Source organism: Streptopelia decaocto (genome assembly GCF_964273445.1).
Source record: "Streptopelia decaocto genome assembly, chromosome: 7".
NCBI classification, from domain to species: Eukaryota; Metazoa; Chordata; class Aves; order Columbiformes; family Columbidae; genus Streptopelia; species Streptopelia decaocto.
This window is the reverse complement of record NC_138661.1, coordinates 19,593,678-19,737,856: the sequence shown is the minus strand read 5'-3', so window position 1 is coordinate 19,737,856 and position 144,179 is coordinate 19,593,678. Positions and strand designations below refer to the sequence as shown.

Here is a 144,179-nt window from a genome sequence, read left to right as displayed (position 1 = left end):
TAAAACTAAGGCATTAATATTAATGAAATCAGAAATACTTTGCCAGTCCATAATCACTCCCATTTAATTTAGATTACTAGCCGATTCCCAATTTTGTGAAGAACATGTAATTTTAAGCAGAGCAAACAGCATGCATTTTATTATGAATGAGCTACAGAACATGGATTTCCAAACCACTAGTTTTACTAGTTCACTTATTTTCTGTTTTAGAAGACAAAACACCTATGTTTGTTTATTAACAGCAGAGTTTAAACATGTTCCTTTACCTATCCTCAACCTTAGGCTTCCTGCAAATAGAGATGCCAGGCTGTCAAACAACATTATTGGACTTAGCTGCACACATTTCATTGAATGCTGCAATATCTTTGCATAAAGACATGTCTAGGAGAAGCTTTTATTTTCCTCCTTATCCATGGCATAATGCATTGCTTAATTGCCAGCAGCCATAGTAGCCTCCTTCCCCAGAACTGGGAAGAGTGACAGGATTTTTCCCTTTAATTCCTCTAAAGTACACAACATTTCAGTTTTCCCTAGTGATATTATGTTTTTGTGATGAAGTCTAGATTGGATTTGTGCATTTGCTCCAAAAGGTAGATTAGAGGAATGCATTAATATTAATTTGCAGTACGTTTTGTAGACTGTGTTTACAGTAATTCTGTGATTACTCTCTGGTAATGGTGTACTAATAATGCTAGTTGTTTATATACAACTTCAAAAATAAATAAGAAGCAGCTTCATTAGCAATGGACTCTCAAGAGTGATTTCATAATGAGGATAAATTTCCTCTATTTAATATGGAGAGGTTGCAGATATATTCAGATACAGACAGGTGTAACATCATTAAGACAGTCAGACAGACGCAATCAAAAACTCACAAGCATTTTTGGCTGGATTCACATCCACTACATTTTAGGCATTTAGCTAGACACATAAATTAGGCATCTGGTCAGCAGAGATCACTTTAAGCCAGTTTAGGCTACTAGAGACCAGTAATGCAATCAAAAAGTGAAGCTAAAATGAAGTACTCAGGGTATAAGTTAGGACTGGGAGGTCTGAAACAGGTCTTATCATAGGTTTTCAATGCATTTATACACAAGAAAGATTCCAAAAGAGTTCAGAATTGGTGTGAATGCCAGCCTTCAGCAATAGCTATGACAATGATAATTCTGAACACATCACATGTTTCTGCACCACTGTGCTAGTGGGGACTATCTGACTGAAGAGACACATAAAATTGCAGCTTGTAAACTGAGATTCATGAATGATCCTCATTAAAAAGTGGGGATACTATTACATGACCAAATGCATCTTGGAGTGATACCTGTGCTACTTCACCTATTATTCCTTTCCACTTTTTTTGGACATATATTCTTTGCTTCCTGTACCAACCTGATACCTACTGAGCAGTTGTTCTGCTGTGAGCAATTAAATATCTGTCAAGGGTGGTGATACATGATGATGGATTAGGCAATTGTTATCTGTTTGCAATTTTGGTCAATGAAATTAAGAAAGAACTTCAGCATCTTTGGCTGAAGGTCCCTCTGTTAATGCCAGTGATTAACTATTAACAAATGTGCTGTTATTATTTTAATAAGCCTCTCAATGTGCTTATTAAGCTGTGGAAAATCTTCCACCGCTCTTAAAAGGTTTGCTTCAAAATACAGAGGGGACCTGCTGTGCATGGAGATTGAGCCCCACAGTGTGTCAGTTTTACAAGGATAGTGGTGGAGGTCTCAGCACAGAAAGATATGGTCCTCCAGCTTCTATTCAAGTTTGTTCAGCCTGGAGAAGAGAAGGCTGAGAAGGGATCTCATCAATGTTTATAAATAACTCAAGAGTGGATGTCAGGAGGATGGGATTAGACTCCTTTCAGTGGTGCCCAATGATGGGATCAGGGCAATGGGAACAGATTGAAGTATAGAAAGTTCCATCTGACTATGAGGAGAAGCTACTTTGAGGGTGCCAAAGCCCTGGAACAGGCTGCTCAGAGAGGTTGTGGAGTCTCCTTCTCTGGAGACATTCAAGACCGTCCTGGACACATTCCTGTGCAACCTGCTCTGGGTGAACCTGCTTTAGCAGGTGTGTTGGACTAGATGATCTCCAGAGGTCCCTTCCAACCACAACCATTCTGTGGTTCAATGATCTGGAGGTCTGGACCCAAACAAATAATCAACATGATCCTCACCTAATAGGTTAAAAAAGTTCCCCAGATGCTTATCACTCTGCTAGCAAGCAAGGACACATTTCCACTGTCAAAGAGATCTCAGAGCACAACCAAAGGCTTTTGGCCATCACAGACAAGGCACCCTCAGACTTGCCATCCATGAATGGCTCCATCCACCACCTGGTACACAGGAACTCTAACACACATCAGCAAGAGCCAAAATCACACATGGCCTACAGCACTTGTCAAGAAAGTGTGAGACTGGGCATTAAGCCCATCTCCATCAAGGGAGGTTTCTCCTTGAGAGAGGAGCTGGGGGCTCAGCATGGCTCTGGCAGATCCAAGCCTGCTGCCCCAGGAAGGCCTCGTGCTTCTGCCCCAACGAAGTCCCTGCTACCTGCAATGAGGCTTCACATCATGGCACAGTGCTGCCACAACCCTGCATGCCCAGCTGTTGGGATGGGCTCAGGGTCTGGTGTGAAAGCCTCACCCTGGATTTGTGGGGCCATGACGTGGTCACCGTTTGCTGTGAGGCAGCTCTGGCAGGAGCAGCGGAGGTCACAGGGTGCTACTGGTGGCCAAAGCTCTGTGTGTGCTGCCGATCCAGGCTCTGCCTAGAGCCACAGCAGGGCCCCAGGAGGGTGTTCCCTCATCAGGGAGGGACAGGCTTACAAGGAAAGTACAATGATGGACTGACTGAGGCAGTGCTGGAAAACTTGTTATTGGACTGCCTCAGAGAATGTGGTTGCCTTTCCCTCTCTGCATTTCCCCAGAAGGTAGGAGTTGAATTAAAAATCCATCAGCAAGAGTGGCTTTGGAATGTTTCAGGCCATCCTGCCCCACAACAGTTTGCTGAGATCTCCAGGAGGCACCTTGCAAAGGCTTTTGGGTCCCCCAATGCCTGAACCCAGTCCTGTTGTGAACAGTTTTGAGTTACACATTCAAACCAAGTACCTCTGCTGCATTTAGTACTGTAGACACCACGGTGAGTGACAGAAACTGCCTATCAAGGGGATGTTTCTCAGGACCCACACCCATACCTACCTTAATCACAATGTCTCTCCTCCAAAGCACTTAGCACAATTACCTTCCTTATAGTGTGAATTATAGACATTCAATTGCTGATTTTGTTCATTTGATTAATGAGGACATGGAGACATAAAAGCTCAATGATTTATCCAATGCCACACAAAAAAAAATAGTTTTATGGTAAAGATTAAAATTCCCTGAAAGGTTATTTTTGTCTTTTCCCATTCCAGTTTCTACTTACCATTGCTTTATCCAAAACTCCTATAATTTACTGACATTCCTAGTCTCACTGAGTGCTCACCACTCCTACCACATATTTCTCCATCCTTTCAGTGAAATTTTTCACTCCCCTGCTCTGTATCAGTTAATTCTTGGAGTGACTCCATTGGATTCTGCAGATCCCAGAATGTCTTGTTGGAGATATTTACCTTTTCTAAAAACAGTTTAGAAATACTTAGAAGGGATATGGGGATCTAACTCCATAAGAGATGTGTCTGTGTGCATGCTGAGTAAATGCACTATGCACACAGAGGTGTCCTTATCACCCTTGCAATTTCATTCTCAGCATTTGCAACTGCTCAAGTGGCCTACATCTGTGATACATAGTCATAATCTTCATAAGACTTAGCGTTCATAAACACTTTTCCATCTCCAAATGGCTTCACAGACTTTAACTGAGCATTATTGGGCAGTTCAATATGGGTCTTGGAGGAGATACTGTAGAAAAATACCTGAATTCTCCACCCCCCCCAAAAAAATACCATATGGCTCTTCTACTATTATTCTGCTATATTTTCTTCTGGTCTTGTATACTTATTTCACTGGATACTCTCCCTGCCGGACACTGCTAGGTTATTCAGGCAGTGAAATGTGAGTTTTATCTGGTTCCTAACCATTGCAGCCTGCTGGATAAGAAGTTTGATCTGTTTCCTCCCCTATCCACCAGCTGGAAAACTGACTTCAAATTTAAACAGGCACTAAAAATGAAAAATCAGATCTAGTTCAGCATTCATATATAAATGAGGCATCTACAATTTAGCCCGTTTCTTGGCAAAACACCCATGGTGCCACAGAAATCACTGAATATTAAAGATGCATTAGAAGTCAAAGGTCAAGATTAAAAGGAGAACAGATAGTGTGCAGTTGCATATCATCTTTTCTACTCAGAGAAGGAGCATAGTTTCACGTAGAAATGTCTGGGCAGATGTGTCCATGTCACTGTTGTTTTAAATCACATGTGTTTTCACATCACAGCTCTGTAACATTATCTTATGATCTGAACATTATCTTATGATCTAAGAAGTTGACAATTAATATAATAATTATTCTCTGTCTGTTTTATTATATAAGTAGCATGAGGAAAAATGTTTGAGCTTGGAGTTTGGACAGAGAAAAGTGTGAACGAGACTACATGTACTGTGCCATTGTCTCTGTCAACTGCACACTATGTAAAGTTTTCCTGTCTCAAAAAACATGAGGAATCATCTAGAACTGTGAAACAGCTGTGTTGTAAAATCAAATTAATCCTCTTAAATAGTTTTGAAATCCTCAAATGAGAGAGTTAAGTGCTGATCTTCATGCCTGCTAATGTCACAGAAAAGGATAGGTTGTCCTCTATAGCAGATGCCCAAGTGGTTATGATTATTAAAATACAAAAAAATAATAATAATGAACCAGACTCTTATCATGAACATTAGAGGATCCATTAAGAGCATACATTCTATGCCAGTTTTTCCTTCCATATTTGTGCTCTGCATTCTCTGTGTTGTACTATGCTCAGAGGTAATGCTCAGCACACAACTGAAGCAAGTAGCAATGGACTAGCATTCAGAAATTATCTGTAATTTACTATTTTGTCTATGACTTTTGACTGCTTTATACCCACAAGCAGAACAATGTTGCAACTGTATTTCTTATGTAGAACTATATCAGTAAGGGACTCTTGGGCTTTGAATCTATGTTTGAATCAGATTAAGTAGTATCACAAAACACAGAAGTTTCACTATAACGTAGTACACTTTGTATAGATAGCAGATGTATGTAATTACCAACATTTAACTACACTACCGATATTATTTCTAGTTCATGTTGCTGAAGAGCTACATGCACTGTCCAGTAAAGGAAGCAGAAATCAAACCATGTTACTTATGCAGCTTACTACCATACCAGTTCTAAATCCCAAGACTCACAAGAGAAATCTTGCTTGTCCTGAATCACTCGTCTCAGCATCTCTGTTCCTCAAATATTTACATTCAAGGGTTCTCAGAAGAAAACACAAAACATTGCAGGATAGATTCATTTACAATTTATGCTTTTTTTTTTTTTCTGTTGTTCATTAAGTCCCAGTCGAGCATCCCATGGGGAAAAAGAAAGTCATAAACAAGAACACATTTCAAGAATATACTTGTCAAATATCTTCTCCAGAGAAATATTGAATCCTCATACTGAGATTGTTTACTGAAGGTGAGAAAATTCTAAAAGGATATAACAAAACAAACAAAATCGATTACTAAATATAGAAACAGGAATCAACACCTTCTGTGATCATTGCCTCAACATTCATGAACAAAACAATCAAGTAAATAGGCAAATTTCAAAGGAAATCTTATCTTCCATCCTGCATAACTAAATTGCAGACATTTTTACTAACAGATACGTGTTAGAATTTGCTGTGTTTTAATAAGGAGATTGAACATTTTTAAAGATAATAAGAAGATCCACAGACACAAGAATAAACACTTCTAAATATTCTTGGGAAAAACTAAAATCACTCGAGCTTTGAGGGTTAGGTCTGTATCATTTTGACATTCAGGAACTTAAATCCCATTAAGAAGATCTTTTTGGTAAAGTAGCAGTTTATTTATAGAAATAGAAGTTAATTCAAAGAAGGCTAACTCTTTAACAGTAAGGGTCCTAATCATTGCCACAATTCTATCAAGGGTAAAGTGGCTTCTCCATTGACAGAATCTTCAAAGGAGGATTTTTTTTTTTTTTGAGGAGGCTGTTTTGCTTTTTTTGTTCTTGTTTTTGCTTTCCTCCTGAAATATTCAAGTCTATGACAGTCCCTGCACTTGAAACAAGAACTGTCACAGAAATCCTCTGTATTCCACAAGAGGTCAGACTAGAGAATCACGATAGCCCCACCTCTCTTTAAAAAAATATATGAATATGTAAGATTCGACCTGAAAAATGACTTCTCCATTTTGATATCACTCAAAGAGAAGTATAAATGTAAAAAATGGACTGACTCAAGCCTATATAGGGCACAATGCCTTGGTCCTCACACTTTGCTTTCCTTTGACCTCTGATACAACTGCAGATAAAGTCTTTAACCCCTCTGTATTCTTACTTTGCACAACCATAAAATATAAAGTTAGTTCCCACAGCATAGTCTGTTGAGCTGCTTAACTGGTAAATATTTTTAAAGGAAATCTAAATCCTTGGATTGAAGAGGAGAAAAACATGCAAATTATTATTGAGTGTGGGTGTTCACAGCTCTATAGGAGCAGAGAATGTTATCCTCCCTTGTACATTATAATGTCTTAGAAATAAATGTCAACTGTAATTTTAAAAGTACTAAGAGCAAGCATAATAGGCTGTTCCCAGGTAATTTCTCCCTCTTGGCCTCAGCTGACAGGGATGAATTTTCTGTATCTTCATGAATCACCTTAATGTAGTAACTGAGGAGATGTGTAATAAGATTTGTATATTTGTAACTTTGCAGGGCTGCAAGATTTGTAATTCAGTTTTTAAATACCAGCTGTTTCTTTTCACACTTATTCCAAAGACTTTGGCGATTATTTTTACAATAGATAACACGGATCTGTCTGTGGGATACCCCCTTGCGTGAAAAGGAATTTGCTCAAGATCCAGGCAAAAGGCATCTGAGGCATAGTAAGGTACTGTATTGTGTCAGAAAAAGGTCTGGACATCCATGTGGGCTAACAAATGCCTCTACTGAATGTGCAGCTGTTGCTTGGCCTGAAGGTCACAAGCACCATGTCTGTGCTCACCTCTGGGAGTCGCCAGCATACCTGGATCTCACAGCCACTGTCAGCTAACATCCCCGGGGAAGGAAGATCTGTCTAGCCCTGTGTTCTCTAGACCATTGCAGAAGTGTCTTAACATTACCTTTCAAGCCCTTTACAACTATTAACCACTAGATAATCACTTGTATTAATTATATATCCAAAAGTGTTTACAGAACCTATCAGTCTTGTTTCTATTAATGTTACATTCAATGACTGCAGCTGAACCACAGGGAAATAATCACCCCCATAGTTGGTTTTATTCTAGAAGCTGGATTAATTTATTTTGCTCTTTTTGCTCTTCCCCTTTTTGTCCTGCTGTTGACAGTAAAATCCCTTATTATGTCCTTATTGAAAGGGTTGTGTGCAAAGCAGATAGAAGAACTGTCAAAATTGTATACTTAAAGTACCAGGTTTTCATCTTTTTCCTGTTACCAATGAGTGACCAATTAACTATCTCTGAAGTACAGAAGCAGAAAATAGGGAAGAATGAATGTCATCAAATGTCCACCTCCTTCAGTAACATGAACCGGATTGCATTGGATACACCCTTTTTAACCCAATGAATGAACCTTGCCAGATGCATCACAGAAAAGTCAAAATGTCACAATGCTCTTTGTTTGCCTTAGTTTCTATATCCTGACTGCTAATTTTGTAAGTGATGCTTGCCCTTTAAAAAAAGAAATCCCTATGTATCCAGTACAGTAAATATTTCTGCTGCATGCTATTATTTGCCTGTAGGACTCAAAGCTATGCACAAATTCCAAGGTCCCTGCCAATATTTCCACTGGTTCTAAAACAAGCTCTGCTTCTGCTCCCACTGATGTAAGGGGCAGACAATAGCATTCACACTGTGCGCAAATCCATTCTAGCCTGAGAGATGTTGAAAAGATTTTGTTTTTAAAAAATGGGGGAAAAAATTATAAACATTAGCTCCAGAAATCATTGCACTAAGGGGCCCAAATTTTCTGAAATGTTACCAGGAACAGATGAGAAACAACTGTTTTCATTTGTTTTTCAGATCTTCTGGGTAATGGAAAAAGAAACAGCTTCCCCATGCAGCCTCAGAGCATGATGGTGGGAACGTCTCTACACATTAGTGCTATTAACAAGCTGTGTTATTTCTTTTCTTGAGGTCTTCTTCCACCCTGCTTTTTTGCTTTGCTGTACTGGCTTATTGTTTGAAATAGACCTTTTTATCAATGTCAGCAGCACATGCTGTGACTCAGAGTTTGTCTTCAAGGTGTACCTCCCAAACTTCACTTCAGATTTGGGATGTGAATCCCTTGTTACACTCCTGTGGTTTTTTCTTCAGGGTAGAGATAAGTAAGTACTGGAAACCTACCTTCTCTTACTTACTTCAGACATAGAAAGTTCCTCTAGGAGAAGATTAAGTACCTCAATACAATAAATGTGTTAGAGAACCTAGGACTTACTGTTCAGTGAGAAACACATTAACGCAGAGTTTCTCCAATTTTCTTTAAAAATAATACATATCTAAAAAATCTCCAACTGCCTAAGCTGTTGGGGGTGAAACCTTTCGTCCTCTACTTCAGATCTATAAAGTCTCCTTCATTAAAACAAAACTCACAGCTGACTTCTAGCTTACATTTGCTCATATTTAGCACCCACATATCAGAGTGCATCACACAGCCTGTTCTCCAGTCCCTGACTCTTTTAAATTATGAAGCTGGAGAAAGGTCCCAGCACAGCACTGAAGCTCCCCAGTGAGGAATGCATGAAGGAAAGTGTCTCCTAGGAGACCCACCCTCCAAGAAGCCCTGTTGAAAGCAACCCTTTGCACCTGCAGCCTTGACATGTGGCCATTTTCTTATTATGTGGTGTCAGAGTCCCAACACACAAGTGAAACCTGTTCCACTCTGTGGGACAGAAGAGCATGGTATTCATGCAGCACTGACATAAAGTAGATCCCACCAGTGCCTGAAGATATGGTAAATCTAATTTCTGCCTTCTGTAACATAAGAACTGTCAAAAGCAGAGTTAAAGAAACTAAAAGTTGAAAAATTCAAGACTGAACAAATACTTCCCCCTCTTCACAGACATTGTTACAGGCGTGTTACACATGTCAGGAACACATGCTGTTCACCACTGAATATTTGCTGATATGTACTCAACTGTGTCTTAGAAGTTTCGGCTCCTTCTTGATGCTTGCCCAGGAGAAGCTAAGCTCTCAATATTCCTGGCAAGTTCTGTTACATGGAAGGTGATCAAAGTTTCAATGCATTGCACTATATCCATTCCCATTCTCACAGATAAGTACCAAAGGAAAGCAGTATAGTTGAATTCATATACGTATTACTTACACCCAAGCTGTGATGGCATGGAGCAGACAGAGTAACAATAACACTGTGTGACAGCAAATCAGCCAGTATATCCCACAGAATCTATTCAATTTTGGTAGGATTAATTTTTCACTTTTCTTAGCATTCCCAGTTCGTTGTCTTTGGGAATCTTACATTAAGGTCCATAATAATGTCTAAATTATTTTTATTAACTGAGTGCATTAATTTAAGCAGAACTTAGATGCATCTCTTCTGTGCTGCAATCTGCAGTATAGACACATTACAAGAGCTGACTGCAATAAGCAGTCAAAGCATAAATGTCCTCCCTCCTTTTCACTCCATGCCTTTGTCAGCTAAATTCTAATTAGCAGAGGACAGATAACACTAGACAAACTCCATAAATATGCAGACACAGCTTCCATAAGTACACTGCTGTACTCATAATATTATTAACAATAAAGATATTCCCCACTGTTACCATGGGACCACATGTCTGATAAGGCTGAACTGAATTACTGCATGTACCGGATATTCACACTGAGTAAACAAAAGAAAGGAGAGATGGTAAAGATTTCAGCCCAAATACTGACAGGAACTCAAACTTGTAAAAATTGGAATAATAAAGTCATATTTGCTCTGGGGATAAATCAGTCTGGCAAGAATAAAGACACTGAAGTCCTGTGGCAAGGATGAGAGGTGAGAATGGAAGAATTTAAAAGTATGGGATCTTTCCTGCAGACACTTGCACTCACTATGAGTAACATATTTCTCTTGCTTTTTGCCATACAGTATTTTTTTTTTCTTTAAAAAACATTATAGTTTAGCTGTTAGAAAAGCACATAATGTAGTATGTGGGGACAGTCAAATGCTTCAATATCTTTATAATGTACTGCAGTTTCTAATACGACTTTAAAAACTCAGACAAACCTGATAGGACTTTGGGAGTTTTCACTGGCAGACTAAACAAATGAACAGAAGTTCTTACATAATGTGTACAGTAAGGTGTAGTGAACTGGACCTTTTGCTACCCATTGCAATGCACTTACTGTACTAGCTGAAACCTCTTATTTCAATAGAAACATTCCAAGAGAACACAACAGCTTTGAAATTATGTTTGGCACTAGGTAACATTCTTCTCTTTAAATCCCACCTATTCACAACAGCAGAAGAAAATCCATCTGCTCTCTGAATTATCATGCATGTTGTATCCAGCTGTTCTGGAAAATCCATATCTAGCACTTGAAAACATTAAATTTTAAGTTATATACACACATCATTAACTTTTAATAGTAGAGCAAATTGAGTATTTTCATTATATCTGCCAGACTATGACATTTATTTGAACCAGCCATGAATTTTGTCCTTCTTTAAAGTATCTATATGTCTATAAACACAGATATAATTTCCTGATCATTAAAACAGGATCCTACACTTCTGAAAGGCTGGCAACAGAAAACAGACATAACTATCTCAATTAAAAGCCACTGGTTAATTGATTATTTGATGATACCTCTTTACTCAGGCATTTTTGCAACAATTAATTATAATGTCTAACTAAATCAGGCTCATCAACTCACCACTATTCAATGGAAATCTGTGGTATTTATCAAATGAATAGTCTGAATTACATTCTTGTAAGTAAATAGCCAAGTTTATGCAGAGTGACAATAAGCTATCTTGTGGATGCTGCAGCACAGATTGGCTTTTCTACTAGCATTGCAAGTGCAACTGATGTGTTTTTGGAATGGTTTTTGCATCCTGTAAGTAGCAGGAGAATATTTTCTGGTTTAACTCTACCTATTGTAAAACCCTATAGGCAGTGGGGTACCTGCACAAACTAAGCCCATCCTAAAGATAACATCACTTTAAGATAAATCAGCATTTGAACCTCGATCTGATTGCTTTCCATTTCTTTGATTCTCTGAACCAGCTCCTGTGGTTTTAGCTACAGCCAAGTCAAACCAAAACCAGACAGAGACTGTTTCCAGGGTCTGACTCAGATGTATCTGATAGTGCCTTGAATGAAAACTTGAAACCTGATCTGCCAGAAATCTGAACTCTGAACTCTGAGGTTGTGGCTAAAACTCAGTGAAAATGTTTGAAAAACCGTGGGTAACTGACATGACCAGCTTTCCAGCCATTTTTTTTGGCCCTCTGCCATTTTCCTCCTTCCCCAGTTCAGCCCACTGCTTGGCAGACAATACAAGCATTTCTGCCAAACAGCCCAGTGGGCCATTCCAAGGGCAAAAATGAATGGCCAGAGGGAGACAGTGACTACTTGTGACTCCACAGGCACCAGAAACTTGATTGTGAAGTTTCCACTTCAGCTTAATTCTATTTTAGCTTAATCCATCCAGATCCTCTTGAAGACTTCAATATCTACAGGCAGTGCTTCAAAGAATTGTTTGTCATCACTGAAGACTCACTGATTTCTGCAAATATGACAACAGCAACTCAGAACTTCAAGTTGATAGGATAGATGGTAGCCAGAGTAAGTGCAAAAGTGTAAGGTGTAAAAAGTCCTTCAGCTACCAGCAAAAGAGCATGAGACACACGAGAGATGTAGTACAACATTTAGTTTCCATTCCTTTCTGTAGGAATGCAATGAAGATAGCAATATTGTTCTGTGTTTGCAGCCTGTAAAAGAACTGAGAAGTAAATCATATTAGTGTTCACTCTGGTTTGTATCCTCAAACACTGTTAAAACTGGAGTGAAACGGAAAGGGAAGTGCTTGGTAATTCATCTTAATTGAATGACCAATATATCAACCCTTGATATTTAACAACAAAACAAAACGTTGGTGTAGCTTAGGGCAAATAATTGAAATAATGTTTTATGCTGTATTTCCATGCTGGAAAACTCCCTACAATGCACAAAGATCAATACTCAGCATGATAGATGGATGGTTTTGAAAGCTTCAAAAGTCAGCTGGCTGACTTCTAGTTCATGAGCTATAAGAAATGTGTCAACCATTGCACAATTGTGCCATTAGTTTTGGAAACTCATTTAATATGCGTGTGTGAAAAAGAACTAAAGGATTTGCAACCTGCCTGTGTAATAACTTTCTACACATGGGAAGGCAGCTCAGCTGTTTTCTAACTCATCAAACTTTCTTCACACCTGGGAAGGCAAAATTGGAGTCTAAATTTCAGAAAGATTTTATTCTACACACTGACTTTATTTTGTGAAACAGAAGTATAGTAAAGTCAAGGGCCCAGCTTCAGCAGAGGGTCCAGATATGACTTCCAGATTACCTGCAAGATGGCAAGTCAAGGGAAGGGTGGTCCAGTGCTCTCAGGTTGCCAGGGGAAACATGGAAGTGGAAAGGAAGAGCTATCATTTAATGTGGCTTCCTCATTGCTCATCCTGGAGGAAAACTTTGCCAAAACAAAGGAGCTACATCTGCTCAACTTCTTGTAAGGTTGTCAGGTCTTAGGCACTTTACCAGTGCACTTTACTTGCTTTTTACTTATTGTAGTAGAACTTAGTGATTGTTACTGATGTACAGCAACACAGAGCAATGGCCTCAAAGGGTTTATAGTTACCCTGAAACAGAAGGTATAAGCAGCTTGATAAAAGCCCTTGTTTCTGACTAGGCACAACTTTTAACTTTGAAGATACGCAAAGGTTTGGTTTAGTCCAAATACTTCAATTAGAATAGGGTAGCACACCTTCACTTCACAGTGAGAAAAGGCATGAGAGGCTATCCAGCCTGCCTCTCATGGTAGAAATATATCCCATATGTCCTGTGCTTGGGGTGCAATGTAATGGTGCATGGAGATTCTATAGTCCGTATTACGAGATTCCCTTTTCTCCTTCTGTTCTCCATTTAACTCTTCACTGAAGCATATGTCAGAATCTCATCTTTCGATGACTTAGCAGAAAGCATTAAACAAGCAATAAAGTTCAGAGCGAACAAGGAAGTCTTGTTAAGTGGTTGTTAATAGTTCTTGGTCATCTTTAAAAAGGAGACTGTTTACCATCTTAGGAGACAAGGAGGTGAAGTAACCCAGCTGCTGATGATCAGGGTTACATGGATACCACCATCAACATGTCCCAGCTCCTTGCCATTACATACTCGATCTACTCTCACCCTGGAGATTACCACTTCCATTTCTCCTCTCCCAGTATTTATTTAGCTGTGTGCCTGCTTGGTCTCTAACACAGTCCTGCAAAGGAAACTGAGAAACAGAAAAGGTAAAGGAAAATCAATGAGTATCACCCAGATCCTTTCAAAGATTGCAGAGTGAAGAATTAAACTATCAGAACAGAGTAACTGGTAACCTCAAGGTGAGGCTAAGGGAGCAGGGGAACAGGCAACTTGAGAACAAGAACTAAGTAACCTGGAAATCTGAAGCTACATTAGGCTTTTTGATCTTTTGTTTGGTTGGTTTTTGGTTTTTTTTTATTTGTTTTAATATAGATGTATATTTTTTTTTCCAGACTCTGATGTCAGTGCAGCAAATACTTAATCTAAAGAGAAACTACTCTAAACAAGATCAAAGGTAATGACTAGGTCAGTTGGATTTTTGTTTGCATGGTGGTCCAGATTCAACAGAAGATAGGAAATAGGCACCCAGGCAGCAGATTAATGATCAAGGCATTCTCTTGTAAGGCAGAAGAGCAGGTCCAAATTTCCTGCAGCTGAGGTGAGATCTGAACTTCCTGCATATGTTTTGTAGTCATAAGGCACTTCCACCATGAGTATTTGTTCCCACAGACACACTTTACATTTATTTCACTGTTTTGTTTTCTGATGAGCACAGTACTTCCAGTGCGCATTAAGTGTCATCTAAACACTCCTATCCAATTGGGATTCTCAGCTTTAAATGGAAGATAAGTGCCTAGATATTCATCTCATCTGCAATGGAGGTACCTGTGATCCTGCACAGCAGGACTCTGGATACCACATAAATCCTACAGGGCAAACAGCAACATCTGTGGTTTCTTAGAATAGGTGTATGCCTCATTTTGCTTTTACTAGATGCATCACTCAGGGACTCTAAATTCTGCATAATCTAAAAACCTTCTGTAGTTAATAAGCAGCAGAATGTTTGATGGTTTCTTTAGGTTAATCAAACACTCTGTAGTGTACCAAACATTATCTTAATAAAGACTGGCAGAGTAGATAAGGTTAGAACAGCATTCACCTGTATCAGACAAAGTCTATAGGACTGTCTGTAATGCAAATCTTCATGAATTTCCATATTCACCTCCATTCTGAATGTAACCTATCAAACTCACCATGCACAATGAAACCTCCCCACATAAATTCAGAAATAATTACTGCTCATAGCTACTGCATTCTACTTTGAAATGCTGGAGGACTCCTATGCTACATTTTCTTGCCCTTGCTTTGAAGGTGCACAGAGACACCAGATATTCTTATAGAGTTCCATATCACTTCCTCAATACTTCTAAGGCATTCCTTAGTTACAAAACAGAGCAAGCGGATAATAAGAGAGCTCAGATTGGCTTGTTACCAACCCCCACCACATTCCTCTAATAATTTTAAACTAAACTGGATTTTTTATTTTTTTTTTTTTTTTTAGATAAAGATATTTTTGAATCACACGTTATTTAAGGTGAATCCTAAGCAAACTCTGAGCAACGAGTCAGCCATGAACTCTCCCAGGTTATTCTTCCTTCACCATTTTCTTCAGGACATATACTTTTTTTCTATTTTTTTCCAAAGTGCAGTGTCTCTGGGTGGATAGGTTTTCATACATTCAGATGCAAAGAATGTGATCTTTGGTCTATGGAGGAAACCTTATTTGTCTGCGTGGAAGGAAAACCCATTTCTAGCTTTTCTCAAGGTCTGGAGTAAGTTTTGTGGCATATCTTCAATGTACATTACTTCTATACAGATTTTACAGTGAGAAAGAGAGGTCTTTAGTATTGAGCAGTGCATCCAGACTCTCATGCTGTACAACAGATCCGAAAAGCACACACTGTCCTCCAATGTGGGTACTCACTTATTTAAATATCTTGCTTTGAAGCATAATGAAATGTTTTTGGTTTTGTTTTTTGCAAGTGGCCAGCCCTGGCTTCTGGGCAGCGCACTGGTAAGATCGCACAGCTTGCAACAATTGAACAACGCCCTCAGACACATGGTGTGAACAGTGGGGTTGTCACATGCCGGGACAGTAGCTGGACTCAATGACCCTTCTGGGTCACTTCCAACTCAGGACATTCTATGGTTCTATGATTCTGTACGATAAAATGTTTCCCAGCATTCAGTATAACTGGAACAATTTTAGCCCTGTAAGTCCATAAAAGCAGAGGTGAAACCGTATTTTGCATAGTTAAATTAATCTCTTGAAATTTCTACTACTCTACAATACTTTCAAGGATCCTAGAAATCAGAGGCATGACCGAAGTCAGCTCTAGGAAAACAGGAACATATGGACATGTGCAAACAGCATGAGGGTAGAGGCTACTATGCAATATACTGCAATCCTGTAGAGACTGAGTCTTCAGTGAGAGTCTATCCACTCAGAACCTGCAGTGCTGCTGAAACAGAAATAACGCACAAACAACACACTTGCCAGAAAAAAAAAAGTGGAAAATGTTGACAGGCAATATTTTCAGAATCAATCATATTTTTCATACTGAAACAGCTTTGCCTTGTTTTTTTATATATTGTAAATTACAGTATAGTTGAAAGTTTTAAGTCACAGCACACCTCTCACCAACTTCAACTACAGCTGTGTGTGTTCCAAACTATAAAGATGTCAGAGTTTCCCAGCTAAACAATAACAGGAACTTTTAGTGAAAGCAAAACTGTATATTTTCCTTTGACTTGTTTTGAATAACAACAAAATTGGAAGGAAAGGAGGGAGAAAGGATGCCTTAGGCAAGCACTTCAACCTAACTGGTTGAAATGCTTATGAGCATCTGTAAACAAGCTCCTATAGTGGGAAGTGTCATGGAAGTGACACAGTTTTTCCCAATACACAGAGATCTGAAATACTGTTAAGATTTTTACCGAGGTTCTCTGTACGTCTGCAGAAAAATATCTTATCTGGAAAGTACATTGTGTTTTTCTAATGTTATCACTAGATGTAATCCAGGTACTATTATCTTTATTTCTATTTACACAGATGCAAATATATATTTTCATAGCCCCCTTCAATCCATCACTGTGAGATAAAATAGAAAAATATTGAGTATCAATTATTTTTAATTACAATTTCTACACAAAAATTCATCTAGAATTTATGGTTTGTTAAGGCAAGCAGGTGAACATATTTCCTCATAAGAGTAGGCATTTGCAAAAGAAAAATTAATAAATAATGTGTATTGCAATCTTTATGACCACAAAAGTATAACTGCTTTACTGTTTAATTTTTGTTATAAATGAAAATATTATCTTCTCTTCAAATTCCTTATACATAACATCTTTGTCCTGAATTCCACCATACCTCAGCCCAGAGGATTCCAAAGGCATTTGTTGGTTTTGTCCTCCCTTATTCACCTGCAATTAAAGAAAATCGTGAAAGACAGGAAAAAAAGTTTATCATTTTGCTCTGGAAGAAAGTCCCTTATAAAAGACTTAAAATTTAGCTCAGTGAATTTTGAATAATACATGTACAAGAACAGATAATTTTTCTATTCAGCAGCAGTAGTGATATGTGCAAAACAGATGCTAGTTCTTCTTATAAATTTCTGGCATTTGACCCTTTAAATATGGAAAAATAGTAAGTTGAATTCCAAATTTTTTGCAGCACAAAAATGGCTGCTCTGTATCTACCATCTATAAACTCTCTTTCAGTTTTTCCCATCTAGTAAACAGGATTAGTTTCTCTTCTGATTTTGCTTTTGTGACTTCCTATGAAAATATTTATGTTGTCTTTATGAAAGAAACATACATAAGGCTATTTTTATTTTACTGTCTTTTGAGATCTGGCTCAAGCTGCTCCATGTCCCAGCTATTAGCCAGAAGCAGAACTCGATCCACCTGATACCTCCACCATTAGAAACTGCAAGCACACAAGTTTAAATGTCAAGTGTGAACCTTTGTAGTGAATTTGATTTAAGACTAGTGAAAGATTTACTTAAGTTGTTTTCCGTGCAGGAACTGATCTGTTCCATCACTGCAGGTTATCCAGACATCCTGAGATCTTCCCTTGTTCTGGCAACTCGATTATTTATTTTCCTGTAGATCTGTCTTATTTTTCTCTTCACATCCATCACAATCTCTCTGACCTTTTTTTTCTTTATGACATTTTTCCATTGAGCCAGGCTCTTCCTCAGGCTTATCTGCTGTTATAGCAAAGGTCCCAGATGCTGCTTCTAGTTTTTAACCGGGAAGCTGTAGCTTTGTCACTTTCTAAGGCTGTTTAGATGATTTTTCTGAAGAAATGCAACAGAATGGACCGCTGCTGCAGACCCAGGAAAGTGATGTCCTACAAACCTGATTATAAAGGAAAAGTGAGCTTTCCTGCAACATAGTCTCCAGGTAGGTAAAGCAAGAGGAGCTTAATACCTCTAAGTGGTATCCATTTCCTAATGGAAGCATGCTCTGTCTTAAAGGATATGGTAGATCTTAATTAGATCATCAGTCCTCATACAAAAGTAGCCTCCACAAGGTGAATTTAAGTATAGTTATTTGGACTTGTACCAACCTTTCCTGTATAAAACCTCTTGTACGACAGACAAAGATCCAACAGGGACCTTGAAGAATAATTTACTCAAATGATATTTCCATTCCCCATCTGTTGGAAGATAATAATAATATTGCTCCCTATCATCCTTTGATGATCTTGTCTAGTGAGACAGCTTGATCTTTGTGAAAGAGATTTGTGCCTTTTTACCATACTAGCAGCATGAAAACACAGGAACTCTTTTGAAGACCACAGATTGTTACTGTCTACTAATAGAAGTGTTACCAAGGGGTATGGAGACCACGGGTAGAATATAGGAACATTAAAGAAGAGAATGAACATTTTTGGTTATTTTAATGAGCACAATACATTTTACTTTTATGGAGATCTAGGTTGAATTTCTAACTGATTTTTATATTTTGTTCCATGAATTAGTTTTCTGTTTCTAATTATTATTGCATTCAGTTCTCTACTGCTAAAAAATGAAAGGAGAAATAAACAGGAGACTATTTATGAAAAAAAGAAATGACAGAGCAAATATGAATCACCAGTTCAGCTTCTTCTGAAAGCAGATAATCCAGCTTCTGTGAAAGGGTGAAATGAACAGCTTCCTATACAGTGAAAGCAATTTGCCTCTAAAAGTGAAGCTGTTTCTGAGCTCTTCAGTGTAAGAATTATACATAACTTCTGATTAAAGTGATGTGGCAGGTGCACCTGCACCCCACCTTGAAAGCACCAGAAACTTCTAAACCAATGTACTACTATGGTAATGTATACACCCCTTGATCAACAGAGAGGGCCCTTGGCCAATGAAATGCCTCAGTTAAGAGTTTCTGGACCACTGACCATACATGACCACAGCTCAGATTCAACCAAAGGGCCCATTTTGAGTTATTCTTTCTCAGGGCAGCAAATCTGCAGCTGGAGACTCTCCCCTTGGTTCAGGGGCACTGCCTCAGGAAACTCCTTGAGGCTGAGCACCTCATCTTATACAGGTGACTGATTGTGCATTTTCAACAATCATTCTAAAGTCTTGGGGATCCCCTGAGTATGAGTCAGCTGTGTAATAATTGGATTCCCCTTGGTATCTCAAACCTTTGGTTTACTGAATGTTTGTCACAGCATAAAGGGCACATTTTATTCTTGTTTATCACTAGTTAAACAACTTTGTTTGGAAGAGGAAAAATAAATTTCCCCTTTTGAGTTTGTCATCTGCCTGGGTTGATTTTTCGTCTGTCTCTACGACAAGTGACAGCACCAATGTTAAAATTTAATGTTCCAAATATTGCCATGTTACAATAAATCAAACTGTTAGAAGCTGTAAGACTCTCTCATTCTTTTTGAGAGAAGAGTTACACTTCTTTAATTTGAATGGATGTTAGCTTATGATTAAGAAGCAGCTTCTTGATAGGAAACTATGAATTTTTGTCTCTATGGCAATCAGAGTGAACTGCATACATAGTTCATAAAAAGTGCAGTGCATTGCTCTGTCAGTGTCAACTAACATTCTGGGGCTTTATTAACAATAGGTTATAAGGATAGCAAGCTTGCAGGTAGAAATAATGATCTAATGATTGTTTGGAAAATTTTCACTCCCTTGCTCTAAGCTCTGGTGTATTTTTTTCTTGTTAGTCTACAGAGCTTTCAGATATACAGGTAAAAGAAGAATTTCAAAGCCAAGCATAGTATATTTAGTTACCTGGCAATAGTAACTCTTAGCACCTAACTGCTTTTTTGCACCCGCAGATCTCAAATTCATAAAATTGTAGTATCATAGAATGTCCTGACTTGGAAGGGACCCAACTCCTGTCCCTGCATATGACAACTCCAAAATTTACACCATGTGTCTGAGGGCGTTGTCCAATTCCTTCTTGAACTCTGTCTGCCTTTGGGCCGTGACACCTCCCTGGGGAGTCTGTTCCAGGGCTCCACCACCGCCTGGGTGAAGAACCTTTTCCTCATGTCCAACCTAAACCTTCCCTGGCACATCTTCCTGTCATTCCCTTGGCTTCTGTCATTGGTTGCAATGAGGTCTCCTCTCGGTGTCCTCCAAGCTGAACAAACCAAGTGACTTTAGCCACTCTTCATAGGGCTTCCTCTTGAAACCCTTCACCAACTTCGTAGCGCTCTTCTGGACACTCTCCAGTAGCTTAATACCTTTTTTATCCTGTGGTGCCCAGACCTGCACACAGCGCTCCAGGTGAGGGCGCCCCAGTGCAAAGCAGAGCAGGACAATCACCTCCCTGCCCGGCTGGCCATGCTGTGCTGGATGAGCCCAGGACACAGGTGGCCTCTTGGCTGCCTGGGCACACTGTTGAATCATGTTCAACTTGCTGTCAACCAGAACTCCCAGATGCCTCTCTGCAGAGCTAAGTACTTTACAATCATGGATATCCTTTGCTTTAAAAGTAGCCTTTCTAAATTAGGGAAAACAAAGAAAAGAAAAAGAGCTATAACAGGATAGGAGTCTGGCAACCAACAAGCTTGTAGCCAAGTTGGTTTTCTCCTGCTGCTAAAAGCAGGTGGGGCATAGGTGAGAGTAGGTATAAGCTATTATATTGGGAGAAAAAGGCAAAAGCAGATGGGTGCTGGAGGGAAACGTGTGGATGGTGGAAGGACTGATTGAAGACCAGTTGTATGATGATACTAAAATAAAAAGCCTGTGCCAAAAAGATTAGGAAGGTATAAGAGAATGCTTGATACTCTTTGAAAGAAAGGCCTTGAAGTTTCTAAGACTGAACTGGCTACTGTATTTGCGTCCAGGATTTCCTCACATCTTCTCTAAACCCATCCTTCCTGAGAGCTGTCCCCATACTGAGAGCCCTAGATTCTACTGGGGTTCCCAAACTAGAGGCCACCTGCCTATTTCATCTTGTCCAGGATGACCACGGACTAAGCTATTCGAGAAAACAGTTTCAACATGTATGAATACAAAGATTCACAATTTAGGAAAGCTGTAGACCTGTTTTCCAAATTCCAAGTTCTGCCCAGTTTGAGTCAAAGAGTTGAAACAAAACCTCTTGTAGCCTTTAAATGTAGGCAAAGAAGGTGGTGCTTTATTCTACAAACATCTGGAGCTGTACATGAAAAAAAAAATGTTATTCACAGTCATTGTTTCTGATTAAAATTGGCAGTGCCAACAGTGATTAATCTAATTCTCTTAGAATTGTATCGGGAAATTAAGATGTTAATGGAGAAGATCAGAAAAAAATTGCTTCTATGTTCCTTAGGAAATAAGGTACCATTGCCTCATAGCTCATGTGCCAGGTCAGCCTCCCTCAATCTTTGCTATCCCAGTAGGTACTTAATTATTCATTGGACTAGAGGAAAGGGAAATAAAAGTTCTGTAATCCAAAGATTAAGGTGACTAATAGGAGGAAAGTATCTCTTTTTGTCTCTTTTGGGGAACGAATTGAGCTAGCCTAGATTTTAATGGAGCTTTTCCAATTTCCAGTAACTTTTCTTTGTGAGGCAGGGATTCCCTCCTAAACCTTTCTAAACAGCACCTGCATATATTCTTCTGTGATTTGTCAGTCCTGCTCATAGGCACTTTGTTTTCTCCATACAATGAATTGGGTTGCTAGACATCCAACTCAAGGTTGAATATTCTGCCAGCTGATGGCATCCCAAACTTGCATGCCTAAATTATCTACACCTAGGACTAGAAGCATGGGAGGATTTAGCTGCTGTAAAATGGAGAATCAAATATCCTGACAGACAGAGGAATTGAACCAGTCTTCTCCCCATGATCCACAGCACTTCGTACTGAGCAGCTGGATTAAAGGGGGTCATGCTGTACTGAGACTTATCTGTAGTCAGGACCATGACCTTAGTCCCTATACTCCCACCTCCTCAGGAATATAATTATTCTAGTTATTTGAAGGCTTAGATAGTTTCAGAGTTCTACAGACTGTCTTGTATTTGGGGAACTAAAGTAACAGCAAACAACAGTGTATGTTTCGACCACCATTGCGCTTTGAATTCATTTATGAAGTTCTAAAATGCATTCTGTTTGCTTTATTTCTGAAGCCCCACACCACTTCTGCCAAGTAGCATTATCAACTCCACCTTACAGAAGCAGACCTCAGGTGCAAAGAGGCTAGTGCTTTGTACCCGGTCACCCCTGAGTGATTGGGGAAAGTTTGAAATTAATGTCAGCTCTTCAGACTTCCTGTCTCCTGCTTTAAAACTTTATCATTACAAATGAGAGAAAAAGTAGGGGACACTCCCATGCACATGAACTTTTGTATGTTTTTTTTCACCACCAAGCCAACTCTTATATGAGAGGTTCCATGATATGGAATGGGAAGAGGAAAAGTTAAAGAGAAGATTCTCTACCAGCTTAACCTGCTTATAGCCCCAAAAGCAACATTTCATCAGCCCTGGAAGGTAGGAGTGAGACTGGAATTTTTCAATTATTGACATGTAAATTTTTATTGAAAAATCCTTCTTTCCTCTTAACTTCATCTTCGTCTGTGCTTATATCCTAGTATGATTTACAGAGCACCCAAACATTTTGTCAAAGACTGAATGGGAAAGCAGCAGCTTTTCCATACAAACTGATTTGTTACCAAAGGATAAATCAATGTGGCAGGCAGAAATACAGTGGAGAGTATAACAAAAATGGTAAATGCAGAAAGCCTCCCAAATGAGAAGGACTGGGTGTTGTAGTGGTGAAATAAATTATTTATGGTGCAGAAAAGATAAAGTTTCCTTTGTGGTAATGTTATATTGCCTTTAAATTGAGTAGTATGGTAGGGGAAGAAGGAAGAGAGAACAAGGAAAAAGAGAAATTATTTATTTCTAAGACATATGGAATGCTAAGTGACGCTTTTTGAACTACCTTACCACTAAGATTTTATTCAGGAAGGTGTTTTTCATGGGTTTGTATTCAGGGAAAGCAATAGTCTGGAGAATTCCCAAACATATTTATGAATTGCTAATATGCATGAAATATGAAGGTCAGATGAAAAAAGTATTTGTTAATGTAGAGTGGAATATTCATACAGCCAGACAGCTACTACCAGGCAATTAAACCAAGGAAGTTAAAGGTGCAAACCAATTTTAAATCCCCTTAAGAAAACATTCTCTGCTTAAGGCAGGCATGAGCTAGGTATTTTACATTTCCAAGTAATTACAAGTCTCACAACTGCTTCTTACTGCTTAACAATGGATTAAAGACTCTAAAATTCAGAATGGGTTGCGCCTTGCTTGCAGAACTCTGTACTACTGCGGATGGATCAGCTGTTGATGCAGAGGGATGATAACTATCAAGTCTGGGTCATGCAGTAAAGCCGCAGGCTCTGGTGAAACTCATAGCCCAAGCTATCTTATGCTGCTTAATCTATAGTCATCGCAAGTTAGTTACCCCGTTTCAATTTTATTATGTGCATGGAATGCTCAAAGTAAGGTACTGTCAGCACAACTGAAAACATATCATCAGCAAACACCCTTACTAGAGGGACAGTCACACTCCGTATTTTTGGTATCTAATTTAAATATCTGAATTAGCACCCTAACCTTCATACAGGCTGCATATAGGATAATCAGGGATGCTTCAGAAGGATATTTATCTAAGATTCAGCTCATAATGTGAAGAGCTCAAATGCCTAATTTGAGCATCTCCTTTAAATGTATAATCCACCTGTGAGTCATCACTACTCACAGGCTCTTTAATGCAAGCACTTTACAGGCACAGTGCACACTGAGGATCATGAATTAGGAGAAAGATCTAATCAAATGTTTTGATTTACCACAGCAAACACAATTCACAGAGGTTTATTCTGGAAACTTAACAATGGCTGCACTCCGATCAAACCTTCATTTAACTCTGTATGCCACCACTATCAGAGAACAATAACTGACACCCAGGGAGCGCCTGGTGCATCATAAGATGGTGAGCAGACAGTGATGATCCACTCATCTGCCAAATATGCCCCCAGGTCCACAGTGTATTGTGTTGTTATGTTCTTACAGAACAAACTACTTACTTTCACCAGCAGCATTTGCTTCTTTAACTCATTTTATCAGTATCTTGTGAAGTGCCATAAAGGTAAGCGTAGCTCTTTGCTCAACAAAGGGGCTCTTAGGCAGATCACTCACTCTATTCAGCCTGAAAGAAAAGTTTTTTACAAGATGCTTGCCAACTCTCTGAAGTCTTAATGTCTAAAGTACTTTTTTTGGCAGATGTGAAGACAGTTAAATTTGGCCTCCTTTCTAACAAAATCACATGTTCTATATGGAGACTATGTACCAAACTATAGTGGTGATCCCATGGTTTGAAATACATCCTTATTCATAAGAACTGGCCTATGATCACCCAGCTCTCTGCGTCAGGATCATCAAACAAGCATCCACAGATAGCTTTCAACATTTAAAATCTCAGACTGTATTTGATCACGATCTGAACTTAAAATGCTCTTTGTGACACTACCAAAGCTTCAAATCAGTTTATGCCCAAATAAAATTTCTAAACAAAGATCTGAAACCCCTGAAAGTACTCTTTACTCACCCTGGTAAACTTAACTGCGAGAGACCCCAACAGGTGCTGAGGCTGAATATTATAAAGTGATTTACAACAGTGACACTTCATCATTCTTGGACTTTACTACTAAAAATATATTTCTTCTGAAGGAAATTTGAATCTACCTCCTTTTGGGAAAACTCCTAGATTTAAGTTCTTATAAAAATCCACTTTTAGCACAATCACAGCACCACTGTAGCCTTTATTTTTTATCAGTACCTTTTAAAACACACTCATGACATCCACCTCAAAATGAATCATTGTTTTTATAAAAGCAACAAAGTTAGTCAAACAGATAAAATATTAATCCTAAACCAGGGAATGAGACAACAGAAATTGCAGTCTTAAATTTCTTACCATAAAGGTTTAGCAATTCACTTCTGTTTGTGGTAGATGCACTCAACCCAGCCCTCAAACTACTCCCCCGTGACACTGGTGCACATTAATCACCTGTGCTACCTTTGGGAAGAGATGTCCCCTAAATCAAGTTCTACTCCGGTGTTGGGACAACTATTGTCAGTATTTATAGGAAGCAGTGAACAAGGATTCCTGAGTTCTCACCTTCACTGAAATAGTGAAGTAGAGCTACACAACCTATTCTGGCCTCAGTTTCATTACTTAAAATCAGTACTTTACAGGGGTTTACGAGGCTTCATTAATCACAGACTATAGCAAATAAAGCTAATGGACCGAAAGAGGCAGGGTGTCACAAAGGTATTTCCATACTCAGAGGACAAAATGGCTCTGTGTTATCCTCTGATTCTTGGAGAAAACATGCACAAAAATATGGTTTGCTTTTAATATAATACGAAACTAGGATGAAAACACATATTTTTAATTCTTTATCTACTTAGAAAAAAAAACACCAATATATGTTCCCATGTCATAGAAGTATAGAAGCAGGAGTTAAAGTGCAAATATATAATTGTCACTCTGATCAAACTGAGCATCAGAGAGTGTCACTTACTGTCTCTTTAATGCTGCTGCAGCTCTTATAGAGAGTGGAGAGCTTCTGCATTTATTTTCCAACCAGTTTTCTCCAGTCTCTTCATTGGTGACCTGAGAAACAAAAAGAACCCCCACAGGAGGAGCTACAAAAATTTGTTCCTTTTACAAAAGATACCTTAAAAAACAACACCTTACCCCCTCCCCTACCCACCACCACATGCACACAGACAGAGAGGAAAAAAATATTAAATGTTAAGTTGCTGATACATACTAGGCAACAATTAGATTTTGTGCTAGATTTTGTGTTAGAAAATGAGTGCCAACAACTGGGGAAGAGAGACATAATTCTAAGTTAAATTACAAAACAGAGAATGTTTGTGAGAAGGAATGATTGAATGAAGCAATAAAGAGAGAACTGAGACAATAACTAGAGGCTGTGTAGCTGGACACATTTAAAGCAAAAATAGAGTCATTCTCAATATGAACATAAAAGTGGGAGTGGAGGGTGTGAGAGTCCATTGCAGCAAATGCCCAATATAAATCGTATAATAAAAGCAAAGCATCTGGATTTTACAGTGCAAACATCAAACTGTAAAGGTCTGACTGGGGCAGTCCTGGATCTGAACACCATCCTGCTCTTTCAAGAGCCCTCTGTCTATATGATAATTATGAAGCCCAGAAAACATTACTTAAAGATACATGATCACAAGTGGGGAATAACTACAGTAAATATAGCCTTAGATAAGTCATCTCAGGTTTTGCACAAATAACCCAATGAATATTGGGGCACGTTTCCAAAAGTTGCAGTTCATTACTGGTGGACACTAGGGTCAAATGAACAACTTGCTATTTCCAGCAATTTCTAACTCTAACTGCACATTATCTTTTCATCTGTTTGAAGTAATCTTGCTCCTTGGAGCTTTTGTTGGTTTGGTACATCTTTGTTTTCTGAACACTTTGCATGAGTATTTACTTACTGAAAAGGCAGCACAAGTCTTCTGATCAGAGATAAAAGTCACACTGCGCATTTCTTTTTTTTCTAGTGAATACATATAACTTTTTAAAGCTAATTTTCAGTCAAAAGGTTAAAATATTAATTTGACTTTTGCTTTCTCCAAGTATTTGTGAGAAAAGAGGTCATTCTAAGAAGTACCTCCCACTAAAATCAGTGTATGTATGGATTACAAATTCCCAGGTGGTACAGAGTTGCAGCATGCTTAATAAAAATTGAAACAGTTAAAAACCCACAGAAAACAAGTAGAATAATTTGTTTGCCTTCTTCAGATGCTCATGCAAGTGGACCTGGTCCTTAAAAATGTAGAGTTCTACCTTGCATACAAGCTCCTCAGACTTCAATCATTCATTCCATCTTCCTTCACCTTCTCTGACTAGGTTTCCCCCCAAGCATTTTCTCATTTAAATTTTTCTTGGGAGTACATGGGGACAGAGAGACTTCCTTTTCTCCTTCTCCCATGCCTCATTCCATTTAGAAAAATTCTGAAAATACTTCAGAATTATCATCCCTCCAATGAAAGGCCTAAGGAGTTTGCATCACCTCAAAACTTGATTACTGGAGACTTAATTATTGTCTACAAGCACCTTTGCTATCACATGATAGTCCCTGACTAGAAACATAACCAAGCTGGAAAATTCCTGCTGCAAGATGTGTATGCAACAGAACTAATCAAGCACTGGAAAAAGACTAAGGGAGGTAGTAGTTTCCCTATGATCTGAATATTTAAATCAGTGTCAAAGACATAGCCATATCTCAGTCATAGATTGTTATCCCTGTGTGAGAGTTAATGGGTGACATTCTTCTGCCCACATTATCCAGGAGAGAAGATTAGGTGGAGACGGTAGGTTCTTATGGACTTAAAAGGTGAAAGTTTTAATTCTAATCAAGCTTCCCATCATATTAGACAAATAGGCTACAACAGATGATATGAGTCTTCTTTTGTTCTTTGTTACAGTATCTTCTGCTTTTAGAATCTTACAACTTCAGTGTCTTTTGAATTGCAGCCCATTGCATGTGCTATGTGGCACCATGAGTCTGATCTGGAACCCACTGAAGTGGGTGGCACTCGCTCATTAACTGAGAGTATATGTGACTACAACCTTCGTAGTGGCTGTGGCAGCAGAATTTCAGTTTTCTTATGTACAGTCTTTATAGGAGTCTTCTGAAGACTGTGTATTTGTGTGAGCATACACATGAACATGAATGTTTGTACTCCTGATCTGGTGAAAGTTGTTCCTACCAGCTTCATTACCAAAACCAGCATATCATACCAAAAAAAAAAAAAAAAAAAAAAAAAGAAAGAAAAAAGAGAGGGACAAAAAACTGGCAAGGGCAAATACCAGACTGGACTCACAAAATGAGATGGTATCATCGCATCTCTATTATAGTTTTGACAAACTAGCTTAAGGGTCGCTTCAGAGGTCAGTCTCCTGGAAGGCGAGTCATTTTGAAGGCTGAATTCTTTTATAGGTGGACCAGAGGATCTTGTGAAGGCTACCGATCACACAGGAGGGTATCTTGTAGACAAGAACAAGATTAATATGCCAGTTAACCTACCCAGTTTGTTGTCAGGGAGCCCTGATCCTAACTGTTCCAAAGAGTTAGATGCATGTTATGATTCCCAATGAAGAAAAAGCGAGGAGTATAGTATCTTTTGCCCTTCTGAGCTATTGTCATAGGTTTTCTGAGTGTTACATTATCAACCTATCAATATCTATTCAGCACTGACTCCAGCAGAAATATGCTGGAGAAAGATACGATCATGTCTGCCACTACGAATTTCTAGTTTGAGGCATAGTTGATTATCGTAGAGTTAGTAATGAAAAAGAGAGTCTATCATGAGTATTTCCTTATATATATATTTTTTTTAATTATTTTTTTTTTTTGCCTTCCATTAACGGGCAGTTCAGGATCATCAAGTGCTCAGATAAGAAAAAAAAAAATAATATCAAAATAAGCCGAGTTTAAAAAAACCTCACAATTTTCACTGTAGCCATCAGCCTGCAGCTATTATAAATGAGTAATTTATAAGTGTGTAATTTACAGAATGTGTATGGAAGTGCATTTAATGCTGATACAAAGACAGCTTGGATGTGTAATGAGGTTTTTATAGCATATTGTGCTAGGCTTAATGTAGGCATGTAGGTACAGCTTCCTCAGCAATCACTAAGGGCTGGTTGAGGGTGTTTTCTTTCTTTTCATTGTAAGTCTGAAAAATGTGCATTTAAATAGGACTCTAGGTAAATTTACATAATTATTTCAAATCTGTCAATGTCTATTCTTTGGACATGATCACTCTGTAATGTATGGAGGCTACATTAGTTATGACAGTTGGTTTTTTTTAAACTGTCACAATGCTACCAAGATCAGAAAAGTAATCCTGTGCTTAATGCATGGATGGATCCTTCTGGAGAATGACGAGAAGCATCCAAGGGAGAAACGTCTACTTACCATAAAATGAATTTTCAATATATTTCTTATCTTTTTTTTTTTTTTTTTTTTTTTAAGCACATTTGCATGAAAACAGGATCTCTGACTAAGGAAGCCCCTTGTCTATGCATTGCCACCGACCACTACCACTTTGGTGTTATATTTTAACATTCTCTTGTGGTGATTAGGGTCCAAATGCTGTCAACAATTACACACATTCTTAATCTTTCAAACATGCCCACTGATTCCCTTGAAGCAATACACAGTGCAGCACAGCCTTAAGTGTTTGCAAGACTGGGGCCCGGATGATCATTTCCAGATGAGTGTGCGCTGTGAAGAGAGTGGTGGAACCATCACTTCTGGAAGAAGGAAATTTCAAGGAACTGAATTCAGCCCAAGGTTGTACCACCCAGCAATTTCTTTGCCTGGAAGAACTAGAGCACAGGGAATTTGGGACTTATGAGAAACATGGGGACAGACTTTTAAGCAGGGGTTGTAGCAATAGGACAAGGCATAATGGTTTCAAACTAAAGGAGGGGAGATTCAGGCTAGGCGTGAGAAAGGAATTTTTTACAATGAGGGTGGTGGAACACTGGAACAAGTTACCCAGAGAGGTGGTAGATGCCTCATTCCTGGAGACATTCAAGGCCAGGCTGGACAGGGCTCTGAGCAACCTGATCTGGGCGAAGTGTCCCTTTTAAGGTCCCTTCCAACTGAAACTATTCTATGATTTTTTTACCAGTGGATCTCAAGAGAAGCCAACACTACATGGCCTCAGAAGGAACCTGAAAGAGACAAGAACACTTGCATACCCTGAAGGGATTTTCTTGGGATGCTGCTGATGAAGATGACAAAGCAGAGTTGATCTGCGCCTTTGTGGTATGAGCTGTGACTGCAGTCTGTATTGAAGGGCTCTTTTTTAGCTGAATCCACAGACTAAATTTTGGTACAGCAGTTTTTCCCTCCAAGAAAGACCACTGCAATTATTGGATCAAAACTGTCAGCTTTTCTAGTGTTCTTTTTTCATGATAAGAGTACTGGAGAATAACAAGTGTAAAAAATGCTGATGAGATACAGTAAAGATTTTAAGTCTATTTCTTCTTCATTCAGAAGTTACTTTTTCTGTAGGAAATCACATCTGTTCACATTTTGCTCTAAATAATGAGAGATGGCTTGTTGTTTTCACATCCATCTGAGCAAAATTTCTAGAAATGAACTGCATAGTTCCATGTGCTGGTATACTTTACCTAGGTAGTTAAATGTCCCAGTATAGTGGCAGAAGATATCCCATTGTCACAATCAGTAAGGAAGCGTTTCCCAGGTTATCAAAGCCAACAGAAGTTCAGGGGAGGTTAAGAAAAAAATAATTTAAAAAAAAAAAAAAAAAAAAAAAAAAAGATGAAATCCGAAGAGGAGATAGTTGTGTTCCTCTGAGGGGTAGTTCTCATTTGGAATTTTCTCACCAGAAGAAGTAGCCATTTTTGGCCCTGTAACAAATACACAATACTACTGAGAGCCAGATTTTCCTCCAGGTCAGGTACAGACCTGGAGAGAATAACATGAAACTTGGCAGTTTCATTGCATTGAAGCACACACAAAGCTCCAGTGCACCTTCTGATTCCCAATCTACCATTCAGTGTCAACAGAATTCAAAACCTCAAGGTTTCAACCTTCAACCTAAACCACTGATTTTCATCCATTTCTGGGTTTAGTTAGAGGTTTTATATACAGTTTCCAACTAGATTCAAAAGTTGGGCCATCATTTCCGAACTAAACTTTACCCAAAGGTCCCAGGATCTCAGTGAATCTTTAAATAGACCCTGACCTGTGGTTCAGGTTTCCCACGCAATTTTGAAATTGGGTGAATTTTCACTGTGTGGCCTGGGGCTTTGCTGAGGATCCTTCTCACATCATCCTGCATGAACATGCCTTCCTCATTCTGTCGCGGTTTGCACCACTCTAGATAAATGAGAATAAATGCCAAGATTATTTTAAGAAAAATTACACACTGTCATCTTCATGTCTTTGTTTATAACTATCAGGTAATGGACAGTCTGGTTTCACACACAGTTGCTGAAGAAAAAGTATGAAAAATAATAGAATTTGATTGGATACTTAAACTAAGTAAACATAACATGTAATTTATCAAAAGCATAAATACAAGCTACGCCAACATGTCTTCTCCTCTAGAATGATATATTTTACCAGAGGGATATTTCAGATTTTTCACTTTGTGCCAAGGTAAGTTTAATACCTCTCTAATCTACAACACATGGGTCTTATGACATTACACTTTAGTTGCATCACCAATAAAACAGCTCATTAATCAAACATGACACCGTAACCTCCAACAGTATAAACTGGAAAATGTGGTTTTTTTAATATTTTAAGTGGAATTATTTGCTTTAAATACTCTCTTTTGTTACAATAACCATCTGTTAATTTTAACACTGGTCAAATATACTGACGATTATTTTCAGTCTTGGTTTAATCGAAATATTCAACGGAAGAAAAAAACAGTCTGTGAATACATTTATTATCAAATTATGTGGGGTTTTAAATTTTTGCATCACAGTAATTGCAAGTTTAGAATAGGACCATTGTGAAGGAACTAATATCTGTTCTTTGTGTAATTATATGATATTTTACTCAAGCTCGGTCAGTCTGTAGCAGGGTCTATTAGAAATAAGAATCAAATTTGTATACAAATAGATAATTTTCTTTTTAGAATCTCGTCTACTATAATGAAGCATTTTTGTGAAGCAGGAAAACATATGCACTAATCAGAATTCTCAGTTCAGCCTTTGGTTTGTAACAGTATCAGAATTTGAAAACAGACACAAAAAATATTTCTGACAGAATTTATCAGCATTTTAGCACAAAACATGTCAGTTTAAAATAATAGTAATGGCTGTCCTCTTAAACAGACAAAGAGATCTGAATTCTGCATTGTTACTGTTATGTAAAATAGACACTTAAACAATCATTTTGCATACATTTACATTAATCTGTCTGGCAAATGTCAGTGCCCAGATGAACATGGATTTTGTTGGTCTACCAGATTTCATCTCCAGTATTCAAATAGGGCCTGAATCAAGAGGTGCTTAAGCATAGGGTTGGCTTTGAGCACATTTATTAAGTCCTGTTTAAAACAAGGAGAAAGGGACTCTACGAGAAAACATTTTCTTATAGGGACTAGTTCACCAAATCAAAGGTATAGTTATCTTTATCACAGGTGTTAGCTGTCAGTCATAAAAGTATATCCAAAGGAACATGGCTAATAAGTATGGAAGGGTAGGTCTGTGAATAGCCGTTAGCACTGTGGATTATTCAATATTTTCATTTTCACAACTCAGTCTCTCTGTTTTAGCCTTTTGTCTGCAAAACAAGTACAGCAATACTGTTCCGCTTGTGTGATGTGAGACTAGAACATTCATGAGGCACTTTCAAAACCTACAATGACAGACACTATAAAATCACAGTGTTACCGCTGTTTATTAGAAAGCACATCTGATTAAAACTCCCTAACACTTTCCATTAAAATTATTATTTTGAAAACAAGTCACTGTTCTCATTAAGGAACGCCAAGCTGCTTTCAGATAAATTGGGAGCTGACCTTAAACTTGATTCAGTACTCAGAGGGACTTGTAAAATTTCAGAAAAAGTTCAAAAACCTATTTTTACTGATTTCAGATGAATCATATGTAACCAAACTGAGGGTTTCTTCTGCTTGCATATGTGCTCAGGTTTAAGAGTGTTTCCAGAAAGAGTAGTAGTAACTTGTATAAATTTAGGCAATTACATCGCTGTTTGTAGACTCAGTCTCTAAGAAATCGTATTTTTTTACATTTCTCTGAACCTGTTAATAACAAACTCCTGCTGAATTTAAAGCAAACAACTTATTCCCAATAGTGTTATTAATTATTTTCCTGCTGAAAATACTTCAAAACACCTTAGATATTTTAATTTCATAAGAAGTCATCAAAAATTATATTTTCCAAAATGTCAGGGCAGGTATACTGAGCTAGCCAAGAGAGGATGTAAGACCAAAAAAGTGTGACATTTACACTAGGTGTCTGCCTAATGTAAATTTTCATTAGGTGTCATGATATTCAACTATTGTGAAATAGTAAAATACACCCAAAGAGTGCTATATTTTTTTACCTCTGGGTTCCGATGACATGCACAAGCTGTTGGAGTAATATTGTCACCAGCAACCCATGATAAAAAATAGTTATATTTAATACAGTTGGGTGCAGTTCTCTCTTTCTATTGTAAATATAATGCAGAATATCACATGAGAGTCACTAAATTATATAACTGTTCATGCAAACCTTTGCATTACCCCTAATGGGCCCTCATAAATCTGGAATGTTTTGCTATTTCTTCCCCTTCTCAAGTATCCAGATTTGGTTGTATTTCTTTTCAAATACTTGTATAGATCTTTTTCTCCATTGCTGTCAGTCAAGTTACCATTGGGGTGAAGGTTCAGTACCAGTCGCTGTGCATAGCAGGAAAGCAAAACCTACAGACAATACTTGCCATCAGCAAGAGGTAAAGTTGAGCTGCTTGCTTGACAAATGCTTCTTAAACCTATATAAGGCAAAAAGGAACAAGCACAATGTTTCAGAGAACCAGTCTGTGGTAGCTTGCATTTAAAAAGAAAGTGTGAGAGGCCAGACTCTCAACTGAAAACATTTAAAGTTTTGCTATTGTTTCTGAATAACAATAGACCACATAATAAAATCCTCACTATATTGAAAAAAAAAAAGTTTCCCACAAGAGTTGATGCCACTTTCTGATAAAACTAATTGGGTTTTTTTTTTCTGTATCAGAAAATGCCAGTCCATAAAAAAATTACAGAAATATATCAATTTCTATGAACTTTGACCAAAGCACGTGGACGGTTATAATGAGTCAAGGCAAGTTAAAAGCTGCTAACAGCTCCATTTTCTCATTGCAAAAATGAATTATGCAATCTCTGTTTTTTTCAAAGCAATATTTTTCTTCAAATTTCTTCTCTTCTCACTGCTCAGGTCCCCCACAGCCAACAGAGGACACTCATTAAGAGCTTGCTCCACCTGACCCTTGAATGGCTGCTTTATGATGAGGACCAGGCAGAGACCTCCTGTGAGGGCTGAGAGAAAAGCGTGGTTTCATTCTTTTGAGCTCTACAGGTCAGGTTATCAAATGTTTTGCAATGGGGACCTGTTCTGTTCTGTTCTTCTTGAGGAATTTCATGCACTTCTGGCTCCTACTGATCCTAGTTGGTGATACCGGGGCTTTGCTGGAAGGACCCATGGATTAACTGTCATTGCTTCAAAAGTGGACAAGTTAGGTGGTGGTGCACAGCTGGGTCAGAGATTTGTGTCCTGGTGCTCCCAAAACTTGCCCCCAGGCCTCTGACTGTGGCCTTTTGTTCAAAGTACCTGAATGAGATGACTTTGGTTTTGAGTGCAGGCTCTGCTTAGTCATTCTGTTTCTATTCATATGGATCATTCCTGTTCTATCCCAGGGAGTGTTCCTTGTGGAAAAAATCATTAAGAATGCAATCTTACCCCTTTAAAGCTTCTCAACTTTCTGGCTCTCCTTTTTGTCTGTTTATCTGTCACTTTGATCAGATAGTATCCAACTGTGCTTAGACATATTTTTTAATAATCTGCCCAGGTTCTGCCTCTGTCTTGACAGAGTGCACTTGAGTTTTCTTCCAAGATACAGTCAGTAAAATATCTTACATTCAGAAAATACATCAGTAGAGGAAGAAAAAACATCTGTAGACAGACCTCTGTCTCTAATTACTGCACCACCACCTACTGCTTTCTCCACCTCTTCCCAGTATTTTGTGGTTCAAGAAACATAAGATTTTCTTATATTTTCTTCCCTATCTGTTAAGTTTTCAGACATACTAAAAACTTGTCATATAGTATCATACAGCACTGCTGAAACTATTTCAGCTAACTTCATATGTCTAGTATTGAGAATTGCAAGCAGATAATAAAAAGAAATAATCAAAACAAGCCCTTGTATCAAATGTATTGCCACCTTGTCAGGATTTCCAAGCACATATTTCACCATAATTTTGTAGAACTGTACAAAATAGACCTGGAAGATCATGAAACCACCTAATTTACCCTTCTCACATCAAGATCATCCATATCTAAACCATCCATCACCTTTTTTTTTTACTTCCTTAAAGTCCAGTTGTACAGATTTCATTTCACCTGAAACACATTGATAAGAAAGTGACAGTTTACTTTCTGTTAGTTTTCTTTTCCCCTTTCTCTCTCTTGCTGTTCAAGAAAATCCTCAGCTGTTTGCCCTAAGTGCAGGGATATGGTATCAGTTTTAGTACTTTAAGTCAGCTGTGGTAAATTAAAATATTTTTCTACAACACTCTAGATAACTGGGTTAAAGAGAGTTGAAGTGGCAAGGAAAAAACTGCTTTCTTGAAGACAAAAGAAAGTTAATGCCTTGGAAATCATGTTGTTTGGCTGAAAAACTTTGTTTATCCAAATTCTCCTTCTTGCTACCATTTAGAAGAAAGAAGTCTGAGTTTAAGCTGTGCTGTTTGAGAAGTGAGTGTTTTGATGGTACTCAAAACCTACTCATAGAATCTCTTGGTCTCACAACTTTGATTAACATTTGATCAACACTCATTCATCCTATCAAGACAGAAAGAAACTGTCTCTTGTCTCTCTGTACAAAAAATTGACATGTAGTCCTATACAAGTGCACTGTTTCCCAATTCATTTAGGAAACTCTCCTTTGGTAGTGGTATTTTTTGGGAAAAAAAGAGGGGAAGTTTAGTAATGTGCTCCATGCAATTCTTCCAGTGCTGCTACTCTTTTGCTTACTGCCTCTTATCTCTATTCCACTATGATAAACTGTCCCAAAATCAAGCAAACTGTACCTTCCTTCATAAAAATTCTTTTCTGTTCTCAGCATCACTCTGTGAAACAGTAGTCCTTTGTTTTTAGCCTTTGTCTTCATCTCATATCTAATTGTTCAAAATGTTTGTTCTATAAGGAGGGATGGATCCCACCTATATACAAGATAAACCTGCCCTTTCTCCTACTGATGTATTGCATTCTGCCACCCTCATCATCCTTCTATCCAGTAACAGTAGTTGTCTGGGACCTTACAGGGAAGCTCCCCAAAGGAGAAAAAAACAGTGACATGAAGTCTGAAGATGTTACTTAGTAAAATCTTTTCATGTACATTTGTTAAACGAGGTAGTCACATAGCCTATAAAGATGCTTACGAATCTCATCCTAGTCTACACTCTGTCATCCAGGGAGCATTTCTTCCTCAGTGCTTGGCCCTTCAGAGACAAAGGCAAAGGCACTTTTTGTTTGTTTTTTGCTAACCCACCTCTTCCTGTACCTTCCTCAGCCCCAAAATTTGCTTCACTTAAGCGCCTTCATAGCTGATGGTGGAAAAGAGGTAATGATGGAAGACATACTGTAGCTCTGCTCTGTGCCAAAATACATTTATTTCTCTCCTTGTTTGTTAGCTCTGCCTTTGTTTTTTCTCTGCCAGTTCAAGACCCATTAAGGCCATATATATTAACAATGGTGATTTTACAATCAAATATACAATGCATGAATTCATGGTGGCCAAAGCCAAATGCACTCTCAAAATGCTAACGCTTAGGGAAATAGTCCAGAGGGGGTTTTTTGCCATAATATTTATTATAGCAATACCATAGATTCTGTTAGTAAAACCACTGCTGTGTCAGCATGTTCTGGAAAAAATAATAAAATGAACTATAAATAAAATACATAAATTTAATTAAAGATTAAATCCTTAGGCAGAACCCCTTCCTTAAAAGGGACTATAAATATTTTTTGTTGTTTTATCTTTGTGATATATCATGTTTTATTCTCCAGTTTATATTTTATTAATCTTGCTGCTTATTTACAAACATAGCAATTATTCAAAAGATGAATGGATGAATGTACAGAATCACCAGATACAAAGCTATTCATGTAAAAAGTAATCCAATCTCTGCTATAATAATTCTACAGAAACACACCACAGAGGCAGTCAGGTCAAAAAAGTGAATCTCCTACATTTTCTGGTTGCTGCTTTAAAACAGATTTTTTTTTTTCTATTTTGAAAGCAATATAACTTGTTATTCTTGGGGTACACAAAGATCAATAAACTAAACAAAAACACTTAAACATATATTATTGTTTTAATATAATTATTTATAATTTTGAAATGCTCCCCATTTCCCTGAGCTGCCTTGTTTCAGCATCAATCTGTGTTATGAGATTATTCCATTCTTTCCTGCAAGCTCCTGTGAAATGACTGTATTTATGCTTAGGACAGAAACACTTTTCTATATATGATCAAATCTGTTGTTCCTACAGATACCCTTAAGTACCAATGTAGAGCTTTCAGATACATGGTGGAAAACTTTTAGGATACTGTCATCCAACTTGAAATGCTTCTTTTCAGAAGAGAGCCTGCACTGCAGGCAGATGGACATAGTGGGTGTTTGGTGTCTCTGAACAGCATGTTCTAGAAATCCAAGGTAGCTACAGATGAAGTTTCTTACCTACATGTATTGCCCTCTAGAGATGTCTCTCTAAGCACTAAGGGTTGTAGATGACACAAAAGGAATCAGGAACTGAGATAGTAGGCCTAATTTTTAGTTAAAAATAAAGGACAAAAGAAAAAGATGGGGCAGTTTATATATTGATTCCGATGTCAAAAGAACAGTCAAGAGCAGCCTAAGAGAGAGCTGTATCATGCATGTTTGTGACAGCAGCCCACAGGTGAGTGCTGACATTGCTGTGGGGAATCTGAACCTGAGATTATCAACTGAAAAACAGCAGGCATGCGGTGACCTGGATTCACGTTCTGATGTCCATGGAGAAGTTAATGAATTTCTCCACATCCTTTAAGCATCTATTATACAAATATATCACAGATTTCAGGAGAACATCGACTCATTGAGGCTAACCAGTAGGTAGGCATTGGCAACAGCAAGTGAACAAGATCTTTATTTCATTGCTTACCTTGAGGGAGATGACCAGGTAAGGCCCACTGAAGTCCTTGTCTCCCGTTTCTTTTTACCCATACTGATGGCCAGGGGCCAGAAGGACAACTGTGCATCTGAGACTGGTGCTTTGTTATCAAGGGTGAAGCCTTGTTCCCTCTTCCAGATCTTTGGTTTAAACATGCCAGTCTGAGCTGGTCATGGTCCAGACACATGTAAGAGCTTGGTAGATGATGAGGGCAAGAATTTGGCATGACACATCTTGCAGTGAGGCCTGGGCAAGCGTGTTTAGACATACAGGCATGAGAATGGTATGTGTGAAAAGTCTGATATGTGTGAAAGAAGACCATTGACTTTAGGGACCTTAGAAAACCTGATAGATACAGACAACAAATACAGAAATGCCAAATCACTGATGGGCATCTGATTGCATAGAGCAGCCTAAAATGTCTAAAACTGGAGATTAATCTCAGTTATGAAGCTTGGGCATGTGCATTCCAATCTTATCACTGCAAATAAAAGACAAATTAGCTCCTGAAAGGCCAATCTCATTAAGAGTCTTGTGGGTTTATGTAACAGAAATAAATGTAGGACTTTAACATGAGAGGGCTTATAGTTTTATTAATGGGATAATAAAACAATAAAATGAGTAATGTGTTAATGTGTTAGTTTGAAGTATGTACAGACAAGGTAATAAAGATGTTTAAGTAGCCGATGTCCTTAAAAGATATTAGTGCAATCAGATTTTTTACGTCGTACATTTTGAGACAGAAGGTCAAGTTTTTATGTTAATGCATTATGTTAATTTTGAAATTAAATTTACCATCTGACAGATTAAGGTGTCTTAAGTATATTACGGACTACATAGCCTTATATAGCTGAAAAATGAGTAATGGCCCTAGGTGTCTTTAGAAGCTAACAGTGTGTGTTTGCAGGAAAGGAGAGGAGCTGAGAGCAGTTTTCCCAAAACAAAGCTTCTGAAATCTATCATTCCCCTACCTCCTGCCAAGTTGAGATTATAAGTATGATAAGAAACCGAAAAGTTCAAATTATTACTCGACTTTCTCAACGGAGTGGGAAATTGAATCTTGTTTCTTTCTCTTCTCCAAGTACACAGTACTTGCTCTAATAACTTCAATAATGTTAATAACTTGTATTTGAATGTTTAAAGAGGCAAATGTAGTAAAGGCATACAGATGTGTTGGCTGGTTGTTTTCTACCTAGCAGTCAACCGATCCTGTTCTCATTTGGTGAGATGATGTACCCTGCAGTGTATGTCTTCGTGCTACTCACTGGACTAGGGCAGTTGTATCCAAATTTGCCTTAAATCAGTCAGTTCAGGAGTTGGCAGCCATTTACCAGTGACAGCACAGAGCTCAGCACTAGCAATCAGCCTAGTCACTTGCCCTGCAGGCTTGTTTTCCAGGTGACATCCAAACTGCCACTTCTCTGGATGGATCTAGTTAGCTGAAAATTAATCACTGCAGCTGTACTCCACCAGTGTTATTAAGCACCTGTCCTGTTAGGAGGAAGTCCTCTGATCCTTTAAGCACACAAATTGTACTAGCTCTTTGAAGAACTTCCAGGTGAGGAAAAAATAATCCTCTGTGCTCTTATTCTGTTAATTTAGGGAGGTAGGCCAGGAATATCCTATGTTGAAGGCAGAGGACGGCCATTTCTCTCTCTGCTATTACACCCCTTTTCACAGGGCTCTCCCAGATACAATCCCACCTTCCCAGCCCTGGCAATCCTTCGTGCTGCCCCATGCCAGCTCTGCATAACATGCTTCTCTCCCTCCAGCCTCTCCAGCACCAGCCACCACCTCCTTGCAGACCCTCTCAACGGGGAGCATTAAGCAAGTGGCAAGCTTGGCCAGATCCTTCAGACTGTTGCCCAGAGAAAATGACGTTAGTTGTGCCACTAGCAAGTCATATATCTTTGGTATCACTCTGATGTCCAAACACATCATCCTTCATGAGAAGAACATCTAAAGCCCCACTAACACTCTGTTTGAACATGGCTTGACCTACCACTCTTTTTGCTGTGCTGTTCAGAGCCATAAATATTTTGTTTTTCTCAACAGAGCAACATCATGTCTTCTTCTCTGGCTAGGCTTTATAGAGAAACAGCATGTATCACCATACCTTGTGTTGAGCTGGGGATGGTAAGCGTGGCATGAGAATATCACTCACATGTGGTTAGGGGGGAGCACCTTGCACATGGCAGACAGCAGGCACTGGGGACAAGCTGACACCACGCTGCCACACTCACTTATGTAGAAAACCATTTGAGCATCCACAGGAGTCAACACTGAGGTGCTGCAGGGACTGTTAATATCATACACTTAAGTTAGATACTTGAAAGCTAGACTGCAGCTGAAGCAGAGATTTGAAAAACATAATTTTGGCTTGCAGACCTAAATGGCTTTCAGTAGCTGTATTAGATGCCTATACCCGGGCCTTAAAAGACAAAACTCCCTAAACTGCTTTAGATTACTTTGTATTTCAGTTTGTATTCTGAGGTGCCTCAGAATTAGGAACAGAAATACTTACCATAGATACAGAAACAATGTGGCGGTAGAAGCCCTCATAAGATCATCTATTCTCCTGCTCACAGGGGGATCATGTATACTTGCATCAGTACCAACAGATGTTTGCCTAATCAAGGCCTCCAAGGATGTGAGCACCACATCTTTAGGCAATCCATTCTAGTGCTGCACTCCCTTTATTACTTTGTTTTGGTTATTTTTTTACCTAATGGCTGACCTGGATTGTTCTTGTGGAAGTTTAGTGCTTATCTCATGTACACTGAAATGTATAGTCTTTTGGATCTGATTTGCTTTGATTTCTTTATCAGCAAAACCAGGATTCTCTATGAGCTTGTGAAAAGTGGCAAATGCTTTTATATTCCCTGATATTTCCTGTTAATCAGATCTTTGGAAAGAAAAAAATAATAAAAAAAAACATACAAAAAAACGCTTTGGCAACATATACCAAGTTTTAAGTTCTCTGAGATGTTTGTAAAGAAACGTGTTTTCAAGCTTTTCATCCTCCAGAAAAATCCAAAGCTTACAATCAGCTCTGCAGAAGCTGAACATAGCACAATCTCCACATGGGTAGGTGTTTCCCCATATTATCTGCAGCCTTAAACGTTAGCAGAGCACAGATTCAAAAAGTTTTTCATATTTACAGTCACAGCCTTTAAAAAAAAAAAAAAAAGAAAACCCACTGCACCTTTTATAGTAACAAAACAAATGCAAGATACCACAGCTGCTTTATGTTCCTGTTTCTAGTCTATTGAGCTGCTGAAAAAAATAGATGTGAATGATTAGAAAAATAAGTAAATAGCTAGTTGAAATAAGCACAGTATTGTTAAATTACATGTTGATACAAAGTGAGTAAAACCCACAGTTTTCAATTTTGTGGAAGGACAAATTGAAGAAATTCAGCTAATGCCTGTTGAAGTTAGGAAATATCTCTCTCCTATGATTGAATGTCATGAATCAAGGAGGCATCATTTTATCAGACATGAGTTGGATTCTATTCAATACAATTAAACATTTACCTTTCCATTCACCCTCATCTTGAATATAACTCTCTGCCATGCTGAAACGACAAGGTTATAAACATGCAATGACAGAGTATCATGAGTTGCCTGTATCTATCAAAGAAATAGTACAGAAATCAATAGCATAGAGGAGGAGGAGGATCCTGGGAATTACATGAGTAGATGAAGGAAACATATCTGCAGGTATGCCAAGAGCCTCCTGTCTGTTCTGTGACAGATTGTTTCAACACCGCTAAAGTGTTCCCTTTATTGCTTTTCCTCCCGTAGCTATAATATAAACATCTCTCAGGAGACCTTGTACATGTTCCACTTAGATATTTGGATTTGTATCTATTGGAAAATATGTTTCCCACCCACCTTCTTATCCTCCTGAAGTCACTTGGTTTTCAGAATTGAATAACATAATATCTGTTCTGCAGGAGATATAAACTATTTCACCTCAAAGTCATTGGCAGTAATCATATTCACTGGTGTATGTTGACTATTAATTACACAGGTAGGAAAAAGTACAAAATTATGCATCTGAGAAAACAAGAAAAGTATTAATAGTTGTGACTTATGTCATTCCTAAAACAATAATACAGTTTAAAGACTGAAGCAATGAGAAACTGTCATTGCATTTCTGTGCAGTCAGAAGGAAATAGTCCCATGAGTAACTAAGCAGAATTTAGTTATTAATATTTCTAACATGCATAATAATAAAAGTACCTTCTATTTTATTACTCTAAAATTGGAAAAGCCACAAAAATTTGTATGCGAGTGATGTAAAACTCTTAAATTGTATTGATTAAGAAAAAAGTTTTTTCTAAATCTGTAATTTTTAAGATTTACCATTTTTTACATTAACTGAAAAATTCAGTTTTGACTGAATTTTTGACCTAAACATTGAACTTTTTTATTTAAAAAATAGGAAAGAAGAGGCTAGGGCTATTTCAGGACTTTTTTTGTGGGAGTGAGGATAGTAAATTCATTAAAAAGTCATTTCCTCAAGAGCAGCTTCAGTAGAACTAATTGACATTTTCCAAAAAGAAAAAGGATTATCAGATGTATAATAAGCACAGAACCAACCCTGAAACTCTATGAGGCACCCCTAAAGAGCCACAGAAAGGTAGCAAGAGGAAACAAAGCACCTTAAATATGACTAACTGAAAAAGAGAGAAGAAATTGAAATGGTAGAGGCCAGCCTGGTGAGCAAGCAAAAGAATTAGGTTAGCTGTTAAATCCACAAAGCTGGTACCACTTGTCTTTTTTGATTCTATGCTGTTCTGTTGCTATGAAAAGCTTATTTATTTAAAACATTTGTGTAACTCCATCACCTCCATGTGAACAGTTTTGGAAAAGAAAATCCTTACTACTGAACTACAAGAAGAACAGCAAAACCAAAGTGAAACACTTTAAAAAATGTCAACCACAAGAGAGTAGTAAATATGTTTATAACAAAAATACTGCCATTAATTTTAATGAGATTTTCTCATGTGGAACATTTACAGGATTCAGCCCAATAGCTAAAGCATAGCACAGATCACTGTTGTCCATAATACTAAATTTGCTCTCTAATGTCGTTGTGCTATAAAGTAATTATAGGTGCATTTGGTGTGGAAGTGATAACTGTGTCGTTTTTATCTGAAGTGTGTTCAGGTCTAGGTGGCCCACTGGGCAGGTGTCACTGTCCACCTCCTCTACTGGAGCTGACAGGATGTGTCCTGGATTTTGGATACATTTGATTCATCTGCCTGAATGATCCACTTACAGTTGGGTGAACTGGGGATAGGGCTGTAAGTTTTGCCACTGGATCACTTCAGTGACACTCTTTGTAATCCCTGATGGTTTTTTTTCTGTGAACCAAAATCATTTCAGACTAATTGCTCAAGGGAGAGGAATGATGAAAGAGATTCTATGTTCATTGAAAAGTTGGAGGGCTAACGGATTGTTTTCTTAATGCTTTGAAATACAGCAAACCACTAAAAGCAAAAATATTAGCTTTCTGCCCTTGTCTTCTGACCCTTCAAACAAAATAATATATATCCAATAACCAGACAGAAAGATCCAGGCTTCCTTGTGTGAAGGCCAAAATAGCTTCAAGGCTCTATTTCAGCAAAAAGATACTGTTTTATCACCCAGACCTGACTACACTCTTACTTGGTAAAACCAGACCTGCATGCTATTGCTAGGTGTGGTCTGAGCAGTTAAGGATCTTCTGATTGGCCTGGAGGCATGAACTTGAATGCATCCAAGTTTTTTGATGAGTAAAACTTCTGATTCTTCTATGCACCTTCTGTTTGTTTCTGTATGATAAAGGTAGCATCTTGTGAGAATTTACAGGCTTTAGAGGAACAGTTAATAGAGTTTCCAGACAGATCAAGAAACAGGTGGCTAGTGGGTCTAGGAAGGAAGGGGACTGTGCAAAGTTTGGAAGTTCAAGGAGACAGAGTCCACTTAACTCCTTTCTCCCTCTTCCTGTTAACAACAGAGTGAGCTGGTGACACCACATCTAACATCCCAGCTTTATAATCAAAACTTAACAGAGAGCTGTGTTGGATATTAGGGACAGAAATAATATAGTCCTGTATGTATAAGTGAACTTTGTTTTTTAATATTATTTGACCTGCAATGTGTGCTCACCAGCATGAAGGATTAAATGGACAGTTATTTTTTTTCACCACAATCTGTTTAAATGTTTGAACAGACTTAATTCACCTCTTCACTTGGTTGCACTTTCATAGCCATTTCCCATCCACTTGTCAGCTCTCTGAAAGGTCCTCTCAGATTGGCCAACATGAATGCAATCAAATAATATTGTGGGGAAATAAAAAACAAAAAGCTGAACAAAATAAAAGACCTTTCAATCATGGAATTGTGATTCAAATTTGCATGTATCCAAATATTTTCTTTGGTAAAGCTTTTCACAATCCCCTGTGCAAGGCAGCAATCAGCTGTTAACAGGAGATAAATTAAAGAATGGAGAATTATAACACACATTCCCCCTGCATATTGGCTTTAACACAAACATCAATCATTTTCCAAGGTAATTAGTATTGTGTTGGCCCATAGGGACCAGGCGAGTGAAAAGGGTAAGATTTAGTGCTCTATGCAACATGCACAAACACATGCACATCCACATACATGCATGCACCCACAGCAAAGAGGTTTTTTTAGTGCTAGAGAGCTCGCTGTTAAAGCTCCCTGTGAATGTGACAAATGTCTTGAGACAAATTTTAAAAACAGAAGAGCCATATATTGATCAAATTTATACAGAGGCAAACCCAGAATAACACCACTAATGTCCACACCATTTCTCAAAGTTCACACAGAAGTAAATGAAATCTGAATCTGGCTTAAAGTCCTTGCCAAGTTCTCAAGCAACAATACTTTCTTGATTAAGCAACAGGCTATGAAGAACAAGGAGCTATTGTCCAAGCAGCTGGCAGCAGACTGATTAATAATAGCACTACCAGACATCTGAGACATGCTAAAAGTTATTGAATTCATTAAGCTAAACTCTGTTGCAACTTGAAATCACTAGGAGTCTTGCCACTGATCACTGTTGAGGCCAGCCTGTCATTATTTCCCATATAAAATAGGCAATAAAGCAGCAGTGCCAAAATAACATTGAAAACCAAAATTGGACAGACCCTTAGGAAATACACAAGTCGTGAAATCATTTAATTTTAGAAGCTGAGGATGGACAGCAAATCTAATAGAAATCAGAATAAAAAGTGTTATGCTACAGTTCTTCTGACACCCTTAACCCCAATACACTATTAACTTATGTAGTAATACAATCCTAACTGATGAGTTTTGTCTTTGCAAACTGTTTTTTGTTTGTTTTCAGCACACACACACACGCAGACAAAAGTAAAATGAACAACTCTGTGATTCCACAGTCACATGAGGAGGTTTTAGTATCCCTTTTGAGTCCATACACAAAAGAAAAATAAAGCAACTTTCACTATTGGACTTCAGCATAAAACATAGGAAAAGGACATGCAAGTCGTCACTTGGTGGCACATAAATGATTAACAGGCTGTCAGATAAATGTTTTTAAGAGTTTTTACAGTTTTAATTCCTGTTCCCTCTCCTTCTTTTTTTTTTTTTTCTTCTTTCGTTGTCATTCTAACTGGAGTCACAGATAGTTCTTGACTCCAAAACTATTAGAAGCAAAAGACAGGTTCCCACCATGCATCTGCTTTTGAAACCACATCTCATCCCACTTGGACACATTTCTGGTGCTCTGTCTGTGCTCACAGCAGATGTACACCTTCCACAGGCACTTGCCAGAATGAAGACAGCCTATACCCGCAGTACTGATTAGAGAACCAGATACTGTTATATCTTACTTTCCTACAGATCCAAATTACAACCCAACACAGGGAGAATGCAAAAATACCTTTAAATGTCCTCTTTGTTGTGAATTACCAGAGGATTTTTACATACCTGCCCTGAGCTGCTGTTTCCCATCTCAGCAGTGCTCAGCTGTGGGGTGTCCCAGGGAGTAGTACAGCTGTAAACCTTCAGTGCAGGGCGGGAGAAACTGAGGCACGAGCGAGGAAGTGATTTGCTGCCTGTCATTCAGCAACTCGGTGGGTAAATGTGGGTAACCCAACGCACTTGTGAAGATTATTGCCACGGCATTTTCAGTCAGCTTGTGCCTTATGCCAGTTCAGAAGACGAAAGGTTAACCTGGTCATTGAGAAACTTGCATCCAACCAGCATACCCAGCACTTCCAGCTGCAGAGCATAACACATGCAATAAGTCTTGGAGACAAAGGCCAAAGAAGAGGAGGGATTTCTTGCCTTCCTGACAATGCTGCAGCCTGAAAATGAGGAAGGTTAGCCCTTCAGCTATTGCTGTGGGATAATACAGACTGGACATTAGAGACTAAAACAGGGAGACTTTCCACTGTTACCCTGTAAGTGCCCTTTTCAAGTGTCATGGAAAGAAAACAGATTGCCAAGCTCTGAAGGCAGAGTTGGTGTTCAGACTGAACAAATTGAGCCCTTTGTGGGTCTACCTGAGCTAGCTCTCAGTAGCCCAGCTTGGGTGTGGGAAGCAGTATGGCCCCATTTTTCTGGCAGTCTGTCTAGACTAACTGACAGGCTAATCAAGCTGGGAAAGCTCTGCTGACATGATTAAACTGCATTCAATGCCAAAACTAGTTGCTTGGGGATAGCTCTGTATCTGCACACCACTAACATTAGAAGAAAAAATATCAACAGTAGAGAAAAATCAGCATGGAGGAGATGGCAGAGGGTCCTCCTGTTCACTTGCAGCACATGTAACAGCAGCTCTGGAAATGATTCTCCACGATCAGTGTTTCCAGCTCACAGTCCTTGTGTGTTATTATTGAGCCTGCAGTACAGGAACCAGCAAGCGGAGTGGAGGAGGACGAGGAGACTGGGTCTGGAACAATGTGAGGGGAAACAGCCTGGAAAAGGTCAGGTAAGGAGATCAGTGCGAGTGGTGACAAGAAAGGGATATCAGAGGTTTGACCAGGATCTCAGGCATGCATTGACAGACAGCCTCAAGACAAGAAGCTGGTGGAAAGGGATAAAAATGTACAAGAAGTTTGAACCCTGCATGAGGAGGCAGAGACATAAGAAGGAAAAGCTAAGCAAGAGCCTGGTTATAGAAACAGAGCAAGCAGAATGTGAGTTATGATCCCACTTCTTCCAGCATTTCGTCTTGTGGGACCCAACAGCTTTGTAATTTATTAATCTTTTTAACCTCCTTGGAGGTCCAGTCAAAAAGAAATTCTGCACAAATGAGGTCAGCTTTACCCTCCTTCCAGGGCTCAGGCTGTTACTAGTTTATTCTTTCCCCCATGCTGTGGATGACCCAGAAGAAATGACACGTATCCAAAAGTGAAGAGCAGGGTCTAGCCTTTGCTGTTGGGCTTGGTCAGCTTGCAGAGGTACTGAGAATAAATTCAGAGATTCTAAGAGACATCAGACACAGAAGTACATTTATTCAGAAGTAGTATTTCCCACTTAAAAATCAGGCACAGGTGATAAGGAGACTGTGTGTGGAGGATTTTTGTTTGTATTCTTCTCTTTTGCTTTTATGTTTCTGTTCTTGAAGAAACCTTTGGAAAATAGCAATTTATTCAGAGCCTGTCACACAGCTGACAGTCTGCTGCTGCTATCAGAAGATACATCTTATTTCTGTTGAGCTAGTTGACAGACACTTGTAAGGTTTCTCTGCTTTATGTCTCAGCTCCAGGAGACATCCTTACAAAAACAGAGCATTCTATCTATTCCACTTGTGGCTAACAGATTATTATTACTATTTGTTTCTTATCCCAAACAATCAATACTCGGCAGTCTGTCCTGAGCCACACTGCTCACATTTCTTTCCCCTGTTTGCTAGGTGAGCTTTGTCCTATTATTAACTTCATTTTCCTGCACATAAAGCTGACTGGTGAGGCTCTTTGGAATATTGCTGTCAAAATGATTTTTCAATAGAAAACAGTGTTTCTGCAAAATTGAATTTTTTTGCTGGGAAAATAGAATGAGTGGCCAGCACCCAGCCTGCCTCAAGGGCCAGGGTATCTCATGGGATATGTCATTCCAGAAACATGTATATACATCCTAGATCAAGTGTCACTATGTAGTGCCCCATGGAAGGAGGTATTGTGTGGGAGATGGCAAGGAGGCAAACACAGGAAAACAAGGAAAGCAAGCACAAGCAAACACAAGGAAAACATGGACCAAAGGATTTGGCAGATTGTGTTTCTGTGTGATTTTGCTGCATCCTCTGGACATGCAGCTTGAGATGAAACCTTCATTTGGGTGAAATTTCAACACACATTTTAACAGATTTTTTGGGATGAAGGAGTCCGTGATCTGACTTCAAGCCATTTGACTACCTTTATAAATAGTTGCAACATTGTGCCACTAAACCCTGATTTATCCAAAGTGAGATAGCTCAAACTGTGTATTATGCAAGCATGGTCATATGGCTTTAAATCAAAGTATGGCTTTGCCTTGCTTACATATCCTTCGTGAAGCAAAAAATATTCACTAGTTCATTTTTTAACCTATTTTATTAAACTAATTCCTAAGTTTTTTTTTTTTTCTGAAGGGCAGAAATTATGACTTTGTGTGTGTGTCTGACTTGAGTCCAAAACGTATTGTGATGGTCTCACTCTCTAGGACCCTGTAAGAACTTACCATTTCTTGCATGCTTCAGAGTGTCAAACAAGGTCAAGGATAACCCAGGCAAAACCCTTCAGTACAACCTCACCTCTGTTGAATCCCCTCTGACAGCACTGAAAGTCACAGCAAGGAAGTGAATTACAGTCAACTTCCAGGAGGTCCATGTTCTTTTTAATCAAGTCCTTAATTTCCACCAGTTTAATAGTGCCCAAGGAGCCTCAGTCCGTGCATTCAAACAGGCAGACCAGAGCCCATCTAGAAAGCCAACCAAGCCCCATAAGAATTGCACATTATTTTGTCCACAGGAGATAGAGATAATCAAAGGAGATCATCCTACTTATTCTTCTCTCTTTATTTAGATTGAGAGTTTTTCATAGCAGGGAGGTATTTTGTTCGTGTTGCATAAGCACAGGGTGTATTCAAGTCACTTTTTCCTGTGTATTACACTGATCCTTTCCTCCTCTAAGCTTTAATCCCTGAAGGAAGTCCTGTCAAGCTCAGGGACAAAACCCTGTGCCAAGGAAGTCTGAACAACTGCTGCTCTTTTCTTTTCCTGCGCTGTTGCTGTATTTAACTCACAGGCACATTTTAAATAAATGATAAAAAAATTTTGCAGTTACGTTTCCAAAGGATTAAAGAAAGTAGTAAGTGGCTCTGGGACTTCTGTTCATCTGCTTTTTATAAGGCATAGAAACTTTAGCTGATGGTATCCTTGAGGATATTTTCTAAGGCTGAGACACCATAATATTCTCCTGACACAGTCTGTGGAAGGGAAAAGAGAGCAAAAATGTGGCTGGAGCTGCATGACAGAAATGTAGATCAAAACCACTTACCTCTGCATTACAGTGTCAGCCTCTTGATTCTTCTCATGGCTTGCCCTGCATTCCTGAGGAGCCGGTCATGTACACCTTCTGGGTTTAGGAAGTGTGTGGCACCAACAGCACAAGCACAGCTTTACCAAAGTCAGGTTAACTAAGGAGGTCAGCTGACCCCTACATGCACACACGAGGCCACAATTCCCAGATTGCAATTGCTACTGAATCTGCATTTTCCCAAAATGTAGGATTTACAGTATTAGAAAGGATGAGAAAGCTTTGGCTACAGTACTGTGGTACACGCATTGCTCTGCAGCTACCACACCTATGTTAAACATGAGCCATTTTTGTTCCTTTTGACCATGAAGTCAACATTTCTGTTGGCATTACTATTGCCTTTAATGTAGTGGTTTGGGATTTTTGTGTTTGTTTGTTTTGTTTTTTCTACAGGATGGTATTTCTTTCATTTATCAAAAAAATTCTAGGCATGACTAAGATGTCTGTGGGGTGTAATAAACTCTGTCAAACTTGTGCCAGAAAATGAAAGTGCTGGCAGGCAGGAAATGCTGGAAGAGATGTTATGTGGTCTCTTTGTTAAGGTTTTTTAATTCAAGCCTGGCCTGGCAAAGTCCTTCTCTGCCCTGACACAGATTTCCCACCCCACTCCATGAGAGGGGATGAGGCACTCTGGCCAACAGCGGGTCACTGGCAGTAGTCTCACCTCCAGATGTACCGCCTGAGGATGCAGATTCTGAAAAATGACCAAAGCAAATATGTTTAAGTCCAGCTTCTATCAATGTTAATCCCTGAAAAAACAGGCCTTGAGTTTCTCATATGCTACACACAAATTAACAGGTACTTGGATCATAATCTCATGTACCTCTCCTTCACTGAGCACCACTCCACCTGCGTAAAGAGGATAACAATAAGCCTTCATATTAAATAAATTAATGATCACCTATGAAAAGTATGGTCAATCTAAAGACCAGCAGCATTAAAAAAAAAAAAAAGAAAAAAAGAGTTATTCAATTGCGGAAAATGACACATAACGCTACATGACAAACAAGGAAATACTTGTAAATATCAGGCAGAGTTCCCACAGGACAAAAGATACACTTCAAAAAACATATTGTATTGCTCATACACACAAAGGTAGCATTTGGACTTTCCTGCTGCTGACTGCATAATTTTCAGTCAGTAGTTGTATATGGAAACTCTCTCTGGGTTGCCGAAAAGCAAAAGATAATTGTTTCTAAATATATTAAGAATTTCAACATGGAAGAAAGAAAAACGTCCATTATACTACAAAACAGAACAGGACCTGAAGTTTTTGAAGAAGATGAGCCTAGGGAAAAGTTCACAAACTTCTTTACAAGCAAGTCAGTCGTGCTTCTTCTAATAATAATAACAAACCTGCAGCACATACCAGACAGACTTAATCCCTTATCATTAGTAGGATACTTTGCATTGACTTCAGAAAACCAGCCCTGAAAGCACTGTAATAAACAAAAACTGAGCAAAAGGTGTTTTAGGTAAAGAAAACTTCCAGTCAAAAAAAATCTACCAAGATGCAAAATTGTATCTATCTGCCAAATTGTAGTGCTCCTTCACTGAAGTTCTTGTACAGCAAGAGCCACCCAGTTCTTATTCCACAGATCCATCTCTGCCCTGTAATTTAAAAGCAAGTAGAAATCGGCACTAATCAGATCAGTATATGTGAGTCAGAAGACACACATCGTAAGGCAACAATATATTATAAATCCATTTAGTAGAGCAACCTTCAGGGTCAGTTTTCTGCTCACTTCCACAAAATACTGTATAGACAAGGACCTTAACAATACAACTTACAGCTCGGTTATATGACATAGATTTTCAACTAGAGTATTCAGAAATATCACTTAGCTGTACTTCAAACTAGTTCCTTATTGACATGATGCCCTGGCTACAAAATTCCCTCAGATAGTAATTTTCATTAGTGGAACTGATCTGACGTTCTTTGATGTAACAGTTATCTTCTTATTCAGTGATTTATAGACTAACACACTTCTTCTACAAGAGATGGGAAGGAAGAGGGAGAAAATCCTTCTCTCATTTCAGTCATTTCATCACTATGGTTATCCATGGAGTTATGCCTTGCTTGGAAAGTTTCTGTAAAGTGGATTCATATCTACAAACTGTGGGTAGGTAGGTGTAAAGGAGACAGGAAAATGTCTGTAACTTCTAAAGAAATGAAATGGTCTTCTGTGTCATAAAGAAAAGGATCGCTTCAAGAAGGCCATATCACTGTGCTGTAGGTCAGTTTATGATGAGAGGTGCAGATAACCCTCACAGATTGTTTGCACAGCTACAATGTCCTAATTCCTTGTGTTTCACTCACTGAAAGAGCTCACATCAGTGTCTGAGGAGCAATCATTTCCAGCTACCCTTAGTCTACTTCTCACCTTTACTCACATAAAATACACCATCCCTGAAAAGAGCTTTTGCTTATGACTAAAAAAAGCTTTACAATTGATAACAGAGTTAGGTCCTAAATCTGGAAGTCGGGTGGTCAATACACATACCAGGTATATCCAGATGGGTGCAAAAAAACAAACTGACATTTCAGAATTACAACCCATACCTTCATGGCCATATAAGTCAGATTTACTGGGGAAAAAAAGCAGTGAGAGTGATAGAAGGGCCTTATACATATAACGCAGCCATCAAGTCTGTACCTGGTATTTGAACATGTGCACACATGCTTCCTATGCTAAATAGGGAAAAAAAATTAGCTCTTCTTTAAGTCTCTGAATGCCTAGTGGGCAATCTCTTCGTGGTTGAGCAACCTGTTGCATTTTTACAACTGGAAGGTGAGAATTCTACACAAAGTATCACCAGGAGCTTCCAAACATTGTCACTGTCATACAATGATAACACTGAACTGCCTTAGTGGCTTCCTAGTTGCTGCACTTATTTGTCAACCCGGTCCTCAAAGCCCAAGTTTATCCTGCCAGGGAATAAAGAAGAAAGAAGTGAAACAATTGGTAGGAGAGTTGTTTGTGCATCATACTCTGGAAACAAAAAGCAGAGGAAAATACTTCCTTCTCCTTTCAACTTGACACATATAATAGCACGTTTCAATGCAGCCCTTCATGTGCAGCCTTGTTCAATAGAGCGAAGTTCAATCACCGAGACGAGAACCGCTGCAGATCACAACTAAAGTGGCTGGCATTTGGAGATCTTAAATGTCAAAGAGAAGCCAGCAGTCAGTCATTGAAAATGAATAAAAATTTCATAGCTTGAGTTACATCTGACTACATAGGCTTTGTATGAATTAGGTGGGCTTTTTTGACAAAAAATTCTCCCTCTTCCCAAGCCAACAATCACCACTTAAATTGGACTTGGATAGCATGCTGGTATAAACACAGATGCCTTCAGAGCTGGGTCAACAGTAGGTCAACTGTCCCACCAAAACTATTATTTCCCACAGGGAGACACAAGCATTAACCTGTAAAGGAAATGGTTTGTATAGACAGACTTCAGCATCCAATTCACACTGAACTCAGTGATTTGCTGATAGAAATCTTTTCTAGAACTAAAGTATATGTTTCAGTGATATCTTCAACAGTTTTTGACCCATCATGTTTGGTGCATTCATATATGTGTATGCATAAGCTCTGGAACTGTTTCTAGCACTTTTAGCTCTGGAAGTCCAGAAAATGCAGACTGAGCTTGGTTGGCAGCAATGTGTGGTCGATGAGTCCACACACACGTATAAACATATTCCATGCATCAATCAGAATAACCACTGCTAATTCAAGAGTCCTTTTTCCACTGGCTGCATCAGTCATGACCCCATCAAATCAGAGCTGCTTCATCTGTGATAATGAAATATCTTATCAAAGAATGCATCAGCATCTCCACTACTTGGTTGCTTTAAACAAAGATTACCCGTATGAAAGTATGGTTTATATGCAGCTATCAGTCTTAAAACAGAAATTACTGGCTAAAATTTTATGGCTTGCTATAGGTCAGATTAGATGATCACAATGATCCCTTCTGGCCTTAAAAGTCAATTAATTTTTAATAAAAAATGAATTTAAATTGAACTCTGTCTTGTCTCTTTTATGCTGCTGCATTAAGATGAATTATCAGGATCTGTCATGAAAAATATTTCAAAAAAATCTTACAGAATAACTCTGGAAGAGAATGATGTATCTGTGGACAGGCCTAGAAATGCCCTTAAGTTTTAAAATTTTATTCACCTTATGAAATATCTCTCCCTCCCATCTTAAGCCTCAATATTTGTAACTCAGTACTCCTAATGTTGCACTATATTCATGAAAGCATAAATGAAAAAATAAGCTGCTTTGTGAAATTTCCCAGACCACATCTCCTACAAGATGTTTGCAGCTTACTAGGTAATATGTATTGTTTGTTCCTACTTGATGATATCATAAGCAGAGAAGGGGTACTTCCTTGATTCTGAACCCTTGTAAATCTCTCAGACTTTCTGCTGTTTTGCTGAATGAGACAAAGTTCACAAAATCTCTTATCTGTGAATCCAGAAAATGGCATGTTTCTCAACCTAACACAAGGGCTACATTTTTGTGTCAGAGCAGAATAATAAAGACAAAGAATGTGCAAGAACAAACAGTTTGTAGAAGATAATGGAAATATCTCTTAGCATTTTGCCCTTTTCCCCACCCATTTTCTCTATGCAGAGTTGTGTCATATTCGCTTTTTTGCACTTCCTACCCTGTCTTCAGTTTTCCATGCTGCCTGCAACTCTGCTTTCCCCTCTGCTTCCTCTCATGATAGCTGACCGAGGTTGAAACAGGAAACCAATAAATTCTATGGTTCTGTCAAACTTTCAAACCCAGAGCACTTAAGTAACTTCTAAATTGGTTGACCACAGAATAGACAAAAATACAGTAATGTGTGTATAGTCCTTCTGGAAACAATGCTTCATCTAATCAGCTTTTTAGCAACTCCAGTAGCAACCCCAATGACAGCCATGATGGTAGTCACTGTGTAGTGAAAGAGCATTAACAGCATTTTACATTTATATTTTCTGCTGCACCAGAGAATTTTTTAATTTAATTTCAAATCTCATTACGTAAAGTCTGATCAAAAGTAACAAACCTAAAAGGAAAGTGATCTCATTTAATTGTAGTGCTTGGTTACACTTCATTTTTAAAGGTTGCTTTCACTTTATTTTATAGAACTGGTAATTTTTTTTATGACAAATTGTAAGGGGGTTTCATTTAAAATCCTACTCAGCAAGTTGGTATGCCTCACTACCAGAAAGTGCAAACAGTGAAGGAATTATGGGCTTCATTTATCTTTCCCTTTTTATCAGCCATGTGTTACGTTAAGAAACTCACTTATTCTGAGTGCTGTTGGCTCAACTTCTTTTGGAGCTGGCATATGTTACATTGCAATGATTGATCATTGTGTACTGCTACAGTGCTATGACAAGAGAATGAATAGCAAATTAAGAAGTGTCTGTGGGGAAGGAAGCCAAAACATGCCCAGTTTAAGACTAATTACAATGGTGGTTATCACTGAAGGCTCGTGAAATATAGACCAAAAGTATAATGACAGTCAGCCTGATGGTTACAGATCACCAGTACTGTCATTAACAAAAAAGACATAAACCTCAACAACCGTATAAAGTGGGCAAAATTATCTTCATTTTATAGACAATTTAAGACATAGAGATTAAATAACTCAAGTAAAGTGATGTAGCAAGTCAATGGCAGAGTCAGCAATACAATGCCAGGCTCTTCACTCTATGCCAAGTGCCCTTGTCACCGGGACACTGGCCTAAGATGATAATAAGGTTCTAACCTGATCAAAATTAAGACATCCAACAACTTCTGCTTGTAAGCAGGGTTTGGAGCATCTTGGCATGTGTATTCCAGTGCAAGTGGTGGTTCAGATCGTTCCCTGCTCCTGTTCCACAGCTAATGCAGAGGTCATGACCACTTCTTCCTTCTCTTTTCATTCTTCATCCTGATAGTTATCTCTTTAGGGATTATTAAATATGGTTATATTATGCATTCGAAAAGGTAGAAAGCTCATGTCTTTTTCCACTGGGAGGACATTGCACTGTCAAACAACAAAGATGGGATTTTTGCATGTTACATCTTGACCACAACTCTACTGTTATACAGACTATCAATCTCACTCAGCATTCCAATCTTGTAAGGCAGAATCATGTAAAAAGAAGAATCATTAGTAGTAGTACTAGTGATCTACTAGTGGAAATGGAGAAGAACAGTCAGCAAATAGATTAAAAAACCTACATTCAACCCTTTGTGAGAAGTGAGATGTAAAAATGTGAGAAATAAAGGATAACTGAACAGATGGGTTATTATCTTCATTGAAAAACAACATTTCCTCAGGTGAATGGCTTTACTGATTGATCAAGATTGGCACTTTGTTTTCAACAGTGTCCTTTGCTGAGTGCTCAATTTATTAAAAAAAAAAATAAATCACGCACTGTTGAAAATTTTCCAGTGCATTTAGGTTTGAAAGCACAAACCTCCAGCCAAAGCTAATTTTAAGCCCAGGTACAGATCAAAGTCATCAACAGACTCAGAAGTCTACGTTAACAGGAGATTTTGATGGAGACAAAGCATCAGAATCTAAGCAAAGTAGATGCAGAGAAAAATCACTAAAGGTGTTGGTCCTAAAATAATAATCCTGAAAGAAGAAATTTACCCATTGTCCCCCATATATCCACAACATGAGCCTTCCAGGGGAACCATCTGAAAGAAACATATTTCTAGTCACTTCAGTTTTCCATCTTGCCAGCATAGACAAGAGATACAGAAGGTCAGGCTGTAGGAAATGGAGGCCAGGAAACAAAAATTATTTTGATTTTAAAAAGAAACAAACAAACAACAACAAAAAAATGCACACAATACCAGAAAAGACAAATTATTTTTTAAAGGTTATCTCACTCCCAGAAACAGGCTGATGCAGCTGGAACTATTTAATCTAAGATTTTTAAAGAGTTTGGACGTGCATTGAAAATTTGTGCCATGGTTCATTTTGATTTCTAATCTGACCAAGGAATAATTTCAATCATTTTGGGTTTCTTCACATTGCAAAAACTGTCAGTAGCAATGTTTGAACCAATTTTATCCCCTTAATGAGGTTTACACTGTAATAGTATCCCAGGGCCAAACCTATCACTTCCTACTGACTTATTAAGGGTGGAGGGGAGCGTGGGTAATGTTTCATCAAGACATCTCATGTAAAGTAACTAATTTTTTTCTATTTATTTACACAGAAAGAGTTACGTTGTGGAGCTGTTAAATTGGATTTTAAATGCTTTGGCAGATGTTACATTTTAGATGGGATTAACTTCTCTCTTCAACCTCCAAAGTCTGAACAAATTATTAAATACATCCTGCAATGATACCAACAACAAACAGTTGGTTAGAATCCACCAGGTGAAAACTTCAGTGTTATAGCCTTAAGCAATGCACAGCTAGACAGGGAGCAGAGAAGAAAAATGGGATAGATAATTATGAAATATATTAATAGACTCAGCCAGGAATAGAATTGCCATGCTCCATTAAGAAGATGCAAAGGCACGTGGCAGCAAGCTCTGATGCACCAGGTGTAGTATGGGAAAACCAGAAGAGTGTATTTTTTCAAAAGCAGAAGCCCCAGGGAAGAAATCATCCTCTTCTCCCATGAGATTGTGTCAGATGCCCCAACAGTCTGCTGGGAAATTTATCTATCCTACACATCTAATTTTTCTCCCTTGCAACGGCAGAAGGAAGCTCTGTGGAGGCAGCTTGTATTTAAGATTGATCATAAAACAATACTTTTTCTCTGCCAAACAGCCAAGGTTTTGAAAGCAGTTTTCATTGCACATCATGAGAAGCTGTGGATTTTCAATTATTTTAGATGGGGCAGCAGGGGGAGGATGTTGGTTTACGTTTTCTTGTGGCTGTTTTTTTGATGGAAGACAGTGTACTTCCCCAGAACATCCAGCTACTTATGGGATAGCTCAGCCATGGGAATTTGTGAGAACTTCGGATTTTAGGCCAATGTCCTAAGCACCAAGCTACTGGCCGCACTTGCAAGGGTTGGTGGTTCACTGTTCCACTGTGGTCTGACTCAAATTCCACATCAGAAATTTTCTTGAGAAAAGAATTTAGTCGAAGCTCACATGTTTCTATGAAGAACTTCAATTTTTATACTGAGTTCTCTAACAAAAGATATTTTGCTGAATATGTTCTGCTCAGTCTTCTCATGGGTCAAAAATATCTTCACTTTCAATAGCTACAAGATAAACCTCTGCCCTCACCAACACCTATGTCTCTGCCATAGCCATTTCCAGACAAATTAGAACAAAGCAGGGCAAAGGCTATCACTGCCTTGAAAATCTCACTCCCTGCCCGCCTTTCCTTCTTCCTGCTGCTGCTGCTGCTAGAGACAAATTATTTCAAGAGCTGTATTTCTTCAAAGCAGGTTGAAAATCTCTTCTTAAAAACAAGAAAACAGAATAACCTTTAAGAGAAATAAATCCAGAACATAACCCCTGTGTCACTGCTGTTAGCATCCTCTGTTTCCTTTCTTTGAGCCTCTCAAACTTTGTCCTCTCTTCCCTCCTCCTGCCTCTCCTGCCTGAAAACAGGACTGTGCTTTTTGCACCTGTACTCATGTAACCTCACAAGAAGGGGTCCATGTTTATTTTCAAAACAGCAAGTAGGCAGGCACAAAAAAAAAAAAAAAAAACAAAAACACAAAAACAAACAGAAAACACAATGCAGGGCCTTTCACAGGTAGCTTTGTTAGCAACAAGCTGTCCTCCTTACCAGAAGGGTGTAGGGCAAGCTCAGCAAACAGTTGTCCACAGGCACAGAACCACCCAGGCTGCCTGGCCTCACTGCAGGCTGCCTGGCCTCACTGCAGGCTGTCTCTGCAGATCAAGAAGTGCCTGAGCCCCACAGACAGGACTGCCACCTCTACCAGGAGGGATGCTAGGCAGAAAGGAGAAAAGGAGGGAGGACCTTTTGTGTCTGTGCAGGTAAATGAAGAGCTGGAGAAGACACAGGGCTACCCTGGGTCCAGCAGACTGCAGGAATGGCAGCTCTCTAAGCACAGGTGCATTTGTCACACATTGCCAGGGCACTAACACCTCGTTACTTCTAATCTGCCCACAACATATTTCACATCTGTAAACAAGTTATTATCCAGAAAGAGTGGTTCTTGGCTTAAGGGGCAGCCTTCATGGGTGCATGAAAATCGGGTGAGAAACATCAACATACCATAACTGAAGATCTAGGTTTTTGTGCATGCAAACTACACTTCCAGCCAATAATGTGTTTCACATAATTTTCTAGCACTCAGAAAATAAAATAACTTGTTACCAGTGAGATTATGCAGTTACTCCACGAGCTCAAAGTGGTAGGGATTAAGCCAGACCTATGATCTACAGTGATGCAGTTACACAGTTTTTGTAGAAACCACACAATATAAAATATTAACTGCTCAAAGGTAGTAAAACATAAAAACAACTATTTTGTGCTGTTTCAGGAACTTCTCATCAGAAATCCATCTGACGATATTCTCATTCCTGTTGGCAGACTAGCACATGATAGGTGTTACATGGAGTAGATCCATATGAATGTCTGAAAAAAAAAAAAAAAAACAAAAACACAACAAACTTGACTTCAAAATTCATTGAATTGCAAAACTGATTTTGTTTCATGTTCAGGCTTCTCAGTAGTGTCTTCTGTGAAGGGAAGCATTAGCTGCTAAAATGTTAGGCTTTGAAAATATCTACAGTTGACATAGATAGGGATGAAAGAATTTTCTGATGAAAGCGAAAGTTCAGGGCATCTAGTTTAAAAAATAATGTAGATGACCGACTATCCAATTTTAAGATTCAGTTTCAGTATGGGAATAAAAATACCCAGTGAAGAGCCATGAGATATTCATGGGTAGGTATTTGCTTTTACAAAACCTTTAACAAATCCTAATAGTCAAATTCATTTAAAGCAGCAGTCTCCTAGAAAAAAAAAAAAATATTGCAACAGGAAAAAGGTTTTCATTTGTAAAATAAATTGTTCTTTGTGAATTGTTTCTCCAGATGAAATCTCTGTTCCAAATAAATGGTTTCATTCTTAGTCACTATCCCGTGTTCTTTTCTTCTGTCCCCTGAAAAAAAAAAAGTTTTCTTCCTTTTCACACAGGAAAATATGTAAAGTCAAAACTGTTTATTACCTGACATGTACGAATTCGAAAATAAAACAAAGGAATATATTTTTAAAACAATAAATTTCCAGTATGTTTACCCCTTGCATAAACAAACAGGGCTGGAGTTTGCAATAAATATTAAAGTTAATTTAAATTGCAAATCTGACCTTATTAAAATGGCTTTTCAGAGAGCTATAAACAAACAGTGTGAGAGCTGGTAATGTAGCCAAAATAACAGAACACATTCACAACTAGCATTCTAATTAAAGTAAAAAAATATTGTTTTCACAGTTCTGAAAATCTCAGAAGGGGAGGAGGAGTGGGGAAAATGTTTTAAGGAAATCTCAAGGTTCGTGGGAGAAAGATGTCTCCTTTAAGAATTCTTGGGAAATTTAATCTTTCAAACTCAAAATAAATTCTGATGAACAGCTTGAAAATGTTATTAAGCACGTTCTAATTTAATGAGTTTTGAATACTTTTCTCCTACAGCTACTACATCGCCTCTTAATGTCTGAAGCACAACCACTAAGATTTAGTGCACTTTCAGTGAGAATAAAAATGGAGCAATTAAGACTGTGCTTGTATCTGCAATGGATGTGGAGAGCTAATAAATTTCAGAATTAAAAGCCAACAGATAAGCTGGGCTGGTTTCTTGGTTTACAGAAAATCTATACCTGAAGGTCTATTTAAACCAGTGTATTGTTAGCAAGCAAATTGTTTCCTTTTACTTAGAAAAATAATACAGAGGCTGCAGAAAACCAGGCAAATTGGATGGAGCACAGGTGAAACTCATCAGGATATTTCTAGTCTCAAAAAAGTCTTACATGCTTATAGCTCCTTCGTACAGCATACGTGACTCTCAAAAATGTAAGGGAGTACCAGCTCTCTGTGTAGGTGTTCTCTGATCACAAATGTGTTTTTACTCATGCCCATGTTGGAATGGTCTGCTTGTGCATTGATTTTGTTGACGTTGGTTTAAAACAAATTTATTTTAATGTAATTAAGTTCATTATTTAACTGTGTTGTCAAGAGTATATTCTCATTTGAACTCACCATGCCCAAACAGAAAATGGCCAAGAACTATTTTACTGATAGGAAAGGAGTAAGCCGAATACTAAAATGGACAGTGGTCCTTTAAGGCTACTTTAGGTAGGGTTGCAAAGCAGAGCTTGTCTTTCTTTGAGCATCTATGTGGAGATCATTAGTGTTTTGTAAGTCTGGATTCGGTTGTCAGTTTCTTTCCCATTTAAGTGGAGCTGGCAGGGAGGGAATAGCAGTGTACAGAGTCAAGGTGCTGTTTCTCATGGCTTCGCAAGCACAAAACCTCCAAAAAGCAGAGACATACATTTCTTCAATATGTAGAGCTGTGCCTGAAAAGCACCACAAAGCCTCTGACTAAAACTTCTTCAGTCATCTTTACTGTAGCAAAAGCAGCACAGCAATTCTTTGCAGGGCCTTCTTTCATGTCAGGGTGGTGCCTGGTGCAAGTACATATGGCTACTCACACCCATCTCTGGGCTCTGAGGCAGTTTCTGGATCTCCAGAAAGAAGGACTTGTTCTTTCACTGACCCTGCTCAGGGTGAAAATGTTAGAACCTCCTCTGTTTGCAGCAGTTAGGTCATGCTGATGTGGAAAGCACCCAAGTGCAAAAGCAAAGCAGGAGAAAAAGAAACAGAAAAAGATAACTTTTTTCAAGATTTACAGTAGGTTGGTTATCAGACCTACTGCAGATCCTGGATTAGATTTGTGGCACGTCTGTCTGTTTGCAAAGGAATTCCCAAAACTACTTTATGTGCTGCAAGGAGTCTGAATAACAGCAACTGAACTTGCTAGAAGCTATAGCGTTGCAAAGATATTATTTTGTATAACTAAGGTGTTTCTTTTCCTAGGATCCTTCTGTGTTCAAGCTTCAAATCCCTCACCAGCCATGTGCAAAATGTGGAAACCTGGATTTTTAAGATTATATGGATATGATTAATGTGGATTTACTTTCTCCAGTTCCTTGGAGAAAGTACTTGGAGCTACTTCAGCTAAGACTGAAGCCTGATCTCTCAGCTCCAGCTGAACCATGAGCAGCAGAGCACAGACACAGGTGGTCAACATGACCCCACAGCTGCCCTGGCCCATCCTCAGGCCCCTTGACCTGTGTTCTCTTCTGCCTCACTCATAACCGCACTATAAAGTGTTGGCCTAAAGACCACGGGCTATCAGGGTGCACCAAGCTTTTGGTTACTTCTGGCATAAAAACAACAGGGATCACAGTTTGGTGAGATGCTTCATCTGTATAACAGTACAACGAGATCAAACAAAGTAACTGAGCGCTAACAGTGAATCCAAAATTCAAGTATTCACCACGTGACAAAGGATCTAAGATTTCTGCCTCACTCCTTATGCTGTAAAGTCTGCCTGGGTATTCCTCCCCATCTGGAAAAGAGTCTTCAGTTCCTGTTGGCATCTGAACAAATACAGCCTCTTTCTTAGATCAAAGATAAAGCAAAAGAAGAGAGAATTTAGAACAGACAGCCTGCTTCCCCCAGCCCTTTGGCTGAGAAGGGAGGGAGCAGCAGATGCACACTCGTACCAGACATGCAGGAATGTGAGCCATGTGGGGACAGATCCAGGGACTGGGATGGAGAGGAAATGTAATGGGAGCCAAAGTCTCAACCAAGGATGCGCTACCTGCATCTGTATAATTATTGTGAGGGAAACGCAGCCTAAGAGAGTATTTTCCATACTACAGCAGATGGAATGGGTATTATGGAAGATACTATATTTTAGGAGATGACATTACTAAGAGAAGCCATCATACAACTTCAGTTCCCTTTCTTTCATACCTTTCTTTGCTACATGTTACCAGATGAATGCAAAGTAGCCGAAGTAGGACCATTAAATACACACCCAACATTAATTCCACCTTTTAAGTGGAAAAAAAAGATTCAAAATTAGGACTGCAGGTATGGCAGATGTGACTACAGGAATCAACAGATCCTCTGTGACAGCAAGAAGTTTCTCAGAGACTTAAACTGATATCAGTGTTATCCAGACAGCTCTGATTACAAGCCTTGGAAGCTGTACAAAGTAGATATGCTTTAGTGACAGCAATATTCAGCTTCTGCATTCATGACATATTGTAAATGTGATGGGGTCTCAGAGGGAAGACCACCTTATTAGTGCAAACATCTGAATTCTAGTTCAGCTTCCCAATAAAGTTTATCTCATTCTAGGCTGGGGAATTTTTCACATGGGAAAAAGTAAAGAGTTGGTAATTTACATTGATTTTTTCCATTTGTCAGACTGAAAATCAGTCAAACAGCAACAAAAGATTTCCTTTTCATGGTTTTCCTGCAGCTGAAAAATTACTCCTCCTTCCAAGCAGGATATCCAGCAGATTAAAAAACAGTATAAAGTTTCCCTCAGTCACAGATAACATTTGTATTACTAACTATCAGAGCAGATACTGTTTTCTGACCCCCAAATGTTTTCTCACCCGTTACAGACCATGGAATGGGAGTACACATATCATGATTAGGGTCATGTAAGTTAGGCCATATGATGGTTATCAGTGAGGTCATGAAGAAGGAATGAGCAAAAGGCTGAAGTCAGGCTCTCAGAGGTAAGAGGCTTCTGAATGGTGATTTCATTGGCAGGCTCACATTTGGCCCTCTCTTCTATCAGACTCTTGTCTGATTCCCAGATCCAAAATACTGTCCCAGCTCTGCTGCTGGGCTCCTTGCCCAACCTACACCAGATTTTTGCCCCACCTGCATTTAGATCAGAGAGCTGCCCCACAGCACCACTGTCTGGAGAGCGTTCATAGGTGAAATCACACTGCATAGCTCTGACTGGAGCATGTTTTATGAGAATAGCAAATAGGTGACTAATCAGTCACTTGAAATACAGGGCAATGTAGAATGCTCAGAGAGAGGCCGAATTGCAGCTTAAAACCATAACTACTTGTGCCCTGGGCATGGAAGATGAATTATTGCCTTCCTCTTTGCAGCAGTCTTTTATATATATTAAAAGATCAAACAGCCACATGTTCATTTATTTTTCCTCATACATAACCCATGTTTCTCTAGGTCATTGATTATTTCCATTGCTCTTGTGTTCAATTACATCCACATATTTCTTTGCAAACATATAATTTACACTAGTAATAGTCAGTAGATGGGATGACCAAACCCTCCAAACTGAAGAAAGATAACAGCTCTCAAAAAAGACTGTATTTGCTATTTGGACTTCAAATTTTAATGGAGCAATATGTAAGAAACCTCTCTGGACTTGTTTCCGGACTATTCTATAAAATGATTCATCTGAAGCAGAGAGACATGAGAACTCTGAAAAGAAGAATAAGTGAGAAAAATTTAACTTGGAGCTAAATTGGAATGGAATGGAATGTAATTAGAATAGAATAGAATAGAATAGAATAGAATAGAATAGAATAGAATAGAATAGAATAGAATAGAATAGAATAGAATAGAATAGAATAGAATAGAATAGAATAGAATAGAATAGAATAGAACTATTTAATTTGGAAGGTATCTTCAACAATCTTCAATAATTTACAAAGTAAATTATTAAGGGCATTGTCCAAGTGCTTCAAATACTGACAGGTTTCGAGCATTGGCCACCTGAAATACAGGACTAACAGCACCCATAGTTTAGATGGGTGATACAAGATCTGTCTACAAGAGGAAACACTCCCTAAAACACACGATATCTGCACAGCCCAGAGTGTGGGCTCACCCCTCTGGAAATATGATAGCCCATCACCTGAACCCAAAGTGGCACAAGCCTGGCATACAGGTGTCCCTGAAGATACTTTTAAATCCTGTCTTCAGCTTATAAGGCTGTTACCACCTCCTCAGTTCAAAACCTTTCCCCAAAAGGCACTGACTGGCTCAGAGGTGAAATGAGTGAAGATGAGTGAGATGTGGATTGCCTTGCACACTAAAATTTCTGAGATGAAAACACTGCAAGCACTGTAACTATCAAAACAGACATCTCTGGAAACCTCTCATGGCATGAGCTGTCTGTCCTACAAGCTTGTTTGTATTCACAGAGATCCAGAGGAGTCAGGGAAATGCTGTTTCCTCCCCGGTGCTTCCCTCCCCTCCTTAGATATAATAATAATAGTAATTCACTGTGAGCATGTACAAGCACGCAGGTTAGAAAATTTCTGCATGTTAATCCCTGCAGAGAAGCTGATTTTTCGGTTGATACTATAAACTGAACTTCTTTCTTTTTTCTTATCAAGTTACAAATCGTCTACCAACAGACTTCTTTCCTGCTCTCCCAGCTTCACACTGGCCCTGCAACAGACTGACTGATACCAGAAGAGAAGGGGAAGACCAAAATTAGGCTTCCAAAATAAACTCAGAAAGTACAACATTCAATTGCCGCAAAGCACATTTGCAAATAACACTGAAAGTGTTTTCAGGCACAAGCAAAAACCATCCTGAATCATGAGAGTGAAACGCAAATGTCCATTGCCAGATTATATAGAAGACATGTCAAAAATGAACTTAAAAATTACGTTCAGCAGCAGCCACATGCAACAGCTCTGACTGCTTCTCTGTTACTGTATTAGATAACAATCAGATCAGGAAAAGCATTGGGTGACACGTGAAGGAGGCATTGAAACACATCTCTTTGTTTCTTACTTCATGGGGCTGACTGAGTTCAGTCAGTCATTATCTAGCAAACAGAAAGGAACAGTTAAAGGCTAAAGGGTAATATTCAGCTAGTCTGTAGCCCACAATAGGTGAAAATATCAGCAGGAAAAAAATGCACTTTGACTATGAAACTGATTATCAGTCTTTAATAGAACTGGAAATTTATTGAAGATATGGTACACGTATGCTGCATAGCAGGTAACATCATGCAAGTTGTTATGGAAACATATTGTCATAGTCATTGGGGTGGAAAGTCTTAGAAAACTGAAAGGACCACTTGCAATATGCAACAACAGCCATATCCTTATATCTCAAGAGCTGAATCAAGTGTGAGCCCCCCCCACCGCAAGACAAACTTTTGACACCAAAGAAAGGATGCTCACATGTAAAAGGGAGAGAGGCACAGACCAGTAAGGAGACTTGCTGTTGTTTGAGTTCCCCAAGTACCAGAACAAGAAGTTATGATACTCTGTGACCAGCAAAGCAAAATGTGACCATTCGAAGATGGTTTGGGGTAAGAAAAGTGCTGGAAGACTGATGGAGATTGACTCAGACAAGTACTAAATATAAGGCAAACAGAGTTATGGTTTGATTAATAAAGCAATAGCTCAGGCCCTGAAATAAAGCCAAGCTGCCACTTGTTCATTTTGTGGAAAAAAAATGACTTGGATAATAGCCCCAGGTGGCTGGAGAGTTCAGTGAGAAGTAAGACGCCAAGACAGACTGACCTGGAGGGCTATCTAGAAATCAACCTACAGACTCAGCTCAGCTTTGATGGTCAGCAGGACAGTGAGTAGGACATGATGCTTTTCTTCACAAAGACTAGGGGAAAAAAGGTTAGTACTAAGCACTGTTTTAATAGAGCTAGCAGGTGAGGATTTGACATTTCTGACTGTAGAGCCGAGCAGAGAAGCTTCCTTTGGTGGAATCAGTGGGAATTTCAGGCAGCAAGAGCTAAACGTCTCACAAGCCCATCAGGCAAATATTTAAAAGAATAATGACACAATAAATGTGGCATTTTATAGCCGCAGCTAATGAGCAGGCTTCAGCACCTACAGCTATAACATAATTGAAAAGCAGAGCATTACTTAACCTATTTCTCATCAGTGTAGGTGTTTCATCCTCAAGGCTCAGCTCAATCTCCTTCACTCACTTATTCCACCAGTGATTTGCCAAGAGTATTTCCCCATTTGATAGGCTTGTGAATTTTGCCTTCTGTAAAAAAGCAGAACTTTTAATTGGAATAACTCTCCCTGAGATTTGCTTCTGTTCTTTGTTTTGATGGGTAAACACCATGTCCCACTACTTTTTCCTCTCTCTTCTGTGAAGATATTAAACATGTGCACTGCTTTTACATGACCTATCAAAAGTAAAAAAAAAAAATAATAATAATAATAATTTCATGCAGGTTTTGCAATAGGCCTCTTTAGAATTAAAATAGGTAAATAGGTAGAATAGGCAGGTTAAAGAAGATGGCAAAAGAACAAGGCATCTGTCTGAAGCAATATAATTGCTACAGCTTGATACGGACTGATTCTGAGGTGCTGTTAACCCAAAAACTCTTACTCAAGTCCACTTGAGTTGTAGATGTTCAACCTATCCTTTTGATTAATTCTACAAATAGCTGATGAATCAAACTTCACCTAATTTTCCAAAGCAGTAAAGATTTCCCTATCACTCTGATAGCACAGCACAGAACAGCAGCTGCTGGCTGTTCCGTTGATGTAAAAAGGGGGTTAACAACACTCTTGAGAAAGTGTCTTGGAAGTGAAAATCCTGAAAATGAGTAACTCTTCGTTAGAGAACCAGACCTTAACTCTTCAATCAGGTCTGTTCTAGGACTCTTTGAGGTCTAAGGAAACCTCCAGCCAAACCAGAAAACCTAATCTTAACATTCCCAGCATTGACAGAGGTGGGAAAGAAATGTAGGGAAAATCCTTCTTTATTCTATTGATAAAAACTATTTGAGTGGTTTCTGCCCTCAGATAAAGATATGAAAAAGTGGAGAAATCTGATTCTGCAGGTCACCCTTACAGTCCTGACTAAATAATAGACACAAGGGTGTCAGTGACCCTCTTATAAAATGGTTATCTGCTGAACTGCTTAGAGCAAGTTGTGCCTGCACAGAACTGGTCCCACTGATGTGTTTATAGCTCTAAGCCTAAAAAGACTGAAGAGATTTAGGTGAAAGAAGAAAGGAATACATGTTTTCTGGGATTTATGTCTACAGGGGATGGTGATTTAAAGAATTGTATGGTAAACACAAGCCAAACACTAATCCTCTTTAATTTCTTGTCTCTGTAGCAGGAGTAGAAGGCTCCACAGGCAGCAGAAGTGCTCACTTGGGAGAGGCAGGAAAGGAGGCTGAGAGCCCTGGGCTGCCTTTGTGCATCCCGGGCACAGAGCCGGGGCACTCATGCAGGAGAGGCAAGGCAGCGACTAACAGATGTACTGCTCTGGGCTGGAAACAGCTAGTCCTCTTCTGCAGAAACCTTGCTTGCAGCTGCTATGGCAACAGGATAAGAAGGATGCAGAGACTCTGTGCTGAGTCACCTGCTCCACCATGAAAAGCAAGTGAGATTGTTTCATCCTGAAGTGGGTGGGTTTCTTCTGTAGTTCAGAGGGAAGCATCACAGAGCAGTTAGTGAATATCACAGATGTGATGCCTGTACTCAGTACAAAACAGGTCCTGCTCACTATGTTCATTGCTGAAACACAGCACAGAGGGACAGCGATGCAGAAGATAGTGTACCAGGAATCAAGAACCAGTGCAGGTAGGCAGAGCACAGTGCACATTATTACAGCTTATAGGGCTCACAGCTTTAGTGTCACAAAGCCTGACACTGCCTAATTAAGTCCTACAAATAATCAGGCCTTGTCTCATAACACATCTAAAAGGCAGTTATTGAGGAGGCACCATGCACCCTAACATCATTGCGTACCTTTGGGTGATGCATGGGCTGGTGGCCTACAGCAGCCTGGGTTTCCCTCAGAGGTTTCCTGTCCAAGTTCTGGCCAGTTTGTGAAGACTGACAAGCTCATGGTCCCTGAGCATTGGTGCTCCGGGCATATGCTGAGATAATCAAAGATGCTTGGTTCCACTCTCAGCTGACTCCATCAGTTGTCACAGGAGTAACTATGGTTGTGCTGTACTATACGGGGAAAGCTTTACTATCACTGTCTAGTGAAAAATAACACTCCTGTAAATATACATTGTTATTTTGGGAGCTGTTTGTTTGTTTGTTTTTAATTAACATAGTGGTCCAAAGAACGCAAGCACCTTCATTGAGCAAAGCATACTCCAGGAAGCATAATGCCCCAAAGAAACAGCTCCTACAAAAGCCAAGACAAAGAGTAGGAGCAGGAAATACAGTCACATCTGTAGAACCAAGGCAAAAGGTATTTACTAACTGTCATGCAGGAAGTCTGTGCCCAAGACAAGCTGCTTTAAGACCTGTCAGTCTAACAGCTAAACCACAACATGTTCCTGTCTGTATAAGCCCAGCCCTGATAAACTTTCAGCTTGATTTTGAGCCTTTCATTTCACTTCACTTTCACTGCTAAAAGTAATACTGATTATCCCAAGAGAGGGAGAATATTTCTTTGCCTCTCTGAGGTGCCATGGCAATTAACATGGGTATAACTTTTTAGGAAGCTACAGAAATGAAGGCACTGTAGAAGTTCAAAGCAATATTATTATATGGCTCAGAAAATGGTACAATATGCTGACAGAAATTACACAGTATAGTGCTTAATAAACTTACAGCCAGCATAATAAAAATTCTGTCAGTAATAAACTCCTTTCCCAGTTGACTGCAGACCTGTGTTGCCAAAAATTATCACCTCCGTGCAGATCCTATAGCACTCCACCTTCATACTCAGTAAAATGGTACCTCAATGACATTGGCAGCCATTTTACTTATTATCTACAGTAATGAAAAACACAAATAATTGACCTTAGAATTCCTGGGCTTAGTCCTAAATTGATGCATTAAAAAAGCAATAAGATTTTATGCACACTTAGGTGAATGTGTTTGTGTCCAAGTGAGAACGCCATCAAGCTGTGGACCTATCTGAATCTAATATCTTAGAGGTAACCTTTATTCTCCTTTACAGTTCTCTTTCTTGCTGGCCCAGATGTTACTTACACAATCTCTTATTGCAGAATCATCTGGGCAATCTGTTCTTATATCCCTGTCTGGCCTGCAAAGCAATGAATACACACTCAGAAACCTTAAAAATACTATAGAACAACAATAAAGCATTGGTGGATATTTGTTCTGTTACTTTAACAAGTAGCTGTAAGTGATGTATTTGTGCACATGAGAGACTGTGGAGGATAAACATGCCACCACAAATACCAATGGCCAGTAATGTCCATGGGACCATTTTGAAAGGCATTTGATTTACCTCTTGTTAGGCATAAATGATCTGGTCATCGATTATCTGATCAAAACGAACATCTTATCCACCCGGCTGTCAGCACTTTCCAAAAGGAGAACAATGCAGTCAGAGAATAATTTGAAAATAACTAAGCAAAAGCTGTTCATGTAAATAGATCGATGGACACATGCATAGAGAAAACAAGGCCTATTGACAGATTAGTCATAAAGAGAAGTGATTAGAATTCATTAAATGAGTATTACCAGTTTACCAGCTTTAGCAATCACACTGCAACAGATGCCGGATTTCAGAAGACATGCTTCAGTAGTCTGACTACAACGTGTTTGAAGTATTTGAATGCCCATTAACTCCTTTGCCATGAACTGGTTTGAATCCAGGCACCAGTACAACCTTTTGTCTCTTTCTGGATGATAGGCCATATATCAGGATGTTTACTGAATGCAGATAAGACTTAGAAAGCAGTCTCCCATGCTGGGATATTAACAATCACTTGTTAGCTTTTCATTAAAAGAAAATAATTAGTCCTAACAGTGTCCTTGGCCAATCTTCCCACGTCCATCACAAGCATGCTATGCATTACTCAAATCTTACTATTCGTTGCAAAGCTGTGAATGATGGCTTTTTATTTCACGCATACCCATATTTCTGTTTCTATGCACTCTCTTGCCTTGTCACACTGCTCTGAAAGCTTAGTGCTGACCATGAAAGCTATGGGTTCTGTCTTTCCATTTCATTTCCCAGACTAGTCCAAAACTAACATCATTAAGAGAAAATGTTAGCTTGTCTTTCCTAGGCAAATTGAAAGACAACTCATAGGCCAAATTCAGCTGAAATCTAAAATAGAGCTGACAGTCAAAAGAAGGGGCACACAGAAGTTGTGGGGATGGGGAAGGCAAGAGAGGAAAGGGGACCCCCCTAGGACCCCCTGACACCAGGGTTGGGTTCTCTAGTCTCTACAAATATTTTCTGTTTCAAAGGCTGTTGAAGCTGTGTGACTTCCAGAGAGATCACAGCAGGGCATGAGAATAGAGTGTTTGTCACATCTGTGAGTGGTACACACAGATTTAACAGAGAGCTAAACTAGCCTTGCTCCTTCTTGCACTAAACATTTGTTTATTAATCTTTAGGAAAAAAAAGCACAAAAGAGAGAGCTGAGCAAGTCATTTGGCAAAGGAAATTCTGAAGAAGGAAATGTTTTTTCAACACAATGTCTCAAGAACAATACAAATTTATTGTACAGTGTGAAATGTCTAAATTCTTTTGATATATTTACAGTGCTCTTACCTTGTGTTATGTCTCCTAAGAATGTGATGACCAAATGCCACAAGGCCTTCTCAGAAATGTAGCATAGACCTAATAAATACATAAATAATCCAACATTTCTTTGACATTTATTGACTTCCCAGAGGCTCATGGAATATGAAAGACAGGCCTCTGGAATTTTAAGCAGTGTTGCCTTATGTAGTTGAAAGGCGAAAGATGGAAGGACTTTGTGTACCCGCAGTCTGAGGTGCGAGAAGAATACAAGAAGATGAAGGTGGGAGGAGAGGAAGTGGCTACTGAGTGTGTTCTGAAGGCAGAGATAATGCAGGTACCAATCTCTCATCCAGAGAGTTAAACCTCATCTGTCAGACTGAATTGAGATTGGTGCTTAACATTCGTATTCCATAAAAGAAAGTAGAATTTAGGGTTGACCACAATTCAAGATGCTTTCTCACATCACATACATTGCTGAGATTTCTCCCTTGTCCACTCCATTGGGCCATGGATACTGCTCGAACCATTCAGTGCAGAACCAGGAAAAAGACTTTTTCTTCCCTACAGCTTCTCCTCACCATCAGACAGTGGTAAATGGGAAACAGATTTTATCATTATTCAGGTATTCAGTCTTTCTGCAAGATGCTTCAAAATGTGATTTATGAAGATATTTGGTCCGGACAAGAAGTAACATACTGCTCATAAAGCAAAACTAGCATTATTGGTGATAGCTGGTCCAGTGTGAATATCTCAAAATTTCTGCTGTTTACTTAAAATGTATTCTGGCTGCAAGTAGCACACTGAATTGCAAAACTAAAAATGTAAATAGTTTATATGTCTGCATGTATACGTATCATGAAAGAAGCAGAATGTAGAGACAATGAAATAGCTCAAACTCCAATTCAGCTACCATGCTTGCAGAGGTTGATTTACTGTTTTTAATAGGGTGTCTCCTCTATGCTGAAGCTGTCTTAAGCATCATTAAATTACAAAAATTTGTTGCAAGCTAAGAACATACATATGTTTTTACAACAGCTCAGCTCAGATACCACAATGCATCTAACAGAAATTGTAAACCACCGTAAGATAAGGCAGAGTCCAGAGTGAACCCACATGTACTCCCCCAAAATAGCAAACAGCCTCAATACTGGGAGAAAATGGACTGCCAGTTTAATTTTCAGTGCTAAATCAGAGAGAACAAGGGCCTGAATATTTTTATTCCAAATCCAGACCCACCAACCTGACTGCCAGGCTGTGTGCTGTTCTGAACTGTGAACGCTTCTGTCTCTGAAAAATCCTGATCTACTCTGGAATGATAATATATCCTTTAAAAATCAGTATTAGCAAAGGCCGCCCATATCTACTATAATCCATGAAATATACACAGGAAGCACGGAAGTCAAGCTTGAAATCACTTGTCTCAATGCTTTTGGTTGAATCCAAGACAAGGAGATATACCAGATGCATCACGTGGATTCAAGAAAGGACCATACTGAAAAACACTCTTCTTTTGAATTTCTTATGCTCCTCAAGCAACAAATCCAGGAAAGTTATTAGACCTCTTATCTTATTTTTGCACATTTCTTGTGAACATTATGGATCTAGTGTGGCTTCTCAATCTAAATACCCCGAGAGTTATAATCCTGATCTGTATGCAATCAATGGAAGGTCAAAGACAGAGATCACTAAAGCTACAATTTCACTGCAAATTATAAATTCATTTTTCTTACAACAATGATGAAAAATTTCACTGCCTTGATATCTTTTCCTCTCCTATTCCAACCACAGCACAGGTGACAGGTGCCCTGGATTATGCTCAAGAGGATGCTACAGCAATGAGATGGCTTTGAAAGTTGCCCATTGATGAGTCTTCCTCTGCTCTTGAAAAGTAATTTTGAAAACATCACAAGGAACATATTGCTATCCCCTTGCTATCCCATCAGGTACTTGTTAAACACCATCATATATTTGTGAGAAGCTGATCCTCATTTCCTCAGCCTCCTCCTTTTTCCCCGGAGACCCAGCTGCTTTGACAGAAGCTAGGAAGAAATCAGAACCATGTTGTCATTGTTCTCTCAAAGTGAATTTTTTCCCTAGAATTTTCCAATATTAATTTTTTTCCATACCAAAACCATCTTTTGCCACAGGATGGAACTTCCAATTTCCATGACAGTTTTAAAAGCTGAATAAATAGAATATGAAAAAGAAACCTTATCATTGCATTCACCCAAATTATGTTAAATATTTAGGCATACTTTACACAACAGAAAAATGCTTCTTAGTTCTTGGCCACCATTCTCTGCCTAAAGCAAGTCCCAGTGTTCAGAGCTCGGCTTAAACCATTTGTGTGTGCATAGCAACTGATCTTTCATTTTCAGTTGTTGCATTGCCATGACTTAACTACAGTCCAAGTTTTAGTATTCCAGTTCTCTGGGGTAAATTCCGTTACATGATGCTCACTTCCAATAATGCAAGCTATTGTTTCCAGGGTGTTGGGGCAGAGGCAGGCATGGAATTTTTAAAGGCAAGAGATGTAATTCCTGTATTTTTTGTCTGAGTTATAATTTTTCCTTTGTGATAGCATTTTAATGAATAGATTTCAAGGTTGGAAAAAATTCAGTAATGTCACTGGCACACCATTTTTCAGACACGGAATTTCAGATATAAGAAACTCACATCAGTGGCGAAAGACTAAAAAAATCCAGGACTGGTGTCAAGACTGGGTAATTCTTCAGTAATTCACAAACATCCCAGTTTCAGGTATACAAGGGTTTCTTTGCTCCAGTATTAGAACTCTACCAATTCTGTGTTGGGCCTGTCACTCTACAGGAGTATCAGCAGTACTAAAAGCTACTAACAGGTTAAGATGGTGCATTCTGTCCCCTTGATCTGAAGGTGAAATTCTACCTCCTAAACTTCCTTAATCATCCAAGTAGCCTTCCTGCCGTTTCACCAAGTGAGCTGTAAGGACAGTCTGCACAAATGAAGCCTAACCAGAAACCCCCATGGATCTGATCTGCAGAAGGGCAAACCACCCACAGCTCCAGCCAAAGGTCACCAAGTTCCATATCTTCACTTCCCCTGGGAGTTAGGTCCATTCCCTCATTTAAAACAGCTTATAACTAAGAGAGGGTTGCTCCTCAGCCAGTTCTTCCCAGGCACCCTGCCTTACTCCCTTGGTCTAGACACTGACGCGATTTCTCCATTTGATGTGGCGTTTTCCACATTACAGCTCTCAGGAGAAGACTCTGCTCTGCTGAGTGTTATGTATGGCTCTCTGAGGCACCAGATTATAGCTCAGCTCTGTTACTAGAACTCCTTGTTATTAACTTTACTGCTCTGTGCTGTGTATTACAGCATGAAGCAGCCCAAGTACCCACCAGTGCTGCAGAGCTGGGGCCAAACAGGTGGTTTGTCATTCCGGATGGGGAAGCCAGAAACAGGAGTTCTCACCAGCAACTGGCAAGTGCAAATTTACAACAGTGCCACGTCCAGGCTCTTCCTTCTCTCTCAGGAGCTAAAGGCTCTGTCTTAAGTAAATTCACTCACTAAATAATCCACAATAAACTTTTCAAAATGACTGGAAACATCGTTAACAGGCTGCCAAGCTGCATCCTTGTGCTTGACTACACAAAACACAGTCGTCCTGGTGTTATCTTGCTGGCCAAGACAGGGTGATATAACTCACCTGTCTTAAAGATACTTGTAAATAACTGTGGTCCTCTACAGGCCATACAACATCTTGGGATCCCTCTTCCACTTTCCTATATATTCTTCACTTATCCAAGTGCATTTTTTTGTAAGCATTTGCCTTCAAAGTACTGTGGATGGAGAGGAAAACCTATCAAGGTTTAATGATCACATTAGCACCTCATGGAAAGGCTTCCATCTCACTCTTGCACAAGAAACTGAAGTTATACCAAGGAAAGGCAAAATAAAAACCTAAAATGTTCCAGAAGATCACATTCTGTTGAAGTAAACTACAAGGAAAAGAGCCATGACCCAGACAGCACGGAGTACCTAAGGACCTGTAAAGATAATCGACAACACTGGGAGGAAAAAAATACACAGGCAGTATTAAGGTTATAAACCAATAAGCAAAATTTCTGCAGTTCTTCAAAGATGCTCCTTCTCATTAGACAGTGGGGCTCAACACTCCCACAGGAAACATTACCTTCCTCCTCCGCAGAAACTCGTATGAAATGCTGGTCACAAGAGCCACTTAAACAAGCACCAAGTTCCCTGTTCCCTGCCTCGTGCCTTCTGCCCACCACACAAACGACTTATCCACCCTTTAGAGGAGCAAACCTCATGGATGCCTTACATAAAATCAGGACTGAAGAAGAACAGTCCCTGCTCCAGTTTCACACATCCTCTGGGTCTGGCTACAATCAGCACCAAAATCAGAAACATTTCTCTTTCTGCCTTCCAGGAGGCAAGGCGTTGCAGTACATTTTCATGTCAGGATCTTGTATCCTTGTTTTAAATTCTACAAATCGCTTGTGCTTCCCAGTCCCTACACACATCTGGGTAGGCCCTTTTAGGGGCAATGCAGCGAGCACAGAACATAAGTGTGAATCCATAACTACAAATTTCCTTGAGCAAGGTGTTACCAGAGAGGCTGAGACAGGCCACGCTTATGCCCAGAGCTGAACTGCCTGACACTGGTGGCATGTGGGGGTCAGGGAAGGACATCACCTCAGGAAGTCTGGGGCTTAATCCACAGTGAAAGCAAATAGCTGGCTATTAACCTAGGGCACATAAAGCTTTTGAAAACCTGGTGTGAGGGAGTGAATTGCTTTCCTGGTAATCACTGCTCATTTACTTCTCCCATATTTCTGATTATGCAGCTCTGAGACACTTGATAATGGCCAAACCCATCCTCCCTTTCTGCTTTCACTCTGTTGACCCCTTTGTTTTTATAAGTTGCTTAATCACCCCAAAGTCAGCCAGTTCCAGTTTCCAAAGTGCTCTTTGTGTCCTGCCTTCACACGTGTTTACAGGGCTGCTGCTTCTCCTTGTGCCCAGACATCTTTAAGCAAAGGACTACCTTGTTCAAGGATAAAATGTATGACATTTCCTCCACCAATGCAAACATGCTGCTTCTTTCTCACACAGTGTCTCTATCCTTTGCAGCTGCCCAAACTATCAATCTGATATTTTAAAATTAAAGCAGAAAATATGAGCCCACACCTCAGAAAAACTCAAAGCAACAGGAAATAACAATCTGGTGGCTGTATGCTGTATAAAGCTTTTCTGCACTGTTGTCGCCCACTGCGGTCACAGGTTTTGTCCTGGGATCGTGCCTGTGCACACTCACAGCTCCTGTGCAGTCTCAGCAGAGCACACACGGCTGGGCGCAGCAAACACCTGTGCACTCCCCTAGGGAGACCTTCCCACATCAGCGCTGTGGCATGTAAAAGGCTTTTAGAATATTGACTGTAGCAGCACAATTATGATTGAAGGGCAAACACTGCGCACTGAAATTAATCATTGCGGATCCTTTCATGGCTTGAACACACGTGTTAAAAGATTACCAAGAGTCACCCAAAAGCTGTGCCACTGGCAGCAATTGAGCATTTGGGGCTTTTTTTTGTTTTAATGACTTTGATCCAGAAAAACCACTGTAAGTAATAGATGCTTTACAAAGCATTTGGGTTTTTATAGGTTAATCTGCTTAAAGCAGATGCAAAATTATGAAAAGACGAATTAGTATTCTCTGTACAGGAAATCTTGGGTTTTGTGCACAGAAGGCCGTGCGTAGTCTCAACCTTATCTTTCCTCTCAAGTAAAGCTGCCTTCATTCCTTGCTTCCACGCTCAGAGAGGCTGGCCTCAAACCCAGCAAGACAGCTATTTTCTTAGCCGAACTTCCACTGCCATCTAGTGCCTCCAGCACAGACCGCAAGGTCCTCGTTACGAATTTGTCACCAAAGATAAAAAGTCCTGAGGTTCATGTCAAACCTCAATTTTTCATTCGAAAACCAATCTTTGTGATACCGCTATAGATTTTTTTTTCAGAGGACAGATCAGACTTTCTGTAATGAGGTTTTTTTGTAGCCTGAAGTATGAGCTACCCCTCCTGACTGTCTGGGCTGAGTGCTGTTTTCAAATACCATGTCAGTCACACTCACTGAACTGGAACAGCATTGCTGTTTATCTGGTTTTGGTTAGGACCGAGAGACTTTTCACAGAGAATTAGGCCTCCTGAGGAAAAGAAGTAGCTACAGTTAAGTAATAATGTGAACAGTGTTCATTTACTTCAGGAATATGACATTGAGAAAAGGTGACTGCAGTTACAACAAGTGGACTTGACCTTGTTTTCATTTTGCTCTTTTGCCAGGTATGACTTATGTCAGGTTTGTTGGTTTTTTTTTTCAATTAAAAGAGGGGAGAGAGCCTGGAGACAAGCATTTCTAAGGGCATATTATAGACTCAGGCCTTTTCTAGATGCACTAACACAACTCCTACCTTGTTAAATCATTAAAAGTATACAGGGACTGATATGACTCCAAGGAGACACTATGTAACCTTTACATCACTTCCTGTGTGTTTCTATACCAAACAAGACCGTTTCCAACCTATCCTACCCATCTCTATTCTACTGGTTCCACTAGAGAGGCAGCTCTGCAAACCACAGCGTGTAGCCTTACCTTCTCCAGGAGGTGTCCTTGCAGGCGGCGGCAGCTGTTGGTGATGTGCCTGTGTTTCAGGTCACTGACTCCATCACTTTTGCCTGTTTTTTCCCTAGCATGATACTGTGAGACAGAGAAACCATGAGACACCAACATACTGCTGGTACATAGAATGAAGTGAACATTCTTCCAGAAACTCTATGAAAAGGCCCATATCCATAGTACGATTATCATGAAAGGTAGAGCATGACCACCATCGTCAGCACTGCAGCTCTCTGACATGGAGATTTTAAAAAGCAGCATGTTCAGGGGCAGAATCAAAAGGAAATGAAGTTGCCACCATCACTAACACAGGGCTGACAACCGCCCAGCATGGACACATCTGCGGTGTCTTGCTCTCGGAGCAACATCATGTTCCCACTTACACTTTCAATAGGAGGTGACACTGAGCTTTTAATCAGCACTTTTCCCTGCCAATGCTTTTAGTCTCCGTAGGAAGGAAGTTAAAGCAGCAGCTCTGTTTCAGGTCTATTAAACAAGAGTGTTCTGTGCCACTGTATCCCTGTGTGGCATCTGTTTCTAATGAGGAAACTGAGACATCAGGTGAAAGCAAGAGACCACGTTAGGAATAAATATCACACTATGACATCCAAGACTTGCTTATATCTTCAGGCTGCTTGTATTCCTTCTGGGTTGCCCAGACACTTTGAACGACAGTTGCAGTTTTCTATCCTTTGATGCACTCCAAATCTCCATTCACCACTCCCTTAAAGCTCTGGTAAGCGTAGTGAACTTAAACATTATAGAAAAATCCAGGACTATGCAGAACTGCACACAGTGTTCCACAATTACTTAAAACCAGAACAGTACATTTTGAGAAGTAAATAGAGCTTTGCAGGTAAATTCATGTTATTCTGCTTTCAGAGCACGCTCCCCAACAGAAATAAAACTAAATAGAGAATCTCCTAGTTGACAGAAACGTACAGCATGTAACACATGCTCCTCTTTTATCTGCAGCAGAGGGCACTGGTAATATTTACAGGGTACTGAGCTCCTTGAAGGATTAAAGAAGTGGGATGTGGTCCATAATCTCTTGAAACAAGCAGGCACAGGAAGAAAAAGACATTTCAGATCGACAATGCACTGCTAACATCTCACAGGGCAAAAAACAGCCATCATCACACTTATTATCAGCACATTACTTTAGTGGAAGCTAGCAACTTTTTCAGAGAAAATGCCTTCTAAAATGACCTAATATGGATAACTATCCTCTGCAAGAAGTCTTCAAAGGCATCTGAGGTTTTGATGTAATAAAAGCAAGCAGCACCCTTTCTGCATCAAGCTTCTTGGTGGGCGGGGGGGGGGAAGGGGAGAAAGGGGTGTCAAATGCGAACATTTTGGTGGTAAAATAAGGAATGCTAAACAGAAACATGGTCTACTGGGAGAGGGAGGAGATCCTTCAGCCTCCTAACACTCCAATGCCTGATTGTATAAGAAAAGTGATCAAAAACCTGTCTGACATGTAGGAGGTTGAGTTCCACAAAGAAGGTACAGAAGATTTGCATCTACTGTTCCCAGTTCACCTTGTAACACACAAGAAAAACACCTTCAGTCCTTCATGCTACCACTGAGGACGTTGTCCTTGTAGCCACCATATACGGCACTGAGGAATGTTGGGGGGAAAGGTAAAGATAGCGTGGGGGAGGGAAATACTGGCATGACTTGTGGCTTGGCAGCTAGAACAGTAGAAGAAAATTTAATTGCCTATATGAATTCTATTTATCAAGAAAGCAGGTTCCAGTGAAAACCTATTCAGTTCCATTAACTGTAGACTATGTGGGAAAATCCAGTGAAGTGACAATATACAGCTCCAGCAGAAGAAAAAAATAATTAGGTGTAATACAGAGCTCAAAAGAATAAATGGTACAAAAATATGAAGATTGTTGCATTTTCACGTGGATAAGTACTTGAGTGAGAAGGGTAACAGACATCTGTGAGTATTAAAAGTGCAAATAGCAAAGGAAAATGAAACCAAGGAATGTAAAGAATATCTTTACATTTGCAGATGAGGACATTTTTGTTGCAGAGTTCTACTAGAACTCTCATTAAGAAAAAAATATTGACATCTTACTCATTATGACATTTGAAAGGAGTCTCCGACTTGGATTCGGTAACACCCTACCAAAAACTCCCATTAGCCTGGGGAGTGGGACTTCACGGCTGATTCATTCAATTCAAAGCACTTTGTCTCTCAAGGTAGAATCACAGGTGCTTCATGAAGGACTTAAGCCACCCCACAAGTAAATTCTTGAGCTCAATAAATTTAAGACACATTCTGCAGTTATCAACCTTGCTTTTATCATGAATCGGGCAGAAAAGCTGAACTACCTCCCTCCAGCCCTTACACAGATCATAAACGAAATGATGCTGGTTTAAAATCAATAGCAGAATAGCCACCTACAAAAGTGGAAGCTCTCCACTCCTGTTGTCTCAGCACGCAACTAAGGCAGGGCCCAAAAAATGTACAAGAAAAATTCCTTATTTGGCAAGGAAATGGGCCAAATGATTAATAAGGTCTTCTCAGCCTCCTCCTTCTGCTACAGACTCACCCTGCTGCATTCAGCGAATTTCCTATAATGCTGGCAAAACATTTGTTTAGGATAAAGTATCAGCTAGACAGCAAGAAAAGAGCCTGAAGTTGAACTATTAAGCAGAAATCTTAGACTGAATAGGAAATAGGCAGCTCATGCCAGAGACATTGTGCATCCCAACACAGCTTTATAGATCTCTGCACCGACACTTTAGCGTACACCTCGGCTCAGCACAAAACCTGTCTGATCTCCTGCCAGCAAACACTACCAGTTATTGCTCCCACTACAAGAGCAATCACATTAGAAGGGAATACAACATCCTTAATAGGATTTGCTCTTTGTCATTGTTGCACACTCTTTGAAATGACTGTTAACTCTGTAATCAAGCTGTAAGGCTACAGAGGTGCCCCCATGTGATTTCATATTGGCTGATGTGATAAAGCTTCCCAAGACCTTGGCAGGTGGGTGGCAGTAACAGAGAAATATCTTCCCTTTTCTTACAACTCCTCTGCAACAAAAGCAAAGAAACCTTCTGCAACCAGGGGCAGGACTGATTCACACATACAAGTCTGCCTTGCAGCCACATACCCTGTTGTCCTGTCTTCTGACCTTTTCTAATCCTAGTGTTCTTGGAAAATGGCAGCAGTGTCTATAACTAGCTAAACAACATTCACTTTTTAGCAACAATGAAGTCTTGTATTCTCTATAGACATTTTAATTAAATTATTGTTCATGGATGACAGCAAGGAAGATGACTGCATTTCCCAGCAGGAGCTGAGCAAAGTCAAGCTAAGCCTAGACTGTTCTTTACTTTCCCCCATACTATATTTTGGGGGTTGGTGGTGGTTGTTTTTGTTGTGTATTTTTGTTTTGTTTTAAACAGTCATTTTGGTATTATCTTCTCTGTCTTTGACCATCAAGTGTTCCCAGACCATGGCTGCACAACATTAGCCTCGTGTACTAGGTTCTGTTTTCTCTTGCAAACCCTCAAATTAGTGCTGTACTGAGCCATACTCTGACACAGTTCTGCAATTTGAAATGCATTGATGAGCACAGTAAAAACAAAAATACTGTTTTCCTGCTCTCCATGACATTTTAACTCTCCATCAGGTACACTCCATACCAACAGAAACAGCATTTAAAAAAAAAAAAAAAAGTCACAGTAACAATTATTTTTAGGTTACTTCTGTCTCCACTTTCCAGAGATATGTCTGGGTTCAGCCTGAGGTGTACAGAAGTAAAGGACGGGTTTAATGCACTACTTGCAAAGCTTCTTGGAGCCCCCTGACATAACTGATGTTTGCTTTCTGTATCTGTTTCTAACCTTATCTGAAAGTATTTCCTTGAAGGGAAAAACACTGTTTTACAGTTGCTTGTCTTAGACACTATTGAAAACCACACAGAAGTATCTTGGCATGCAGTGAAAGCTTGGCAGTGCTGCTGCAACACACATTTTCCTCTGCCCAAGTGCTAGTAGGTTCTAGAAACAACACCTTTATTGTTTCAGTGACACTCGAGCATAAATGGAATGAACATTTCTGGTGGCAAGAGGAACTTGCTCATGCCAACTTTTCCTGCATTACCAGTACGGGCAGGATGATTGCTTAGGTTCCAGCCACACACAAAAAGCATTTACCTTTAACTAAGACATCCTTGTTAAGAACATGGATAAACATTTGCATTTCACTTCTGTTTCAGCAAGCCCTGACATTAATTGGCATGCGATATTTCTTCTCATCAAGTATCAAAGTTTAATATGCTCAAAACCTTAAAATAGCTACTTGATGATTTTGCTACAAGCCTAGCAAATATTTTAAAATGAGGGGGTTTTTTTACAACCTTGTCCCCCCACTGCCAGCACACACTAGACTTTTATGAATGTAGTGCTTACAAGGGGCTTAAAAACAAAACAAAACAAAAAAAACAACAACACTGAAGTGAGGATAATAAGGTCTCCAAACACTGTGCCTCTTTGGTCTTGCTGCTGAAACCATCACAGACAGCATTAATTATAGTGGCTGTTTTCATAATATGCACACCCCTCCAGAAAATGGACTCTGGATAGAAACTTCACAGAAGCCAGTGAAAATGTAAGTGAAAACAACAAACCTGCTGCTATCATGCAATTAAACAGATTCCATAAAGAAAGAGCAGACCACTACCACTCCAAATCCAAGCCTAAACTAGAAATTTACTTTTGATACAGTGAAACCAGGAGGTGACTGCAAAAGGAGCCATCATCAGTAGCCTGAAGTAATAGTAATAGTTTGTCCTTCATTTTGAAGGAATTTTAAAACCCCAAGAACTGCTCATCATGACAAACCACAGCCATGGGGTGGCAGAGAAGGGACAGAATTAACCTCGATGCAGTGTTTGTGTAGGTAGCAGCACACAGCTGGCTACTGGAAGACGGTATTTCCAGGGTAATTCGTATATACTGGGCGTGATGGCCTGGAAAATATGACTAGCTCTATGGGATTTCTCCCCATCTTTTAAAGTTGAACCCTTAAGTTTAGGGGAAGAAAAAAAAAATGCAAGCATGTTTGAAGCCAGATTTGAAAGGATGCTCAAAGTAAAGCAGCCTTATTTAAACTTTAGAAGTATAATACATCTATACAGTACTGGTTCCATACGTAGAAACAAATTTTGAGCTAAATCTCATAAGACTAGTACTCAGCAGTTTTGCATGACTGGCCCTTAAATACAATTTAATTCCCTTCACTAAATTGGGAGGGGGAGGGAACCAACACACACAGAGAACATAGCAAAATGTATATTAAAATGTATATTGAGCACTAAAAATTGTTTTATCAACTGCACAAGTCCTAATACATATGGATTTTGAGATTTGTTAATGAGGACTGTTTGGCCATTCAGTAACTCAGAAAAAAACTCTTCCAACCCAATTAAGCTAATGTCAAGCATATTTATCAGGAATCGCAATGAGAAAACTGTCAGCTTTCTTGCTGGAGAAAACCAAGACCCATTTACAGAAGCATTCTGCACAAATAAAGGGTTTTAAAGTGTTTTATTTGTCCATTTGGAATGATTAGTATTTATAATCAACAACATAAATCCACCCCTCAATGAAAGATCTGACAGCTTGTTATTGCCAAACATATTACAGCCTGCTGAAGGGTGAATAATTACAGACATATAAAGATGAATAACATTATATCACCATTAAATCACTTACTCTTTTCATAACAGTTTAATCCTCTAACATTATAAATTAAGATTAGAAAAAAAAAATCAAAACTTCCAGTGGTAAAATCATTGTGTTTAGCACACAATATAACAGTACAGTTTATTACACTAGTGCATTAAAAGGTAAAAAAACTGGATAGCTCCTTTGGAATAACTGCATGACTGCTGATCTCCTTACAAAAATGCTGCCTGCAGCCACACAAGCTACCAGGAAGTCTCCATGAAGTATCCTAGTAGGAAAATCCACCACAGCTAAAACATTGTTCTGAGAATTACTGCTCCTATATCCATATTACTTGAATATGAGGACCTAAAATTGGATTCCTTCACACCCAGAGTTACCAGTGACTTCCCTTCTGAAATCAAACAAGTAATGAACAGATTTGCTTCCATATTTCAACCACCAAGTGGAAGTGAAGTGAAAAAATGGCTTTTGTTTTTCAACCAGTTAAGTAAATAGTTACTTAACATGTGGAAACCCTCTACAACAGTTTTAAAGTTTAGTGCTTTGGACAATTTTTCAAGGTTACTAGCGTATATAAAACTTGCTTGTATAAATTATTCACAACCAATCAATATCAATACAGTTGCTAAAAGATAAAACATTTTTACATATCAGAGATGGAATGTGGAGATGTCTTCTCCAAAAGCTAATTTGGAAGATAACCTTTACAAAAGTTGTCCAGTAATGGCTTGTATTACATTAACTCTATATAAGATGACAACTTCGAAGATGAAGTTAATATTTACTGGAATCAGCATTCAAAGAGGATCAGAATAATACTTTGTATAAATCAAAGTATACTGCAAATCTGTTTCTCAAATATATTGCCTGCTACAGATAGCTGCACACAGCTACTGGTGCCCTCTCAAGTCTGTGGAACTATTTGCTTGTCAATTAAAAAGGATGTGAATGTGAAAAGTAGATAGACACAGGCTTGTTTCAAATTGACCAAGAACAAATAGGAAAAATTCATAAGCCAACCGAATTTGGAATGTGTGGGATGAAAAATCTCATTCAGTACCTCTTAGTCTCAATGAATTTTCTTTGTAGTACATTAACTTGGAAAAAAAAAAAAAAAGGAATCCCTTCTTTCTCAACAATCTGAAATTCCCTTTCAACTTCACTCTGTCATGCCTAGGAAAAGTTTAAAAACAGACACACTCATGTCAATACCACTGCCTGGCACTCTATGCAATTCTGTCTGCGTCTCTCTTACCTTATGAATAGATTGCAAGCTCTTAAGGGCAAAGACTTTTTAAAATTTTATTCTATACTAGGATATGATAGCATCCATATCTCCTCTGTTCTACAGTAATACAATAAGCTAAACAACATTGTTGTGCTTCAACTATTTTCTGCTCTAAGCTTTACCTGCATCAAAAGTGAGAGAAGGTTCCCAAGTTTCTAACAACAAAAGGCCAATTTTTCCACATGCGTCTCGACACGAAAGTAAGCACTCTGCTTGCCAGCATCCATGATGCAAAGTTTATACTCTTTGCACTATGCAAAAAGCCCCACAAGGCTATCATTAATGAACTGCAAGTCATGGCATCTTTTAATCCATTTCAATCCTTTACTTGGAAAGAGGAGGTAGTTTCAAAGTAAGGCACATCTGGCACTGTCTGCCCAGCCATAAGGCACATTTCCATTCCACTGAAAATATAGGCTATTTTAAGGCTGGCAATGAAAGCTGGAAGAAGTAACCAAATGCGCTTGGAGTGCTGTAATGTAGCTGAAAAACATACGAAACAAACCAGGTACTTCATCCATATGAAATCTGAAAAGGACAGACCTAAGAAAGTATGGGGCAACTGTCTCATAAGGCTTACTGGCACTTAGTTCTTTCTTTCAGAGTGAAAGGAATGGACACAATCCTGTTAAAAATGCAGCCTGAGATGGCACTGTCCTCTGTTAACTTCTAAACTTATCTTAGAAGTGAGCCGGGAAGTTAAAATGTTATTAAGAGATATTTAAATCAATTGGGTTTGTTTTCATTGTTACCTTGAACTAAAATCTAACCCGAAAAATCCCACAGCAACCAGGGGATAAAGCTACAGTCATGTCGATACCCATTCAAGTAAACCTTTAACAAATAATGACAGAATTCAGATTCCTTGCCAACAGATCAATCTCAGCATAACATTAAGTTGTCCTCAAAGTCTGAACTGACGCTTATTCAAAGTAATATGAGAACTGAGGTCTCCAAATGCAGAAGCCACCTCAGCTAGCTTCAACATGAAAGTTGTCAAACTGTGCAAACTCAAATGAGCGAGTTCCAATAGCAGCCCAGCCATTAGTTGGTTTAGAAATGGTGACATTCTCCCAGAGTGGGTAACCATTTAGCAGTCCTGAGGCAGAAGTGCCCTGTCAAAAAGAAGAAAAAGTTAGCTTTGTAAAATGCAGTGATTAAGTGTGTTGACAACGAGCCTATTCACATGGGAGAAGAGACAAGGCAGAAAGATGTTCAGGCAACTTTGAACTACATTTCACATATTTTATATGCAGAAGTGATTCTAAATATTGCTTAGAATCCTCCAGTGCCCATCAGCTCTGTGAAACAGATCTAATGCCTTTACAGGGAACATATAAAAGGTTCATCTTCCCCTAACGCACAGCTTTGCAAACTCAATGTAGAACCTGAAAGGTAAACTGGCTTTTCCACTTGTGTCAGGCTCCCTCAAACAGCCCAATTATCTTAAGGGGACACAATACACCTGGCACTGTTTCTGCAGAGTTAGGCAAAAGTCAAAAGCAAAGAGAGATGTATTTTAGTCATTAAGCAGGGAAGAACAGAGGACAACAGAGCTTTCAAGTGTCACGTTGCTCTTCAAATTAAAAATGCCTTCGGGAAAAGTTACAAATTATCCCAACAGTGTTCCACTGAACAGTATTTAGGAAAAAAGTACTTCTGTTTATTTGTATTTCTTAATCTGAAAGACAATTACAAGCACAGGTAAAAGCAAAGAATACTTTTAAAAAACAAGTCAGCATGAGAATTCTTTAAAGAGGGCCCTACACCTCTGTCATTGTATCAAAGACATATTTGGTACAAAATATTTTAACAGCACAGAGAGAAGATTGCAGCATCACAATTTCAAAATTATCACCACCATTTTGTATTTTAAATTATTTATGTTGATCTTCAGTACTGCAGGTTAGCAAATGTCCTGGCCAATTTTACAGATGGCAATCGCTCCCATAAGCATGGGAGTACAAATTCCAAAACTAAACTACATCCTTTCCAGCAAATACCTCAGGTATGAGTGTCCTTTCATCTCTCAATGTGAACGCACAAAAGAAAAAAACAGTTTCTAATACTCACTCACATTTTAGGATGAGAGAAAGACTCAGTGCATAATTTTAAAAGAGAGTTTGCTTCAGCAGATGATCTCCCCAGCTAGGATTCAAGCTTCCCCACATTTCAGGCCATGTTACAGTTGCAAAGGTTACATTAGGCAAAGGGATAAAGCATTCAAGAGAAGAACTTAAACCTTTCTAGTTAGTTGCACCAGTGTCTCATCCAGCTAAGTGCATAGGTACCTTTAAAGTAGAGCTTAGGACTACTCCTCTCACCAAGTGGCCAAAAAGGGGGAAGGAAAAAATGTGGGCAGGCTTCTCATACAAGTTTCATACTTTTAAAAAAGAGTTTATTTTCTTGGTCCAGTGGACCTTTTCTGATTAGCAACATGATGATCATAGGTACAATTTCAGACAGCTGACATGTAAGGATGTTTATATCCACAATGAATTTGACATTCTTGATAAACCTAGGGTTGGTGCATGTATTTTTGTATAGGTATGTATGTGTGATATCCATTTGTTTCTGTCTTTAATTATGCTAAGCAGCTACAAATGAGTGCAACTAAAATGCTCATTATGAAGATAGCTTCAAAAGCATTCTGAAGAATTGTTGCTGCTATATTCTAAAAGTGCTTTGGGTTATAGTGGCCTAAATTGGGATTTTTTTAGGAGTAACATATAAGGACTTCATGATGTAGGCATGAGATAACTTATTTTTATTGCTCTAATCAATATTTTGATATCTGGGCTGTGGCCCAATTTACAACTCTATGCCTATGCTTTTTCAGTACAGGAAAGAAGGATGGCAGCTCATGTGAGTTCCCCAGTCCTTAACTAGCACCACATACAAGGCCTTAGCATGAAAAGGGAATTGGTGGGAGTCAGACTGGTAAAATGGGACAGTTTAGTAGTTCATTGACAGCCTTCAGAACAGGAAGTCAGGTCATGATCTTTTCCTCAGATTAAATGAAAGCTTTGTTTGCCTCTCTAGCCCTCCTATCTCCAGCTTTCAACTCATCTTTACAGTTATTTTCTATACTCTCTCTGGTTTCTCAAGATATCTTTAAAAATACAGGTGGCAGAACTTTGTATGGTTTTTAAAACTGGTTTAAAATAACAGAGATATTATGTTTTAGATAGGACAAACTAATGCAAATACACAGTCAACAATACAGCGTAGTTTGTCTAGGCCATTCAGGACTCGAAGTTTCATAACTGGTTTTCTAGTTTTTTGCCTGTGTCCTTACCTGAATGTTGAGAGTAAGGGTGTGCCATGCATTATCCCGGACGCCGGAAAGTCCTTTCATTAATATTTCTTCTCCAGCTGCAAAACATGCTTAAGGTTAACTAAGTGTTACTTCACCCCCTTGTTGAGACTGACAGAAAAATACCAAGACAACAAAAGGAAAAAAGTACCTATCATCCAGAGGAGTGACATCTTACCAATTTCAACTGCAGCATGGAAGGCCTAACATGCAAACCTGGACTCTACACGATCAGTGCATTCTCCTATTTTGCCAGGACTGTTTTTCCACTGAAATCTCCAAAGATCCTGGGAATTTCACCTGAGAAAAGGATTCTCTCTATGGAGAGTATCAGTTCATGAAGCATGACAGTAGCTATTACTCCGTTTATTCTGTAGATCTCCTGGCTTATGTGCTGGAACTTTTTTTAAATCAGAGGGTTTGAGATGCCACATCACTATGTTGCTTAGTTCTAGTCAAAATGTAGGCTAAGCAAAAATTGGGTGTGACTGACACATGGATGGAAGACCTGAAAAAAAATTAAATGCTCCAAGTAGAATCTTCAATTATTCAGTACATAGTTTTAGCTGAAAGCTAATTCAACATTCAGTATCCCTTCTAGAAAAATAAAGATCACTGGCAATAGCTGTACAGAAAAAAAAACACCTATCATGCTGTGTAACAAGTGTCTCAGTCTGAAATAATGAGGTGGTTAATCAAACTTCTCTCATTGCACCTATGAAAAATTATTTTTGACAGCCTGAGAAACTAATTGGGTAATGGCGTTACATCTTATTAAAAATAAATACTGAGTCAATCCTAAACATGAGTATGTTTTTTCATACAGATGAAATTTAAGTTGTGGAGTTAGACCTTGTGAAGTTTCCCTAGGCAGCACAAGTATGCTAAGGAACAATGTAAAGCCTTCTTTATGCTATCCATCCATGGTAAAAAAAAAATGAAAGAAAAACAACCCACAAAAAAAAAAGGGGGGGGAGAAATGAGAAACTACCACTACCGAATGTAAGAAGAGGCAATTTTTAAGGTCCAGTACAGTGTGAAACAGGACATTATAGCCTATATTCACATTAGATATACTGTAGATCTAGAAGTTGCATTTGACTCATCAAAAACTATTGAAACTTTATTTATCTTTATTTATCACAGAATCACAGAAAGGTTGGGGTTGGAAGGGACCTCTGGAGATCGTCTAGTCCAACCCACCTGCTAAAGCAGGCTCACTTAGAGCATATGCATGAAGTGACATGAAAAGCATTTAAGCAATAAAACCTCCCACTATTTCAAATAAAAAAAAAAAAAAAACAAACTTTTAGCTATTGATGAAGCGTTGACATACAGTCTTTCACGTGCCTGTCAAGTGCTCTATAGATGTACACATATGAACGTTAGTGACACAAGTAGACTGAGCTGGACTAACAGCAGAATGCATCATTTGTGCAAACACTCCGCCACTCATCATCACCTAAGCTGGGTGTATGTACATTGATTTGCACTGCTCTACAAGACAGGCCACTGCATTTCAAGCAGGCTTTTCTTTTTAGGTGTAGTATAAGAATACAGATCAAAGCTTTCTGTAATTAATATTGTATCACAATATTTATGAAAAGCAAAATAATTTACATTTGCTAGCGTAAAATACATTTTGTCAGCAGAAAAAAAATTAAAAAAATCCAGAAAGCTGAGACTGAGAAGTGGACCAACCAGAAGCCTTCAGATGTTCTCTTTATATAAAAAACGTGGCCATCATTAGAGCACATTGGGCTAAATCCATAGTGATGACAACTGAATTACAAAATATTAACGTTAGTCATTTTTTTCAAGACTATCAAAATGACATGTCCCTGTGTCAGCAACCGCTTTAGCAAAGAGCTGCTTACCTAGGTCACCAGTGACTTGGTAGGTGCCATCTGCAAAAACCCAGAAGAAAACGCCTTTGGTACGTCGAACATATATCCCACCATTGTCAACTCTTCCTGCAATAAACACGCCCCCATCACGTGGTTTTTCTATGTAGATGTCACAAGTGACTGTAATGTTTACCCTATAAGAGAAGTTTAGTGTTTTAAGAAGCAAGGAATCAATGTTTTTCAGTAGACAGTAGGTAGAAGAGTATTCCCTATGTAGTACAGCAATCTTTTTGAGGAACGATTTGGCAATCTAATTGTGACCTACAGGTGCAAGATGCACAGGACTTGTCTAGACTGGTTGTTTCCCACCTGTGAGTCCATAGGTCTTCCTAAGAAAAGCAGTTCCTCTCAGAAACTAACAACAAAAAGTCTATTGTCAGCAACTTTCAATTAATTATTAAAAAAAAAAAAAAAACAGACACAGAAGGCTTGCATCTCCACAGTCTGCAAAATGAAAAATTATTTTTAAATAACTGCATCAAATCCAAGATTCAAGGCCAAGTCTTAAGTAATGCAGATACCCTGCTCAAAAAAAACTTTTTTTAAACAATATGTTCAAACAAGTAGAAATTATTTGATTTTCCTAAGGTGATATTTCAGCTCACAGTAAAGTGCCTGTTATACATATAATGACAACTGTAAAGGAGACTAAAGCACCTAGAAAATTTACACTTCTCCCACCCTGAAGTTGCACTACAAGCCTCTTAACAAGACCGATTAAAAGCATTCTTTGCCTTTGTTAATGTACATTCAAATTAAAAACCTACATCCCACTTCTGAAAGGACTTGCAATATGGATACAGCCACATGGTTGCGTATTTAGGAAGTTCACAGTTATCTATAATTATTTACAGAATATGAAAGACTTTCTATGACATCAGCTCAGCTGGTAACAATCTCCACACCCCTTACATAGTAGTAAGAATAGCCTGAGATTTCATTCTAGCATAATGGTATTAGAAGTACCATATTCTTGAATACATATTCATGACAGAAACAAGATTTCTTTCTCGCCTCCCTATGTATTAAACAAGAGATTGCCGCATCTTGCTTAGGCAATTATAAAGAGATTGGAAGTAACATTGAATGAGTTTAATAGAAACATTTTCAGGATACAGCTAAGTTCAATAAAATCAGAGCAAAACATCAACAAATTCAGGAGTAGAAACAAAAAGTTTTCACAAGCACAAGATTAAAATCCAAACTAAACCCACCTAAATAATCCTGAAATTTAATCATAATAAATTGTCATTGGTGACAGAAGTCAGATACTCCACAAAGAACGATATTTCAGAGCAAGATTGGTTCAGTATTTCAAGAGTTGAAAACATCAACAAGATGAGGCCCGAACTGAGGATGAAGCAAACAATTCAGAGGGCTTGAAACTGAAGACTATCATTATGAAAAGTTACAGATCAGTAAAACTTGAATAATCAGCTGAATATTCAGGAAACACACTTGTTTCTGAAAACACGATGAAAAATCAGAAATAAATGGAATAAAAATGAAATAACAGGAAGTTTTTAGGAATCTCAGTACAGTAATTTAAGAATACACCCTGTGTAGTCAATGAATATCATCTACTCAATATGGGAAAGTTTATTATAGGGGGAATACGAGACCTTACTTAACAGAGCACTGCAGAAGAAAACATCAAGTAACTGAAGAACAACCTCCAGCTACAAGACGGTGATATTATTCCCGCCTTCAGAGCAAAGTGATTCATTCAGTTGTCCAGGTTAGCAATTAAAAGCAAGAAACACGTTCTGAAAAAGCATTTGGGGGATCAATGATCCAAGCAAAGTGAAAAAAACATGACAGGATGTCTATTTTAAAGAGTATGTCAAAAGAATTTAAGCTAGACTTTCGAAGAAGAAAATGCTTTAAGCATAAAGTTTATTACTAGTTACTATTACTAAACCAATTAGTTAACAGGCTCTTTCCCATTAAAAAAAAATACATATATATATACATACATGCTAAAATATGCTGCTTGATTACAGGTCCTAGAAAGAATTGTGATCATAACCATACTCTCATCCATCTAGAAAGTATCAGTTACATTTACACAGAAATAAAACTGTTTTAAGTAGCAGCTGAATCAAATCCATCCAGTTCCAGGAACTGCTCAGAAGATGGCAGTCTGCAACAGCATAACTGAATTAACTCCCAGACTATTTATTTGATATGGGATTGATCAAATCTTTAACAATCAAAACAACTCAAAATTAAGTAATTAAAACTGAATCGAGTTTTTTTTTGTTCCATCTAAAAATATATCAAAACTCAGTGCACACTCAAAATTAGAATTTTGACTTGATCTTTCTAGTACACCAAACCAGATCCATTATTCTGAAAAAAAAAATGTTCCAAGACAGTGCAGCAGTGGGCCAAGCTACCAAGAGATCTGTTGGACTTTCCATCTTCGGATGTTTTTAAGACTCATTTAGACAAAGACACAGCTGATCGTAGAGTTGGCAACAGCCTGTAGCAAGGCTCACTGACTTTCGGTAGTCCCTTTAAGTCATCATTTCTACATGTCTACAGAGAGACGTAATGCAGAAGCCCTCTGTTCAAGAGAAATGAGGCTTGAGACAGATTAACAGATCGTAACTCACACTGGTAAGGAGGACATTTCCCCAGATGTCACTACAAAATAGTATTTACCTACCACTGAAAACTTCCTATGACACTGATGGTCTGGTCTGCGTCAGAAGCCCAAGTAATGGGTCGCTGAACCACCACCTGGCGGAGCGTGAACACATGAGCTCCTGGGTCAGAAGCATTGATGAAGTATTCAAATACTCCTGTCTGATCCGCAAAATTTGGGGCTTCACTGAAAGGTGGATTACCTGTTCAGAAAATAAAATATATATCAACACCGAAACATTATTTTTCTTTTGTGTATTTTTGTTTTCAGAAATTTCCTCTGAAAATATTCTCCATAATTTTGACTCATTCTGTCAAAGCACAGTCTCCAAAGGTGAAGTTTTTGGAGTTAGAAGGTGATTTTAGTTTTGGTTTTGTTTTTATGCAGACCCCAGCTTTTGCAAACACATGAACAAAGTAAATCATCATCATGATTTGGATTGAGAATTTTTAAACTGTTATCAACCACCCAGTTAAGACATAGACTTAAATACACCTCATTGCAAGTGAAGTATACTGGCATAAGTTGTTGGAGAAGCAGGTATAAATAAAAATAAAACACATTCAGACTACTATATGTTGCTTACATTAGATGACTCAAGTAACATAATTATTGTTGCCTTTCTACATTAAGACTATAGCTGTGTGTGAATTAAGTGTTCGGATAAGAGAATTCTGACTTACGAATATTGAAATCATCTTTGTAATTTGAAGGAAAGGGCTGAGGTGGTGGAGGCTCTTGGCAATGACATTTCTGCCCTGTCTTGAGTGTGGTTAAAGTGTAGACTTCATCCACATTTAGATCTAATGAAAAACTTCCCTTCTGTACCTGGAATTAAAGAATGCTCAAGCTGCAAAAATCCAACAACTAAATCATAAAATGCCCAATTTCCTGAATTAAAGGAGGATCCTCCGAAGTTCTGATTTAAGGCACAAATCTCATCTTCTTGCCTCAGCATTTAATATCTATTAACTATTTTGAAAACCCTTCCCCCCCCAAAATCTTTATTACCTCCAGGTAAGCTTGTATATAGCTAGTAAAACTGCAGTCAAATGGAGACAATAAAACTTGCCCTAATTATGCAGTTTAGGCATGAAAGTCTAGGAGTTCAGCAAAGGGGGAAGAAATACCTGAAAAATACCTGAAATTACAAAGAGACTACAATTAAAACTGGTTGACTTACCTTCACAGGATGGAGTTGATGGAAAAGACTAGAGTTTCCAGATTCAAAACCAAGTCTGGAATGCCACACTTGAAGAGTTTCCACCTTACACTATAATGAGACAAAATATTTAAAAAAAAAAAAAAAAAACACCACACACAAACACCACACAAAAAAAACACCACAAACAAACAAACCAACACCACACCAGACACACTTGAATATCACTTGAATATTCACCTTGAGAAACACCAATACTCTAAGGGTGTCTCTTTTTTTATTTCAGAACTGCTGATTACATTGGAGGCCACCACTCTATTCAGCTAGCCATTACATGTAGCTTATGTTTTTGCAGATTTTATGTCAATAAGCCATTGTCCTACCACGCAGTAATGCTGCTTATAAAGACAGAAAGCATTACAACACATATGCAATTTTTAGCTTCCCTATTACCAACAGCAGTATCCCTATAACACAAGCGCTCTGCCTAGGAGCAACGAGGCTAAAATAATCTCCTGTTAATTTCACTTTAATGAGACATTTCCTTTAGTTGCTGGTTCTTCAATATTCACTTTTGAGCAAAGTACTTTGCTTACAGATCTCCAAACTTCTGTGATACTATGGCCTATCAAGTACATTAGTTACAGATTTTAATCACATCTAACTCATACAATTTTTTTTAGTTACTCAAATGAACAACAAAGCAAGCAACCTAGAGTTTGGTTTGGCTAAGCTGTCTGATACTTCCCCCAAAGGGAGCTGTATATCAGAAGTGATGCTCAACTACTTTTCCTAAGCAAACCATTTTATTGCCAAAACCATTTTCTAAATGAAAAGAAACTAATGCAACCAAAAAAACAAATTCCAATTAAACACACACTTTCAATTTCTGAAAAGTAATTATCCAAATCAACCAACAGAGATTCACTCCAGTTTACACCATGAAAGGACTGTTCACATTTCAGAGAAATTCAGTTTACCAAGATTAAAAAAAACAAAACAACACAACCACAAAACAAAAAACAAACAAACAAAAACACAAGCAAACAACAACAACAACAACAAAATACACACACACAAGAAACACCACAAAAAACAAACAAAAGATACAGTATACAATCAACTCCAATTACTGCCCTGGCAAGGAGCTGACAACAGCTAGTAAGGTCACAGCCATGCTGGCCAGTCAAACTATGTCAGCACGTCAGAACACTGAGACTTGGAATAAATCCTAAACAAAAATCCAATTGCATTTCTGTTCTAGAAAATTTCTTCTTTCTTCAATATACAGATGATTAGACTGGGAGGTAGTAATTTTACAAATTTGGTTACAGCATTACATTTCATGGTAAAATCAGAACTCGAATCCTTAAAACTTTGCCAGGTGAGTATCAACCTCTAGGACTGAAGGTAAAGAACTCAAATTTCTTGCTAACCTGTCATATTGTCTTGCATGTATTTGACTACAGACATAAATTCATTTTACAAGACCAATCAAGTGTATTCAAAACCTACTTACAAACGACCCTTTGAGGTAGAAAGTTGCCCTCTGAGCTGTCACATTGAAACGAGGCAGCGGAGGCCTGATACATTGAGAGTGATTATGAGTCTGAAGGAAAAAAAAAGCGTAACAGCAGGAACATACATTACTGGAATACATCACACGGTAATGTTCATTAAAACATACAACATTAATTGAAATTTAAAAAGCAACATAGGATCAATTTGCAACTATTTATTTCACTGTTATCTTAATGATAATTGCAATACTACTAGCTTAATTTTATTTTGAATACTACTTAAAAAAAGCACAATTTAATTTCCTCTTAGAGTGTCTATTATATTAAAGCTAATTGGTGATATAAAGACGACATATACATTGGTCTCCAAGAAGATCCAAGTAGCTATTCAAAGTTTAGACAGAAAAAAAGGACCTCTAGTGGTCTCACTGACAAAGCTACAGACATAAAACAACATATTAACAGATCCTGAACTACACAAATCAAAACATAAAAAAACCCATTTCCTTTATCTTTCTAGCTCATTGGAATTGCTGATGCACATACCATAGTTTCTATGATTATGGTAAGGTTTCCTAGGCCATCTGTCAGAGCCACAAAACTGCCACCTCCTTCTAAATGTCCATCCACTTGCAAGTATGACCAGCCAGGCTGAGTAAATTGCGTTGTGTGTGCTGAGACAGAACAGAAAAAAACCATAAGAAAATATATTTTTTTTTACATGAAATAAACAGTTGAGCCAAAGCAAGCATAAAGTGGTCATCTCATAAGTAAGGTTTTCAGCATGCGAGAGTGCCAAAGAAGAATATGACATAGATCATTAAAATCCTGAGCAACACAGAAACAACTGCTCAGTTGTTCTGAACTGTTCATATGACAGTACGGTCATTTTTCTTAACACTTTTACATATACAGGTCATCAGCAGAAGAATAAAACTGAAAGCTTTTGCCTTGTTCGTCCTTTACAGCATTGCATACACTACCTGCCCTACTGAGCTGCGGCACAAACAGTAGCACACTACAGGACTAGACAGAGCAGCCAGTGAATCCACATGCCCACAGACACAATATGAACATAATTCCCTTTTCCCCAAGCAAGGGAAGTGCTGACTTACACAAGCAGGTCAAGAATACAGAAGTTCTTTGTTCCCTTTTCTCAAACTGAGAGCTATCAAGTATCTACTTAATGATTAAAGAAAAAGAGGAAAAGGAACTAAGAAAGTACACTAACCTTTGTGTGCACTTCATATCAAAATACTTTAGTAGTTACTGTTATAAAAGGCAGTAGTTTATTCACTTCCCCTGTATCTAATGGTCAGGTATTGAGATTTTTCAGGCTACTAGATCCTTCTGCTTCCTATTGAAAGAAGCTTTTTCTTCTTCTAAGTACCCACAAAAATAATTTAATTTGGTACAAAAAATAATACACATTAAAAACCACTAAATAAAGGTGACAGAAAATACTGTAATGCTCTGTGTTAGACCATCAAACTTTAACCCAAAAACTTTTTACCTGTAATCCAGATAGGAGCTTCTACTTTGTAGTGGCCACTCCATGGCTCTTGTGCTGTCATTAGTGCACATCGACCAAAGGGCAACTCTTCATAATAACTAGCCACCAAGTTCCATGCAATGGTTCTGGAAGAAAAACAGGTCCGTTTGCTCCATTCATATGCATAGTATTAATTTATTACAAGAATTTGTTCCTCTTTTTTCTCCAGCATACAATAAGTTTAACAAAACAATTTTCAGCTGAAGGAGAAAAAACAAAACAAAACAAACACACACACACCCCACATACAACATGACCACAGGAGAGGAAAATAAAAGAAATCAACTTCCAGTGTTGAGAACTTCTTACAAAACCGATCATACATTCTCTTCATTAAAGGAAATGTATGTTGAAGGTTAAAGACTTCATTTATATTTAATTTTCTTGTTGGCTTGAAGGTGAAAAAAATAAGTTATCAAGGTTTACAGCTTTTTGTTGGGGTGGTTTGGGTTGTTTGTGGGGTTTTTTTGTTTGGTTTTGGTTTTTTTTTTTGGTTGGTTGGTTGTTGCTGGTGGTGGTAATCTTTTTTTCGGGGGGGACTTGGTAGGACAGAGAGAGTTTGGAGCAGCTAAGTACCACTGAAAAAGTAATATCCATGTAAATAATGAACAGATAACAACACTAACCAGCCATCCTCCAAGAGTTGTTGCCTTTTCAATAAATTGTCAGGGCACCAACAAGGGTAATTACTTCAGGTCTTTTGATTTGGTCATCACTGAAAATCTTTTGTGAGGACTTTTAAGTTAAAACCCCTGCACAATTAGTATGGAAATACAGCTTAATAAAGCAGTTACGTAGGAAGCAAAAGTTGGCATGCCATTCTGCTACTGCGTATAGGTAAATGCAAAAGTCTTTGACATCGATTTATCACACTATACATGCATTTCAGAAAAGATCCTGAAATCCCACAAAAGTTGCTCATAAAGTAAACAACTCTTGAATTGTAAAGTCAACAACTTGCTCACATTAAACTTGTTTTACAGAGTTGTAAACTTAAAAAAGGAATGTGACGAACACAAGTTCCAAGGAAACGAGCTTAGCAGAAAGATAAGCTCCTTTAATCAGGAAGACTGTTTTCAATATAAAAGCCAAGATAACTTCAATATTGGATATACAGACTTGGAACTAAAATCCACAATAATTTCTAAATACAATACATAGGTCTGGTTGGCAGGCTGCTAAACAAATGGGGCATACATAATTACAGAGCTCTAGTAAAAAAAGGAGAAGAAAAAAAAAAAAACACGGAAAACAAAGACTCCAAAGCAAGATATTAAAGCGTATAATAGTCAAAAGGCAATCGGAATGTTCTGGAATTCACATAGGAAATATTCATCTGTTAGAAAATTTCATCTTTTGGAAGATTCACAGAAATACGGTGACTCCAGAAACTTCCTTCTACAAGTATCCTGTCACTTTGCGCTATGCTCCTTTTCAAGCATTTCAGACAAAAACCACTTCTCTTTCTTGTTCCAAAATGAAGTTACATAAAAACTAAAAACTTTGAGCAATTTTGCTCACATCTTGATGCCTAAATTTTCTTTAATCAGATTTTTTTTTTTCTTTCAGATTAGTAGTTGTTGCATTGGAAGCATTAAAGTACATTTTCTATTCTCTTCTGAAACCATGAGTTATGTAACTTCCCAGTAAATAGAACATCTTTCTTCCAGATTTCAGTTTGGAAAAAAAAAAAAAAAAAAGGAATGTGCAGGAAGCAGTAAATGTATCAAAAGGCAATAACGAGTTTTAGAACAGACTCTGAGAAAGAAGTTGTATGGAAAAACTAGGTAATGGCACCCATACGTACTACTTTTAACTGAAGACAAACAACCAGCTAAAAACCTTATGAAAAATACAGATAAAATAGCTTTATTGTTCTTTTCTTCCACTGTTTTTCACGTTGTTAGTTCTTCTTAAGAACACTGTCTTTTTAACAAGTATCATCAGAGCTTCAGAGGCATCTGAACTCAGCTGCATAAGCCATTGGATACTGTGGAACACTAACTCAAGAACACATTAAAACTTGTAGGACTCCTGTCCCAGAAATAGTTAAGGACAGTAGACTTCAAACCTTACTATAATTGAATTCAGACTGACAATGGAGAGAGTTTCAGTTTACCTTCTATTTTACCAGAGCAGATGAATGTGTTCTGTAGTACTTGAAACAATTCTTATATGAGAATTTGTGAAAGCAACAGCGCACAACACTTACGAGGTCATGTTTCCGTTCACGTAGTTTTGGTTCAAGATCCGAGCCCAGCAGCCTGCACCTACTTCATCATTGAAAGTACTGTAATCTTCTGAAGACCAGAGCTTCTTCTGAGTTAATAAGGCATTTGGCACTGTTTTTGTTCCAGGATAGTGCGCTCTACACAATATTTTTAAAAGAAAGAGCATTTATCACCAAAAGGAAAAAAAAAAACAAACAAAACCACACAGCAGCAATGATTCCCCTCATCCAAACTGAAAATGAAAACCAAACTTTCTTTGGAATAATACTTATGGAATAGAAGATAATGGATCAAGAGTGAGCTATAATATTCCATAGCTTATTGTATTTGCATCAGGAGATTTCTTCTGATACATGCCCTCATATAAGCAAACCTAGCTTTAAATATATTGCACAATTTCTGCAGCTTGCAAAAGCAAAACTTTATCCTGGCATTGACCTTGAAGATTTTCAAAACTTATGTGCTAAATAGAGAAAATACATGCTACCTTAACTATCTTAAACAAAACTGTAAATATAATATCCACAATAAAATACAGTACTAGGCATTATTCTAAGAACTTAACCACACGAATGTCCTGGGATTGAAACATGAACTTGGCTAATTTTGCATACCTTTTAAATAAACTCAGTTTCCAAAAAAGCATGCTAGCTGGACTATAACAATTGCAGAGGTGTAAACTGAAAATAGTTGAAACATACCTTAAAAGGTAATTTCTTTCCAACACCTTCCTTAGTATTAGGAGAGATGCTTTTTCCCAAAGATTATACTCAATCACAGCATTGATTCACTGTGCCAGATTAGTCTGACTGAAATAAAACCTTTCAAATTACTTGCAGAAAACAGGGTCATGACTTTTCCCTCACTTAGAACACTCACTGAACACACTAAATAAATACACTGAAATTAAACTACCAGCACTGGAAAAGAAGGCATAAATATTTCCTTTACAATTAGCCTGAAACTTGACAAATTGATAAATTTCTGACAGGGACAGAAGAAATACCATTTTTTCTAGACTGACTTTGGGGTTTTTTTTTTACATTATTTTCCCCCCTATGGAACAATAGGCCATTTCCAAGTGTTGTAGTCCTTCATATACGGCTTCATTAATGTATATATATATGTATATTCATAACATAACTGATAGTAGAGATTTCGGCTACAGCCTTCTCTGCTGTACAGATTACTGCATATTTCCCCTTTGGGTTGGAAACACAAGTACTACTTTAATACCAAGCAAAGGTTTTTGTAATGACAAAGTGTGTTGCTTGTAGGGACAAGGAAAAGAAGAAATAATTTATCTTTCCTCACAGAAGAGCTGTTTCTTAAATATTAAGTCAACACCCCTGCCAAGTATAAATATAACTTTAATTCTGTTTATCATCCCTATTTTTTCTAATTTATTTCCATAGCTTTGGTGTCTTTGCATTGAGTTATTTATTTTCCCTCTTAGGCAGATAAAGGCAAACCTCTGGTTAAGTGCAGGAAATTAGAGCTCTACAGATTACTGTGCAATCTTAAGTAAAGCTCTCTAGAACACCCTCACTTTTTTTTATTTTCTTCTTTTTGTGAAGTTACAGGGAGAACAAACAGATTCTAGAGTTAAACTCCTTCAGTGCACCTTTACTGACAGCTTTGCTCTACTTAAAGCCCACACACTTATAGCCTTCTCATTTTGCCCCATGGGTATGCAATCAGGTAAAACAGTTTCATCACCAACTCAGAAACTAATGATTTTTCTCTGCTCTAGGTGCAATTTCTATCTCTGCTAGTGATCATAATTTATACTGTATTTGCTTTTCATTATAACTGCTGTTAACCAAGGGGTTTTGTTTTAATTTCAGTAATATCTAAATTAGTCCTTAAAAGGACACGACTAAGGAGTGCATAACTCCTATTCCATATGAAAACTAATTTTTAAAAAATAAGTACATCCATTAAAAAAAAAAAACCTCTTAATAGCACTGTAGAGTATATACTTTAAAAAGACCCACTCAAACGCACAAAATAAACATTTGCTATCAGATTATAGTGAAGGCTTTCACACCCAGTATGTGCTGGATTTGTTGAATGGTATGTGATTTACATTTAAAGAAAGCATTACAGTCCTCTTTTAGACATCTTGTGCCACTCAACAGGCTCAACAACTAACACAGGGTGTGCAGCAAAGGACAGGAGACTAGCTGTGCCCAGAACAGTGTGCTCTGCTCCTTCAGTAGTGAAAACAATCTCTCTAATTCTCTGGAAATGAAAACTCCTACAAAGAAACAACTATACTCCAATTACCCCCAGGAAATAATTGGTCAACCCAAGGACCACTACCATTTGGAGACACCTGAGTATCCTGATCAATGTTTCAGGAAAAGCCACAGACTCCCAAACACCTATCTTCCTTGCTGCCTGAAAAGACGAACTGTAGTAGAGTTCATGCATCATTCCTATAGATGTGATGCTTTAGCAGAAGCAGTGGGATTTTGGATTCTCTGCTCAAAAGGGCAGAGAGTCAGACACACTGTAACAGAAGACCATTGCAAAGAGAGAGGAAAAAGTGATGTATATCATGAAACAGGGGAAAGAACAGATCTTTTTAGAGAAAAGGTAATGAATAGCAGGAATAGAATTATAACAATGGTGACACATAAGTTTAAACCTCTTATCACTACAAGAAAAGAATTTATCAACAGCTATAAGTATTTGCGCTCTTCAAACCACTGTCATTTACTAAACAAAAACAAAAAAAAACCCCAACAGAACAACACACAGTTGCTAAAATAAATCCGATATATTAAGAAAGTAATAGTAATTAAGAAAAGCTCTTCTACTGATGGATTGCAAATGCTGCTTTGCACAATTATGCAGAGTGACTTCATTTGGATAACTTACTTAAAAAACAAAAAAACTTTGCATTATTTTTTGTTTTACATATAGCAACGGCCCAAAGGAGAGGAAGGGGAAAATCAGGATGGAAATTTCAAGGTTTACCACCATTTTTATGTCATGCATCAGTAAAAGACTACAGAAATTAAATAAATCTTTAAAACATCGGCCTATATAATACCTTCACTAAATGAAGCTTTGCAGAAAAGAACTACCTATGAAAACCTCAAAATCTAGTACTCAGAAATTTCTCTGTGAAACAGAAATTGGCAGGTAACAGCACAGGCTTTCCTACTTCTCGTTCTGTCTCAGCACACAGGCCTGGGACAACTTGCAATACTTTGAACTCCCACTACTACAGTTACCACATCATGATTCCATCATGCAGAAATGTCATAACACCATCTTTTTTTTCTTAGGGTGTTAACTTGAGCATAATTAGGCCTAAAAAATGTCTTTAAAAGGCTGTTGTTTCTGTGACACATCTAGCCAAATGTGGTTAAGAACACTGATGCTTCTAACCAAAGAGACTTGAGTTGTCATCTAATGGCATAGTAAATTCATATTAGATGAAAACGAAAGTTGTTACTCCTAAACTCACTGCCACTTCCCAAACACTTGCCATATTCTTCCAGTTAATAGCAGGAAGAGAAGGGGAAATTTTCAACAGAACAGCTTAGCCTTGAACTGCATAGCATGCAAAAATCTAACTGGTTTAACTGTGCTACAAAGAACTAGCACATTTAAAGTACTCCTATGAGTAACGGTGGAATTTGCAAGTCCATCCTTGAAAAACACTGTTTTCAAGAGCTACAATGTAATTTAAATGTGTTCCAAGTAGGAGTAATACTCCTTTAAAATTAATTATACTTCATTTCACTGGTAAAATTAATGCAAACATAATAGCTCTGAAAAGCTGTTTGGAATTATCATATTACAAAGAGCTTTGGTGACCTGGGTCATCCCTATGTGGGTGAACATCTATTAATAGTTTTACAGTGTGTCTTCAGGGACCTCTCTAATTTCTAGCCATTACAACATCTTTCAGGTGAAGCCTGATGCAAATAGAGCAAAATAAAACAGAATCAGCAGCTTTAATCTCCCATTCAGGTTGTCTGAGAGAGACCTCACAGAACACAAATTATGTTACCATGTCCAAAATTGATTTTATTGTACATTCACGTAAAATCCTGGCTATCTGAAATACTTTTTATAGTTTCAAATAAAAATAGCAAGCCAAGAATTTTTTTAAAAAGATACCATAACAAGATGTGCACCACTAAATGTAGCCAACTAATAATCCATTACGCAGGAGAGTATTTCATCTCCGTGTTAAAACTGAAGCAGAGAAGGGATGTAAAACTTAGACTTGCAAAGAGTTAAGCAACTACAGCTTACTGAGATAGTGTAAAAACAGCTGAGCTTCAGGGACTGCCTCTGGGTTCACAGCTGCAGCTGCCAAAAAACAGAAAGGAAGCACGCTCACTGCATTGGGATCATGGTAACTGCAGTGGATTTGCATCTGGCCAGAGTGAGTTCACAACTGCTTTCACAAGTTGATCCACACATGATCCAAGACTTCACTCACAAAAAGCTGTCAGGATATTTCCTGTTTTTCAAAATGGGGGAAGGATTGACTCGGGGAGGGGGAGGTGCTGACTGCCTATCTCTATTTGGAGGCAAAAATCTTGATTCCTACACCTCCTGTTGGTCAGATATATAATGATGAATGGAAAAGACTCAAGTTGAAACAAGAAACAGGCAGATTTGAAGCATGTGATTGGGTGAAGCAAGTTTATGGAATCAAATAACTAAAATTTAGAGCTATTGTAAAAAGAAGAGTTAATGAGGACATCTTCAGACATTTCCATTCAGCAGACAAGTCAGTAATCAATCTCAAATTTAGTCTAGTACTTTTGCAAAATATTAGTGTTATGTATTAAAAAACAGAACTAGAAAACCAAGTCAGCTGGTTACATGCTTTACAAACACACCCTTCTCATCAAAACAAAGTAGGAACTAAGAATCAAGAGGTTATAGTAACTAAAAAGAATCATAGGCCAAATCCATTTCTGGATCACACCTATTCCTGTAACAGACCAGCAGAAGTCAGTAATACAAGGCTCTATATAAAGCTGTAAAGCTAAAGCACTTTTTGCATACCAAATAAAGGAACCAAAACAACCCTCAGAATAAACAGGGTTGTCCAGAAAACCTTCAATTCATCAAAAGTGCTACCACAGCCAATACAAATCTTCCACATGGTAGGAGACTCACAATTCAATTAACAGGTTGAGGCTGTCACCAGGACAACAGCCCATGTGATTTGATGTGGGTTAGTAAGAAAGATTATAGTATCAATCCTTTCATTTCAGGTAGGAGTTTAGAGAGGTAAACCTTTGGCTGTGCTAGTTACAAAGAAGCAAGATGAAGACAAACTACAAACAAACCACCAAGAAAGAAAAAAAAGAGAGAACCCCCTACCCAATCACATCGACCACTCTGTGGAGCTCGGAGTCAACCAGCAAGACAACGGAAATGGGCTCCCACAGTCTATCGCTGGCTATGATCCTCACCTGCTGCAGACCGTGCTTATCCAATGTGTATCTCAACAGCTTTGAAAAAAGGAGAGCAAAGAACAGAGAGAAAGGACAAATAAAAAAAATGTTTTTCAAATTGTCAAAAAGAAAGGTAGCATTCTCTTCAGCACTATTTGTACATTTCAAAAAACAAATCACATTCCAATTCTTGTTTTCACAACTTGGACAACAACTGTTACATCAAACAAAATGTAATAGATTGTCATGCACAAATTGCCTTCAGAGGACACCTTCTTCCTCTACCACGCCAAACCCTAAAGCACATGACAAAAGAAAAAAAGAAAAACATTTAGTGCTTATTTTCTTAAACACACAAAACTGCAAATAAAGTTAACGACAAAGCATATCACATTTCATGCAAGATACTCTAGTTGCAGATCAGCTACTTGGGTATTACAATGCTGAGGGTTACGCTACAGGGAGCACGTACAGGGCAAGGACAACAATTATAACTCACAAACCCTGTGAAAGCACAGTAAACAATTAAGAAAACGAGCTGATTCCCCCAGTTCTCCTTGCTAATCAACTATTTCAGTTTAACAGTGAAGCAACACAAATGAGATCAGCTCTTCCTCAATGCAACCAACATAAGAACAGGAAAAACCTTCAGACACATACACACCTTATTACTCAACTGCGTTGTATTTCAAGTTTTAAAACTGCAACCACCATATACTTCCCCTGAAACATTTTAATGCCTTGAAAGTCCATGAAACAAATCTAAGATGTCATGTAAGACCAAGTCTAATGATGTAGTCTCTTGTAGTCCAGAGTTCCCTTAAACAGCATTTGCTGTACTATTAAATTCAGATAACATCAAAAGCCTACCCACCTTCAAACCATTCTCTGTATTTCTACCATATATAATAATCTTTAACAGGGAACACTACCTGCAGGAAACCATGTCACAAGATTTTTTTCCACAGATCAGAATCTGACCTAGCTTATGTGCAGTCTGATGGTAGTCTGAAATGTCAAGATTTCCTGCCCTAAAGTCTTAAGAACTTTGAACACAATGTTAGTATTACTGCTGCATTGTATTCTCCTGTTACATCTTGCATTAGAATAAGGCAGTATTTGGGCTGCAGACTTGACATACATACAAAGGCTGAAGCATTTAGCAACTGGGGAGGTTCCAATGACTAGAGATATTGCCCATACTCAAGAAGGAATATCTTAAAAACTACAGGCCCATCAATCCAGCCTCAATCCCCAGGAAGGTTATAGAAGAAGTCTTCCTGGAAGCCATTCCCACACAAGAAGGACAGGAGCAGACTGGGAATGACAGCATGACTGCCCTTGGTAAATCCATGCTGCCATTCCCAAATCATCCCTGACAACATGACTGCTTTCTACAAGATGACTACCTGTGCAGGCAAGGTGAAATCACTGGATGTCATATACCTTGACTTCAGCAAAGTCTCCCATCAACACTGATAGAAAAGTCCAACCAGGATCCAGATTGCTGAAGATGTCCCCATAGGCTGATATGAGGGCAAATACTGTTTGATAACTTTAATAAAACTAAGGAAGTACACATTTTACTTTGCTTGCATGAACAGCTTTTGCTTTCCCTATTAAACTGTCTTTAGCTCAACCCACAAGTTTTCTCACTTTCACCCTTTGATTCTCTCCCCCATCCCACAGTGTAGCTGTGTGGGGCTGAGCTGTGTATCAGGCTTCACCCACAACAATAGTTATACGTTGAAAAGGGGAGGCTGTTATCTAGAGAGAAATAACAGGCTACAAAAAACAGGCTGACAGGAACCTCATCAGGTTCAAGAGATGCAAACACCAACTCCTGCACTTAGGACCCCTTGCAACAGTACAGGTTGTGAACTGATGAAAAACTCAGGTATATGAACTGAAAAGGAAATTTAAAAAAAAAAAAAAAAAGGAAAAGAGTATGAGTATGGTGAAACACATAGAATAAGCTGTCCAAAGGGATTTTGCAGATACTAAAGTTGAACAAGCTTCAGCAGCATGATCTAATTGCACCTGCTTGATGCAGGGGGGTTCAACCAGATGACCTCCAGAAGTCCTGTGCAAACCAAATCAGTCAATAATTCTATCTAATTTCAGATAACACCCTCAAAACTAAGACATAAAAAAGGCTGCTCTACCAGGAAAATGTATTGTTTTAAATTGAGACAAACATTACATCTTAAGATCAGTTACATAAAGCCAAAATTAAGTTTCTACCTTGTGTTTCGAACTATGTAATACAAAAATCCTATTTGAAATGACTGCAAAAGTAGCATTGTCCAAAATCATAAAATAAATCCAGAAGACAGCATTTTCTATAATTAATCTTTATTCTTCCACTAGCTTAGCATAGTCTTAGACAAGTCAATTCATCTTTCTCTCTTAAAACAAATGTTGTCTACCTCGGAGAGTGCAAATAACAATGATTTAAACCTGTTCTTCCTATTGAACTGAAAAGGCATTGCTGGATCACAACACTAATGATTTCTCTAAAGTTGCAACTACACTAACTATGAAAAACAACAGAACAAGAACCCCTTAAATAAAAGCCTTATTCTTTGACAGATAGCTCTTAAATACATCACCCATCTTTGTTCATTAGGATTTACCATGTTTGGGGTTTTTTTTAATGGCAAACACTAGGAGACAGGAAAAAGAAAAAAAAAGAGAAACTGAAATAGCAGCAATCATTTCTGCTATTTGATCATTGTATTAGAAAGACTCATGCTACATCAACTAGAAGTAAAATAAGACTTACTCTGTCTGGTTAATAAAAACTGACAAAGGCAGATTGTTTCCACCACCCAACATAAAATTATCGTCCACTAATAATGACTTACTAGTAAAAGAGAACTTAAATAATTTAGAACTATGGAAAAACATTTTCATGTTGTCTACTTCTAGATAAAAATCAGAAAAAAAATATTGTGGAATATATTCAGGTCTGTGTACTGGCATATAGGCCTTTAATAAAGGACTTGCCAAACAGAGCTTTGGGTTCTATGGGCTTTGTTAATAACAGTAAACAAAATCCATGTCTAACACAAAAGATGTAGTACTGACCATCCTCCCATCCTGGGAAAAAAATAAAATACATATATACTATACAAACACTGAAACAGCACCCATCAAAACAACATAAGAAGACAGAGAAGATGGTCTTGTGAACAAAATAAGAAAGCATAAGACAGTTTAAGACTTGAGGTAACTATATAGCAATTTGTGTTTTTTTCATTTTCAAGCACTTTATGCATACCGGGTAATTTGATTTAGTAGCAGATAAAGTTTTTTACTTTCTTCTAACAAAATTCTTGTTTTCAATGGCAAGTGCTGCAACTCACTGGTATGAAATGGTGCTGAGCAATAGGTTCAGGGAGACCATCCCTTCAATCAATGAAATTGAAACACACTGAATGACAACAGCTTGGTCGCCTTCATTGTAATGAGAAAATATTAAGTGCTTCACCTTTCAAATCACAAGCCAGCAGACAGCAAATAGGGAGCAGAAAAACAGATATAGAAACTTTACCTTAAATCTACCTTACATATGCTTCAGATTGCAAATGGTATTTCAGGCAGGGATAAAGCTCCACAGGGAGTAATTATACAAATGTAAAAATTACCTGATGCAAAAAAGAAAGTAAAGGAAAAAAGAAAATGAAAGGAAACACAAAAAAGGGGAAGGGCCAGTTACTTTTTTTTTGGATGGACGCCCAAGCAATCATTTCAATTATTTTCATAAATTCTAAATTAAAAAAAATATAACTTTAATCCCAGGTTTCCATTCCAAAATAGAAGAACTAAGAAAAAGTCACAGAGAGAGTTATACCTGAAAAGAACTTACAGAACAAGTACAGGAAAGGATTTCTGAGAAAATAATTTAAGGCTATTTAGGAAAACAGACTGCAAATTGCTATACATGGTTATCTAAAAGACATACAGATACACTGTACTTTTAGCAACCTTCTGAATCTGAGCATTTGAAGGACAGACAGCTATACAGTATTATCTTTTTCTAGGTCAGCAAGAACTCTGGTAGGTGGTGCCTTGAAGTCAGCACTGGCTGAGAAACAAGGTGTTCTCATTTTGTACTAACCTTAATTTCTTAATAGATAACAACACTACTGCACAAGAAATATTCTCCTAACTCTTTATTTTTTGTGATCAGCAGTGATGAGAAAGCTGGGGAAAAATCCATATGACATTCAAGGAAAACCTCTGACAAAAAGAACTCTCATCTTAGAGAACAACTAAAACATGTTGATGCTCCTAAAGCCTACAAGCAAAAACAGGTACTGCTAGCCTTGATTCTATCAAGCTCTTTAAGAAATAAGAACCATACACTATCAGGGCAATCATTCTGTAGGTTTCATTACCATGGAAATCATAACTAAAACATTTGCTAATGCATTATAACTTGCTGATGTGCAAGTCTTGCCCAACCTAAGAAAGTTATAAATTTTTAAACCAAGTGAGTTACTCAATGCTGGCATGATAATTGGTATTTCTCAGGCAGCCACTTCCAGATGAGCAGTGTTTACAAGCTCAATACATATGAAAGCAGTTTCTTCATAAAATCCCTGATTAACTGACTTTCTTTAACCTTTGAACCATGCATTAGTTTAAACAATTCTGAGCATATCACACCCCCTTACATATAGATAAGGATAAATTGGACACTAGTGACCCCAAGCATGTTCTTATCACAATAAGGTTAACAACAGTGGTAAGCAAGTTAACAAATGTAACACAAGTGAACAATTTATAGACATATTGATCATTTCCACTGGCAAAATGCTATAATTTTTTTAAGAAGTATTTGTAGTTTCAAGAGATCAGAGATTACCAAGAAAGCAAGAGCAGTAGAATAAGTATCAAGCCAGTTGACAGAAGCAAGGTAGTAAGAAAGCGTATTATGGAGCAAGAGCGCAAGCAAACAATCAAGTTACCATTTGCTAGACCTGCAACCACAGGCATTCCTAGTTGCTAAAATTGAGATGGTTTTATTATTTTTAAAAACACTTTGCATGGTTGTTTTCACTTCTGCTTTACTGTGTGTGCCCTTCTAATACCGTTACCAGACATAAGCAACAAACTCCTAGCTTTAGCACATGATCAGAAAAATCTCAAGCAAAGGACGTGTAACAGGGAATGCTGCAAGCGCAGGAAGTCCCAGGGTGATAAATTCCAGGGTGAAAGTTCAAGTTCACCTGAAATCAAAACTGATTGCAGACCGAGAATTCAGTCCTAAGGGTTTTCTGACTTTGAAGATGCACACGCAGAGAGGTCTCCTGTCATTTGCTAGTGCTAAAATAAGAGGCCTAAAATACAGATCCTACCTGAACATTTGAAAGAAATGATGGAAGAGTGGTAAGGTTACCCTATACATGTACTAAACTGAAAGAAGAGAGGAAGACAGGAAAAAGTAACATGTCACCACTGTACAGGATGATGAAAAAACTGGGAATGGCTAGGAAGTATGAAATAAGAATATATGAGATGAAGACTTAGAGAAATAAAGAAATAAGCAATGTGTGAAACTCCTCCTTTCTTCCACACTTACCCGACTACCTCAACAGCATTGTTAAGATACGGATCAACTATCATCTCCTTTGAAATGCTCCAATCTCCATCCGCAGCGATGATGCCAATGTTCCTTAGACCCAGTCTGTCCAAAGACTGCCGAAGTACCTTAGTAATAGATAACAGGACTTAAAGTACAGCCTTCATCAACCAAGCAACATGAAAATTAAAGACTGAAAACACTTTAAGAACTGGAGGAGGAGTCATTGGAAGCATCTGTCTTCAGACCAAGACAAGTTAAGTTCTCACTTCTCAATGGAGAGCATAATGACAACTAAAACAAACTTAATGATAAGAATTTTTAACAGTGAAGGGTTATCTATGACATTCAGCCATTGCACATAAATGGGCTTCTCACGACTTGGATTAGTTTTGATACCTCATGTGCATATGTGTACCCCACTCAGACACTCTCCACATACTGACTCCATCCATTGCATACATGTAAATCATTACATATGAGTAATGGTTTTATCATAAAGTCAGGTTAAGTTGATCTAAAAATTATGAATGTGGAAGTGGACATGCCTCCCCAAGTGATAATAAATGAAAGTTAACCTGATCCCCTAAAAAAGTATATTGAGATGAAAGGGATTTAAGCTTTAAAATAGAAAAGACCTTGTAACCATGCAGTTCTCTAGAAGAACAGAAATCTTTGCCAAATATCTGTCCTTTTCAAGTGAAGATAACTTAAGCATTCTTTTCACAGGCTATTTGACTGAACAAAAAACATCCTTGATGTTATAGTCGATATTTAGGTTCACCCACTACTTGGCTCTCATATGTCTCACTAATTTTCAGGAATATAATGCATAAACCTGCAATTGCATATTTACAACAAAACTGAGCGCAGTCAGCGTTGAATTCAAACATGCCAGCAAATAAGAAGTCCTATTTTGTCTTTCCAGCTTTTCCTTACTATTTCATTGCCAAAGATGATAAACCACTTACATCTGCCTGTGGAACTTTAGACAAAATATATCCCACTCCAACAGTTAAGAATGAACCAAGCTCATACAGGGCTGGCATTATGCAAGTATGTGTTATCTGAAGAGTCAAAAAAAAGGCATCGCAATCGTTGATATAGAAGAAGGATGATGTACTATGTGCTATGCACATGCATAAGAAAGATTTTTCCAACCATTTGAAGATCAGTATGCATGAATCCTTGAATAATTTCTTGTAATAGCCCTCCAGGAATGTGAAGGAGAATAAGAGGCATTTCTGTTTTGATGTGTAATCAAATAAGGACACAAAGCAAAGTCTAAGTGTTGGTGACAATAAAAGCCTAAATCTAAAGGACATAAAACTTAGGAAGAAGAAGAAAAGTAGCAACGAAGTTCTGTTCAGCTGCTTGAAGCCTTTGAAGCATAAAGTTTACCAGAAAAATTCATAACAGTAGAAATACTTATTTACTGTAACGAGGTCCTTGTAATATAAAGCTTTCTAGCTAGATAGATATTAGGAAAAACTGTCTAACCATAGAGGCAGCTCAGAAGAACAAAATGACTAGACAGACTGAAGAACTTCCATGTTGAAAGATAAGTACCAAAGACACAGAATGGTAGACAATCAAAATGCACTCAATAATAACACACACAGAATGGTTCCCGCACATCTGGTATTCATGTTTATGTACAGATGCTCCTTGAATTTTAGGGTTAGTTTAAGATTACAATATTAAAAAATATAATTGAAAGAACAGGATCTTCTTGAATGAGAACTTATAAGAAACAATATTTTTTTTCCAATCTTTTCCTACTTAATAAGAAACATAACTAGTGCTTTAGTGGATGAAGTAACTAAAATAACTTCTGACAAGTAAAAATTTTGTAAGGAAACTAAGAGCTCATCTATGTCATGTATCTGTCACACATTACAGAAAATGTCTGATGTGCAACCAGACACTTCAGTAAATAGACATTTTTCAAAATGTCAAAGTGCAAATCTATCTAAAAATAAAAAAAAAACTATCACGCTGATTAGATGCCACACAACATTGAAGAGTGTAAGCAAATTAACAGTAAAATGGGTGTTAAGTAAAAAGCCTTTAATGTACAACAGAGGGAAGGCTGACACTTTTCAGCAAATATTTGAGTGATTTAAGATCAAATTTTAAACTAAGCATTTAGCTCTAGAAGTCAAAAGCTTAGTTCTAATTCAACAGCACTTAGAACGTTAACAAGTAGAATACCGCCCCCACACTCAACATTTTGATCTCCACATTCATCCTCCCCACATCAGGAAGCCAAGGCAAAGAGATGAGAAAACCTTCAAGTGACATGACATAGGACTGAGCAAATAGAACACTTCAATTTTTTTACAAGACATAGAGAAAGCCAGAAAACCAGTTTCAAAGAAGAGTCAATCAGTGATATACTGAAATGAGACTTTTATTTATAGCAAGATCTGTCTTCTCTCTCTGACAATTCTTTTTACAAGGAGTTCAGTCTCATAGGCATTCCAAGCAACATAACATCTATTCAGTGAAGAAATAAAACTTGCAGCTCAAAAAACCCCACAAAAAGAGTTTATTCCTATTCATCTTATATTTTACTTGCATTGTTTTATTCCAGCTTGCAAACAAGTATTTTCAGTTCTGTTTAGCTTTGCTTCTGTAACACACACACACAGTGAAGAACTAGAAATTTCTACATGAAGTCTCCACACACACATTTTCCCCCTCCTCCACTACCAGCAAAAATTACCTATGATTAGGATTATCCTTTAGGATCCCACTAGTATCCTTAGTGGTTTCTTCATTAGCCTATACCCAATTATTGAACCACTTTACTTTTTGAAAAAGAAAAGCCTGAAACCCACACTGCCCAAGGCTAAATAAAATAGAAAACTTCTAGTTCCTGAGGGGTTTTTGTAATAAAGAGAACACCCTATGAACCCATTTCCGAGCTTTAAAAAAAGTTCAGCTGAGGTTTGTGACAAGCAAACATTGGCATGGGATATTTTAAAAGGATTCTAAGCACAAGGATTCTCTGAACAAGTTTATATGGGGATTTAAGTAGCTTCACTAGCAAAATCTGAAGCACCTACACATCCACCAGAGTTTTGTTACTTAACGTGCCCAAAGAAACAAGACACCTTGACATAGCTGCCAAGGTATCCTGCTGTGTCACAATTCAGTTTATTTGTATTTTCTCTGGAAAGGATTTTGTAAGTCACTCCAAAACTCTAGTGCCAAACCTCTCAGTCCAAAATGAACTAACGGCCTAACAGCCTACAAAAGTGAGAGTCTAGAAAACACCTTTAATGAAATTAGTTGCGAAGTATCCATAACAGAATTTGGTCTAAGATGTGATAAGACTTGAAAACTAAGTTACTGTGGTGGCAGTAGACTGGTACATCAGTTTACAATACATAGTTAATCAACATTTTCGTTAACAAGAAACCCATACAGTTGGATATAAGGTACTCCTCTTTCTTTGTACAAGATATATGACCAGTACAGCGCTTTCCGCACTCCCTCAGTCAAAGCACTGCACAGATCATAGGAAACAGCTATAAGGGTAATAATCTAATTGTATATTCTAGGAAACAAAACTTTTTAAACAAATGTTTTATATGACTGCATTCTCAGTTTTCAGGAGTAGACAGAATTTTTTATGTGCCAGCCTTGTGAAAGATAATTTTTTGCTTTTATTGCACTGTCAAGTTTAACTGTTGTATGCCATTCCTTGAATCATTCTACTAAAACTTATCACTGAACAAAATAGTAACAAAGGTTGCAAAGGACAAACTATGTGACTAACCTCATGCCATGTACACAAACTGTAAGAACTGAAATTTTTCTAATAGCCACTAATTGACTCATTTTAAGCAGATGGGATCCCTGCCGAGTTCTAAAAAAAAAAAAAAAAAAAAAAACCCACAAACAGCAGTTTTCCTACACACTCAATTCTCCATTTAACTCTTATTTGCTCTTAAGAAGAGCAATAGCTAATGCTATTCTTGCTTAGCCTCAAAACAGCAACAAGGACATGAACAGAGCAGAAGCTTGTACTTAACATTGCACTTCAGCATAACTAACAAACAGAAGTGAGTTTTCAAAGAAGGGCAGGGGGACAGCAGAGGCATGCAGCAGAGAGAGACATTAGTGATCTCAAGACTGGTTACGTGAAACACTGTGTTCCTCCAACTCCTTTAGAACAGGAGGTATGGAATTTTGCACAGTTAGAAACACAGAGCCTTTATTATGTCTTCCATAACAAAAGAACCTGAAGTTTTATAGAAATAATTTAAGGGTATTATATCCACTGTAACTTCACTACAGAATTTCAAGTAATTCTAGATCTTGAACTTATAACTATATCCAAGACAGTACCAAGATGATGAATATGTATGATTTCAGTAGCATCAACTGGAGCTCCCATTAAAATGTTGAGGTCCTAAACATTTACCATACACTGACATACTTAAAGTTAAAAATAACAACTTCAGACACAAAGAAAAGATCTAGAGATCTGATCTTTCTAGCATTCCGTGCCTTCAACTGCAAGAAACAGAGTTCAGTACATGAAGTAACTGCAGGATTAAGGTTCCTGTTCTAGGCAGATTCAGATGAGCTAATTGTTTACACATGATAACAAACATTTCACTTTACAGAAATAAGATACATACCTTAATATACTTGCTATTAAATGCCCTTTCATTCCATATCTATAAAGGAAAAGTAAAAAGCCATTTAGAAAAATCTGGATATGTCAATGCATAATGAAAGATTTTATTTCTGTATATATAAGATTATACAAACCATTAATAAACTCAGTGGTTTCAGCTTCCTAAAGGGAAGTGCTCTGGTTGGTTTTGTTATCAGCTTTTCAGGGGAAAATTCTGTATGAAAGTTCAAAAAAATACTGCTGGTTTATCTGTCTCTAAGGTCTACTGATTGCTTTCTTGCTGAAAAAACTCTAGAGCTGCTTCAGCTCCACAATGGTAACAGTGTTATATTATATTATCAATGGGTCTACAGATTGTTAGACAACATTGTGAAACACACTGTGGCTTCAAGGTGCAGTCCTAATGTATGGGCCCTGTTGCCATATACTGATATAGGAAAGCCAGAATAAGTTATGTTTCAAGTAACTGCCTACAGTTTCAGGAGGCTATTCAATGACACAGTTCCTTCTAATTTACAGAGGACTACATCCATACTTGAACACAAGAGAGATCCAGTATAGTTTAAATAAGCAGAGAAAATTCTCATTTCTGTTGTCCTGGATTATCCATCTTTTACAAAAAGAGTATTTAAGCTAAACGCAGCTCAAAATTCAAAAGCAGGAATGCTGGTCTTCCTTTCTACCAAATACCCTGGTCAATAAAATACACAATCAGAAACCTTACTTTATTTTTTACTAACTGCAAAATGAACACTCTGAGTCACACTCACCAGTAAAGGTGGAAGTGTCCCCCTTAGGTGTAGATTACCCAGCCATGTACAATCAGACAGTTTCTTGCACATGGGATATGCCCATTTGATTTTGATATTTCTAGATCTTTCTATAAGTGTTAGCATGTCACTTCAGAAATGAGCAAATCAAAATGTTACTTACTGAAAGCCCCACTGCATCATAAAGCAAATAAAGATATATAACACATGCTATAAAACAAAATAGCAGTAAAGGCTAACAATGTAGAATCAAAACAGCACTAAAATTGTTCTGACAGCTTCTGAGCCTTCACAGACCTCACTGCTTTCCTGCATTTCAGATCATACCCACAAAGAAATCAGACAATACACAATGTCCCCACATGGTCTGTAGAAGCAGAAATTCCCTTTTCTTAGAAGTACAGAATTCAGAAGGCCAGTCACCGTGAAGTAACAAACAGACACCAGACATTACTCAAACACATAAAGCACAGAACTTACCTTCTACTCTAAGAACACAGCAAGGAGAAAAATTAACAGCAGCTGTTCTCCCTGTTCCCTCAGCTGAATTGCTAGAGCAACAGCATTACCCAAAGTGCAAGACTGACACAGCTGAAATAAGTCAGCAACATCCAGGGGGATGTGTTCCAGAAGAGATATACGTCAGATATACCATCTCACATTACAGCAGAAAGATCAGACTTCCTTTGAGGGGTGGTAGCCATAGTTTCAGACACTTTGCTCTGGACTGCTGAAGTGATTTTGAGCTTTTCTGAAGTTAAACTGTCTCACACCAAAACACTTAAAAGTCCAAAGTAAGTGTTTCAGAAAGTATAGGACTGATTTTAGAGGAATCCTAGCCACTTGAAAAGTGGTTTTCCAGATTGTCTGCTTCGGTCTCATGTCCGTTTTTCTCAGACATTCATTCGCTACATACATATATTGCACTGTAACACAACACAGTAATTCTAATGTACTGTAACACATGCAGCTCTACTACTATAAATAATGCAAATAAAAATGGAATAACCTGTAAAGTATTGCCCTTCTCCAAAACTGTAACCATATTTTACACCAAGAAGTCATGTTAGCTGACTTTTCACAAACTGTCTTAACTAATGCTTTTTGTAATCTGGTAACTGCTGAAACCTAAGCAGAACAAGCTTGGCAAGCCCAAGATTCAAACAGATCTAAGAATTCTCAAATACTCAGTAACTTTGTTCTAGAATTGGGAAAGCAGGAGATTAGCCATTCTACACTTGTTCTGCTTTAACGGCCACTATTGCAGAAAGACTGTAAACAAACAAAACTTCTGCCTTTCATCATGCAATAGAAAAAAACAAAACTGCATTTGCAAAATTATTTCTCTTCCCATCCCCTTCGTCCAGTAATCAACAAAGAGATACAAGACTGAGACTTTAAGAATGAAGATAGATAAAGTATGCAAAAGATTTTGCTTTACTGACCCCAACATAATCAATGTCCAAATTGTGATACTGTTTAGCTCCTAATATCCAAGAAACGACATAGTAAGCAGTCACATCTGGATAGTCATAGGGCCAGTTTTCACCCTTCCCTATCCATGCTGGAAATGTCCAAGGTAATCCTGGAAAGACAGAAGAAAAATAAATGAATAAGTGGTTGTTCTACATTACTCAGTGAGCTTCAATGGCAAGCTGCGATCTGTTCTACCCAAGGCGAAGGAGCAGGTACGTACTTCAAATTCCTACAGTTCCAGTGAATACAATTAAACATATATTAAAGCGTACTGTCCAGTTAAATAAGTTAAATTGTGATGGAACATATTAACAGCTGCCTTTTTCTTAAGCTAGAAAACTTTAGTGACTAGAGAACAATTGACTACATATAATCTTTCCACTGTGTGGTATTAGCTCTAACGGGTTCAAAATTACAAAGACATTGGGTTAAGAATTGACAGTTATACACAAATACTGAACATGAATCTCCTCAATATTAATTTCAGAAGAAGTGATGACCTGATCACAACAGATGAAGAAAGATTAGGATCATGAAAAACCATTTCCAAGAATCAGCTATGTACTGGCTTCTGTAGTAAACAAGAACAACAAATTAACCTAATCAGATGTTGCTAAGTTTTCAGCTGACTTTCTATAAGACACCATAGGCTAATTCAAAGGCAAACCTACCTTCCTTTGTTGAGAGCTCGATCTGAGGGAAGAGGCAGGTTATTAACAATCACAATTAGTCATAGATGGTAAGCTTACTGCTTGTCACAGTGCCTATCTAGCAGAACCTGACTGGCAAATCCTGCACCAAGTCAGGCCCTGTGGCTTGATATAGCCAAGCCTGATCCCTGGAAGAGGGGGGATCACATACTTTTTAACTGATAGATGTTTTCCCTCATTTCATGTGACATATTTTGTAAAGTGTTTCAGTTAAAATCTAGGGTTCCATATTTGTACTGTCACAGCAAATGCACAACCCACCATCAAAACAGGGAAACAGTAAAGTAGTCTTACAACTCAGCTACATGCCTAAGACAAACAAATCAGAAGACAAGAACCTCTACAGTGGGGAGAGGGTGAGGGCTTATAATAAGAACATGTAATTGAATTTAGTGCATAAAAGATATAGAGATTTATACTTCCTGTAAGTTTACCTTATGCCTCCCAATTTTTTTACCCTATTATTCAGAATTTCAGGTCTCATGATAAAACACTTATGCTCATTGTTGTGATATGTCTAAGGATTAATGTTACTTGATACAAGCAAATAATTAGAGTAATTTCTTATCTTACACTGCTTGTTATATACATTCTTGCTGTACTACTGTAAGTAAAACACATTACATTTCAGTGAAGCATCAAGGCAAGTTTACCAAATACTAGATATTCTACTTGGTCTACTGCACCATCAAAACACCTGCCCATTAAAATTAATTTGCCAATTACGGGTCAGATATGTAATTTAGTTAGGGGGGGGAAAAGCATTTAAATGCTAAAACTTGAAGCAATTTACCAATCAGTTTAATGTTGGGGTTCCTCTTTTTAGCTTCTTTCATCAGCCACCATTCATAGCCCCGGAAGTAGTTCTCATCATTTTCATAGTGCATATGGGATGGTTCAGTACCATCTAGGAAAGAAAGAGACCGGTAGCTCACAATTATCTTCTGTGTCATAAGCTGTTACACATTATAAAGCTTTCTGTATTGCTCACTGCCACAGTATGTAAACACATACCTCCAACACAGTTCACACATTCTTTGGCATGTATTTCAAAGCAAAATTAATGGTGGGAAAGAACACGCAAGACTTGCCACCCATCATTCTTAGCATATTAACTTTGTCAGCATAAATTTAGCATTTTTAATTTTTAAGGGATTTTTGCTTTGGTTTAACATCAGAACAGGATTAACTATTGAGCATTTTCTATCCCTAGCTGGAATATTAAATCTATATTCATTATAACTTTGGTCCCAGCAACCACTAGGAAAGTTACAGCATTAAGATTGGAAGGGAGGAAGAATGGAAAACACACACTTGTAGAAGTAGGTTATAGCTAAACTGAAAAGCAAACAAAATAAAGTTATAGTTTGCTTCTTTTGTGCAAGGCAAGACCAGGGAGGGAAAGGAAATGCCATGAAGTTTTTCAGCAGCAGGAAAGAGGGTGTTTTATTTTTATAGTAAAAGATCTAGTTTATGATTTCTACCATGTTCTGTGACTGTAGGAAGAGTTTTTGGAATAGAGGGCTGTGCACTGAACTATGTCAGGCAAAGGTAAACAAACAGGAAAGGTGCAAAACTATCAGTGTTGCATGGGAAGTCATTACATACAAAAGTCAATTAATAACTTATGCATGCAACTGCAACAATTACTTATGCTAAACTGTATGCCTAATTGTTCCACATATGTCTTCTGATTATAGGGTTTTTTGGAAGAGTGCTGAAACAGCACATTTCATTAGAGAAAATAGAACTGATTTTTTTTACCTTACTAACACCAAAGTATCTGTCAGCTCTATTTGTCAGAGACACAAAACAACAATCAGATGCCAAACAAACTCCTGATCACACTTTGGAGGTCAGAGTAAGAGCTGCAGTTCAGTGTGTTAACACATATACACCTTATTGTTATTCTTCTAAAATCTGGAAATGCATCACACAAGTATTTAACATTCTCCTTAGCCAGTAGCTTAATCTTTGGGGGAAAAAGAAGAACTCAATCGCTCTCGAACACAACCTATTAACCATATTAGTGAGAACCGTCTTCAGAACATTAGTGTAAATTTCTCTTCTACAAATTAGCAGACATTGCTTATGTTCTTCTGCAACTTCAGTATAACTACAGAATGCATCTCCACACTTCAGCTGAAGTGCCATATGCAGAACAGGTTACTTACAGCATCACTCCAATGAGAAGTTAAACCCTGCTCGCACAAAATCCATACCTGTTGACTGTCCATCACCTCCAATCTCTACTTTGAGGATATGTAAAGAAGCGCCAAAATTTGGCTAGAAAAAAAGAGCGACAGACAAACAGAATCCTGCTGTTAACAATAAGAATGCAATATATAACTGTGCAATTTTGACAATGCTAAATATCCAATACTTTCTTTAACGCCACTTATAGATACAATTATACAAAATTCTGCTGCAAAAGAAAATCAAGCAAGACAAATAGCACTCATCTTCAAGCAGTTTCACTGATTCTTGCACCATTAAAGGCATCCCTCCCCAAATGCACAGATTTTAAACTGGTTATGCTCAAGAAAATACTGAAGCACTCTTCAAGTAGAACATAGGCTATTTGAGGAACACAACAGTATTTTTAATGTTGTTTAAAGTTAAGTTTGTTTTCTTTTTAAATCAAATTACTGAAGCTAATATATCAGTAAATAATTTATTCTTTGGTGTAAAGGGTTACTTGGCTTATGTGAAAGAATATCCACACAGGTCAGAAATAATGTGCTAACTACAGCCAGAAAGGCAAGAGAGGAAGAAAAAAAACCCAACACACTACAGTGGAAAACCAATGGCCACCTAGTCCACTATCGTGTTCCCGTGGCATCTGACTGGTGGAGCAGAATATAAAATTCAAGCTCATACAGGTGATCCTACTCCTAGTGTGTTCTTCCAGCCACTAGTGGCTTAAAAATTGCGCAAACCAGAAGTTGCAACTAATCATTAATTTTCATAACAACTAATGAGCTGGCCTTCTCCATGGAATTAACCAAGTATACTTTTGGCCTCTAAAAAAAAGTTTTAAGATGTGAGACTGCAGTTTGTTAAAAAAAAAATATGCTGCATAGACAATAGTTTCCTTGGCTTATAAGTTTTGGATCTTTTAATTTGTATATCAATAAGAAGCAAATATTCCCAAATTAGCATTTCTCCTGACATGTCTGATTTAACTTCTAGCACATTTGCTCTCCCAGCCTCATCGTGAAACCTGACTGACACTAAAAGACGAGGAGAATGAAGCAAGGTATACCCCTCCCAGGTATCACATCCTAAGAGGTGTTGGTGAAAGAACCTGTCAAAAACTCTGAAAAATCACAATCTCTCAGCTATATTTTCTTTAACCACATGGCCACTAATTCTTTCAGAAAACTCATATTTGTATCACACAACTTTGGTCTCCAAAAACCACAGGTTTTGATCCCCCACTGTCATATTATGCCTTACTCTACCCTTTAAAACCAATTCTTAAAACTACACAGCAAACTATTCCCCTCCAGCCATCTGGATTACACTACTTGAAAGTGACATGACATTCTCTTCCAGCAGAGCAATTCACAGTGCCATAAGCAAACAAGTTATTACTATCCAGTGCAATAATCTTACCATATATTTAGTTGGGTAACTCCACAGGTTACATTTGCAAACTAAAGCAGCTCACAAACCATTAACATTCACACACCTTCTAGAGTAACTGCACTTCTACCTCAGACTAGCTTGGAATATATATCTTATTGAAATGATGCAGTCTGCACACTTATTGTCATATTATGTGAATCTATCTGTACTTCATTAAAAAAAAAACAAAGAAAATGGCTTCCTGCAACCACTATTAACAGCTAAACCCCTCATTTTAGCCACAAAATCAATTCAATCATCATTAAACCCACAGAGATGACCAAAATATCTTGAAAATATATATTTGAAAATATATTGTGAAAATGTAAAAGGAATTTTAATAATAATTTGAAGAAACATGCTCTTGAACAGCATGCTGTTTGTGAAAAACAACATCTAAAACTTAGAGTTCCAATAAAAATCCACATTAAATAGATGCTTTACGTGATTTTGAGAAGAAACTTCTTCTCAGTGAGGGTGACAGAGCACTGGAACAGGCTGCCCAAGGAGGTTGTTGAGTCTCCTTCTCTGGAGACATTCAAAACCCACCTGGACATGTTCCTGTGTGACCTCACCTAGGCATTCCTGCTCCAGCAGGGGGATTGGACTAGATGATCTTTTGAGGTCCCTTCCAATCCCTAACATACTGCGATACTGTGATGGGATTTTGTCTAATTTCAAGTACAACTGAATATACTACAGAAATTCCAACACTGCACAAGAAATTCAGCATGAAACTAGGCATTATTGTAGCAGTGAAACTGACTTTACCTTGAACAGATAATCTAAAATCTGGGAGCGGTAAGGTTCTTGGTAGTTCACCAGCAATCTAGATGTGGCCTAAAATTGAAAGAAAACATGAAAATAGGAAAACTTCACTTTTAAACTTTTCAGTATGTACCAGCTTGTCAGTCTAGGGCTTTCACACAACTAATAAACCTACAAAAATAATTATAACACCAGGAACTCAGGTTAAGCCCCTACAAAAACTGTTTCTTCTAGCCCTTCAGTCGTGCATTTCTGGTTTTGTAGACTGCAATTACCTTATACCGCAGTTACCTGCAATTTACTGCAAAGAGGGTCCAGTGAATAGAGAAAGAAAGATATCTCACAAATTTACTGCAAACAAAACACAGCTCCTTCCCAGCACCATTTCTCCCCTAGACTCAAGTCTCCCTGCTTGGGCTCACCATACACCAAAAGCAACGGGAGCTCACGGGACACACAGGCAGGAAGAAATGAAAAGTAACTCAGTAGGTCCAAGAGCATGCACAAACTCGCTGGATCTCCCAGCGCTGCTCGCTGGAGCACAACAGAACATACAACTGGCTGTCGCCTCTCCCAGCTTTTTAAAAGCCGTAGATACAAGTGGCCAGGAAGACCCTCTACATTAAAAAGCCCACTCTAGCTTAGCTCTCCTGCAGCAGCACAAAGGACGGAGCTGGCCCTCGGTACCCCGAGCAGCCTGTGGAGAACCAGCCGCTGCCCGGCTGAGCAGAGCACGGGCACAGAGAGGGGTCGGACACAGCTCCGCTCGCAGCCAGGACCACCGCCCGCCCCGTGGGGCCTCCATGGGACTCCTCAGAGCCCAGCCCCCGGAGACCCTTCACGGTGCTCCGCAGAGTCCCTCACCACCGCCCTCCGCGCTCGCCTCAGAGTGCATCCCCCACACCCCAACACTCAGGGTCCCCTGAGAGTCCGTCGCCCCCTCCCACACAGCGCTCCCCTCCGAGTCCATCCCTCCCAGACCTCAGGACTCCCCTCAGAATCCAAGCCCCCAGCTCTCAGAGCTCCTCTCGGACACCCCCCAGCCCTCAGGACTCCCCTCAAAGACCATCTTCCACTCCAACCCCCCCTCACCAGCCCTCAGGGCTCCCCTCGGGGTTTCCCCCGCCTCCAGCCCTCAGGGCTCCACTCAGACCGCCCCCCGCCAGCACAGGCCCCGCCGATGCCTCAAGGGCCTGCACCCAAGCCAAACACTCCCACTCACGGAATCCCGCGCCCAAGTGTCCGTTACAACCGCCGCCTCAAGAAGGGGATTAGCACCCCAGCACCGGAGCAGCCCTCACGGCCGCCGCCGCTTACCCCGCCGCCGCTGATAGCCCCGATTCCGTCGAACTGCCTGCCTAGCCCGCCGGCATCGTCCAGCACGTAGGCGCCCGTCAAGAGCGCAGCGGCACCGACCCCGGGGGGCCCCGTGCCCCAGCTATAGCCAAGCAGGAACCAGCCCCACAGCAGAACCGCGCACCCCATCACAACCGCTCCTCTCTCCCAGCGCCGCCGGCAGCTTCCCAGCCGCACTGCCCCGCCCCGTCCCTACAGCAACACGGCACTGCCCGGCTCCGCGCGTCACATGACTGGGCAATCATCTGGGGGGCGGGGCGTGACCGCCCCGCACCGCCCTTTTGTTAAAAGGGAAAAGAGAAGCCCTCCCGCCCACCCGCCTCTGAAGTTGGTGGTCGCCATCTTAAGAAAGGGCGAAGCAAATTCCGGCTGGTGGAAGGCGAGCTGCTATGTTGCAATTGGGCACTGAATGGAGAGTGAAGCCCCTAAGGAGCCATCTCGGGTGTGGGAAAGCGGGCGGGGCGAGGCGGGGAGCGGCTGGGGCGGCACGGCGGGACAGGGTTTCTCTGCAAACACACGTGGAAAGTGCGATTAGCGCCGCACGAGCAGCCAGGTTGTGAGAGCTGCACCGAACTGGCCTTTTTTCGGGGTCCCTGTCACGGCACGGCAGCTGTCCTGGGAGAGATATCCTGGTTCCCCCTGAACGTCTCATTTCCCGGCCCTCCCCAGCTCCCAGTAGCCGTGACTGCTTTTGCCCCGCCCTCAGGCTGCCACCAAATCCCTCGTGAAGTAGGAAAAAAAAAAAAAATCGGTACTTGGGAGGAGAAAACTCCCTCGCGTTGTGAGGGACCGTTGCCACTTGCGCAGGAGCGGCGCCGCTGGGATACCCGGCCCCGCAGGGGCATCCGGCAGCGCCTCCCCGGACACCGCGGCGGCCGCAACGGGATCCGCAGCTGCGTCAGCCTGACCCCAGGGCGGGATCCTGGAGGTGGGGTTCGACTGGCCCCACCGGCGTGGCTGACGGAGCCTTCCTGTTGACAGCCGGCCCGGGCACGCTGCCGGGCAGCCGCAGCACAGCGCGGCCGGGTGAGGCGGTGCCGTGGCGCACGCCGGGGGCTGCCCTGGGAACAGGCGCGGTGTTCGCTCGGGCTCCGGGTCAGGAGGGCACTGGGCTCAGAGAGAGGGTGATCAGGAGACTGCCGATCAACTGGATTATCCCATAAAGGTGTTAAAGCGGAACTGTCTGCCTGCTGACCTTAGGGTGCTCTACAGCCCGTGCTCCGTGTGCTTCCGGGAGGAACGAGGCCCCGGGAGGTGCCGTGGCAGGTGTCACACAGACAGTGCGAGAGGCCTGTGGAAAAGCCCCGGGTTTGCACTTTTCTGGCATTAAAGAATGCTTTTAATCGAGCCACTACCTCTTTTGCCCATGTCATTGAGGTATATAATATCTCAAAGATGACATGACCAGACTGACGTTTCCTGTTTATTTATTTTTTAATAACAATACCAAGCACTCACAAAACATTTTACACTTTACAGCAACATTAACTAAGGAACCTGCTCACACCCAAATGAGCTATACAGTGTCATTATTACATGCAAGACAGAGTTACTTCCTCAAGGCTCCAGTGAGTCAGTGGCAGAGGTAGAATTAATATTATAATTTGCATTTGTTCCAGCAAACTGTACAGCTTTGCACACCTGGAAGGTTTGCAAAATCATCATGAATGATTAACAGGATAATTTCTTAAACTAATGTGTCACCTTATTACAGGTAAAAGGCTTCAGTCATGAAATTCAGTCTCTTAATCACTCACAGGAGCCTAAAAGTGTCAACTTTCAAAACTCACATTTCCATCTTATGATGTGCTTAGGGCCTCTCTTTTTCAGTTGGTATAGATAAGCATTCTTAGAATCCATTTTGGTGAAGAGGATATTTTGGTGGGACTCTGAGGACTTTAGAAATCTCAACCTTGCTTTTTGTCTGTTTTCCTAATGACTTTGTCCATGACCCAAGGACCTGTGATCCAGACCTTTTGTAAACCCAAATATAACCAATAAAATTATTGAGAACTTAAAGAAAGTATCCGTTGCTTCTTTTGTAGGTAAGACAATTTTCCACTGTTAATGCTTTTCTATTTCCATTTTTCTTTCTTGATAGTTATTGAATCTCAGTCAGCCCAAAACCCACCTGTTGTTCTGCAATGACTGGTTTATGATGCTGTGTATGTCCACATATACATATGGAAAAAAAAAAAAAAAGTGCTGCTTGCATCAGAAATTTAATTGTTCCAAACTGACTTAGCCAAGAGTTGCTCTTTACATATACCTTTACTTCCAGAATATATAAAATGCATCATCTGCTTTCTTCCTTCCTTTGATCCTTCAGTCCCACTATCAATTGTTACAGTGGAGAACTGTAGAAATGTATCAATTATGTTCCTCGATTTCTAATAAGAACTGGTTTTTCTTCAGTGAAGTATAGGAACCCTCAACAGAACAGCAGACAGTGTTCTTAGTAGGTACCATGTTAGAAAAACACAGGTGAAAAGTGATAAAACAGATCTTCATCTAATGACTTTTCTCTCAATGAAAATAATTATTTGACTGAATTATTAATTTTTATTATTAATTTATAAATTAATCTAACCTGTCTTCCACCCAAGTTCCCTTTCACCGGACTGGAAAGGGCTATGATACTATTTCAAGAATAACCACAAGTACAAAATTATTTAATAATTTAGGCTTTAACAAGCATATTGGTAGAAAAACTGTGGATGAAAAAGTCATGCTCTGGCTGGAAAAAAAAGAAGGAACCAAATCTCTGCATCCAGTAGTTATATGTTATAGAGCTGCATGGTATTGCTCTCAAGGAAGTCAGCATGTCCTATTTTAGAGCTTTTAAATCTGCTCATCTGTTTCATTTCTCCTTAGCATCTGAATCATCAAACAGGCTAGTTTTTGTGTTACCCAATAGATGTACTTTTAAAGTGAAATTGTACCCAGTTTCTTAGAAGCAGAATTTAATCATTTCAAATGGGATTTAAGAAAAAATCTGAGTGCACAATAAATTATTCTGATCACAGAGGGAAAAGAGAAACTATGCTCATGGAACAATTTTCCACCTGTCCAACAGAATATAATTATCTGTTAAAATAATGACTCCTGTGAAAGCCCCATCCAACCTCAGATTCAGTTTATATAAAAATATATAAATATGCAGCTTGTTGCAGTGCATAACATTCTGTTATCCTCTGTTAACTAGAACTGTTTACAGACTTCCATCAGTAGGCAAACAGACAAGAACAGTAATACAAATTCTGAAAATAATTACTTATTTTTGCACAAATTCCTGAAGTCCTTATGATATATTTTTATGGGGTTTTCTTAGGTGGATTCTTATTTGATTCTAGGATAAATTTGTTGGCAAAGGCAAGTGCCAATTCTTCAGTCAAAAAAAAGTCCCTATGTTTTGAACAAGTAAACAAAACTAAATACATATACAGTCCACAGTATTTTATTTCTGTGGAGTGGTTTCTGTGCAGAATGCATTGTGTCCTAGATAAGAGGTTTGTAATATACTGCACTGATACAATTAGGGAATATTTTCAATAAAACTTTTATAAACTTACTAAAAGTATTCCTAGATTTACCAAGGTTAGTGCAATCCTCTGTGCATTCTTCTGTAAAACTACATTTGTTCCCATGGGTAAGTTTAGATTAACAAGATATAGAAAAAAAAATAGGCAAAAAAAAAATTAAGAGACACGTGAGCTGTTTCCTCATTGCTGTATCCAAGAGCAGCTTCCTGTTGCTTTATCTGATGAAGACGTTTCTCTTCTCAGAAGCAGACACCGTCACACTACAGATGGCATCACAGTGAAAACTGCCACGCGGGGACACATGGCTGCGGAGGTAAGTGCTCAAAATCCAAGAAGTCAGATACGCACCTTATGTTCTGGTACAGATTTCAGCCTGGCTCTCCCTTAATGTGATGCTGACATTGTACAACAAAAAGAAGGGACACAAAAGGGGCTGGAAAAGATAGTTTTGGGAGAAGGAGTGTTTCACCCCCAGCACAAGTGAAACATGAAGAAAAACGGCAAATGAGATCAAATTATTTAATTGGGAAGAACATGCCAGCTTGATTTATTGTTGTAATGCTATTGTCATGGTCAAAATACCTGTTGCTTAGCAGAGGGAGGAAGGAAAGGATAGAGAAAAGCACTATTTGAGTTTTCAAGATTCTGAGCTGTCCTCTCTCCACTGCAAAAAGTGCCTCAGGTTTCACAGGGGGTTCCAGTAGCTCTTCTGTTATTGTTCTTTAATAATTTATGGCACTAACAAGGTATGCAGTGCTAATTACATGACTTTACACAATGCTTAAAACTAGCAGAAAAATAAGCTGTGCTAAAAGTAGCTTCTTAGAATACCAAGAATGTATGTGAAAACATTTTGTGAAGCATCTTTTTGTCTGCATATAGGAAAACATGATGCACATAAAGATGTAGCAAAATAAACTCACCTGTGTGACCTACATCTAAAACCATGGTGGTTTTTTTTTAATTGCTCATGTTAACAGAATTTTTATGCTCTATAAAACTGTCCATAAAGTGTATTTCAGAGTTAAAAAGACTGAGCTTTTAGACCTGTTCGAATCTCTACAGGATTTCATAGAGACCTGTGAGTGAAATTTTAGTGTTGCATGAGGAAAAATGCTGTTAATTTTAAGCAAAAATGTCCATGTTACTAACAGACATATTTCAGCTCTCCTAAACTGTGAAGTTTTTCAAAATTAAGTTTAGAAATCTGCTTGTTAGGAAAAAAAGATCCAGCTGTGGAAGGTTCTTGTACTTGAGGAAATCAGCTTGGCACTCTGACTTATTTTGAGAACACAAAAACGAACTGCTTTATTGAAATTGTTTTGAGAGAAAAAAGAAATCAAGAAAGCCATCTGTCCTTCCATCATATGGCTGATATACAGTAGCACCAGTACAGCAGCTACTGCACAGATCTAGCTCACATATTTTCTTCCCCTAAAACCTGTCTAAAAAGCCAAGTACTTTGCAAAAACTTACCACATTGTAATGAATATTGCGTATAGTAACTTGCTCTTTTCTGAACTTGAATTTGAAATAAAGGGTGAAAAGTAAGACTTGCAGTTGTTTCCAAAATTCAACTGGTGTTTGCTAGCTAATGGAAGAGCATTTTTATAAATTAGTGACTAAACTTTTCTGTTAATAACACAAAATCCTTACAGTCCTCTTCATCATTTCCTGATTTCCCAAATTATAACAGAATTCATCCATCTGAAAAATAAAAAAAGACTCTTCCATTCTTCCCTTCAAAAGTTGTTTATGGAACAGAGTATGGAATATAATTTGGTATTTGTACTTATGGAAGTATAATTTTACACTTAATTTGCTACTTTCGAAATGTCCTAAGTGGAGAGGCCTGATAAAGTTCTCTTTGAATCTGAAAAGGATACTGCAGGAATGCATCAATACAAATACAATATGTAGTGAGTATTTTTTTCCAGTTACAGTCACAAGGTTCCTTTACAGACTTGTTTGCATACATTACTTGAAGTGTAACTTTTGCTAGTCTGTTTATCTAAATGTTATGTCTGACTGCTAGTTGTATCTTATTTTTTCAGAGTTTTTGTGCAACAGGTTTTCTGCGGCAAAATGACAGAGAGGCAGGCACAGTGATAATCATTGAATAATGTGACTAAAATAAAAAATTACTATTGAGAATATATTTTGTTAGAAACACATCTGATACCAAAATAAGTCTATAAAATAAGTCACAAGTCTGCAGAATTAATCACAGTGAGTTTGAACCATGAAAGTCAAACCATTAGACTATATCGTTAAACAGAAAATCCTTGGTAGTTTTTTTAGAAAAAACAATCAGTGGGAAAAATTATCAAACATTCTGTTTTAGGATAGCTGTAATCCAATACCACCTTCCTGGGCAAAAACAGCAGGTACACTCAGTAGCTGAGAGAAAACCTGGGAACCTTTCAGTCATGCATTCAGGTAAGACAAATTATGTTGCATTATGTAGTCCTAATTATTGGGATAAAACCTAAGCAAAGAAGTGTGACTTGGACCACTTCCCCTGAACAGGGCTCAAGGTAACTGTAATGAAATGTCTTATAATCAGAGAAAAACAGTCCTTTCTGCTTTTATATTTCCGTGCACGAATCTGCAGTGTGCGTTGTGGTATAATTCATTTGCTGGCTCTTTGACACACTTCAGTGTAGGTCATCAATACATACTAGAATGACACACTTCTTGTTTTTACTCTCATTGAAAGCATGTCCTTGTATAAGTAGCATCAATGTGTCATCAAAGTTGGGATATGGATTACCTGGGGAATTTTAGACACCAAGGCTTTGTTCATAGAGACTGCTTATGATACTGGTTAAAAATGAAATAAAAATAAAAGGAAGGTGCATTGACCTGTGAACATGCAGGACAGAAAAGATTGCCAAGGAGGCAAATTCCATGTGGTCTCATCTCTCTCTTTGAATCCCATCTTCAGTGGGGTGGCGGGTGGCAGAAGACCAAAATAAGGTCTTGCCCCAAAGAAGATGCATGTTATATGCCTTATGATCAGTAAGATCAACAAAGCGGAGCTTCTAGAAACAATGAGCTAAAAAGAGAAAGCTGAAGAAAAAGAAGGTGGGTGGTACGAAGAAATTGTTGTGTTGGTCTGTGAGCAGATATGAAAGAGCTGATAAATATAACTGTGAGAGGAGCTGTTGTGTGTAATATGGAGACAAGTCAGGAGCTTGGAAGGATGAGTGTAATATAACAAGTCAACTAACAATGGAGAAAGAGTTTGTGGGGGAGGAAGAAGGAATTCCAGTTTCTCAGTCACACGATTCATAAATGCTGCTGCACACACTTGCCACATTACACACATGCTTTTGAAAGGGCACATTTCCCTATTAGACATCAAGAGACCTGTCACAGGAAAAGAGATGCTATATTGTGATTAGAAGAAGAGGTAGGTATTTTATCTTTTATTCATCTGGTCAGTCTGTGCATGCTTGCTCTGCTTTTGGTGAGAAGTGGGTCAGCAAAAGCCTGGGATCTAATTTCTAGAGCTAGATTTTTAATTTGTGATGCTTATCTATCTGGTAGGCTTATGATGCCCTATTTAGCTTGTGGTTTTATTAACCCACTCTGAAAAGCAGTTTGTCCTAAATACAGACATTGCATTTTTTAAATTAGTTATCATGCTCAGTGGACTAAATTGGAAGGTCCTCAAGAATTTTCTTTGTCTTTCAAGCCTGTGAATGAATTTAGCTCCAACTGTGAAAAGTTAGCCAACTTGATCAAATAAAGCAGTGGCTGGTAAAATGAGATATGTGCTTTGTAACGATTTCTGTCACTGCTCCTTTTTTGTTTTCTTCTGAATGTGCATGAAAGTGCTTTTTGTTTGTTTTGCGTTTGTGGGGTTTTTGTTGTTTTGTTTTAATGGGGAAAAAAAAATCCCTAAAACAACTTCTCCACAAGGGCAATAAATTTACTAGGGTTCCTCTGACAAACCCACAAACCTGCACATCAAACCCATAAAAGGCAGAATGAATTTACCTACCACATAGGAAAATTCCTGCACCCAGATTGTCTCCAGTTTGAGCTGTTTCCTATGTGGGACCAGTTGTAGATGGTGCTATCTTGCAATCTACTTGTTCTACAACGTCTTTATCTCCTCTGCTAGCAGTCTAGGCCCAAACCGCAGATGACTTACCACAGTCAGTCTCTGAAGCACTTGGTATATTTGGCAGTAGAACTGGACCACAACAAATATTCTCCATTCTCATATTTCCTGGACTTATCAATTAGATCTTTGGGGAACAGAATTACTCAATGTCATTACTGAATGTGCTATAATCAGTGAGTACCAGCTGTCTCATAGCTATGCTTGTATTCCCTTTCTTACTTAAAGGTCAGCTCTTCTAAGTGCTTCTGAGACTCACACACACAACTCCTTCAGTCTCGCTGCATTAGTCAGGGCTGCCATTTTGCTGGTATTTTGATGTTGAAGGTGCTGACACCCACAACCCTGGTACTGCCTAAGGTAAACTTAATTGCTAATGGGTTTATAACTCATGCATGGCAACTGCAATTCCTAAAGGAAATAAATGTAAATGAAAAATTGTACTCCAAGAGTCTCTACCTCACATGAGTCTAACTGAGATCCTGGCAGATTCTCCTGTGCATGCAGGAGCCCAATTGCCTGCCAGGTGTCACATGAAGGTTCCTGGGACATGCAGTAAGCTTTGCTGGAATAGCACAGTTGGTGGCAAGATCTTGGGCAATCACATACAAAAGAGGGGAGGGGAAGTGGGGAAGTGTGAGGATGCAACAAGACAGGAGAGTGATTCTTGATAGAGAGACACACATTCTCCTCCTCTGAGAAGATCCCAACCTCTAGTAGTACCTGAATCCCTGTGTTTCTATCCTTGTCTCTCCATCGACTTAGAGGGGAGGAAGATACTGGTGATGACAAATATGCCATATTCATATGGCCAAAACCCCGTTCTGCTCACCAGAATAATAGAACGTGCACCTCTGTTATTTGTGGTAAACTTTCTGATCTCCTTCGGCTTTCCCAAAAGAAAGACCTTGGATTGCAGGACCCTACCCTTCTGGAAGTGTCTTTGCTACTTATGCTGCTTCTGCTGTAGAACCTTGTGTCTGACTGACCTTGACCACCTTAGAGTTCTATGCATATGTCCCTCCAGGAGTGTTTAAAACCTTTGATCTCCTACAAACACAGTTTCTTTCTTCTAAAAAAGATACCCAGCAAGAAGCCCATAAAAAACAAACAAAAATGTTGCTATAGCTGACATTTTTCCTTTTTGGTAACAGAAGGCTGGAATTCTACCCACCAAGTCCTGAAGAACTAACAGATGACAACCCATCAGACTACAGAGACTTTGTTATTGCATCCAGGCCAGAACTGGCTCAAAGATACTACCCGGGGTGGACAATGAACACCACTGCTAAGTGCCATGATGATCACACCCTGGATAAATATTTGTTTCCATTTGTGTACAGCATTGTGATGATGATCAGTATTCCCACCAACTGCATATCCCTCTATGCATCTTGCATTCAGGTGAGGAAAAAGAATGAGTTAGCAGTCTACCTCTTCAGCCTATCCCTGGCTGATCTTTTGTATTCACTGATCCTACCTCTGTGGATTGATTATGCCTGGAATGGAGATAACTGGAGGCTCTCTGCCTTACTTTGTCAGATTTCTTCCTTCATTCTGTATATGAATTTCTACACCAGTACTGCATTCCTTGCTTGCATCTCTGTTGATAGGTACCTGGCATTAGTTCACCCCTTGAAGCTCCAGCACTTGCGCACAAGAAGAATTTCTTTGCTTGTCAGCATAATTGTTTGGCTTCTGGAAAGCATCTTGAATTCAGTCATATTAGTGAACAAAGAAGTATTCAATGATCCATGCAATTTCACTAATCATACATTATGCTATGATAAATACCCCCTGGAATGGTGGCAGGCACAGATAAATTTATTCCGGATATGCTCAGGGTACCTGGTCCCTTTGATAATCATTGTGTTTTGCTACCACAAAATTTACCAAGTAGTAAGGTATAATCAAGCCACAGTAGATGAAGAAAAGAAAAAAGTGAGGAAGCTTATTCTGAATATCACAGTTACTTTCCTTGTTTGCTTCACCCCTTATCATGTTATATTGCTTATTCGCAGCATCAAAGAACCTTATACCACTGACCCAGAGCTTTTACAGTTGATGTATAAGGTTTACAGAATTGCACAGGCCTTAACAAGTTTGAATTGCATTGCTGATCCCATTCTTTACTGCTTTGTGAGTGAGACTGCACAAACAGACATACTGAATTTGCTCAGGTGTTGCTTGTGCCTACGAAAGCGTGAGGGAGACCAAGAGAAAGACCATGCTGTGTGCAGTTCTGCTACAAAGAGCAGTGCACTGATCACCTACAGAACTTCCTGTGAAATGGAGACTATCAGAAATACCTGAGAGAGCATGTTCAAAGAAAAACTGGATAACCTAAAGAGGAAAGAAAGAAAAATTCTTCCAGCATGTACCTACAAAATACCCCAGAAGTCACATATACTAATCTAAGTGAAACCGGTAGCTGGAGCTAATAAGAACATATTGCAGGATCAACAAAATCAATGGAGCATCAAAGTGTATCTTTAAATCAGGCGTGGTACATAAATCAGTGTCAACAAACAAACGTACAGTCAAGAAAAATGACCATGACATGCTGAAAAAATTACTGAGGTTCCCCCTCAGAACTGCCTCCTGTCTCAGGGTGCTGGGCATGCATGTACCCAGCTGTAGGAAGGCTGAAGTCCTCTTAACCAGGTCATTTGTTTTCCAGTTTTAACAGAAGCCTAAAACTTAGCTGGGAATGAGCCTTATGTGTGATTTGTTTTGTTTTGTTTTGTTTTTAATCAGTACTGTGAAAGAAATTAATAAAGTACGCACACACGGAGATCATTCAAATGATTGACAAAGGAGTAAACAGAGGGTGGTACATATTCTCTCTAATATCACGGTGTAATTTATGCTGCTGTGATGGTTGCTGTGTTTCAGTAATGACTCAAATTTTCCTTCAGCAGACCCCTGACATTAGCCAGTTCTTAAAATTGTTTACTTCATGTAGACAGGTACTTACCTACTCTTAAGATTTCAGCTTTTGTTTTCTTTAGTAATGATGTGTTCTAATTGTATTGAGTTTGTGTGGCACGGTTTTGGTAGCCAGGGGGCTACAGAGGTGGCTTCTGTGAGAAGCTTCTAGAAGCTTCCCCCATATGTAATAGAGCCAATTCCAGCCAGCTCCAAGACAGACCTGCCCCTGGCCAAGGCCGAGCCCATCAGCAATGGTGGTAGCACCTCTGCAATAACATATTTAAGAAGGAGGGGGGCAAACTGTGCAAGACCAACTGCAGCTGGAGAGAGGAGTGAGAACGTGTGAAACAACTCTTCAGACACCAAGGTCAGTGAAGAAGGAGGGCAGGAGGTGCTCCAGGCGCTGAAGCAGAGATTCCCCTGCAGCCCGTGATGCAGCCCATGGTGGGGCCAGCTCCTGCAGCCTTTGGAGGTCCCTGGTGGAGCAGAGATCCACCTGCTCCCTGGGGAGGACCCTGTGCCAGCAGGTGGATACCCAAAAGAGGTGTGACCCTGTGGGAAGCCCACACTGGAGCAGACTCCTGGCAGGACCCGTGTCCCCATGGAGAGGAGCCCAAGCTGGAGCAGGTTTGCTGGCAGGACTTGTGACCCCATGGGCACCCAGGCTGGAGCAGTCTGTTCCTGAAGGACTGCACCCCATGGGAGGGACCCACACTGGAGCAGGGGAAGTGTGAGGAGTCCCTCCCCTGAGGAGGAAGGAGCGGCAGACACAACGTGTGATGAACTGACGACAACCCCCATTCCCCAGCCGCTGTGACACTGGGAGAGAGGTCAGGAAAATCGGGAGTGAAGTTGAGCCCAGGAAGAAGGGAGGGGTGAGGGGAAGATGTTTTAACATTTGGTTTTATTTCTCATTAACCTACTCTGATTTTATTCGTAATTAATTAAACTAATTTCCCCAAGTCTGTTTTACCTCTGATGGTAATTGGTGAGTGATCTCTCCCTGTCCTTATCTCAACCCATGAGCCTTTCATTATATTTTCTCTCCCCTCTCTGACTGAGGAAGGAACTGTTAGAGTGGCTTTGGTGGGCACCTGATGTCCAGCCAGAATCAGCCCACCATATGTCATGTGGTTTCATTACAATATCAATATTGGGTGTCAGACCATTGAAGTTTCATTACCTCAAGTATACATAAAGAAGCAAATTCTAGCCACAGGAGTTTTAACTCTGATGGGGAAAGGGAAGGATTGATAGGTGAGGTTTCATGTCTTCACAATTTCAAAGGACCCGCTGTCAGCCTTGCTTATTAAGACTGAAATCTGGAGTGTGTTTACATTTGCAGAGCCAATTGAGCAACAAAGTTTCTATCAATTTTCTTAACTGCACATGGAGGCCTCAGCTAGAGAGGTTCCAGGGCTCTCAGTCTGATAGACTGACAGAACAAAACAACAACCAAACAAACAACCAAACAACCAAACAAACAACCAAACCAAACAAACACGCAAAAAACACACAAGCCATACTAACAAACCAGCAAAGAACACAAATCTACCAACAAACAGTAAGGGTGGCAGCAGAAGAACCAACTGAAAAGGGTTGAATTTAGCACAAAACGAAAGGGTATCTAATTCAGGGACCTGGTCCTGCACAGGCTCTGAAGAACTGCATGGTTCCCTGAACAGCTGGAAGCACTCTGAAAAGAGTTAAAGCCTTTTCACTTCTGTTCAGTTGGCAGTAAGAATCTTTGTTTGCGGTGGTTGTCCAGTTTCATAGGGAACACATTTTTTTTTTTACATCAAAAAGTCCCGCTGTACCATGTCTGTTTAGTGGAGACTTTGACCAGCACTTTCTCAGCACACTTCTAGGTCTGACATAGTACTTGAAGGACGAGCACACAGTGGTTACAAGCATTATGGAAATTCTTATGAGAATATCCCTCTGTGTATAGGTTATAAATTTCTCCATTACAAGGAGCCGCTTTCATTGTTTTCCCGAGTTCCCGTTTGTGTCTATTTATACTTTCAATTAATTTCACATTCCGAGAGGGGTACTTGAAAGGGTGAGGGGTCTGGGCTTGTTCAACTTGGAGAAGAGGCTTTGAGGGACCTAATGTCAACCTTGCAGTACCTACAAGGAAGATATTGAGAAGATGGACGCAAGCTCTTCACAAGAGTACATAGCAGGAGAAGAAGAACTCATGCATGTAACTTGAAGCAAGAAGAGTCAGAGCTGATATAAAGAAAACTTCGAATTATGAAGACTGCAAAGTAGTGGGGCAGGTTGCAACAAGAGGTTCTGCATGTTCTGTCCTGTCAGGACAGAACTGGACAATCCCTGAGCAACTTGGTGTGGCCTCATAGCCTTCCTTCCTACAATCAGAAGGTTGGACTAGAGACTTCCTGAGGTCCATTTCAACCAGAACTGTCCTGTGATTATATGAACTCTTATAAATGTGTATGTCACTATTCTGGTTGTTGCCTTCCCCTCAAAAAAAAAAACAAAAACAAAAACAAAACAAAACAACGTATTATATGTTCCCTTCCCCTCTTTCTTTCCATTAATCCACTTTCTGGATTTTGATTTGGTTTTTAGTTTTTGGGTTTTGGGGTTTTTTTTTTGTTTTTTTGTTTTGGTTTGGTTTGGTTTTTTGTTTTTTGTGTAATACCTTCTTATATATTATGAAGGAAAAAGTATGCAAGCGGCAGCAATGCAAATTACATCACCATAGATTTGTTCCCATGCTGATCTATGTATTTTGCAACAGAATGTGAAATTTCACTGTACCACTGGAATAAAAGCAGAACCAAGCAACACTGTAACTTCATGGAAAAAAGAATTCAGTGGTGTATTTCTAGACCTTTCATATGCCAGGAAGATTGGAAAGTTAATTCTGTTTGTTTGGGGTTTTTTAAAAATTTATTTCAAATAAAGAATAATGAAAAGTAAAACAAAGCAACAAAAGTGAGTCAAATTTAACTTGTACGTCAGAGAGTGGTGAGAGGTTGCTGCTCTGCAAGGAACAGGGAGCCAGGAGCTATGGGTGACAGGCGCTATGGGTGACAGGCACGCAGGCTGGGCAGCATCCACACCAAGAAGCCATGCAGCCCCACAGCAGCCCAGCAAGGCACACAGAGCAGGTCTGGAGATGGTAACCAGTGTTGGCCAACAGCTCTGTGACCACCAGACAAATCCATATTGACAAAACGCTTCTGAGGTCAAGCCAGGAAGCCCAGTCAGCAAGGCAAGGTCAGGATCAGTGCAGTACTGTGGCGGCACTGGCCTCTGCACAGGTGGCCAAAGCCCCAGGACGCAGGAGAAGAGACCACAGACTCTGTTAGGAAACTCAGGGCCGTGACTCTGTGCAAAGAGCTTAATTTCCACAAAATTTTACCCTAAGATTTTATACTTTTTATTTTTCCATCATTGCTAATGAAAGCCTGATCTTGGATCAGTTTACATTGGTATGTGAGGATGTTCTTTTGACAGCATCATTTCCCATAGTACCTGCCTGCATTCTGGGGTCCTGTCACTTTATTATACTAAAATGTAAGTACCTAATCCTTTAGACTGTTCTGAAATGCTCAGTTTATGTGTTGAAATCACAGCCCTCTGCAGAAATGAGGAAGCTTTTAGTTTTGAAGACTGCAATGTCTTGTTATTCAATCATTTGTGTATTCACCTCATTATTCTTACACAGCTAAAAATTTACACTTTTTTTCATTCTCTCTCCAAAGTTGTTTGTCCTAGCTGGACCAATTTTACCATATGTAAGTGAACATCTATGTTATTTTTAAAATTACACAGTGTTACAGGGGACATCCTTCTCCCTAGGCAGAAATAACATAGTGAAAAATAAATGTCTTCATCCAGGCTGCAATCCACACTGCATTTTACTATTGTTGAATATTCCACTTAGGATTCCTGATGGCTCTGCAGGCAAAAAACAAGTGCAAATTCACAGGAACTCTTCCTAAAGAAAGGGCATTCCTTATAGAACAGAGTTTATAAAATCCAATGGTCTGTTTAATGGCAAGAAGAAATGCATGCATTCAAATTCCAGTTTTCCTCACAGACAATGCTTAAAAGCATTAATGTATGACCTAAGCAAGTCACTGTAGTTCCTGTCTTGCTTGCTAATCTATACTACAAGAATATGGATAATTAAAAGGGCTGTGATAATAGTTTAGTTAATATCCACAGAGTATGAAATGCTAGTGCCAAATTATATTGTTGTCAGCATAATAACAGCAGAGGTGAATTTATATGTTAATAATTCACTTACAGCAGAATCTATCTTCCAAAAATCCAGCAAAGATACGGCTCAGCTTCCTAAGTTGGGAGCTTTTCATTGAACTGTGGTGACCTAACTGGTGGAATTTCAGACTTAATTGAATCTGTTTTTTTGTAGAATCTCAGCCACAATCTGCATCACTGCATTCATGATGCAGATCGTTATTTTTTTCTAATGTAACTACACATCAGCTTTGCTTTCTTAGTGTGAGTGGGGTCGGTCCTGACTCACATGGTCATAAAGCTAACAGACTCTTGCCTAGCCTTTTTTTTTGAGTCTCTAACATGTCTAACTTCAGAGCCATTGAGATTGCAGAAGGGAAGTGTGAATGTGAGTTATAAGGTCAATATATTCCACTTCCTGTTTCCATTCAAGGAGAATGAGACTACTAAAATAATTCTGATTAGTGACGATCTTTAGCAATGTCACTCCTAATTGAATGCCAGTAAAGAAGGGAGCATTTGGGATAGTTTAGCCATGTGCCACTTTCCGTATTACTTAACAGTTTCATCAGTGTCATCATCTGTCTAGTTCTCTGTTTTCTAAGGTGGTAAAGGAACAAATGGTTCATTTGCTCCCCGCCTCCTCACAGCATAGAGAGAGAACATGGGTGGGAGTATTAGGGCGCTTGGGCCCAGCACGACCACAGCAGCAGAGCTGCTTGCACACAACAGGTCTGCAGGGAAGGAAAGCAAAGTGCGGCTCTGAGCTCAGCAGGGGTCAGGTCAGTGGTAGCTGCTCCCACAGGCCAGGGCTGCCAGCTGCTGGGGTTTTTCTTCTTCATGAGATGTCAGCTCCTCGTGGTCCCACAGCTCTGCGAGATGACAGCTTCTTGTGGTCACAGAGCCCTGTGTGATGGCAGCATGTCCCTGTGAAAGGCCACCTGCTCTGCCACACCTGTCCCCCATGGCACTGATCCAACGTACCATCTGATAAGTGATGCTCTGGCACTGATAAAGGGAAAGAGACCAGAACACCTTGTGCATATTATAAAAGTTTTTCTTTTATTGCTGCACCACAATGGCTGTGTTACTGATAAATCACTAGCCTAAGCCAACACAGAGAGGTTTTGGCTGCTCACCTATGAATTAAAAATAACCAAGCAATTTCACCTGAATCTTCTAATATCCTAGAAAGACATAAAGTCTGTTCTGGACTGAGGCTTTGGGAAAAAAAAAAAAAAACCAAACACCACCAACAATAACAAAAAACAAACAGGAAACAGTAAAGAAACTGCTGTACCAAATGACACGTAAAAAGCCTGATACAGGGGAATGACAAAGACGCTGCCCAGGACACAGTCAGGTCCTCACCTGTGCCAACCCAGAGGCACTGCCAGCAGAGTGTGTCACCCACAGCCTCTATCCAGCCTGTGTACAGCAGAGCTGGAACATGTGTCCCATAGCATCTCTCACTGAACATCAGAGTGCACACATATATACTGGTCACACCACTAGTGTGGAGTGGGAATGACAAAGCAGTGGGAGGTGTGAAACTCCTGCCAAAAAAAAAGTGGGAAAATAGGTCAAATGCTTTTTTGTTCTATTTTTAGATTAACTTTGAGTATTTTAGTGATGGGAGTACAGGCTCCCAGATTCTTTAAATGGAGTACAAGAAAATTTGAAGAAAAAAAAAAAGGCTCATAACAGCTGAGGTAGCTCTCAGGACCTGTTACTTTAAATTTAGTATTTTTAGAAATGTTATTGCTATAGCAACTACTTGGTTAAGGAAAAAAGATTATTTTCCATTGTTTTGTTTTCTTGTTAAAGTCAAAATCCATTGCTGGATGAACAACTGAGGTGGTGACAGATTGGGTAAAGCACACCTAGCTACTATACTAGTGTACAATCATATATAAATATTTATATAAACATCACATTTAGTTTTATCTTCATTACATACGAAGGTAAACAAGATAGGGGTGCAGCTCATGCTTTATCATGGTTTTCTCTGTGGCTCTTCAGATCATCTAGATGTGTCACATTGCCTTTCAGATGAGATACTGAAGTTCATTTATCACAAGCAATGACTTTCACAAGCTTTTCCCAAGAGCTGGTCCTAATATCCCCAAATTCGTGCTATATTCCATCCCAGCTGAAGCTTTATTTTGATTTCTTGTAGAACCTTGACCTTACCTGTCATTTCTTGCTATTTGAAAGCTTCCTCCCTTTTAGCAGCAGATGTTTAAAGTAATGCCTGTTTTTTTCCCACCCCACTCTACAAATACACCCAGGAACAATCTTATTTCAAATTTTTAGCATTTTAGCACAGAGTTTATTTGTGTCTCGATCCCAGCCCTATCTCAGGAGTATTGGAAAAGAGAAGTATTGGAAAAATTGTTGCCTCAGTTTCCCTCATCTGATAGCTGGTACGTTAGCAGATGTCACGGCAAGTTCTAAATCCAGAATGTTAGAGTCTAAAGGAGAGGTCTGTACATTGTCCCCTGTTTGACATACTTAATTATACGTGTGAGGAAACAGTGTGAGGAGAATGCAGTTCATCCCATAAACACAGCATGACCAGAGTCCCTTAGGCTCACGTCCTTAAATGAAATGAACTGATGAGACTGAGGAGACGCAACTGATGAGATTGTCTCCTCCAGGGAAGCTGCAGAGATTAGCAACTCCAATGGACACAAAGAAAGAAGGTAGGTTTGGAAAAGGCAACTCCAGTGAAAATGTGTCCTCCCCTCATACTCCCTTGAGCAGACTGCCTCTGACGGAAAACTGAGCCCAAGCGGTACAGCACCCACCTCAGGTCACCCTACTGGCTCCACAGCTCATACAGTCTCTTCCACTTCAGCTTTCCACAGTCCATCCGGACACACAACACATGATTTCTGGGTGTGAGAGTGGGCAGCCAGTTGCCTCAGGACACAGCTCTTCCCTGCTGTTTACCTCTCCTTCCCTTGACACCTCACTGTTCCTACTAATATGCTAGTTTGAGGTACCAGTTCTCACATATGACATCTCCAGGGTCCACAAAGTGAGCTGGCTTATGGCGACTCCTCTTCTGACATATCTTTTCACCTTAGGAGACCCAAGGACTTCTGAATGGGAAGATAAAAAGCCCTAATTCATAAAGGGCAAGAGGAACTCTAACTATGCTAAATATCTATGAAGCAGTTCCTGAGATTCACTGTGAACACATGGCTTCACCCATCTTCTTTGCCTGTCCTCAGGGAGTGCAACACAATAAATAATCCTCAGTAAACTAAAGTTTCTGTTCCTTCTCAGAATGCAGCACAGCAGAAAAACCCAGAAAAGGTCAAACTGTTGATGACTGCCAACGTATTTGTGATAATCTCACGCAGGCAGAAGTGAGATTTCCTTCCTGGCCTGCAGAGAATGAGCACATGTCACTGTCGGGCAGTTCAGTCGGCATACGCAAACCTACTACAGGTTCTGTGTAGTGTAACCAACCTAAGAAAATGCTCCATACTGAGATGTTGTGCAGGGAAACAATACTGCATTCACATCTGCAGTACCAGAAATGTGTGAAATACAGGATGTAATTTCTTGGACGCCTGTTTTAACGTGGTCAGTGGCCAGTCTTCCTTCGCCACCTGTATGGCTGGTGTTGCACAATGCAGTTTCTCAGCCCAGTCCCCACAATACTATGGCACATCATAACGTAAGCAGTAAAATACTAAAATGTATTCTGAAGGCACTGCCAGTGACTCAAGATTTAATGTTGCATTGAAATTTGCAGCTGTTGTAATTACCTATGTTCTGTTTGAGAAGCACATTTCATCACTAAGTCTAGTGTTCACACTTAGAGAATGATTTACTTTTGTGGAAAGCAGGAAATAAATTTAGGCAGAAGCATTTAGCAGTTTAAAATTAGCTCCATTTGGAAAGGAAAAAATCAGTCCTGAAGATTTTTGATCCGTATTACACCACTAGTAGATTCAAAATTTGACTTTAGATGAACATGGCATATGCAGTTGCAAAAAGAACTAGAAATGTTTGTGAGCAGTAAGCCATACCAAGGGAAGGCAAGGGAAATAACTTTATTTGAGAAAAAAAAAAAAAAAATTCTTCCTGTCTCACTGTTATTTATATACGTGATTTCTTCAGAATTTTTTCATGTGGTTATTTGAAAGTCACAGCTCTTGTATCTGGAGGTTCTTACGTATTTTCCCTTACCCATTCTTGGGTTTATGTTTCACTGCACAAAGTCTTGGCAAAGTGAATTTTACACGCCTAAAAGTGGGAGAGGGGCAAAAGGATCTAAAATACAGTATCTTTTAAATGTCATTATTTTTATTTAAAGTCTTAACAGTGATTTGCTCTGCATTTTTAAAAGTTAACATTCAGTTTGCTTCTTCACTGTAACAGAAAACAACCCATAAAGGGTGTCAGGGTAGAGATAATAGAAAAGTGTAACCTCAACAATGATTTGGTAGCTATGAAAAGTTTTGCAGGCTACAAATTCCCACTCAGTCACTCAGGTCAAACTAAAAGAACCTGGGAAATGAAGTTAACTGGAAGCCTTTTGCAAAAAAATTGCTAACTTGTACAGGTAGGTTTATCTTTTCTTTGTTATGCATTCATTTTAATTCATTACAGGCATATTGCAAGCAAAACCACTTCTGGATATTTCTTTGGTTTTTATCCAATTATGTAATTTATTTATTTTAGCAATTCATTCAGAGAGACCAGAACCAAGAAGAAAGTGAACACTTTAATGACTGCAGTGAGAGGTAATAGGAATCCCTGTGCTGGATACATATTATTTTCTGGAAAATGCCTGACTTCCTGTCACCTCAGCAAATTCATTGTTCCTTAAATGCTTGATCTTTTCTCTTCAAGTATTATGTAGCATTTTCACTCAAAGAAATGCAGCAAAATATTACACAGAGACCATTCAATTGTATTTGCAGTAGTCTGAAATGGGTGAGCTGAGAGACTGTCCTCACTAGGTGGCGATTTTGGTCTGTTTAGCCAGGCTTTGTGGAAAAGCAGGAAAAAGAAAAAAAAACCTAGTTTAAAGATCTGTTTCTCACACGGAAGAAAAGGGAGTCTGGGAACAGAGGTGGCCATTGGGCGCCGAGTTTCCATGAAGCTGGGGCGAGCTGTTGGGCAAGACAGCCCAGAGCTGCAGCAGCTGTTGGGGGGTGAATCATCAGACCCAGGAGCTCGAAACAAAAGCCCTAACAATGACCCTGTGAGCTTTCTTGCAGCCTGCATTTATTATCAGCTGGTTAGTTCTTACTTTTCTTTGTAACAACTTTTTTTGTTTAATTGTGTCTCCTTTCTTCCCAGTATTTATTCCTGTATACATGTGTATGTACACATACAAGCAACAGGCATCTATATTGCTAAACAAAGCAGGCTCTTCCAGCCTCCAGCCTGACGGCCCCTTCATTCCTGAACTCCAGCCACCAGCCTTTTTCTTCTCATGTCCTAGCCAAGCTCTGTTCTTGGGACTGGCACCAGTTCCAGGCTACCACCCCGCTCAGAGCTGCTGCAATGCTCCCCTGTGTCTGCCAAAACACCATATTCACTTTATCACACCAGCATATGTATGGCACGTTTCACCAGCAGTTCACACTCATCCAGTGATCGGTCAGCTCCTCTCCTTGGGCATTTATAGCAGAGGAGTTCCCAAGGCTACAGCTCTCTAATTGTCTGACATTGGAATACTCTTTGTATTACTGAACACCCCCTACAAAGAGATTCATGCTTTACCTTTTTATTTCTTTGCAGACATTTACTTCTCTGCAGTA

General features: G+C 38.9%; 2 protein-coding genes across 3 annotated transcripts; one reads left to right on the top strand and one right to left on the bottom strand.

Moving 5' to 3' along the window:
• Positions 1–83,370: 83,370 nt before the first annotated feature.
• On the bottom strand, positions 83,371–123,726 carry GALC (galactosylceramidase). 2 transcript variants are annotated; one of them, XM_082059096.1, is made up of 17 exons: positions 123,511–123,726; positions 122,197–122,265; positions 120,018–120,081; positions 118,589–118,702; positions 117,055–117,194; positions 114,841–114,879; positions 110,186–110,313; positions 99,139–99,294; positions 96,888–97,012; positions 95,921–96,048; positions 95,374–95,463; positions 93,876–93,965; positions 93,376–93,520; positions 92,714–92,894; positions 90,013–90,176; positions 88,118–88,194; positions 83,371–85,934 (listed from the first exon to the last, which is right to left on the bottom strand). In XM_082059096.1, the coding sequence occupies exons 1-17, from the start codon at positions 123,676–123,678 to the stop codon at positions 85,791–85,793; spliced, it is 2,022 nt and encodes a 673-aa protein (XP_081915222.1). In that variant the 5' UTR covers positions 123,679–123,726; the 3' UTR covers positions 83,371–85,790. The 2 variants fall into 2 exon arrangements, with proteins under 2 accessions (XP_081915222.1, XP_081915221.1); XM_082059095.1 differs by lacking the exon at positions 110,186–110,313 and adding an exon at positions 104,522–104,652.
• A 3,566-nt stretch (positions 123,727–127,292) lies between these two features.
• Positions 127,293–134,017, top strand: GPR65 (G protein-coupled receptor 65). The gene is made up of 3 exons (XM_082058365.1): positions 127,293–127,404; positions 129,436–129,530; positions 132,378–134,017. The coding sequence occupies exon 3, from the start codon at positions 132,499–132,501 to the stop codon at positions 133,534–133,536; it is 1,038 nt and encodes a 345-aa protein (XP_081914491.1). The 5' UTR covers positions 127,293–127,404; positions 129,436–129,530; positions 132,378–132,498; the 3' UTR covers positions 133,537–134,017.
• Positions 134,018–144,179: the final 10,162 nt, after the last annotated feature.

Bases quoted from the DNA above. Each gene is read 5' to 3' on its own strand.
- GALC (XM_082059095.1), bottom strand. From the start codon at position 123,678: ATGGGGTGCGCGGTTCTGCTGTGGGGCTGGTTCCTGCTTGGCTATAGC. The intron at 117,195-118,588 runs GTAAATTGCTTC...CTGTCTTTCCAG, and splicing joins CCCCAACATTAAACTGATTG to GATTACCTTGGACATTTCCA. The intron at 104,653-114,840 runs GTATGTATCTTA...CTTTTTTCAAAG, and splicing joins TTAATAGCAAGTATATTAAG to CTGTTGAGATACACATTGGA.
- GPR65 (XM_082058365.1), top strand. From the start codon at position 132,499: ATGAACACCACTGCTAAGTGCCATGATGATCACACCCTGGATAAATAT.